The sequence below is a fragment of the Glycine soja genome, chromosome 11 (assembly GCF_004193775.1).
Source record: "Glycine soja cultivar W05 chromosome 11, ASM419377v2, whole genome shotgun sequence".
NCBI lineage: Eukaryota > Viridiplantae > Streptophyta > Magnoliopsida > Fabales > Fabaceae > Glycine > Glycine soja.
The window spans coordinates 52,730,159-52,860,681 of record NC_041012.1 but is presented as its reverse complement, the minus strand read 5'-3'; the positions used below and the strand labels follow the sequence as shown (position 1 = coordinate 52,860,681).

The 130,523-nt window shown below is 31.4% G+C and overlaps 16 protein-coding genes, 2 long non-coding RNA genes and 2 pseudogenes across 24 annotated transcripts; 11 read left to right on the top strand and 9 right to left on the bottom strand.

Annotated features, from left to right (window-relative positions):
• The first annotated feature begins 7,325 nt into the window (after window positions 1-7,325).
• LOC114374851 (SNF1-related protein kinase regulatory subunit gamma-like PV42a) lies at window positions 7,326-8,997 on the top strand. The gene is made up of 3 exons (XM_028332558.1): window positions 7,326-7,860; window positions 8,066-8,435; window positions 8,519-8,997. Exons 1-3 carry the CDS (start codon window positions 7,328-7,330, stop codon window positions 8,867-8,869), a joined length of 1,254 nt encoding a protein of 417 aa, XP_028188359.1. The 5' UTR covers window positions 7,326-7,327; the 3' UTR covers window positions 8,870-8,997.
• Window positions 8,998-17,975: 8,978 nt separating this feature from the next.
• On the top strand, window positions 17,976-19,221 carry LOC114373530 (protein LURP-one-related 5-like). The gene is made up of 2 exons (XM_028331011.1): window positions 17,976-18,419; window positions 18,491-19,221. Exons 1-2 carry the CDS (start codon window positions 18,171-18,173, stop codon window positions 18,899-18,901), a joined length of 660 nt encoding a protein of 219 aa, XP_028186812.1. The 5' UTR covers window positions 17,976-18,170; the 3' UTR covers window positions 18,902-19,221.
• Window positions 19,222-21,915: 2,694 nt separating this feature from the next.
• Window positions 21,916-23,512, bottom strand: LOC114373870 (annotated as a pseudogene).
• Window positions 23,513-24,928: 1,416 nt separating this feature from the next.
• Window positions 24,929-31,365, bottom strand: LOC114376253 (methyl-CpG-binding domain-containing protein 10-like). The gene is made up of 2 exons (XM_028334276.1): window positions 31,150-31,365; window positions 24,929-26,002 (listed from the first exon to the last, which is right to left on the bottom strand). The coding sequence occupies exons 1-2, from the start codon at window positions 31,231-31,233 to the stop codon at window positions 25,256-25,258; spliced, it is 831 nt and encodes a 276-aa protein (XP_028190077.1). The 5' UTR covers window positions 31,234-31,365; the 3' UTR covers window positions 24,929-25,255.
• A 5,915-nt stretch (window positions 31,366-37,280) lies between these two features.
• On the top strand, window positions 37,281-40,322 carry LOC114373486 (G-type lectin S-receptor-like serine/threonine-protein kinase SD2-5). 2 transcript variants are annotated; one of them, XM_028330952.1, is made up of 2 exons: window positions 37,281-37,417; window positions 37,723-40,322. In XM_028330952.1, exon 2 carries the CDS (start codon window positions 37,928-37,930, stop codon window positions 40,148-40,150), a length of 2,223 nt encoding a protein of 740 aa, XP_028186753.1. In that variant the 5' UTR covers window positions 37,281-37,417; window positions 37,723-37,927; the 3' UTR covers window positions 40,151-40,322. The 2 variants fall into 2 exon arrangements, with proteins under 2 accessions (XP_028186753.1, XP_028186752.1); XM_028330951.1 differs by having other exon boundaries at window positions 37,699-40,322.
• Window positions 40,323-42,195: 1,873 nt separating this feature from the next.
• LOC114374727 lies at window positions 42,196-44,431 on the bottom strand. Its single transcript, XM_028332398.1, has 3 exons — window positions 43,518-44,431; window positions 43,072-43,244; window positions 42,196-42,637 (listed from the first exon to the last, which is right to left on the bottom strand). The coding sequence occupies exons 1-3, from the start codon at window positions 43,947-43,949 to the stop codon at window positions 42,469-42,471; spliced, it is 774 nt and encodes a 257-aa protein (XP_028188199.1). The 5' UTR covers window positions 43,950-44,431; the 3' UTR covers window positions 42,196-42,468.
• Window positions 44,432-50,425: 5,994 nt separating this feature from the next.
• On the bottom strand, window positions 50,426-53,647 carry LOC114377490. Of its 3 annotated transcripts, none has more exons than XM_028336021.1 (6): window positions 53,514-53,647; window positions 53,325-53,353; window positions 52,360-52,607; window positions 51,496-51,586; window positions 50,820-50,886; window positions 50,426-50,746 (listed from the first exon to the last, which is right to left on the bottom strand). In XM_028336021.1, exons 1-6 carry the CDS (start codon window positions 53,601-53,603, stop codon window positions 50,693-50,695), a joined length of 579 nt encoding a protein of 192 aa, XP_028191822.1. In that variant the 5' UTR covers window positions 53,604-53,647; the 3' UTR covers window positions 50,426-50,692. The 3 variants fall into 3 exon arrangements, with proteins under 3 accessions (XP_028191822.1, XP_028191824.1, XP_028191823.1); XM_028336023.1 differs by having other exon boundaries at window positions 52,360-52,612; window positions 53,514-53,646; XM_028336022.1 differs by having other exon boundaries at window positions 52,360-52,560; window positions 53,514-53,584.
• A 161-nt stretch (window positions 53,648-53,808) lies between these two features.
• LOC114377491 lies at window positions 53,809-58,155 on the top strand (annotated as a pseudogene).
• A 2,300-nt stretch (window positions 58,156-60,455) lies between these two features.
• Window positions 60,456-61,524, bottom strand: LOC114375369. The gene is made up of 2 exons (XM_028333144.1): window positions 61,232-61,524; window positions 60,456-60,898 (listed from the first exon to the last, which is right to left on the bottom strand). Exons 1-2 carry the CDS (start codon window positions 61,380-61,382, stop codon window positions 60,711-60,713), a joined length of 339 nt encoding a protein of 112 aa, XP_028188945.1. The 5' UTR covers window positions 61,383-61,524; the 3' UTR covers window positions 60,456-60,710.
• Window positions 61,525-65,692: 4,168 nt separating this feature from the next.
• Window positions 65,693-70,659, bottom strand: LOC114376762 (phospholipase D alpha 1-like). Of its 2 annotated transcripts, XM_028335023.1 has the most exons (4): window positions 70,485-70,659; window positions 70,315-70,407; window positions 66,627-68,526; window positions 65,693-66,384 (listed from the first exon to the last, which is right to left on the bottom strand). In XM_028335023.1, exons 2-4 carry the CDS (start codon window positions 70,402-70,404, stop codon window positions 65,951-65,953), a joined length of 2,424 nt encoding a protein of 807 aa, XP_028190824.1. In that variant the 5' UTR covers window positions 70,405-70,407; window positions 70,485-70,659; the 3' UTR covers window positions 65,693-65,950. The 2 variants fall into 2 exon arrangements, with proteins under 2 accessions (XP_028190824.1, XP_028190825.1); XM_028335024.1 differs by having other exon boundaries at window positions 70,315-70,540.
• Window positions 70,660-79,458: 8,799 nt separating this feature from the next.
• Window positions 79,459-81,241, top strand: LOC114375321. Its single transcript, XR_003658749.1, has 3 exons — window positions 79,459-79,549; window positions 79,751-79,879; window positions 80,951-81,241. It is a non-coding gene; the product is annotated as an uncharacterized LOC114375321 (long non-coding RNA).
• A 2,006-nt stretch (window positions 81,242-83,247) lies between these two features.
• LOC114375320 lies at window positions 83,248-84,282 on the top strand. Its single transcript, XR_003658748.1, has 2 exons — window positions 83,248-83,487; window positions 83,560-84,282. It is a non-coding gene; the product is annotated as an uncharacterized LOC114375320 (long non-coding RNA).
• Window positions 84,283-86,436: 2,154 nt separating this feature from the next.
• LOC114373570 (probable polygalacturonase At3g15720) lies at window positions 86,437-90,263 on the top strand. Of its 3 annotated transcripts, XM_028331056.1 has the most exons (11): window positions 86,437-86,505; window positions 86,661-86,783; window positions 86,949-87,086; window positions 87,313-87,483; window positions 87,622-87,645; window positions 88,343-88,439; window positions 88,518-88,550; window positions 88,709-88,790; window positions 89,337-89,445; window positions 89,547-89,663; window positions 89,798-90,263. In XM_028331056.1, exons 1-11 carry the CDS (start codon window positions 86,470-86,472, stop codon window positions 90,026-90,028), a joined length of 1,161 nt encoding a protein of 386 aa, XP_028186857.1. In that variant the 5' UTR covers window positions 86,437-86,469; the 3' UTR covers window positions 90,029-90,263. The 3 variants fall into 3 exon arrangements, with proteins under 3 accessions (XP_028186857.1, XP_028186858.1, XP_028186856.1); XM_028331057.1 differs by lacking the exon at window positions 88,518-88,550; XM_028331055.1 differs by having other exon boundaries at window positions 88,343-88,550.
• A 215-nt stretch (window positions 90,264-90,478) lies between these two features.
• LOC114373572 (RHOMBOID-like protein 1) lies at window positions 90,479-91,852 on the top strand. The gene is made up of 3 exons (XM_028331060.1): window positions 90,479-90,936; window positions 91,013-91,221; window positions 91,326-91,852. The coding sequence occupies exons 1-3, from the start codon at window positions 90,781-90,783 to the stop codon at window positions 91,468-91,470; spliced, it is 510 nt and encodes a 169-aa protein (XP_028186861.1). The 5' UTR covers window positions 90,479-90,780; the 3' UTR covers window positions 91,471-91,852.
• A 785-nt stretch (window positions 91,853-92,637) lies between these two features.
• Window positions 92,638-93,930, bottom strand: LOC114373571 (DCC family protein At1g52590, chloroplastic-like). The gene is made up of 5 exons (XM_028331059.1): window positions 93,678-93,930; window positions 93,545-93,602; window positions 93,308-93,415; window positions 93,113-93,205; window positions 92,638-93,013 (listed from the first exon to the last, which is right to left on the bottom strand). The coding sequence occupies exons 1-5, from the start codon at window positions 93,853-93,855 to the stop codon at window positions 92,932-92,934; spliced, it is 519 nt and encodes a 172-aa protein (XP_028186860.1). The 5' UTR covers window positions 93,856-93,930; the 3' UTR covers window positions 92,638-92,931.
• A 7,421-nt stretch (window positions 93,931-101,351) lies between these two features.
• On the top strand, window positions 101,352-104,619 carry LOC114374487 (pentatricopeptide repeat-containing protein At1g52620-like). Its single transcript, XM_028332132.1, has one exon. The coding sequence runs from the start codon at window positions 101,468-101,470 to the stop codon at window positions 103,943-103,945; it is 2,478 nt and encodes an 825-aa protein (XP_028187933.1). The 5' UTR covers window positions 101,352-101,467; the 3' UTR covers window positions 103,946-104,619.
• A 6,363-nt stretch (window positions 104,620-110,982) lies between these two features.
• On the top strand, window positions 110,983-112,510 carry LOC114375443 (nodulin-44). Its single transcript, XM_028333222.1, has 2 exons — window positions 110,983-111,784; window positions 112,278-112,510. The coding sequence occupies exons 1-2, from the start codon at window positions 110,998-111,000 to the stop codon at window positions 112,292-112,294; spliced, it is 804 nt and encodes a 267-aa protein (XP_028189023.1). The 5' UTR covers window positions 110,983-110,997; the 3' UTR covers window positions 112,295-112,510.
• Window positions 112,511-113,939: 1,429 nt separating this feature from the next.
• LOC114373416 (nodulin-23-like) lies at window positions 113,940-114,927 on the top strand (the record flags this gene model as incomplete). The annotated part of the gene is made up of 3 exons (XM_028330878.1): window positions 113,940-114,083; window positions 114,132-114,435; window positions 114,567-114,927. Coding segments are annotated over 3 exons (510 nt in total), but the record flags the coding sequence as incomplete, so codon positions are not given.
• Window positions 114,928-117,002: 2,075 nt separating this feature from the next.
• Window positions 117,003-119,495, bottom strand: LOC114374205 (uncharacterized protein At2g34160-like). Its single transcript, XM_028331819.1, has 5 exons — window positions 119,341-119,495; window positions 119,215-119,263; window positions 117,839-117,901; window positions 117,639-117,703; window positions 117,003-117,372 (listed from the first exon to the last, which is right to left on the bottom strand). The coding sequence occupies exons 1-5, from the start codon at window positions 119,461-119,463 to the stop codon at window positions 117,271-117,273; spliced, it is 402 nt and encodes a 133-aa protein (XP_028187620.1). The 5' UTR covers window positions 119,464-119,495; the 3' UTR covers window positions 117,003-117,270.
• A 10,033-nt stretch (window positions 119,496-129,528) lies between these two features.
• Window positions 129,529-130,151, bottom strand: LOC114374876 (MAPK kinase substrate protein At1g80180-like). Its single transcript, XM_028332592.1, has one exon. The coding sequence runs from the start codon at window positions 130,049-130,051 to the stop codon at window positions 129,704-129,706; it is 348 nt and encodes a 115-aa protein (XP_028188393.1). The 5' UTR covers window positions 130,052-130,151; the 3' UTR covers window positions 129,529-129,703.
• Between the last annotated feature and the right edge of the window lie 372 nt (window positions 130,152-130,523).

Genomic DNA, 130,523 nt, shown 5'->3' with positions numbered 1-130,523 from the left:
ATCTTCCTAACATTCCAACTGCAAAAGCAATGTCAGGCCTTGTGCATACTTGAGCATACATGAGGCTTCCAACAACTGAAGCATAAGGAATGTTTTTCATTTGTTCCCTCTCAAAGTCATTCTTTGGACATTGGTTCAAATTAAACCTATCACCCTTCACAATGGGAGCAACACTTGGTGAACAATCTTTCATCCGAAATCTCTCTAGAATTTTGTTAATATAGGTTTCCTGTGATAGACCCAAAATACCTCGAGATCTATCTCTATGAATCTTAATGCCGATGACATAAGATGCATCACCCATATCCTTCATGTCAAAATTCTTAGAGAGAAATTGTTTCACCTCATGTAGCAAACCCCGATCATTGGCTGCAAGTAAAATATCATCTACATATAAAACAAGAAAGCATATTTTACTCCCACTAACCTTGTGGTATATGCATTGATCCATGGGGTTTTCATCAAAACCAAATGAAGAAATTATCCCATGAAACTTAAGGTACCACTGACGGGAAGCTTGTTTTAAACCATATATAGATTTATTAAGCTTGCAAACCAAATGCTCACCACTATTAGAGGAGAAACCTTCAGGTTGTTTCATATAAACCTCCTCCTCTAAATCACCATTAAGAAAAGCTGTTTTCACATCCATTTGTTGCAATTCAAGGTCAAAATGAGCAACTAATGCCAATATTATACGAAGTGAATCTTTCTTAGATACTGGAGAAAAAGTCTCTTTGTAATCTATTCCTTCCTTTTGAGTAAATCCCTTAGCAACAAGTCTTGCCTTGTATCTCTCAATGTTGCCTAATGAATCCTTTTTGGTCTTAAAGACCCATTTACATCCAATGGCCTTCGCCCCATTAGGCAACTCTACAAGGTTCCAAACTTTGTTACTCTGCATGGAACTCATCTCATCCTTCATGGCATCATACCATAAATTTGACTCTTTACAACTCATGGCTTGATCAAAAGTTTCAGGATCATTTTCAGCTCCAATATTATAGTCAGATTCTTGCAAATATACAATATAATCACTAGGAATAGCTGATTTTCTTACTCTAGTAGACCTCCTTAATGTTGCATCAACATTTTCTTGGGGATCATGTTGTTCAACTGGTTGTTCATCATTTTCATGAATTTGATGATCAACTTGATCTACTGGATTATCAACAACAGTTTGTGGAATGCCAATCATGTGTTGTTCATCATCCCTTTGAACTTGAGGGGTATGAATTACAACCAATCTTTCATTTGACGTGGAAGGTTGAGATTCTATATAATCAATTTCAGAACCTAAGTCCCTCAATTGATCACTCCCACTGATCAAATCATTTTCAATAAATTTGGCATTTCTTGATTCCACAATCCTAGTAATATGATGTGGACAATAAAACCTATAACCTTTAGACCTTTCGGTATATCCAATGAAATACCCACTAATGGTCCTCGGGTCAAGTTTCTTCTCTTGTGGGTTATATATTCTCACCTCAGACGGACAACCCCAAACGCGCATATGTTTCAAACTCGGTTTCCAACCTTTAAATAACTCAAAAGGTGTCTTTGGGACAGCCTTGGTTGGAACACGATTTAATATATACGCTGCCGTCTTTAGTGCTTCAGCCCACAAGGATTTAGGAAGATTGGAGTTGCTAAGCATACTCCGCACCATGTCCAATAATGTTCGGTTCCTTCTTTCTGCCACACCATTCTGATTCGGAGAACCAGGCATAGTGTATTGGGCAACAATCCCATGTTCTTGAAGGAACTTTGCAAAGGGACCAGCTGCTTGTCCATTCTCAGTATACCTGCCATAGTATTCTCCACCTCTATCTGATCTCACTATTTTTATTTGCTTGCCACATTGGTTCTCAACTTCAGCCTTAAAGACTTTGAAGGCATCCTTCGTATTTGTTATGAAGCAAATAAACATTCATATATCGTGAATAATCATCTATAAAGGTGATAAAATATTTCTGACCATGTGCATCCATATCTGGACAACAAATATCAGTATGAATTATTTCTAATATGCTTGAACTCCTATTAGCACCTTTCTTAGACATGTTGGTCTGCTTACCCTTAATGCAGTCCATACAAGTCTTAAAGTCAGCAAAATCTAGAGTATTGAGTACCCCATCTTTCACTAACCTTTTAATCCTCTCAATGGAGATATGTCCTAATCTCCGGTGCCATAACATAGAGGAATTCTCATTAATATTACACCTTTTAATACCAGTTTGAACATGCATAGAACTATAAGTGGCATTATTTTGTAAACCAAGAAGATAAAGACCATCAGACAATATACCATTCCCAACACATTCAGAATTATAAAATAACTCAAATGATGTGTCTTTGAAATTAAAGGAATATCCAAACGGTACAAGCCTTGAAATAGAAATCAAGTTTCGGGAAAAACTTGGTACATAAAAAGTCCTTTCTAATTTTAAAATAAAGCCACTACTTAAAGTCAAAATGCAAGTTCCAATGGCCTCCACATGTGAGCCTAGCTTATTGCCTGATAAAATGCTTTGCTCACTTCCCACTGGTTTCCTTAGGTTTTGCATACCCTGTAAAGAATTTGCAATATGAATAGTAGATCCAGAATCAATCCACCAGGTGTTAATATTAACACTAACCATATTAGATTCATAACATACTAATGAGATTGATTTACCTTTCTTCTCAAGCCATTTCTGGAATCCGGGGCAATTCTTTTTCATGTGTCCCTTCTTCTTGCAAAAGAAACACTTTGCCACCTTCTTAATATCAGCTTGAGGTGGTATTTTACCATTCCCCTTCTGATAAGCTTGAGACTTAATTGCTTTGTTCTTCCCATAAGCAGTAGTCAGTAGTGCACTCTCACCCATCTCCATTACAAGCCTTTCTTCTTCCTGAACACACATGGTCATTAATTCATTGATAGACCATTTATCTTTATGTGTGTTGTAGGAAATCTTAAATGGCCCATATTCATGCGGAAGGGTGTTCAAAATGAAATGCACTAGGAAGGACTCAGACATATCAACCTCTAGTTTCTTAAGTTGAGCTGAAATATCTCGCATTTTCATGATGTACTCACGCACACCTTTCACACTGGTGAGCCGAAGAGAAGAAAACTTCATGATCAAGGTGCTTGCTAAAGTCTTATCTGAAGTGATGAACTGGTCATCAATGGCCTTAAGCAAGTCTCGGACCTTTTCATGCTGGTCAACAGAACCACGTATCCCAGCCGAGATTTTAGTCTTAATGAACATCACGCTGAGCCGGTTGGATCGTTCCCACCGCTCATATAGCGCAACGTCAGCTGGGCTACTTTCATTTGTGATTGCAGGTGGTTCGTCTTTCCTTATAGCATAATCTATGTCCATCCACCCCAATTGTAAAAGAATTCTCTCCTTCCATATCTTATAATTATCTCCTTTGAGTTCGGGAACATCACATTGAATATCAGAAAAATTAATAGTTTGAGAAGCTGCAAAATTCAAAGGCTTATGTCAAAATTTGAGGCATACTAATCTTAATTGTATCTTTTACCAATGTAAACATACCATAAAATTGAATCTTGTGACATAAAAATTGCCTGTGGGCTAAATTTTTAATTCAATAAGAAACAATTAAACCTTATGATAGAATAATCAAATTATTTGCTTAATATTCATGCTTTACGGGTACAATATGAAAATAATTTAATTTCTATCGTAAATTTTTACTTTATGATAAAATCGACAAATTATACATACATCATGATGCCTGTGGGTAAATCATGAAAAATAATACGTCATTTTATCCCAATTAATTATACAGATATAATAAAAATTCTTGTGAGATAAAATTCATTATATAAGTATAATTAATTACAATATTATGTCTAATTCCTTATATGATCTTTAACCAACTTAATATATAATTTTAATCAAATATAGATGCTGTGGCTAATCCATAATTAATCAAAATCATAAAGATCACTTAGACATAAAAATTTATTATATGAGAATAAATAGTATTTTGCATTTCAAAATCAAGATACAATATAATTATGAATAAGATTCTCATATAATTTTATAATTGAAATATAATATTATGCATTTGATTTCATATATATATGCATAGAATAAAATGTTCTAGAATATATTCATGCATAAATTAAATCAAAATTCAAAAAACTGTAAAGCACAATGTGTATATAACGTATTAAAAACAACAACATATCAAAAAAGCCTTACTGGTTTAGTGGTCTGCACATACATTAGTGTTCTCGGAGTCAAGGGTTCGACACCCAGCTAGCACAAAACGTAGGATTTTTTTTTTTTTTTTTTTTAAACACTGTTCATCATCTTCAACCTTTAGCGGGTCAAACCCGACCCATACGCAGACCCGTTCGTTTTTCATTCATTCGGACACCATTTTTCACGATTCAAAAGCCAAAATTAAGGAAATCAAACGAAATACATATTTCTAATTTTATTTTTTAAGAAACAAGGCCCTTCATACCATAAACAAAATCAAATCGGAAAATACCGAAAAACGAAAATGGACAAGGCAGAGGCAATTCTTGCTCTGATACCAAATGTTAGAACAAATCTCTTTTAACCTGTGATATTACAAACTACAAAAAAACACAGGTTATTAATAAAATGCGGAAATTATAGATCAAAACATACCTCCAGCCATTGCTATGAAGAGTTTCTTGTTTTGGTTCTTCCAAGCTCTCTCTCTTCCACTCTCTAGATGGTGTATAAGACTGAATTCGAAGGGATGAGCTCAGGGACCAAATTCATGTGCTTATATAGGCATTCTACCATCAAGAATGCATTTATCAGCCATTACCACTCATTATTGGCTGTTACAATTCTTTATTGGCCATTATCATCCATTAACAACCATTCAAAAATGGCTTTCAAAACTGATGAGCGTTACAAAATTTCAAAAATGTTATGACCATGAATTATTACATTTTTTAGATTAATAAGTGATAATTACAAAATTTAAGTTAATTTGATAGTTAATTTTGGCTAAGAATTATTATAATTTTTTTTATTTTACTGTTGTTTTTAATGAAATAAAAAAAATAATATCTTTGTAGTTTTGATTAGCAGCAATTAAAAGAAGAAGATTTAAAGTGTTTTGGAAGAGAGAATTGATTTAAAAATTGAAAGAAAAAGCCTCAAAGAAAAATTAGAAGAATTGAAAAGTCCGCTTAACGTACAAGACAGACCCAGCGCACAAAACACACTTAGCGCGAAAAAGACCCACGAAGAAGCTCAAAGGCGCGCTTAGCACGAAAAGCCGATGGTAAGCACGAGGTCCCATGAAAATTAAGTTACCCTAGGCCTATAAAAAGATTAGGAAGCAGAAGAAAAAGACACAACCCACACACTGGGTCTATCCCTTAGGGGAAACTCTCTCTCTCTCTAGCTATTCCCCCTCTTTCTTGTTAAACTCTTGTAATGTAATTCTTTCCTATTATCTATTTAATGCAATTCTGTTTCTATTATTATTCTTTATGTTTTTCTGTAATTATGTTCTGATTACTCATATAATGTTTAGATGATAATGCATTAAAAAATGATTATTTTCTAAAAAACTGGGGAAGAGTATCTTAATAAATTCATTACTAGAAATAGATTGACATTTATTTTGCCCAAGAATTTTTGTATTTCTTAACTTAATGTGATTTGTTATTTTGTCTCTACAAAGAAAGAAATTTGGGGAAAAAGAATAAATAAACTAGGCCCTTAATATGGAAAACCAAATATAGGGTAGTAAAGTAGATGTGTAAATGTGGGTGGAAACATAAATTTCATAAAATAAAAAAAATTAATTACATTATATTATAAGTAGTTTTGGTATGTTAGGCCCCAACATCATTGCATTCTGGTTCTATCTTTTCACATTTAAATCGTTGTTTACTTTTCCTGTTATCTTTTTCTTTATCTTATTCTAAATTTCACATTTATAATTTATTGTCTCTGTCTTCTTTTCCTTCTTTTCATTGCTTAATAATTGAGTTTACATCACTTAAGCACAACCAAAGTTCTTGTAGATTCAGACACTTGGACTTCCATTTTAATCTTTACTACTTATGATAAAATTGGTACACTTGACAATATGTTAACAATAAGATTTTTAATATTTAAAAACAACAAAAAAAGTTTTTAATAACCACCGACTACGTGGATAAATCAATACATATAGAATTGTTTCAATGTAATTAGTGATATTAATTACAAGTTTAGGATATATATAAATAATTGTGTTAAATTCATAAAGAAAGAGTTTTAATATTTATAATAATCTTACTTACTTGATTTAATATGATTATTTCATGTTAAAAATACTATTGATCTTTTTCTAAAAAATGTTTTTAACGCACCATTCTTAAATATAATCGCAATAACGAGGTCAACAACAATAGCAATAGGTCAGTAAAAAAAAATAAGCAATGGGAGCTGTAAAAACAACAATATACACGTTCTTATAGGGCAAACGTGCCGCACTGCTCTAATTAAGACATTTTTTCTACATCAATTTAGTACATATTTTTTCTTACATTTTGCTTGATTAGAAGGAACACAAAGACAGACCGAAGGGGTGGAATATGTGTTTTTTCCCCTTCAATTTATTTTCCAAAAAGAAAACAATGTAGAATAGCACAATATAAAAAATAATGTATAAATAAAGTTATTGTAAATCATATGATCAAATGCAAAAGTTTAATTTCTCATTTCTTCTCTTCTTTTCTGAGATTAAGTTTGAACTTCCTTCACTAGGCCAATGCCCCACCATATAAGAAAAACCTGATCGTTTTGGACTCTTCCTGTTTGAAAGATAAAAATGCTCATAATTATTATTATTATCATCATTATGTACATTTGTAGAATGATAAAAAAAAATAGACTATAAAGGGAAGCTAATTTAGTAAAGCAGCCTGTATATGAATACGTCATTAAGTATTATAAAACTAATATTTTTTTATTATAAAACTAATATCAAAATCTGGTGCTTATATATAATCGCTAGCGTTTAATGAATAAAGAAAGAAATTATACTTTATACCGACGCAAAAATATTGTGGTGCACTGAAAAGTATATGGTACGTAAGTATAAAAAAACACAATACAAAAATTCGATAATAAAGGTGTCGGCATAACATGGGCCTTAATTTGATGAGTCATGTAATATACAATCACAGATGGCAAGAGCAGAACATGCATGCACAGGATTGCATATCTCACAAGACTACACGTATAATCATTCATCAAAAGAGAAAGAATTAATTAGAGTAACAAACATTGATATATATATGATATATCCTATCTTTATGCTCGCTCTACCTTTTCCCATCAGTACCCATTTTTGTACTAAGAAGCATTTGTTACATTTATGTAACCAAAGGAAAATCAAAAGTATGCAGGAGGTGAAGCTCGGTGGCGAAATCAACATGCAACGCAGCGAAAGCATGCGACTAAAGGAGAAGAAGGTGAAGGATTTGATGGTTGACAAGAAGAGGCTAGTGGAGGTGCCGTACATGGCGTCCCTGGCCCACACAATGACTACACTGGTGGCGAACAAGGTTGTGGCGGTGCCGGTGGCTGCGCCGCCGGGGCAATGGATCGGAGCCGGAGGGTCCATGATCGTTGAGTCTGATAAGCAAACCGGAACCGTACGGAAGCACTACATAGGGATGGTGACTATGCTTGACATTGTGGTCCACATTGCTGGTGATAACCACTTGAGTGGTGACGATGATGATATCACCAAAGACCTTGATCAAAGGATGTCTGGCCCTGTCTCCTCCATCATTGGCCACTCCTTTGAAGGCCTTAGCTTGTGGACTCTCAATCCTAATACCAGGTTATATATATATAGTGTTTTGTCTTTTATATTACTTTTCATTGAGAGATTCAAACATGGGAATTTTATTGGTATGTGTGAAAATACCAGGGATTCTTTACATGACACAAATAAAAAAAAAGAAACCCATTTATTCTTGTAATTGCATTTGATGATTAGTAGTGAAGAGTTTGGTTGTTTTAGTTATTGTTGTATCATGTGTTAGCCTGTTGGATTGTATGGAAGTGTTGAGCAAAGGGGTGCATCGTGCTATGGTACCGGTTGATGGGCAGGCAGAGAACGTGGCTGCAGCTGGGGTGGAACTTGTAGAGTCAGCTTGGAGCTACCAAATGCTGACTCAGATGGATGTGCTTAGGTTCTTGCATGATCGTGCTGGTGAAGGTGATGGTGAACTGCAGAGCATTCTGTCACGTTCTGTTCAAGATTTGTTGGCTGTCACTGAACAGATTTATGCCATCACTGACCGCACAAAACTCGTGGATGCCATTAAGTGCTTAAAGGCTGCTATGTTAAATGCTGTTCCTATTGTTAGAGCCTCTGATGTTGATCAAGATGATCACAAGCAGCACATAAATGCAAGTCTAGCTCATTAATTCTCGATCCCTTAATTGTTATTCCTTCCTAATTTTGGTGTCACATACGTACGTACGTTTTGCAGGGCAGATGCAGGAAGCTTATCGGTACATTTTCTTCAACTGATTTGAGGGGATGCCACATAGCCACGCTGAAATCATGGTTGGGAATAAGTGCACTAGCATTCACTGAAGATGTTGCATCGAGTCCTTTGTACACAGAATCAGAATCGGACACCCAGATTAATAGAAGGGAGCTTGTGACTTGCTTTGCCGAATCACCCTTGTCTGAGGTTATTGAAAAGGCAGTGACTAGGCATGTTCATCGAGTTTGGATGGTGGATCATCAGGGTTTGCTCGTTGGGGTTGTTTCACTTACAGATGTAATTAGAGTTATAAGACATTCTCTGCTATCATCTGATTCAGATGATCTGTAACAAACTCATCAGTTGGAGCCTTGCTCAATCTGAGCATTTTCGAAAATTAGTAAAATAGCTCTGTTGCTACATGTATGGTGTGATCCTAAATTCTAATGAACATCTTTCGATACTAATACACAGTATTCTAGTACAGTGTTACTCCTTAGACTCAGAATCGAGGTCAGTTGCACGTTCCATGTTTCAAAGGTAACGCATCTTGTTAATGAAACATTTGAGAAAATTACTGGATGCATAATAATGGAAATGTTACATATGAAAAGTGTTTGACTCAACTAGGATATGCTTTACTTAAGTGATACTAAATTTGATTGGAGTTGAGCCATTTATGGATCAGGCACAGTCTCGTGCAAAATGAAGGTCAGAAGGTGGTTCATACCTTTTCCACCAAGTCATGTGCAAGCTGTGATGATATTATTCAGATGAGAAATCGAATTTCATTGAGATTAAACTATGACATAGTATTATTGAGATGAGGAATTGGATCTCGAATTAGGATGCAGAAAGGGAGAATGCTCATGCAAAAATCATAGGGGAGAAAAAGTCTTCTCAGTTAATTTCCTCGATAAATAAATAATTCTGACTGTGATCCTCGGCTGGTAAAAGGGAATAAAATTTTACAATTAAGAATTTCATTTTGTAAAACTCTCTTTTGTGGAGAAATTTTCTTACACAGGATTATGAGTGAAGATGAAACTTCATATAGGGTATAAGAATGGGAAAATTGAGTAGTAATATATAAATGAAAAGGACTCGCGAATTTAATGTCTTAAAATGTGGTATAGAGTTTATTAATCTCTCATTTTAATGGATCCACATTAAAAGCAGCCATGCTACATGTATGACATTTTGGGAAATAGTTTATATGCATATATATGTATGACATTTTGTGTGAGGAGAAGACTTTGAAGTGAATGGGAAAAGAGATGTAATTCAAAGGGATGTTGGAAAGGAAAGAAAGGAAATATATAAATTTTAACATTAATTTATAGTTATATTGATAATATAAAACTATTTCTTTATGAAGTAAAATGCGATTGCCAAAATTAGTAAGTGCATGGATCCCCTGCTGCCGTAAGTTTTATATCTAATAATAAGGACCTGCGAATATAAAATTACTATTTTCTAATTAATTACAAAAGCTTTTATGGTTGCTGCAGCTGCAGAGAACCCAAGTATTCTTAGGAGATTTTTTTATTAAGATTAATTATTATTATTTATTTATATTCTTTATAATATTAATGATAGATAGTAAAAATAACGTAAATGAATTAATGGTAATAAGATGAGTTCTATAAAAATGTTATTTTATTTATTTGTTTGTTATTTTTTTGTCTGATAAAAATATTTAGGACAAAGTTATTAATTATGAGGTAGAGAGAGAATTTTTTTTAATGTTAAAGTATAATTTTTTTAGTATATTATATTCTTAATTTTATCTTGGAAAATGAGAGTATTATATTATTTTTTGAGATTCAATGTACACTTCTTTTTTTTTATATAAAATTAAGAAAACAATATTTATTTTATTTAAGTATAAAAATATAAGTTAGACCACTTTGCATTGTATTTAACAATATCATCAGTATGTGTGGTCCTAAATGATAGTAATTAAAATAATACCATAACCTATAATTTTGTGCATGATTCCCCCGCTTGTGAAGTGGCTGCCACATTTGCTGTTTCATGCTCTGGAGAACAAGGTTTCCCGTTCATAAGTTGCGCAAAGAGACAAAATTCCAATCCTATCATCTTCCAACGCGTGCCAACCTTGGCAAAAGTTTTCAATACACCACCTGCCACTAACTTGTTTGGTAGCAGTAGCCACCATCACCTTATAACCTATCCTCTGTGTCCAGACCCAGACTTCAAGCCAACCACCCGTCCAAGAGTTTTTATTCAGTTAGGTGCGTGAAGTTTTTATCTTTCAATCAAAGATAATTTTTCACACAAAATAAACCAAACAAACGTGTGAATATAACAAAATCAAAATCTTATACCAATGAATGAATCTTATATCTTTATGGGTTCGTGAAGCTTTGGTTAAGATGAAAAAATAATGTTAACAAATAATATTTAAATTTTGTCCATTATTGTCATCTTCTCATTTTTTTCCCTCTAAAACAAAAGGAGTGAAAAAAAAAAAATAGAATAAAGCGAGCGAAAGAAGAGATAGGAGAAGCAAGAGTGTGAAGTTGGCAGCTAATAGCCTACTACTACATATTAGTTTATACATTGTAGGTATACTATATACAACTGTAGTATAAATTTTATAAATTGGTAGTTTTTTCTTCTTACTGAAAATGAATTAATTTGTATTTTAATTGAGCTTTTCATTACAAATATACATACAAAATTATTAAAATTAAATATATTTTTATCATTAAAATCTGAAGTTAAATACTAACAATACACTTTCTAACACATAATTAGTTAAAGTTTCTTTAAAATTAATCACAAACTAATATTTAACCAACTTTTACTTACGATTTTGAAATTTTCAACAAATTTTAATCACCATGAAATGCTTCATCCCATCTCAAATATAAGTTGAAAAAACTAATTTTCATTGATTAAAAATATTAGTAATTAATTTTATTCATTTTATGCATAAAAATAAAAAAGAAATAGTATTAAGAATTTAGAATATTAACTAAGATAAATCTCTTGGTAAGAAAAAGTTAGCGGGTAATGAGAGTTGTCGGGTGGAAGGGAGAGGAATTGCATGTTAGTCCATTAAAAGAGCACCGCAGCTGGTGGCATGATACCCCAGATTCACCTCGATTACTCCCACTATACTGCATGCCTCCTTAGTCACCACAGGCGACACCTATATACTACTAGTAGTAAACTTTTTACTACTTTCAAGCAGTGCCTGTAGGCATTAAATATTTATTACTTTCCATATTTTTTATATGATTTAATTGAGCTAATTTATCAAAATTAAAGAAATAAGTTAATTTAGTTAATTATTTATCATTTGTTAAATTAAGACCTAATCTTCAAGGATTTTTTTAAGAAAAAAAAATATATTTTTAGTACTTGTTTTTTCGCTTAAATTTAGTTTTGATCTCTAGTATCTTTACATTGATAAATTTAGTCCTCTGACATTAGAAAATATATAAATTTAATCCATCTTTAAGTTGAAACTTTTAACATTTATGTTCGATAATATAATTGATTGTTTGATAAATAATTTTTTTTTAGTAATTTTAAAAGATATTACTTAAAGTGTCGTTTTTTAAAATGTTAATTTTTAATTTTTTTATTTTTATTCTCAATATATTTAATAGCTTCAATATATTTATTCATTTTTCTATTTCTTTTAAATAAATAATAATTTTATTATTTTTTTTATTATGCAACACTTTTCAGTTATTTTAATAATTAATTTTATCAAATATTTATATTTTAATAAGTTAATTTTTCAATTTTTAACTACCAATTATTTTTTAACTAATTTTATCAAATATAACCTTATTGATAATATTTTGACCGTCCAAAGTTGAAACGGGATTAAATTCACATATTTTCTAAAGTGAGAGGACTTGATTCATTATTTTAATTAAAATTACAATAACTAAAATCAAATTTGATTGAAAATACAGGGGAACAAAATGCATTTTTTTTTATAAAAAGGATTAATTAATGATGAAGGAGACATCCTGGATTAATTCTTATGAAAAGAATTGGAAAAATAAATAAATTTCTAACATGATTTTAATTTTTAAGTATTTTTATTTATTTTTAATATCTTAACCAACATTCTAATCATAACTACTCCTACTAATTAAAAAAAAGTTTAGTTATATATTTTTATTTTATTTTTGAATTTCTTAATGATTATTTCTGAAAAGTAAGTTATAATAAATTTCTGTTGTACGTGAGGAAGCCCGTTAATCCTCGTGGAATGCTTTAAATAGGAGTATTAACATTCCCGTGACAGCAATAGAAGGTGCAGGAACACATAACCCGAAAGAAAGAAACTAGTAGGGTGTGTGTGCGTCAATATAATTAAGTCTCCATTGTTCCCTCTTGTAATTTTCTTGGCATAGTTAATTAGTAGTACTGATTACCCTTTAATTTGATTAATAGAATGCTGAAATCAACTGAATTAATAGATATATTATATTATAAATAAATAGTATCGTTATATATAATAGATACAAAATATATTATGTTATAAACAAATAGTATCGATATATATAATAGACACAAAAATTATATAATAAACTTTTTAATATATAAAATATTTTTTAAATTTGTTTAAAATTTAGTAATTTTTTACTTTACAATGTAAAATCAACTATTAAAATTTAGTTTTTTTTTTAAAAAAAACAATACCCATTAAATCTAATAATCAACTACTAATAATATAAACTACAGTTGAAATATACCTAAAATTCTAAAATATATATTATTTGAAAATAAAGTAATACATTTTTATAGAAATATACTTAATTTAGTATCAACTTTTAATTACTAATTTTTTTAAAAGAATTTACAAAATTTCTGGAATCCCACAAAAGTAGGGTCTTAACGACCCAGTTAATATATTATCGTGATAGTAAATTTTTTAAAAAATTATTTTTTTAGAATTTTTTTTGTTCATTTAATTTATTTACAAAATTTGATAATTAAACAAATTTGATATTTAATTGAATGATATATTTAGATGTTTATTATAATGATTAAAAATTAAATAAATATGATATTTAATTGAATGATGTATTTAGATGTTTTTTATAGCAATTGATAATTAAATAAATTTGATATTTTTTATATATGTAAATGCTTATTAAACCTATGATTTTTATTTATAATTTATATATATAAACAAATTAATTATTAGATAAAAGATAATCATCATAAAATTTATTATGTAAATTTACATGTACATTAAATATAAATTAGAAATTTTAGTGTTATATACAACGATACTATTTATTTATAACATAATGTGTCTATTAGTTTAGTTAATTTGAGTGTTCTATTAATAATGTGGAAAAAACACAAATTTGATTCCCGCTTCGACAATCCGTGAAAAAAAAAAATACGGATGGTTTTGTATGAGTTTAGATCTTGAGTTAAAACTATATTGCTGGTATCCCAATAAAAAAAATACTAGGTGCCTCAATAAAAATACTGCGTGTCCTTGTAAATTTCTTACCTTTTTTTGTCCTAACCAGACTTTCCCCAACTGACCCAATCACAAGGAGAAACCAACTTTTTTGCTTAATGATAGTCCAAATAGGCAAATTCTAAATACTATTAGTACCTTTCAATGTGGCAAATCTTGGTCCACTAATCTAAATATAGTTAACGTTAGACAACGGGAAAAAGTTAAATAACAAACGCTTTTATACGTGTTTGCTGTACCAAAAAATAAAATAAAAAATAATACGTGTTTAAATAAAGATAACTTTTGAAAAGCTTGATTAGTTTACCACTGCTTTTGTTCAGATGTGATTATTGCTTGATTTGAATAGTATGAGTCGAATGAGCAAAGTTATATTCGTTTATCATGCTAAATAAATTAGTATGAATCGTATCCAAGCAAATTTTTAGCCGAAATATATTCCACCAACAATAGTATAGCTGAAATAAAAAAATACACATTTAAATAAGTTGAAGAGTATTACTGTACTGATAAAAAAAAAACGAAAACAAAGAATATATGCGTAAAAATTGATTGAGATTAAACCAAATTGAAAGTCGTGACGTAAAGATAGAGTTTATGCAACTAAAATTGATTGAGATTTACAAATTGAAAGTTGTCAAGTCAAGCGAAGGGCCCACGAGCACGATACTAAAAACAGGTTACTAACTTTTGAAACAAAATCGTTTCTTGAGATTGGATCAGACGATTAGTGATTAAACTAATATCCAAACACACCAACCAGCAACTTCGGCGGCATAAGTAGGAGTGATTGTGTTTCTTTAACAAGTATGAAGGGTTGATTTTTGATAAATCGAAAAATTAGTGGTGTTAACAATATTAGTACGAATTGGTTGATTAGCATCACTATTCTGATTGTTCTTATCGAATCCATTTAGATCGAGCTATAGATTTGATCATTGTTAGACTTATGAAAAATACGTGTGGGGTGGCTTTTAGTTTTAGCAAATTGGGACGGTGACTCCACCACCAGCATACATGTAGAAATGTAGTGGGTTTTGACTTTGAGGAAATTTAATGATACCCGTCGCTTACGTACACACTGTGCGGAATTCCATCATAGTTTCTACTTTCTATAGCTAGCATTTGAAGTTTTGGGTTGGATCTGACGATGAACCTAGCCTTATTCTTGCGTGGTAGGGACTTGGAAAAGCCTGGCATGCCAATCACCTTGTTCCCCCTCCCACTCCATGCATCAATAGTCCCTCTACATTCTTGTATAACTACAGATTATATATGATTGGAAAATTATCCTCCTTCCATTCCAAAATATAAATCGTTTTAGAAAAAAAAAGTTATAAAATATAAGTCATTTTATAAAATTAATATTACATTAAATATTCTTTTTTAAAATTATCCTCAATAAATATTTCATACATTAATACATTAGTCTTTTTAAAATTTGTGATTTTTTCCCTAAATCATTAGTATTTACTTATGCATTTATATCATTGATTAATTTTATAAATCACTTGTTTTTCCACAAGTAACACATGATACAATGGAGTTAAGTGAAGTGGAAACATTTTACTCAATGAAATTTGTATAAGAATTTGTTATTATTAATGAGAATTTTGTGCAATGAGAATAAATAAGTATAAGTACTATTTAATTAAAGATAAAAAGGTATATTAAAAAAATCACTGATATTTTTTTATGAAATTTAATAAAATAATTTTTTTTTCTTAATACATGTGTAACAATTTTAAACGAGTTATATTTTGGAATGGAAGAAGTATATCACATGTATACACACCGTATTTTTAGCTTGAAAAATAAGAGAAGATAGCATATGGCACAAGGGAGAGATATATGATGAATGGAAATGGGAAGAAAAAAAGGTGAGAAATGTGGTGTATTATAGAAGTACTTGGTTTAAAAAATGAAAAAAAGAAAGAAAGAAAGACATAAATAAAAAAGAATAAAAAATAGATTAGCAATCAATTATTTTGAGTGTTTCTTAATAGCTTCTAAAAAATCTGTAATCATGATTGATTTTTTTTAAAATAAAGAGTAATTTTTATAATTTTAATAAAATAAAAATTATATATATTCACTTTTAATAAAATCTCTAAACAATTAAATTACTTTTTTATGTGCTTATAGAATTATTTTCAAAAAATAATTAAATAACGGCACCTAAAATTACTTTTATTAGCGTGAAGCATTTGTTCATTTGGCAGTGAACTATCACAAAAGTAAAAAAGAAAAATGAAAGTAATGGATCCGACGAACCGACATAGTATAAAAAGCTAGAAAAATACTCGATCCAAATTTTAACTTGGTAAAAGAAAGGCAAAACTATACCAAGATGGTCACCTATTTTTTTTGGTGATCCAATAGTGCCTAGTCTTTACAAGCTTAATGTGGATGTCAGTTAATAGTTATCTTCCTGATAACAAGTGTATTTGCGTATTGCAGTGTTTGGTTTGTTAGCTTCTCCGTGCATGATGGTTGTGGTGATTCTTTGTTGGTGGAATTTATGCCCATTAATTTACCATGACCTTCAAACTCTTTGGAACAAAGTTACAGAAGCATCTGCTGTGTGAAATGGACCATTTGCATTTGTAGAGTTGCTCTTGTCAGGATTGGTTCCAATGAATAAAGGAAGAGAAAAATATGATATATTTTTAGAGAATTAAAATTTATTTAAATTAAATGTTTTTGTATTCTAATTCTAAAGTTAGCGCATTGAAGTGAAAATTAGACTCAAGAATACGGTAGCCATATAGTTGCTTTTTGCTTTTGTCTTCTTTGTCAAAAGAAAAGTATGTAGTAGACAAATTTTTTGCTCGGATTGGGCAAACAAACAAGTAAAGACGACCAACAAGTAGCACCGACTAAGGCCAAGCGAATCAAGTCAATCAACGCGGCTACACTGGCAAAGGAAAACAAACTGATTCATATTACGATTCAAAAGACAACCAAAACTCAGAACGAAAAAAAGACAACCAAGACATTTGTGTTTCCAAACATTATGTTTAGGTGTTGTATAATGCACAGAAAAATATTCGTATGATAAAAGAACATACCTAAGAATAGTATTTATAAATTTTTTTTCTAAATATTTATTGTGATAACTCATAATAAAAATCTAGGTCACATAGGTTGTAAAAATAATTTTTTAATTAAGCATACTAAAATTACTTAAAATTATATGTAAATTTTATCAAAATATATATAATACATAAAGACAAAATATATTTTGTATTGAAAATATAAAATAATTTTATATTATTTTCTAACAGTGAACCGTTGTGTATAGTAAGTTTTTTCTTGTAATAGTTGCATTAAAAATTATACCAATAATTATTTTTAATTATTTGAAAGTGTAAAATATTTTACTATATAACCATTAAACTCTATAGAGAAAATAGGTTATGTATTATCTAGTAATACATTACTAGTAGTTCATTAATTTTGATGATAATTATTTTAAAATTTATAATAATAATAATTTTTAATTGATTGAATTATAATTTTTAAAACTTGTATACACAAATATTAACAATATTCTTTATTTATAGAAATAAAATTAAAAGTAAGAAAATCTATCATAATTCAACCAATTAAGTTAGAATTCATAAGTATAAAAACATTAGGTGATACTTAATTTGATTATTTATTTTTTAAAATAGTTTTTATTTTTAAATTTTCAAGATTTAAAAAACATACATCAATATCAATAAGAAAATATCTTAAGATGTTATTGCATTTTTACTTCTTAGAAAAAAGACTAAAAAGATTGATATTTTGTTTTTAGTTTTGAGTCTATTTTTAAATTTTTTTAAGAACTTTAAACAAACCTTATTTTTACTCTTACTTTTTATTTTCTTTAAAAATAAAAATAAAAAACACTCAATCCAAACGTCAAGTGAGTGTCACCTTCCCCTAAAATAGTGTAACAAAAGAAAAAGAGTTTAAATGTGAAAGTTTAGCCAAAAAAAAAAAAAAAGGTCCTGTGGATATCATCTTTGTAGATATTTTTTCTCCCCACGTTTGCGATAGAGATAACCCACCCATGCATGCTTCCATTTCCATGTACCCCACATTATGAATTATTAATTAATTGGTGCCATAAATTGCATATCGTGGATGCAAGAATAATACGAAACCCACATCATGAGCACACTTTGTATGGCGGAAAATATGAAGGAGGTGGAAGTTGAAGATGGATATGTCTTGAAAGAAGAGATCCATCTCACGGTGCTAAAAACCTCTCTGTTCTTCGCGGGCGATGGCTTCAGCGTCTACGATTGCAAAGGTCAACTCGTGTTCAGAGTTGACTCTTATGGACCCGACACTCGCGACATAGACGAACTCGTTCTCATGGATCCTAACGGACGTTGCCTCCTCACCGTTCGTCGAAAGGTACGAAATCTATTCTCTAATTTCTCTGCTTTGATTTTATACATCATAATTTTGATTGATATGCGAAGCAGCGGCCGAGTTTGCATCAACGGTGGGAAGGTTTCAAAGGGGAGAGAATGGACGGTGATAAACCCATCTTCAGCGTGAGGAGAGCGTCGATCATAGGACGGTCGCGTGCGAGTTTGACGGTGGAGATGTACGATAACCCCGGTGAGGAGTACCAGATCGAGGGGTGCTTCTCGCAGCGTTGCTGCACGGTTTTCAATGTGACGAAGGAGTCGGTGGCTGAGATTAGTCGTAAAGTGGACCCCACCACCAGCGTCGTGCTTGGGAAGGAGGTGTTCTCCCTTTGTGTTAAGCCTGGTTTTGATGCGGCTTTTGCCATGGGATTTGTGCTCGTCCTCGATCAGATCAGCGGTGAGGATTACGTTGATAATATTGCGACCACGGAGCCTACGGTGCACCCCGCTACAGAAGATTAAAAGGGAATAGAGTGCATTTTCATCACACACTGGCATGAATGTAGTTTACAAATCTTTGGGGTTTGGGTTGTCCCTCATCAAGGGAACCTCTGCCCCTTCTTTTCTGGCTCATGCTCATGCCCTTTGAAAGAATCAACTTTTCAATTCCCAATGCGACTGTGCCTCTGTCTTCATTAACTTGTGATGTTTTGATATGGCATGATATGATCACAATTTATATTTTCAACTCTTTATAAACTTCCTAGTTTTATAATTACTGTATTTAGATACTATTTTCATATCTTTTGTTTTTTATCATATCAACCACCTTCTTATTTATACTTTCTTTTTAGTATCTCTATTCAGTGGCTTTGTTTGATCTAAATTGTCCCTCATATGGGAAATGCAACCAGATTTTACTTCACTTGGTTAACTTTACTAGTTATTTTCAAAATCAAAATTAGTATAATTAGCTGTAATATGTGCAAAAACAAAGAAAATTAATGTTTTTTTGACATATAGTAATAAATTAAACCACCTTTCCTTACTCTCTTTTCTCTCCAAATTGAACGGATTCCTCGTGTGTGTATATATATATAATATTATTCAACCAATAAAAGGGACAATAATATGAGAATTTTTTACATGTTAGAATATCTTTTGACCGTATCCGTATGAGCTGAACTGCGAAGGAATCCCATAATTTGCAAATCTTCATTATTAATTAGAAACATGGAATCCCTCTGGAATTCTGCTATATATTATTGATGGTTTAATTATCACAATCGTTTATCATTTATTTATATATATAACAGCCGTGTACAAGATTCCTTTTGGCAAGCATTAATTACAAACCATGGGTGTAGTGACGGAGCTTGAACGAAAAAATGTTTTGAAAAAAATACTCATACATTTTCTATTTTATAATTTCATCTTAATTTTTAGCTTTTTTTTTCACTTTTTTAAAAAAATCTCAAAATAACTTATCATGCAATAATTTTCTACTAAGTTGCTTGATCATCATACTAAAATTAGATAAAAATTATATTTAAAAAAATATTACATGCGAGAAGCTAAGAATCAAGAAGAAGAAAAAGAAAAAGAAAATCATCAATTTCATATCTAAAGTATTAATCTCTTCCCTAAATAATCCCTAATGTAAATCCTTAAGTATTAAAAATCATACTAAATAATCTTTAAGTATTAAAAAATTCTTCATTATAATTTATAAATGATAATAAAATATATTGACATAAGAACTAAATTGATAAATCTCCATCATCATTCACTATATGACTCATTAAATTTTTATTTTTTCACTCATAAAATATCTCTTTCACTAAATATATCTATACTTATATAGTATATATGCACACACAATATATATATATATATATATATATATATATATATATATATATATATATATATTTCAAAAAGGTTTTAAAATGATCACACATACAATACTTCAATACTTCCATGATGATTCATATAAGTCTTTTTAAGGGTATATTTGGGAGTTTTGAAAGAAAAAAGAGGGAAGGATATTTTTTAATTTCTAAGAGAGCTATGTAATGTTTATAAAGATAAATATAAGATTAAAAAGTTAAGCATCTATTAACTTACCATTTTATTTTAAATAAAAACTCAAATTAAAAATGTCTATCAAAATCTATCCTCTGTCCTTTCTCTCTAAAACTAAACTCCTAAACACATTCATACAAAGTCACCAGTAAAATTATTTTTTTAATTATCAAAGAGTACTCAAGTTAATTTATATTTTCTAAAGAAGAAAATGATTAGTGAAATTTTGTTTAAAGTTAAATATGTTTTATTTAATAAAATGAACTTATATTAAATCGTGAAGAAGAATAGAATCAATACAAGTAAGTCTAAAATTAAAAGCGTGTTAACAAACAAAAGATCTATATTCAATGCGTGAACAACTTGATTAGCTTGTCTACTTACAAACTGTATACAACCGTTTTGAAAGAAAATAATCTTGCAACAGAATCCTTTAAATATGACCAACTTTACTAATCTGAAACCTCCTTCTCCTTGCATTGATACTATCAGCAGCCATTATCTTGCAATCTATCTTAAATATGATTCTATTAATATGCAGTTGCGATGTCCAGATGGATTGAAGTGCTACATATGGCCTATAGTTAAATATGTTTTTAATCCTTTTAAATATAGAAACGTTCACTCTTGGGATTTCAAAATAAAATTGTCCCATTTTAGTACCTTAGCTATGAAAATATATCAAGTGTAATTCTTGATTTTCATTAAAAAAAAATTCTCCTTTCAAGCTCTCATTTTTTAAAATAAGGGACTACACACAACATATTTTCATAAATACGAGAGACCAAAATGATTTTTTTTATTGGTGAATAGAAACCAATATGAAATGGTACTGAACAATTTATCTTCTTGATTTTACGGTCTGGTCTTATTTATGCAAATTGCAAAGTATGCATGCTTGAAGCTTACAACGAGGAGATCATTCCTATTACAGCCTATTTATCTTCTCTACCTCTCTTGTATTTGATGTATTGATGTTCACATTCAAAGTTGATTTTTTTTTAAGAAACAATTCAAAGTTGATAAAACATATCATTCATCTCATTTCTTTTACATTCAATATGAACACATTTCTTTCTGCTTCTTTCTTTTCTTGTTATCACGTCAACCATGACAGTTTCTTACTTTTGCGCTCTCTTTTTTTTTTTTTTATCTCTCTTCTCTACCCCATTTCACACCCATTTTAATGTTTATGAAAATATCATTTTGTGCTAGGAACTTTAATATTTTTTTAATTGTATTCATTACACAATTAAGTATATCAGTTTTAAACAGTGAATAAGTTTTAGACTCTAGGCTTCATATATGACAACATACAAATCTTTGGTAGAACCGTAGAAGCGATGTTGCTCTGGTTTTTCATATATTCCCTTGCTGCATAAAGCATGCTTAACACTGATAAAACGTTGAAAAATAGCAGGTCAACGACAATAGACAATATGAATTAGATCCCTTAATAAAGAATAGAAAGTTAATCAGATATACATTGAGATGTCACATCTTCGTTATGGAAATTCCACAACTTTAAAGTACAGAAAACTGTTACAGAATCCAAAGAATCACTGAATTCAGATGTACCTTAATCTTAAAATCAATTACAATGCTATAAAAAGAAAAGCAGCAAAACTCGTAAAAGCCATCATGGACGAGGATCCAATACCCTGCAAGACATATTTGTTAGAAACTTGGAACTGGAGGAACAGAAATTGATATGATATGCATGTCATTATACATAAATACTTCTTGACTATCTGTACGTTAGAAAAGCTAAACCATAATTGAAGTTTCATGATGTTAAATTATTGAAACAGCAAGATCGTGTGCAATAGTTTTAGCACAAAGTTCCTAGAAATTAGAAACATTAATTAATAGTGAAAGTAGAGGAGGTATCCATAGTCGATACCTTGAAGGAAAGGAAAGATGAAGTTGATGAAGAAGGTACAAGTCCAGTGAAGCCAATATCATATGCAATGCTTCCATCAGCCTTAAACAATCCAAAGTTTCTCTCGGACGTTGGGCCAGGCTTCAAATTCTCATTAAACAAGGCAAAGACATACCTTCACCACTTTTTTTGGCCTATAAGGGGTCCCTTTCTTCTTTAGTAAACGCTTGCGTAAATTACCATTATAAGTCCTTGCATTTTTTATTGTTGCTCCAGCTTCATTACCATCCCCATGAGAAGCCCAACCAGTCTCAGAAACAATAACATCCATCTTGTCAAACCCAACCTGCTCCAAGGCAGCATAAGCTGCATCAACCTGAGCCTCAAACATGTTACTATAATGCAGCTTAGTCTTCGCATCATAAATACCAGGATTTTTTAGGAAGAGGGCATAGTTAAGGTCAATATGTTGTGGATCATTCTTATAGGCAAGGAAAGGATATGCATTAATGAAAAAAGGAGTGCCAATTTGTGAGAAGAATTGTAAGAGAGGCTTCATATATGGAAGGACATCTTCCTTAAAAAGTGCATGAGTATGGAAGAAAGGAATTAGCAAAGACAGCCTCAGAATGTGGACTTGACACCTGAACATCTTTTGCTAGATCAAGCTTACTAAGGGCATTGTAAACATTCTTTGCTGCAGGGAGCAAAACTTGCCAGAGTTCCATATCCGTGCCTCCCAAGATTTCATTTCCCAACGCAATTCCGCGAATTTTGGTACCTGGAAGAAATTGCTGAACGTTTTCTTTAACCCAACTCATGGCTTTATCCTCCCCCACACTCATGTCCTTGAGAAATTCATTGCCAAGACCAACCACAATTTCAATGCCAGACCCTTTGAAGGCACGGAGGAGTTTATGACCAGCATCATATATCCTAATGTTCTTAATTTTTGCTGCTTTGAGTAAGGTAACCACGCTTTCTTGGGGAGGTAAGTTGTCAGCTATCCTGCCATATTTTACTCCATATGTTCCTGTAAATGCTTTATCCCCTAAAACTGCATCACATGCATCAGAATGTTCAAGTTTGTTTATAAATAATTCCATGTCACACAATGGTCTAAGCAAAAAGTAGTGTACAATATCTAATTCTAAATTCTATACATGCATCTCTCTAAATAGTAGTATTATAGAACGTGGAAGGAAGTCCTTCATTTCAAAATAGAATATGCGATTAAAAATGTTCTTAACAAGAGTAGTGCATACCATGAGAAAATAATGGAGAGAATAGCAGAAGCCAAAGAAAAAAGGAAGATAACATCACGTTTAGTCTAAGCATATTAAGAATGGAAGAGCATTCCAATTGTAGAATAAAATGAGGGTGCTTGGCTGTATTATGTAACTCAATGACGGTAACGTCTTTAGCAAAAAATGATAAGCAATCCTGAGGATGATGCAATATTTTTCCTCCATAAACTCTAGATTCTTAGTCTTTAACATAAGATGATTAGAAGAGGTTGTTTTCAGGGGATAGTATAGATTCTTCCTTTCCTCACCCTTTAACTCCTCCTTTAAGTATACCTTTTCCACTTTCCACTCTTGTTTACTTCTACTTGCTTTCTCTCTCAATACACAAACATAATATGCATGCAACGAGTCTCTAATACCTCGAGTGAGAGCAATTGAATGCACATGCTACCTTGTTTTTGGGTTCGAAATTCTGAACCTAATGCTGGTGGTACTACCTTTTCATTATAATAGAAATATGTAAAGTTGATAATAAATTATAAAATTTTAAATAATTAAATTACAAAAATCAATACAATAAAATAAATTGTACGTATAAAACTCCATTCTATTTATATTAAAAAAAATCTCAACAATAGTCTATGCTTGTCATCATGCCATGTATTGCAAAAACTTCTGAAATAAGCACTGCACTGCAATAATGATTAAGTGGAGACAAATGATGCAGTTCATAATAATGTCATTAGAGTTGACAACGCATAATGATGTTTGGGAAAAATTATGCTACAACCTACGTGTTCGTTATATGAAAATATTTAAAATAGACAATAAATTATAATTTTGTTATACTATTAAATTAAAAAAAAATACACGTGTAAAGCCCCGCGTTCATATTTATTGGAAAGATATTTTAACAAGCCTCTCATGTAAAAAAAAAATCTCAACAAACCCCCTGTCATTTATTTCTAAAAATTTCGAGATAAATACTAGGTAGAAGAGTGAAGACAAATGAAATAGTTCATAATAACAGCATTAATGGAGTTGATGATGCTTCACAAAAAAAAAAATGGAGTTGACAATGCATAATTATATTATGGAAAAAATTATGCTACAACGCTTCTTCTACAAGCTCTAAATAATGTCAGAAATCCAAAGCTGATCAAGTAAAGTACATGCGGCGACATTAATGACTGAATACTGATGAAATACATGAAATCTAATGAAACGAAATCTTTAGATATGAAGCCTTTGCCGTAACTAGGAAAGGAAAGGAAGTGATAAATTGCAGCTTCAATCATGCATTTACCACTCACTTTCGGTAACATAAAAAGAGCATTCTTAAATCCGGGGAATGTGAAATTTAAATGACTAGAAAACACAAATGTGTCACAGAAGTCTACAATCTACATAGCTGCACTACATAAAATCAGATGTCCTAATCTAAACTAAAATAAGAAGAGTCATTTAATTTCCTAATCCTAGGTAGCAAGTAAAACCAAATCTTTAGATAAAATACGAGACTACAGTCATCCATAAGGCCACAAAATAACTAAAATAGCATCACAAAAGTCATGGGGCAACAGTACAGTACATTTCTACAGCTTACACAACAGTATGACAAATGTTGAAGTGTTTCACTGTGCACAGCTCCAAATAACCCCATTACATTTCTGCAGCAGCATTAGGATTCTCTTTCTCGACTCCCCCATTAGCATCTAGAATCACAGTATCTGTTTTCTCCTCATTCTCTTCTTTTTCTAATTCAGTAGTCAGTAGGGGCCCTTGGGATTTTTCAGTGTCCGCCGCTTCTTCGGCAACTTTCTCTGCTGGTTCAATTTCAAGCTTTTGTGCTTCTTCACCTTCAGGCTTTTCAGTAATCACATTTTCCCCTTTCACATGACTATTCTTAATTTCCGCTGAATCATTTTCTAATTTATTGTTAGTATCATTCAGATCAGTTTCTTCCATATCTACGTCTGACTTCTTGGCTTTTTCATCAATTTGTTCAGTTTTATCTCCATTCTCAAGTTGCTTTCCTCCAGAATCATTGTTTCCTTCATTATCCTCCTCCTCCTCTGCAGCCTTGGGATCTTCAGTTTCAGACTTTGCCTTGCCTTCCTCTGAAGCAGATTCAGTTTCTTTGTTATCCTTCTTTGATCCTGATGATTTCCGAGCACGTTTCTTTGGAGTATCACTATCTGCTGGTGGAGTTGACTTGACCTTCTCACTGATCCTTGCTGATCGCCTGGGGGTCTCACCAGTTCCCCAGTCAAACTCTGAAATGACAGGATTGCCAGGATGTGCCTTTAGGTACTGCTCCAATTGTTTTTTGGTATTGATCTCCTCCCCAGTTGGAGCAATGAATACAATCTCACTTTTTCTTGGTGTTCCCACTTTCTTAGGGAAGAACTGCAGCATTGAACTAAAATTGCATTATACAACAGTTTCTATACAGCATACAAACAAACTAATGATATCATGATGAGATAACAGGAGATAACAAAATCTATGTGAAATGATGTGCAATTATTATATTATCCCGTATTATTAACCTGTGATCATGTAAATCAAGTTATTTTTAGTCTAGACGTAATCTTATGAGTTTTATTTGAAGAATCAATTTATATAGCTCAATCTTAGGAGATTTTGCTGTAACTCTCTTGTATGTATTTATGTCTTAACAAAGCATGAAAGACAGAACATAATTATTCTGTCATATAATCCTTTATGGTATCAGAGCCAACATGTTCTATTTGAAATTTGGTGACAATGAGTCATCATGAAGAGGAGGCTCCAAAGAATGCGTCTCATACACAAGAAGAACATAAGATGATGAAGAAGACTTCATCACCAAATGAATTGAATTTCAACGACAACTCGAGAACTGGACGAGGAAAAGGAGGAACAATACGTACAAATACTGTGTATGGTGGTGAAACAAGTGCAGACACCAGGATCTCAAAAGAGACCGTTCAAGTTTGACTGGACTTATTACAGAGCAGTGACAAACACTGGTAGAATTACTAAATGCTCAGAAAACAAACTCTAATGACAAGATGAAAGGTGAACATGATACCAATACATGGATAATTGACACATGGACTTCCAACCATATGACTGGAAATCTGAATCATATGCATGAACTACGAGATATTTAAAGATGTCCAATTGGACTTCCTAATGGACAACATACAGCAGCGATTAAAGAAGGAAGCGTGGTGCTAGACAGAGGCTTAAAACTTACAAATGTTCTCTATGTGCCTAAATTAAATTGTAATTTGATATCTGTTTCATAGATGATGGATGAATTGAAATATGTTGTTCAATTCACTGATAAGTTATGTGTTGTGTAAGACCATATTTCAAGGACGCTAATTGGAACAGGTGAACGGAGGGGATGAGCTCTATTTTCTTAGAGGGGTTCAAAATGTGAGAGCCTACAAAACTGATGGTTTGCATTCCATAGACTTGTGGCACAAACAGTTGGGATATCCTTCCTTGAAAATCACCTAGTTGATTCCTGAGATTAGAAAACACAAATATAACAATGTAGTGAATAACACATGTGAAGTCTGTTTTAGAGCCAAACAGACTAGAAAGAAGTTTCCTTTGAGTGAACATGAAGTCAGTAGTGCATTTGAATCAGTTCATTGTGATTTATGGGGACCATATAAAACTCCTTCTACTTGTGGTGCTTTTTATTTCCTGACAATAGTTGATGATTATTCACGTGTTGTATGGGTATACATATTAGTTGATAAACGAAAAGTATCGACAATACTTGACAATTTTTTTGCTCTGCTTGAGAGGCAGTTTCATAAACAAGTCAAAATATTTAGAAGTGATAATGCGACAAAATTCACAAGCATGAAAAGATATTTTCTTGATCATGGAATAATTTTTCAGATATCTTACACCGGAACACCCCAACAAAATGGGAGAGTGGAACGAAAACATAGACATATTTTGAATGTGGCTCGAGCACTGCGATTTCAAGTTAATCTTCTTATTAAGTTTTAGGGGTAATGTATTTTAACTGCAGCATATTTGATCAACCTGCATATGAATATTTGAGAATATTTGATTCCTCATGTTACGTCCATAGTCAAAAAAGGAATGGTGATAAATTTGCAAGTAGGAGTAAGAAGTGTGTGTTTATTGGCTACCCATATGACAAGAAAGGGTGGAAGCTGTTTAACTTAGAAACAAAAGAGATTTTTGTCTCTCGAGATGTTGAATTCGTTGAGACCAAGTATCCTTTTTCTATTGATGTTACTACCAAAGAAGATGGTTCTCCTAAAAATTGGAGCTATAAAAAAATTGTTGGTGATGTGACTGATGGTGTAGAAAAAACAAATCACATAGGAGGTACGGAAGAAAGTGGTAATATGACAATAAATGATAGAGAGGGTGAGCCAAATACGAGGTTCGATGAACAAGGTGTTACTCTAAAAAATATGGACACACAAGATACAGTGCTTCCATCTATATCACCAACCGAGCCATTATTGGGTAAAAGACATAGAACCAAACAACTTTCTACTCGATTGCAAGATTATGCGACAAATACCACCAAAAGATTGGGCCCATCCAACTGTTCACCCTCTCCAAAGACAGACTTAGGTGCACCCTATCCCATAACTGATTATGTGAATTATGATCATTTTTCTCTTGCACATCGTGCTTTTCTTGCATCCATTTCACAGGAAAAGAAACCTGCCACTTATACTGGCGCGGTGAAAGACAATGGTCGGTGGAGAGATGCAATGAAAAGTGAGATACATACCCTTGAGACCAATGGAACTTGGACAGTCACACAATTGCTTCCAGGAAAGAAAGCACTTGGCTGCAAGTGGGTGTACAAAATAAAGCATAAAGATGATGGAAGTGTAGAATAGTTTAAAGCACAGTTAGTAATTATTGGCAATCATCAAAAGGAGGGAATCAATTACACAAAGACTTTTGCACTCGTTGTAAAAATGGTAACGATCCGCACAGTGTTAGTTGTAGCAGTCACACGAACTTGGAAATTACATCAGATGGATGTGCACAATGCATTTTTACACGGGGACCTTGAAGAGGTTGTGTACATGAAGTCGCCTCCGGGCTTTCTTCCTCAACAATATGACATGGTGTGTAAACTCAATAAGTCCTTATATGGACTCAAACAGACGCTTCGTTGTTGGTTTGCCAAGTTATCCGTTGCACTAAAACACTATAGATTTCGGTAATCTCTGTCAGATTATTCTCTTTTCGTCTTGCAAAGACCGGGGATACATATTGTAGTGTTAGTGTATGTTGATGACCTAATCATTTCGGGAGATAATCATGAAGTCATCACTAAATTTAAAGTCTATTTACACAATTGCTTTCACACGAAAGACTTGGGGATCCTCAAATATTTCTTGGGTGTTGAAGTGACGTGATCTTTCGTGGATATCTTTCTTTGTCAACGCAAATATGCTTTGGACATTATAGTCGAAACTGAACTTCTGGGAGCTAAGCCATCAAATGTGCCAATTGAACAGAATCATCATCTGGCACTTGCAGTAGACTTGCCTTTTCCTCATCTTAATCAGTATAGGCAGTTAGTAGGTCGTCTCATTTACCTCTGATTTACCAGACCAGAGCTTTTATACTGTGTGCATGTTCTGTCTCAATTTATGCAGGCATCTAAAGAAGACTATTGGGAGGCTGCTCTCCGTGTTGTTCGATATCTGAAAGGGAATCTAGGACATGGTGTTTTGTTGCGTAAGGATTGTGACCTGCAACTATCTTATTGGATTGAATGTCCTTTAACTTGTAGGTCCTTTACCGGATGGTTTGTTCTACTTGGATCTTTTCTAATTACATGGAAAACTAAAAACAACAAACAGTATCTCGCTCATCTGCTGAAGTTAAGTATCGATCCATGACAACTGTAACAGGAGAATTGAAATGGTTAAAAGATCTTCTCCATAGTCTTGGTATCTCTCATTCTTAGCCTATGTGACTTTTGTGACAATCAAGCAGTGCTTTACATTGTCAACAACCCGGTTTTTCATAAGCACACCAAGCACATCGAAGTGGATTGCCACTTCATTCGCGACGCGACGGGTATCTCACTGACAATATTATGCTTATGTTCCTACACATGCACAATTAACCGATATTTTTACTAAGGCTCTTGGTCCCACTCAGTTCACCTCTCTGTTGTGCAAGTTGGAGATATGTCATTTACATGCTCCAACTTGAGGGGGGATAATGATATCATGATGAGATAACAGGAAATAACAAAATCTGTCTGGAATTATGTGCAATTATTATATTATCCCGTATTACTATGATCATGTAAATCAATTTGTTTTTAGTCTAGACGAAATCTTAGGAGTTTTATTTGGAGAATCAATCTGTATAGCTCAATCTTAAGAGTTTTTGCTGTAACTCTCTTGTATATATTTATGTCTTAGCAAAGCATGAAAGACGGAACAAAATTATTTTGTCATATTATCGTTTATAAACCCAGTAAAAGTTTGTCAATTACATCCACACAGCTTAACAATTTGAAAATAGTCTTGCCACCACTTGTTGATTTTGAAAACTTAAACATGTTTCTAAAACTCACAATGAAAATAATCTCCTTCCAACCCTTTTCAAAAGGAACGAATGCAATAGAGAGAGACAAGTGGAAATGTGCGCACATACATGTAGTAACATTACAATGTGGATGATACACATACAAAGAAAAAGAGAGCGAGAAAATGCAGACTACATAATCCTTGTATAATAGTGAATAGATAATATAACAAAACCAGAAGGACCAGATCTTCAATAAATCACTAAGAACCAGTTCAAAGTGCTAAAGTCTGAAAGAGAGCAGCAATTAACATTCCTAGTGAAAAATATAGAAAAGTATCACATTGATCATTTTATCCTGAGTTAAAGATGTTTGGCAAGACAAATTATTCCATGCCACTCCACTTGCTCATATCTATGCCTAATGCTAGATTACAAATTAGAAGAATATGAAAAGCACAAAAATTCACAGCATTGTTTCCATAGTATCCTAATCCTAATCCTATTCTATTTAAAAAATACCGTTGGGAAAAAAATTCAAAATGAAAATAAAAAATACAGATATTCCTAACTTGACAGAATTTAGCCTAAGATATATTGTTAAACCAAAGTCGTAACATCTGTAAAAGTTGGATAAAACATATAAAAATCTCCAGAATAAAACATATAGTTGAAAAGAAATTTGTATGAATTTTGTTTGTTTTTCAGGAAGAATAAAAGTGCAAGTCCAAGTTCTCCCACTTACTAGCATTAAGGTGCAAATCTAAAGGAGATGGTTAACTCAGAGGAGAGGAGATTACAGAGATAAATAAATAGAAGAGATCCAAAGAGGAGCAGGCTAAATAAATAAAGCCCCTAAGCTCACCAACTAAATACATTAAAGAGAAAGAGAGTGTAGAACTAAATAGTAGTACCAGTACGAGAATTGAAAGTGCAGCAAGCAACAAACAAATTAACAATAAATATTAAATACAGAACAGGAAGAAAGAAAGAGAGGAGACCAGTTTATTCCAACCGGAAGGAGCCGGAAGTTCGACCGACAAAACCTCCTCGTTTTGCTGCTGCTGCTCCTCCGCATTCTCCATTTCTTTCTCTGTTCACTTTTCAGTTTGAGGAGTTGAATTTCAGTTTGGGATGAGAAGAGAAAAGAAAAAGAAAAATAAGATAAGATAAACGGTCAATCTTTCTCTCTCTTCTCATCAATGTGATAAACTCACCCGGCATCGTCACAGCAATCTCCTCACGCCATTTGAAATTGAAATCCAAACCCACGTGGTTATTTTTATTTGTCCGTTACCGTTAACGACACCGTCACACATAAAACAAAACAAAAATACACGACTTTTCCTTTTTAAAAAATCTTCATTCACCAAACGGTGCGCTTCATCGTCCCATGCCATTTAACTAACAATATGTAACAAATAATAAGTGATGGAGCGGTGGGACACCTGTTGGCGGAGAGTGAGGAGTCAAAGTTAGCTGATAACGTTCGTTTCTTCGGTTTAACTGGATTTAAATTTCGGTTTCGGTTCCGAACTTCGAACCAAACCATCACTATCTCCATGACTCACCCACCCGTTGCCTATCACTTTTTCAATTCCAATGCAAATGTTATTGCTAACTAACGCTACTTAATTTATTCTTATTTTTAATTTCATAAATATATACACTTGTTTAGGGACGTCGTAATAATTACTCAGAGCAAATTTGTCATCTCATCCACAACTTACATTCTCTTGTACATAGGACAAATACGGTACACTTAGTATATTTTCATAATTTCTTTTTTTTAAATTTTTCATCTAATAAAATAAAATACTCATTATTAATAACAAAAATATCTACTTCTTTATAATTTTATTTCTATTTATGAAATTTATTTAAATTTAAAAATGCTTAATTGATTAGGAATTTTATAACCAAAGATTATGATTGTGGATGCTATGTTATTTTCTATACCAAGAAATTGCTTCCAACACTCTTCTTAACTTAGCATTTAGAACTTGGAATATTTAGTTTTCATCATGATTTTGTGTATGAGAATATAATATAGTTTTATTTATCTTTATGCAGTGATTTCTCTCTACATGGATAAAAAACATGTGGTTAGGATTGGTGATTGCCTTAGAATCAAATTAGGTTTATTGATTGAATCCCTATAATCTGGTATCAGAACCTCCCATACTTGATTGATGTATGATTTTGAAATTATTTATTCAAGCTGTTGGATATACATATATATACATGCTTGTTTTTATTTTTAGAGGCTGATGCAATAAATTAAAATAACAATCATAGGCTTCTAAATTTGAAATAAATAAGTAAAGTTAAAATAATTTATTTTAGAAATATTTTATTTTTGGATTTGGTGCATCAATGTTCAAAATTTGGCTACAGTATATATCATTTGTTTAGCATTTAAATGAGCTAATTGAATCAACATATTACCAAAGTGACCTCTCTTACCTAGATTGTTCATAACAAATGTTAACCGTGTGGTGTGATTATTATTTATATGAATGGTAATTGGCTCAAAGTTACCATTGAACTAATTTACACACCTCTTATTAACATTACACCAACAAGATATTAATGGTGCACTAGATATCTTGAGATGAGATATACCATTGTTTAAATACATTGATGATTATTATGTAAGCTTATTGTATTATTTAAGTGTATGATAAAATTTCCAAACCGTGATACTCATAACATCTATAATTTTGGCATTTCTCCCAATTTCATCTCTAATTTTCAAATTTAAAATCTTTGTTCTTAAATCTAATTTAATATAGTTTGATTGAACGAAGATATTTGGAGTGAGAGTTCTTTTGCCGCCATGTGAGAGTGCTGGTATTTGAACTTGAAAAATTATAAAAAGAAGATATGAAAAAACATGAATCATAATTATCAGTATTTTACTGAAGAAATGTTAGTGTAGTCCACCACAAAATCAGGGTTGAAAAGGATATTCACAGAACCAGCGATGCTTGAAGTCATTGCAATCACACTATGTTCATTAGAGTAGAGGAATTTATTAGACATTTCCTATTCCTTACGGGGATTCAATAGTCATTTCACAATTTTTAATACAAGGATATATTAGTCTTTTTCTATTAATGAAATTATATTTAATTAAAAAATTATGTTACTGTAGCTTTTTTTTTAGTGATTCATGGGTGAACCATTTGACTGCAATGCCCATGGTAGAAGCCCCCATCAAAACAACTGGTCAGTTAACGTATAATGGTAAAAACACAAAATTAACGACACGTTTTAAACAAACCCATGTGTTAGGTGCAAGTAGAAACAATTCAAATCCTCTAAATCTGAGATCTTAAATTCTTTGATTTGAATTCGAAATCCATGTATATTTATTTTAAAGGAAAACAGAATTTTTTTTCCACCATAATCTTAACGTGGAATTTAATGAATGCAATTCAATTGATAAAATGTGTTGAATTTATAGGATAGGACTTAAGTTCAATCCTCACAAATACACTCTTGAAAAAGACAAGAAGATTTAAGTATGATTAAGTAATCGTGGAGGATTAATTCCAAGGTCAGTCCAAAAGATTATCAAAATATCTTGGGATGTTAGGAAAGTCATGTTATGATGGTTTTAAATGAAAAAAATGATATTGATGTGGAGTATAACTTAGTTTATTAGTGACTAATCTTTCTTAGAAAATCTAATAAGTTATGTTTTTGTTTTCATTCATAAAACTTAAATGTGAGATCTTATTTAAGAGAATCAAATATGATATTTCTCAAACTAAACTAATGAATTGTTGATAAAATAAAATTTTATTTATTATTAATATAATGGAATCAACTTTGTGAAAAAAATATATAAAAGAAACTAGATATCCTACCAACAGTAACATATTTGGACAATTACTATTAGAAGAATATATGTTTTAATATTTAATTATATCTTAGATCTTCCACTTATCAAATAAGAGAATATTGTGAGAAAAAATAAGATTTTTTTTTTAAATTAGATAATACATATTATACAGAATTTTCATCATATTAACGATTGTATAGTTATGTAAGGTGTTGAATAGTTATGTTGATTTATTTTATTATTTTGCTTTAGATAATAAGGTTAAATTCTTAGGAAGTCTAAATATGCATGTTTTATTTCTTAACATTATTTTGTCATCAATGAAGCATTAGAAACAATGTGCTATAGTTACAGATTACTGCACTAAAAAATCACTAGGATTACTTGCAGCAACGATTAGAAGGATGTCAAAGTCATAAATTTAGGTTTAGTTGTGACGTGACAATCATTTTTATTTTAGGAAAGTGATATGACAATCACTACTTACATGTAGGAGGGCAAAATTTTCCATACTCCTAGCTAGGTAAAATGAAAAATAAAGTAGATTTAATGAGTTTTTTCTTTTCTTTTCATAGCTTTCATAGCATGAGTTCAGAATTTTGCTTTTTCTTCACCTTCATTTATCAAATGTTTTTATATGAAGTAACGTTTTGACCATGAAGGCCACATCTTGTGATTTATTTTGGCTTTTGTTCTTAATAATATAGTAGTACTATTCTCTTTGGCTGTTGCGAAGAAAAGATAGGGTGAATATTGTGAACTTATACCTGAGATATAAATATAGGAAATTTATTTAAATAAAAAGTAATTTTAATCGAACTTTTTAATACATGAATCTGCTACATGAACTAATATTAGTATAAGAAAATAGTTTAAAAATAATTTCCTATATTTTAATATATATGTGATATTATTACTATTCTCACCAGTTATACCATCCCTGAAGCAAACTTCCCCAGATTACTAATTTTGACTTTGATTGCCTTTTGGAACCTATTCACATTCATCGATCCTGATCTTCACGGTGCTTTTACATATATTTTATATCTATTCATGAACTACACGCCGTGGCATTCATTATATTGGACACAACGACATCCAAACAGAGGATCAATTTTTCTTCAACAAAAAGCCATGATTTAAAAGAAGGAATATATCCCCTGTCATAGATAAGGAAGCCAATTATACTCAACTATAATCTTAAGTCCAAATATGCTATTGTTTGTATTTAGTCCATTATTTAATCTTCAGTTATACTCGTACATGGTGAAAACAAAAAATTGCTTACCTCATTAATTCTTGAATTCATTTTTTTGCAACAAAAAATAAAAATCGCTTAATTCATTTTCAGATCCTTCTCTTTTGTCGTATGAAACTTCCAGTTTCCACACTCCCAAAAGTAAAACAACTAGGGGTTAGATTTTATCCCATCACTAAAATACAAAAAGGGTAAAGAAACTAGTAGGATTGGGTGAGTCTTTTCTGTCACAAAACTAACAGGCTTCAAGTGTCATTATATAACTTTAGTAGGTTGTGACTTTTTATCAGTATTGACCTCATAATTTGAATGTCAATCTTTCTCCTACATAACTTTAGACTTTTCAAAGAAAAAAACTTAAGGATCTGTTTGTTTATTTTCTACTTCTGTGGGTTTCATTAAGTTAGAATCATATGATTAAAAAGAACTGTTGTCTTTTATTAGTTTTATTACGTAAAAAGTTTTTTTAAAATGGTTGTCTTTCAAAGAAAAGGTTGGAATAACAGTATTATAAAATTTCTTGTTTTAAGTTTAAAGAATCAAAGATTGTGTAATGGAATCAAAGATGGCTATACTAAGAAAACAAGGTTTCAAGAGTCTTCCTTCAAAGCTAAATACTTTTCCAATGAAAGATTCTTGGATTCGTAGGTTGGCCACAACATAGCATTTGGACATTATTCCTGGTATTACTAAGAGAAGGCTATAGATGGGAAATTGGAGATGACACAAAGGTGGCATGATGGTGGTAGTAATGTATAAGAGTTTGCAAATTGCAACCCACCCTTACCTAGTCTACTTGACATGGGAGTGGCATGAACTGATGTTAATAGAAGAATTGATGCAATCTCAATATGTTGCAGCTATTTTGAGAGTGCCACGTCCACGTTGAAATCGATGAAGGAGAATAAACTAATATGGTTCAACAACAAGCAGGGTGTATACACAGTAAAATCTTCCTTCTTGCAACTTAGAGGAGGTTCATGTTGCAGGGAACTGGAAAAGGCTATGAAATTTGCATGTTCTCCCAAAGGTAAAATCCTTCTCGTGGAGTAATTCGTAACATGATTATTTGATTATGTAATGTAATGTAATTAATTACAGAGTAATTGTAAATGTTCCTGAAATTTCCTTTTAATAATTAAATGCATCATCTCTCTCATGTTGATGCGTGAGAGTACATAATGAAATAGAAATAACAGAGTGGTGTAATAAATATGGTTCGGTCGAAACAAATGAGGCAGGTGGCTAGCCGGGTACAATGCCAACTCATTCTGAAAGGTTGGACTCAGAAAAGTTAAATTTATAAATTATTTTCTGGTTGAGGGCCTCCTTTTATGGAAAATTCAATTTGTTACCACCAAAAGCTGGAGCACGACATGCTTGCTAGTTCTGTAGCCCCGTTTATTCAAACAATCATCATTCATCATTCATCACTTCCTAGCTCCTATTTCAAATGTTGAAGGGAATTTGGCAGATTTCCCATTCTTCAACTAAATTCTGCAAAATCTCTTGTATGATGTTGGAATGACCATTTCCTTTTCAATTATTGTTCTTCAACATGCTTCCAGGGATTTTGAATCCCAAACTGCATAACGACTACTCCCATAAATAAAAAAGAAAAGAGGAAAAAATTACCTAAGTGTAGCCTTCTCATAAATCATAATTGTTCATTGGACTTTTTAAACTTGTCTTTAAAAATTACCCCCAACCAAATATTGAACGCTTTATTTTATGAAATTGGACCAGTACTAAAAAAGGAAATAAAGTAAATACTATTTATAATACATTTGAAAATTTTATGAATTGATTTTCATTGCGTGACGGTGTCAATTTTACAATTAGAGGTTATAAGGCAATGCAAAAGATATTAGTCAACGGGTCAAAATGGACGACATGTACAACAAAAAAAAGAGAAGTCAAAATGGACAATAACCTAAAAAACAGGCAAGTTTAGGACCATAATGCAACTAAGCAACAACATCGTCCCTACCATTTATTAGACGTATAGTGAAAATTAGCTAATCGTATTTCAACCATATCTTGCCATGGAGAAAATGCAGAGAAACTCATTTGGACTCATCACAATTCCCTCTAATACTCCTCTTACTTCTTCTACATTCTAACATGCCTACATCGTGTCTGCTACTGAATGGAAACTAAGGTGTGTCATACTATTACCCGCTATTTCTCATTGTGCACTTCCTTTTATGTTTTGTAACATAACATGCTTTCCTGTATCAAGAACCATATTTTTCCTTGAAACTCTCCCTCTATTTACGGTACTTTCACACTCACGTTGTCGTTTACTTTTGTTTCACTGAAGGAAACAATTCCATTTTCTTTGTCTTCTAGATTAAGCTGTCTAGCAAACTGTAGTAATAATAGTTAACCAAATTAGTATTTATTTTATCAGATCTTTCATGATTCATTGTTTTGATGCAGTTGTGAAATCATGGGCATATTCAGATGTGGGACCTTGTTTTTCCATGTGCTCCTTTTGTTTAGAACCTGTCTGGCCAAAGATCAACATGTTAGTCAGATATATCCTGGCTTCAGTGCATCTCAGCCAGATTGGAGCGACCATAATGGTTTTTTCTTGCTATCCAACAGCTCAGCTTTCGCTTTTGGATTCTTCACTACTCTTGATGTTTCATCGTTTGTTTTAGTTGTCATGCACTTAAGCAGCTACAAAGTGGTTTGGACTGCCAACAGAGGCTTACTCGTTGGGACTTCTGATAAATTTGTGCTTGACCATGATGGGAATGCATATTTGGAAGGTGGGAATGGTGTAGTTTGGGCAACAAATACAAGAGGACAAAAAATAAGATCCATGGAATTGCTTAACTCAGGGAATTTGGTGTTGCTTGGGGAAAATGGGACAACTATTTGGCAAAGTTTTAGCCATCCCACTGATACTCTTTTGCCCGGACAAGACTTTGTGGAAGGAATGACACTCAAAAGCTTCCACAACAGCTTGAACATGTGTCATTTTCTTAGTTACAAGGCAGGTGATTTAGTTCTCTATGCAGGATTTGAAACTCCACAAGTGTACTGGTCCCTATCAGGAGAACAAGCTCAGGGAAGCTCAAAAAATAACACTGGTAAGGTTCACTCAGCGTCTTTGGTGTCCAATTCATTGAGTTTTTATGACATAAGTAGAGCTTTGCTATGGAAAGTTGTCTTCTCTGAGGACTCAGATCCCAAGTCATTGTGGGCTGCTACCTTGGATCCAACTGGTGCAATCACTTTTTATGATCTCAACAAAGGGAGGGCTCCTAACCCTGAGGCAGTTAAGGTACCACAAGACCCTTGTGGCATTCCTCAGCCTTGTGATCCTTATTATGTTTGCTTCTTTGAAAACTGGTGCATCTGCCCGAAACTTCTCAGGACTCGCTATAATTGCAAACCTCCCAACATCTCCACCTGTTCTAGGAGTTCAACGGAACTTTTATATGTTGGTGAAGAGCTTGATTATTTTGCTCTCAAGTACACTGCTCCGGTTTCCAAATCAAACCTGAATGCTTGCAAAGAGACTTGTTTAGGAAACTGTTCATGCCTTGTGCTTTTCTTTGAAAACAGTACCGGAAGATGCTTTCATTTTGATCAGACTGGGAGTTTCCAACGCTATAAGAGGGGTGCAGGTGCTGGTGGTTATGTTTCGTTCATGAAGGTCTCCATTAGTAGTGCTAGTGATGATGGACATGGCAACAAAAATGGAAGGAATGACATGGTGCTAGTTGTTGTCATAGTTCTCACAGTTCTGGTTATAGTTGGTCTTATAACAGGATTCTGGTACTTATTCAAGAGGAAGAAGAATGTTGCTAAGTATCCTCAAGATGACTTGGATGAAGATGATGATTTCTTGGACAGTCTCTCTGGAATGCCTGCACGTTTTACTTTTGCTGCTCTTTGTAGAGCAACTAAGGACTTTTCTTCAAAAATTGGGGAAGGAGGGTTTGGCTCAGTGTATCTAGGTGTGCTTGAAGATGGCACTCAGTTGGCTGTGAAAAAATTGGAAGGTGTTGGACAAGGTGCAAAAGAGTTTAAAGCAGAAGTGTCCATAATTGGAAGTATTCATCATGTTCATCTTGTCAAGCTCAAAGGGTTTTGTGCCGAGGGTCCTCATCGCCTTCTTGTCTATGAATACATGGCAAGGGGTTCTTTGGACAAATGGATCTTCAAGAACAGTGAGAACACCTTCTTGTTGAACTGGGACACAAGGTACAACATTGCAATAGGCACGGCTAAGGGATTGGCCTATCTCCATGAGGAGTGTGATGTGAGGATTATCCACTGTGATATTAAGCCGCAAAATGTTCTTCTTGACGATAATTTCACTGCTAAGGTTTCAGATTTTGGATTGGCCAAGCTAATGAGCCGTGAGCAAAGCCATGTGTTCACAACTCTAAGGGGTACAAGAGGGTATCTAGCACCAGAATGGATAACTAACTACGCAATTTCGGAGAAGAGTGATGTGTTCAGCTATGGCATGCTCTTGCTCGAGATAATTGGAGGGAGGAAGAACTATGATCAATGGGAAGGGGCAGAGAAAGCACATTTTCCTTCTTATGTGTTCAGAATGATGGATGAAGGGAAACTGAAAGAGGTTCTTGATCCAAAGATAGATATTGATGAGAAGGATGAAAGGGTTGAGTCTGCTCTTAAAATTGCTCTTTGGTGCATACAAGATGACGTGAGTTTGAGGCCTTCCATGACTAAGGTGGCTCAGATGCTTGATGGTTTGTGCCCTGTACCTGATCCCCCCTCATTATCTCAATCTGGTACTTATTCAGCTTTCATGAAATTGAGTAGTGGAGAAGCTACTTCATCGGGACAGGCTAGTTTTTTTAGTAATGTACCCATGTCATGTGTTCAATTATCAGGACCAAGATGAGATCAAGTACAAGTAGCTAGATGAATCATGCATACGTACTTTTTTATCTTTAATTCCAATTATATGAACGTTTCCAATTTGTTTGGCAGTTTTGGTCTTGTCATTGTGATTAGATTTAGAAATCCTTTGGAATTTTGAACTTATGAAGGCAGAGTGGAACTTTTCTTTGTTTTGTCTGGTGAGTGGCGATCTTCTCGTGATTTTCCCTTTGTTTCTGGGCATCGGACCTAAATATTCACGGACGAGGGATAACCAAAAAAGAGAGCAACATTTTCAATTGACAATACCATTTACTTATTTTAATTGTAATCATATATGCCAAATTGATCTCAAAGATAAGTTCTTCCAAAAACAAAATCGAGTATCCAAACACTAGAAGTCAAAATGATGTGAATTAAGTATGATGAATCTTTAATAACGAGAACGAAAAAAAAAATCTTGATTTATCTCCAATACTTGAAGCTCTATTTGCGGTACCCAATCTCATCATTGTCTTAGATTCTTAGCTGAATTCTTATTCGACTAGAAGATGAGTGGCGGAGAGGCTATTTCTTATCATGTGTGTAGAATTTAGACTTCATTCACACTTCAGACTAACTAATCATTCATACAGATAAGAAAGACAATTCAATAGGTAACTCTAACCTTTATTGATAAGTCATTTGATCACCAAGGCTTGTAGCGTATTCTAGGGGCGTAAAAAACAAAAGGTTATGATTGAATCGGATTATAACCCAAGTTAAATTAAATTAGTTTTTTTTTCTTGAATTAGTTCAAGACAAAATGAATGTATTATTTTATAAAATCTATTTGGTTAATCGGATTATTTTTACAAAATTGATTTTCATTTAAATATTTTTTTATTTGAAAAAAATAGTTCAAAAACTAGTTTGAAAATGATTCGATTCTTAGAACAAGTTGAAAACTGGTTAAAAATTAGTTCAGTTTAGAACCAACTTTTTAAAATCAATTTTATTTTGAATCAGTTTTTAAATTAATTTGATTATTTTAATATAAAATCGAACCGGTTAAAAAAATTCAAAACCAATTCGATTCAATTATTTTTTCTAGTTTTTGGACACCCCTTTAGGCAAGTCTAATGCTACATGGCTTCATGTCTAAATGCACTCATCGCTAACACATTACTCATGACTAATGCAAGAAACATATTTCTTGTTGTTTTTTTTATCAGCGAAAAAGAGAGTATATATATATATATATGATAAAATGTAGATATGTACTTCCAAATTGCGTTTCCTTTTCTTACTGTTTCATCAGTTAAAATGTTAAGAAGGGCAAAGCCGCAAAGGTATAAGGTATTCTATAATTGTGATGGTTCGTAGATAATATATTAAAAAATATGGCCAAATAACAATGATATTATTATTTCTTGTCGAGTCCGTACAAAATGTTGAGAAGAGACAAGTTGAATAAGGTGAAATCTCAAACATGATATCACCTTATCAATGAGTCTGTCTGTCAGATGAAAAACAAAGAAAGTGAAGACAAGAGACCCATACAAGTAATTGGTTGAACAGTAGAAAATCTTGCAGCCGCCAGCCGACAAAGAAAAACAGTGTAATAAGAGTGAAACAATGCCACATGTTTCAAGTCCCGTCTATATTTGGAGCCATTGGTTTATGTTATTTAAACCTAACCCACCAGTTGGTGCTACATATCAATATTCTAAGGTTTTCCATAGTTGTTTTCCTTTGGTGCCATGGAATTGGATCAACTACTTGCCAAAAAAAATTAATACATGACTTACAACTATGTTGTAAATGTAATATAGTAGGCTCATATACTACACCATAGTTGTAGCTGTCTCTCTAATCGACCTTTAAGCCAAAGATTTCATGGTAAGTTATTATACATTTTGACAAAGGGAGAAGGAGAAAGGAATTGCACAAATTTCAATGTATGTGGTTAACTATGAATCAACCAATGTCCATATGAATGAGTAATAACATCATTTGGGTGATTACTCTTTATAATAATTCTAGTTCAGGATAAAGAGTTAAACTGTTAAGAACATGATAAAACCATAGAAGATTAAAAGGGCTGTTGTCTATTCCTTATAATTTCTACCAAAATTTCATGTTCTCATACAGCATTCGAAGCCCCACTGGTATACAACAAACATAATACATACAGGTTTCTCTTATTTATGGCATAAGCTATTTACAGCTAGATAGTCATCTCTACTTTACTCAACCCTATATAGTAGCCACTTCCAAGAGGTGAAAAACTGGCAAGCATTATTGTTTGAGAATTGAGACTATTATGGTTCATTTGTCTTGTAAGATATATATCCAAGTTCACTCAGATACGTAGGATTGAAAGGCTGCAGTAACATGAGGGCTGCCTTTGGTTTCTTGAAAAAGATCAGGTGGATATGCATGGCCGTGATCAGTCTTATGTTGACAGTCCTTATCTTCATCTTCTTCAACATCCCAGAGGAATCTTGCATAAGAAGCCATCACATAGCTGACAAGTGACAACAATTGAGGTTTATACATTAGTTTTACGAACAAACAAAAAAATTCAGGACTACAACTAAGTTTAATTTTGGAATGAAAGGCAACCAATAAAGCAAAATGTCTAAACAATTATCATGGATTACGGATCATTGAATTATAACATACTTTAGCTACTCTATCAACAGGTCCTGAGTTTCAAATTTAACAAATCATTGAATGTGTCTATATTTGGAAATAGGGACAAAAACCAACTTCATGTGACATCCATCTAGACCTAAGTCATGTAACACTTTTTTTATGCAACAAGGTCATCTAACACTACGACGAAAGAAACAACTTCCAATTATTTTTTTTTTTAAAAAAGAATGTATCTGATACTACAAAAAAATTAGGAGAATGATGCAAACAAGAAAAAACATGATCCATGTAGATTTATGTTACCAATCATCCGGGGCACTTTTAATAGCTTGATCAAAATAGCCCTCAGCTCGATCAGCATTCTTCTCTGTTTGCCATATTAAATCCGCGTAGAGGGACAAAACATTAGCATCGCCAGGATCAGCCAAAATAGCTCTTTCAAGATACTGCTCTGCTTTAGGATAATCTCCACGAACCTATTTGCAAATTGAATGTCAGAAAAAACATTAATTAGTAATTAATAGGAAAAAAAAACAAGAAGTTTTATGAGACAAGGATATATTTTAATAACGATTATTCTAACTAGCTTGGCTTCTTTTTCATTTTTTCTTCTTTCCTCTCTTTTTTGGTTATTGAATAATCTTACTGATTAGACTTTTTGTTTTTCTTTTCATTTTCAGCATTTCTTCATCTTTTTTAAGACAAAGATCACGATCAAGTTCAAGCTTAAGCACGAACCAAAAAATTACCTCCTTCAAAAACTTAGCATAATTTCCAAGCAAAAGAGCATTATTGGGGTTTGCTTGAATCATGTTCTGGTAATAAGCATCTGTCCCATCCCTACCATGTGAGCCTCTTCCACCACAAACCCTGACACCACCACTCCCCATCCCACCACCCATCACTAAAGTCTGCAACCTGCTGCTACCTTCAAGCTTATTATCTAAACCAGAACTTGAAAACAGTTCATCATCACTTTCTTTCATCTTGATGCTCCGATGGTTCTCAAGGACTTTAATTGGTGACATGCAAGGTTTCTTCGGAGGCTTTGATGGGGTATGATTATGAGGGTCTGTGTGAAGCAAGTTTTTTAGAGGAGTTGAAAGTGTTCTAGGAAGGGATTCTTTGGAATGGGGAAGCCATGAGCTTGGAATTGGTACGGTGGAAGTTCTTAGTAACATGTTGTTTGAGTTGAGAGAGACAAAAGGAATGAAAAGAAGCAAGGGGTTGAAGTTGAAGGGAATGAAAAGTGCAAAACTAAGAAGGAAAAGACTGGAAGACAGAAAGAGAGTCCTGAATTGCGACACGGACACAGCACACAGCACAAAAATCAAACAAGGGGTCACTCATTTTTATACACTAAGCAGAGTAGCAACATTTTTTGCATTAGAAAAAAATACAAGTTGGAGATTAGGACCCATGTCGCACTTGCTGAGTTATTGTAATTGAACGGCCACGAATTGGTTCTACATACGACAGAAATGGCATCATCTATATATCTATCCCCCAATTCAGCTTAAACATGCGTCAACACTTGTTTGGCTCCCTCAACCTTGCCCATGCTTTGTTGCTACAGGGCCTTTGCTATTGCTCATAATTTAATTCATCAGACTCATTACCGACCAGATGGGATATTTTCAAGCTACTATTTCTTTTTTATTCAGCTTCAACTCACTTCACTAGTGCCGATTTAATTAACGTTGATAATTTCAGTTAAGATATGCATAAATCTTATCCACATCTTGTCACTAATCAGTTCAAACACTCAAATCATATAGTAAATCATGTTACGTGAACAAATTTTGCTTCTGGACTTCTATTTTTACAGATACAATATTTTCTTTCTTAAATTATAAAAAAAAAATACATTCTCTAATTTTCTTTTCCGAAACAAGAAAAATATGGAAATAGTTTAATTTTTATTATTCCTATATTTAGATGGAAGAAGAAATAAAATACAAATCATGATGTATTTTCTTTTAATTATCAAAAGAAAGAGTAAAAGGAAAACAGAAAAAGTTGACTTGTAAGTTAAACAAATAATTAGACACAGTATAGTATAGTATAGTATAGTATAGCACAATTTTCATTGCCAGAGTGAAATAAGTGTAGTAAGTGGAAACCGACAAGATGGGATATTTACATGCTATTATTTCTGTTTTACTAAGCTTCAACTGACTTTCCTAGTGCGATGTGAACGTTGATAATTTGAGTAAACTTAAATGATCTTATCGACATCTTATCCCTAATCAGTTCAAACACTCTAATCATATAGCAAATAATTTCTTTGTTAAATTATAAAATAAATAATACTCTGATTTTCTTTTCCCAAACAAGTAAAATATAGAAATAATTTATTTTATATATATATACATAGATAGATAGATATAGATAGATAGATTAGATGAAAGAAAAGAATACAAAGATGAATAAAATGCAAATAATGATGTATTTTCTTTTATTTACCTGAAGAAAAAGTAAAAGGAAAATAGAAAAGTTAACATCTAACCTATGTACTAGAAATAAAAATTATTTGTTCCTTCCATTTTTTTTTCTTTAATTTACCACAGCTTTAACAAATTGAAGTAAAGGAACAACCGAACAACCTTTGTTGTTTAAAAGTATGTGCAGAAATTGAGTTCTACGGGAATGGGAGTGAAGAGTAAAAGTTTTATTTTTAATAATTATTCTATAATTTAAGAATTTTAAAATATAAATAAAATAATAATTATAGTTTATTTAAATATAATTTATTAAGAATATTATATAATTCTTTTAATTTAAAAATAAAAAATTATTCCCCGATTCGTTTCCCTCTAACGTCAAGCTCCCTCTTGATTAAGCTATTTTTAAAGGGGCAAAAGAAGAAGAAAAGAAAAAAAAAATCAAAGCAAATGAGGGATTTTGATTTGGTTTATGCAAAAGATATGTTTGGAATTGTATTGGGAGGGACCACTGTTGTTGATCCAAATGGGTCCTTTTTGGGCTGTGCAAACTCCATACTTATGAAGGCAATTGTTATAGAAATATACCTCCTTTTATATTTATTTTTCTAAAATTACCTTCTTTCAGAAATTGCCGCACCCCATGTGAAACCACACCTCGATGACAACATCTCACTCAATGTTTTCCTAAAATTTAACAGAGATTCATCCTATTCCTAGCAAATGAAGAATCTTATGAACATATATCCAGAATTGAATATTCTCCGCAGTGAAATCATGTCCTCTGTTGAATATACTTAACCAACTGCTGCCTACTTTGCCATCCTATTTCTTGAATAGTAATTTTAAGCCAGGCAAAGTATATCATAAATATTTAAATTATTATTTAGCATATACAAAATTACGGGAATATACGTTTAATATAATTATTTAAGTGTTTAAAAAATTGAATGATAAACCGTACTTAATTAATTAATTACTGCTATTTCTTGCCTCGAATGATGCATTATCATCTCCACCACGCATGGTGTTCACAATACTCCGTGATCAAATTAGAAAAGGATACACAAGAAAGCTATCGCATAAAAAAAGTTAACTCATTAACTATCACATTAATGTAATTACGTGGCCATCGATATAAGAAATTAAGAGTGAGGCATATATAATAAGGTCCCAAGGCTAAGAACATGTACAATATGATAGATTAATGGATAAAGATGAAGCTCCAACCGAAGTAGGGTTCTGCTTTTCCTAGCTAGCTTGTATATTATAGATATACATATATAGTGTTAGAACTTAATTGTAGCTAGGGTACGTAGTTATGGTTGAAACAACTTATCCCCACTCCTGCATTTCCATGAAAGGAGGTAATAGCTATCATCGTCTCCATTGAAGTTGAAACACTTCCTTTTGTGATTAGGAACGACCACAGTAGCAATGCAAGGCCTGCAGTTCATGCACTTACGAAAAAACTTATCCCCACACTTGCATCTTCATGCTCAACACACACACACACATCCGAATCATCAAGGGCTAGCTGCTTATGAATTTCTAACTTCAATAGTAATATTCCTCAATATAGAAACATATGATCAACTAACACACGACTTAAATAGGTTAAGGGGGCACTTTTTTACCTGATTTGTGAAGTAGAACAATGAGGGAAAAAAAAAAAAAGAAAGCTACAGTAATAGAAACTTTGGATTCCATGTAGTGGGTAGATTCTGCCTTGTGGAGCCATCAGTGACGAGTAGTCTAGAATCTAGATCTATGAAGAAGCTTGATATGTTGATGTGAAGAAAGTTGAGAGCACAATAGCTAGGCACTAGGCAGGGTGTGTGGGAAAGGATTGGAATAAGACAATTGAATTGAATGCGTTAGATAAATTAAAGTTGAGGGATGTTTTCTGTTGGAGACACAATGCACTGGTTTAATGGTTTGTTCACCAATGAAAATATAGTCCACAGAGTGAAAATGTGTTGTTCGGTCCTTCTGGGAAATTGGAGACCTGACTTTGGACTGTTAGTGAATACTGATTGAGTGACATGAGATCCCTTATCCCCAGAGAAGATCACTTTGTCCTTTCTGCTGCCATCAAATTACCTTCCTGCTCTTCATTAATTTACTAATTGCTTCCAAACTCGATTATTTTGAGTTGATTAATGAAGATAACACCAAGGTTATGACTTGTGACTTTTCTCATACCCTTATTCACAATTGCCATCGTTTTTAAAATTGAATTGATGATGAATTAGTGAAGTCACTTGTCTAAGGTTTGATAGTTCAATCATAAAATTACATGTTAATTTAATTACAGATGAACTAAATAATTTGTAGCTGATAAAATTTTCCAAAATAAATTAAAGAAACTTTCACAATTTAATTTTCTGACACTTCTAATAAGATTAGATGAAAAAATGAAACAACCATGATTTTTAGTGTCTTTTAAGTGTATTTAAAAAGATAAAATTATATTAAGAAATCATCTAACAAAATTACCACTAAAAATCAACAAAAATATATTTTTTTTATAAAAAAAATTAATCATTTTAAAATTTTACATAAACCTCAAACATATTTTACCCTTATTTTAGTCTTTCAACATTTTTTGAGCGATTACAAAAATCCGATAACTTCAAATAAAAATTAAAACAGAACAAGTAAAAAATGTAATGTATGTGCGGTTAGATTTTTATTTTTGTACTGTAGGTTAATATTTTATAGAAAACTGCTAGTGTCAATCAAAACATTACTACAACTTAATAGCATGTAATTGCAAGTGGTATTCTAATCGAATAATCCTTCTAGACCAAACAGGTTGTCAAGGTTCACTGTTGATCTGGCACAGCAGGAAGCTTTACAGGTATCTTATATCTTAAATAAAATAGGAGACGAATCAATGAAGGACGTTAGGAGGGTAATAAATAAATGACAATCCATGCATTTTCTGTTTTTAACTTTTTACCCCATCTTAAAAAGCTACCTTTTTCCAGCGGCCTTCTTGAATCTTGAAGTCGAACTTCCTGTCCCTGAACAAACCGAAGAAAAATCAACAACTTTTTGGAAACAACAACCTCTTTTTCCCATCAAAGTAGATTTCTAGATTTTCTTTCTACTTAAAAACAGAGGAAATAAAAAAGAAACTGATCTAAACTAATTTAATGCATTTTTGGATTATCTGTACAAGTTTTACAAATATATGTTCAAAATAATATATATATATATATATATATATATATATATATATATATATATATATATATATATATATTAAACCCAATTCATTCATTACTAGTTTTGGTTCGGATTGGATCAACATGTTATCATTTACATTTGATATTTTTTTATTCTCAAAATTATTATTTTATACTACGATTTATCCAAATATCCAATATAATTAACACAATATTATCAAAGTTAAATAATAGAATTGATTCATTTAATATCATTAATATAATATTCTAAAATAGACTAATACAATTTAAAATAAATTATTTTTCAACGAGATTTATTATAATAGTCTGAATTACAATTATTTCTTACAAACTAATTTCTTATAATAAGTTTTGCTGCAACAAAATTTGCTACAATCAAATTTGTTATAATCAGATTTGCTGAAACAAATGAAGAAAATATAATTCATTAATATTATAAATATGACAAAAAAAAATGAAACAAATAATAATGTACATAGAAGTAATACTTTAATAAGCTCCACCACTTACCATTTCAATAATTGAAGTCTCAACATTAACAACATTTAAAGTTAAACCAACATAACTCTAAAAAATTTGATCGGTTCAAATCAATTTTTGATCAAATATATAAATATAAACTCATGACCTAATATGTACACGAACGATTTTGATCGATTTCGATTCGATTTTGATCCAAATACATAAATAACCCAATTCAAACTGTTCAGATTGATCTGGGTTAATTCAAATTCCAAATTTACTCATACCCATCAAACACATAATCGATAACTTTAAAAAGTTTTTAAAAAAGTCCCTAGGAGTAGGATGGACCTTGTTAAAAAAATAAAAAAAAAAGAAGCAGGATGGACCTATACGAAACTAAAAAAATTATGTGAACGATAAAACTACGAGTGTTGCTAGGTGCACCCAGCATTTAATTAAAATACCAAAACTACCCCTGCACTTTTTTCGTATTTGTGATGGGTGTGTGTGAGGGTGATCCGTAAATTGTACAAATCAAGTTGATCCAAAAGATTGGTACGGATCAACTTGATCTGTAAAAAGCTTACGGATCATGTTGATCTGTATTGTTCCGTAAAAGGCTTATGGATCAAGTTGATCCGTAAGACTTTTACGGATCAACTTAAATGGTTTACGGATCAAAGATATTTTCGTCATTTTATCTTAAGTGCTGGGTGGACCAGCAATAATGCTGGGTGCACCTAGCAACACCCTAAAACTACTTTTACTGACTCTTTTTCTTTTAATTTATTTGAATTCATGGCTTAACTTAAAACCGTCATACATTTTAATGGATCAAATTCGCCATTAAAAGTTAGTTCAATTTTTCTTCTTTACAAAACATATATACGATTTATTTGAATATTAAAAAAATGTTTTTTTATTTTATTAATAATTTTCTTCACAGTCTCCGAAAGAAGAGGAACAGAGATAGCAACTGCAAGCACGTGAGGCGCCGAAAGGTCCAGGACCAGATCCGGGCCACGCGGATATATGCAAATGCATCCAAAGGCTGTTGTTAAAATCCGAACTCTGATCGGACGGTAACAATGATAGTTATTCTTTCTTTTCTTTCTATGATGATGACCTGATGGGAAGAATCAGGTGTAGTGTAGTGTAGTGTAGGGTTAAACTCAACAGTCACACACGTACGTAATGTAACGTAACTGTTCAGATCATTACGGTAACGTCATTCCCGTACGTTTTTCGCGTCCTGTCTGTCTTTGTCCCTTTCAGAATTCCCAAACGCAAAACCAATTCCTCCCTTTTCATTTTCACAGTTTCTATTGTTGAAAATAGTGATCCAGATGGAAATGCAGTTGGCAATAAATCTAACTTCATGCGTCTGCCTCCCCTTAATATCATCCTAGCATTAGCTTTTTGCATTCTTATTGCATCACTTTTAAATCATAAAAAAAAAATCCACCAAAAAGAAAATCATAAAAAATCAGGTATATTAAGCCAATTAAGACAGAATCATTCTTATTAACATGATTCAAATAAAATTCAACCCAAGAGACGGGAATATTTCCAGGTTTCAATATTAATATGCAAAGGAGAATAATAATACAACTATGTCCAGGCCTGTGGAGAAATCATAATAAAAATTCCTCGTCATTCTCAACTGAAAGATAACGTTACAACAGATATACAAAGTTACAAACTGCAGTATGCCCAATTTTCCTCTACCTTCAGAAGAAAGAACTATAATTATCCTGTTGATCAAACCAATTGACACTCCTTCAGTCTTCTATAGGTTGGTTAGTCATACAGACCCTCTTGTTCCCAGATGTCCACAAGAAACTCTACCATTTCCTAACAATATTTACATAAACAAGCAATATCAGATACCCTTCATTGTTACTTAAGCTTAGAAGTAGACACTTACCGCAAGTGAAATGTGCTGAGGGAATGGCTTGTTGCTCCCTAGTAAACTTTCATATGTTGCATTCCAACTGCAGAGCCATATATGTTTTCATCAAGCCACAGATAGAATTGGTATTTTGACCAATTTGTCAACTTGTATAAGGTCTTATTTAGGAGAAAATATTAAAGTAAAATCAATTAAACTTCTCCCATAAGTTAAAATTATGCATCTCAACTATGGAGAAGTTAGATGAGAGTTTCTACTAAGTTGATTTGAGAAACTCAATTCATTTAATCTTCTTGTTTTCTTTTCTACAAGTGGCAATGAAAAAGCTAATTTAAATAGGACCTAAACACAGTACACAAATCAGCAGCAGAAGAAAGTAGTACTAAAATAAAATAGCTTGCATCTTTGCAATAATCCTAACACACATGCTGCACATGGATTCTCAAAAAGGTACTAACTAACAAAGGTATTAACGAATTAACAAATGTTATGAAAAATACTGTAAACATCTGCTTAGACTTGTGCATTCTCAAAATTATAAAGCATGATGGATTAAAGCAGGACTAAAAGCAAATGGGTGCTATAGGTATCATTACCCCTCCTCTCCAAAAAAACCCAACAAATAATAAAAATAATTAAAAATTAATCAAGAAAAAACTGCTAGTAAAACCAATCAAACAATGCAGTTTACCTCAATTTGGGTTCTCGCAACTGTTCAGTTTGGTTCTTAGACCTTTTATTTCCTATCCAAGCTTGCCGTGTCTGATTCCAAAGAATAAGACCTGCCAAATAAAATATCATGTTAACAATTTAATCACAGCTCATGTAATTTTCTTTTTGGTCATGTGACTTTGCCAATTTTGATAAGTAGACTTTCAATTTTCAAGTAAAATAAGAAATGATTGCACCATCATCACCTCTTCCAAAATCTCACATACTACACTTTAATATAGGTAGAGATAGACAGTCAACAACATATAAATGGGGAGACAATGAAAAAATGACTAAAAATATCCACAAAGCTTATTCAGTGATAAAACAATAGATATCCTATCCATGTTAGATCAGAAAGATTGGAGAAAAGCATATATTACTATATCAGTGGCAAACAAATAAAGAGGTGACCACCTACAAAGTTAAAAACATATGAACGTCACATGACCAAAAAGAAAATTACATGAACTGTGATCTTCAATCCTAGAAAAAGATTTTTTTGAAAATCAAATATAACAATGTGTCATGTAGGAATCAAATCTCTCAAAAAGGTAGCAAGTAGCAACCAAGTCACCTCAATAAAGTGAGACAGTAGGTGAAAGTTGGATTGAATCACAACTACACTCAAACCACATTTCATATATTATATTAACATGCATCAGGTACATTTTGCCAGACACAGAATGGTTCGCCCAATAATGAGCCCATGGGTTAACTAATTTTGTCTTAAACAAATTCAACCAATAGGTGATTTGCAAAGCTGTATAATTTATTTTTTCTTTAAATTTTTTCATATGTTAATGTAATGAAATACCAGAAAAATAAAAGCAATGTAGTATACCATGATTCACAAACTCAGTGGGGTTGCATGAACCTCCATGAGGATCTGCAGCTTGGTTTGTTATACTGGCTGATGAGATGCTTCCCTGTGACTGAACAGCACTGTTGTCCATATCATGCGTGCTGGTGATCCAGAAATCCTCTGATGTGCTAGGTTTCTTTGCTGCCTTACCTTGTTTCCTCAGTCCTTTTGGCGGAACATCTGCAGTAGCAATTAGTGGGGGCTTTTTAAAGGGTCCAAGACAACCACTGCTCTGTTACAATCACGTTAAATTCTGTTATGCATGGTGATATAATCATATCCACATGATTGTCTAAATCATGCTCCACAACTTGGTTAGCTCACACTAAAATTATTCTTTTATCTATTTAAATGGTTAGTGCAGAATTTTCCTCACAATGGAGAAAAAAAAATAGCAAATCACAAGTATATCCAATAAAAAAAATAAAAAATCAAAAGATTGGATTTTGTATCAGTATGATCATATTCCTACGTAGCACGAGTAAACAAACTGCATAAGGGCAATCTGCCTCAGTCCCATATTAAAGTTCTCACTTGTGTGTATCCATAGCTAGCAAAAAGTATTTTCAATGTGATACAATAACAGTGTTTTCACTGTCTATCTACATTGAGACCAAATGAAAGAATAGCAATCACGAACATCCTAATACGATATTTTGCTAAAATGAAGCTAATCGGCATCAGATCTTTAGCTACACATCTAAGAATTATAAACTAAATAGGGATGCTGTTTTAAAAAATGTTGAGGTTAAGAAGTTATGAATTTTGGACAAGTATCGAAACACTGTAATCTCTCAACAGAGAAATATCTAGCTCCTCCACTTACCATGAGCTTTCAAACGCATAGCAATACTACATGATCATTATTCACTCAAGGTTTAAGAAGAGAAAAATTATGGATAGCCATAAAGGGGAAAAGGAAAGAACGGATGCAGAAAACATACCCCATATGCATGCAGTGTAGTGAGATATGCTGCAATGAAGAAGACAGAACCCGATTACAGGGAGTAAAGAATAAAAAACAAAAGGATGAAAAGGTGAATTGGAAATTCTTTATTATTTATGGAAAAGGTGAAGAAAATAGAGTTAATATAAAGGGAAAAAGAAAGAATGAATGAATGAGGAAAAGAGACCTGGCTGTGTTCGTCTCCCTTCCGATGAGGGAGTGCCGTTTTCGACTCTCTCTCTCTCTCTCTTCTTTTCCACCCAAACAAAACAACCATTATTTCCCGATAATGTACCGCTTTTTAATTGGACAAAACAAAAACATTCTTTCTTTTTCTTTTTCTTTCTTTCTATTTTATATTTAGACTTTATTATAATACAATACTAACTATTTAAAAATAAAGATGAAAAGATTAAGGATCCCTTCCTTTGAGTTAATTAAACATACGAAAAAATAGAGGATTAAAATTATTATTAATAGTAATAAAAGACGAGAAATTCAGAAGCTGAGTGTACCGAAAAACCCTACAGATTCAGAGACCCCGAGTGATGGATTTTGAATCAAATTATGATATTGCTGCCTCTGCCAACTTCATTCACACACACAACTTCACCAGAGTTGCTTTGCAAGTAAACTAACATAACACCCTCTCTCTCTCTCTCTTTCTCTACTTTTACAAGCATTTGGAACACAAGTACTTGTCTTTATTGCAATCATATTCTTCTCTGAATTTCAGTTTCCTGATAATCTCCTAAAACATTCAACTAGAGTGATCACTGCTCTGCGCGACACACTTGAATCATTGAAACAAATTGATGCCACAGAATCACATGTACTATGGCAGTTGCTGTATTGATGAAGTTGGAGCATCGCACATTAACGCTGATTTTGTCATACATTATGGGCATACATGTTTTAGTCCGTCAGTACTTCTAAAACATTTGGTTGCTTAGTTTAATTCTTTACCTTAATTAAGTGTTTAGATTCCATTTCATTACTTCATATGCTTCTATTGAATCTTCTTTTCTATGTGCAGGACAACAACTCTACCAGTCTTTTGTGTTTTTGGGAAGGCTTCCATTTGCGTAGCTGATTGTGTTGAAAGTATGTCAAAATATGCACTGAGAAATAGTAAGCCTATCATGGTATAACTACTTTTTTAATCGTTTCTGGATTTATATTTATATAAATTAACTGAATTTTGTAATGTATGTCGAATAATGTTGCCGCAATTGTCCTCTAGTGATAATTGTTCGGTCTATAAACTGGACTTTCACATCTTTATGAAGTTTTTGGGGACAATTTACATTACCTTGCTCGAATTGCTGATTTTTTCAGCTTTTTTGCAAGCATAGATAAGAGAAGTTTTTAGGTATTTTTCTACCGTAACATTTCTAGCATTTGCGTGCTTCATGGACCATCTGCTTCCATTCCAATTGTAGGTCCTTTTTGGGCTGGAGTATGCACATTCAATGCGACAGATTAAAGAAGCACTGCTAGAATCATCAATGTCATGCAGATATGACCCTATGCCAGAAGTTCACTTTGCTGATGTTCCATCTTCAGTTATGTTTCCATCAAAAGATGTTAAAAAGGTAAATGGGCTCCAAGAACCCGTCAGTGATTGCAATGGAGCAAGTGGGACTGTATATAGCATTGGAGGATTGGCGTGGAAATTACCTGAGGGACAAAGCATGGACGACTACTTGCTCTTTTGGATTGGACATGATGATTCAGCTTTTGCTAATGTTGTGCTCACATTCAATGCCTGTGAAATAGGTTGATAGTTTCCCGTCCTTTATTAAATAGGTTTTTTGGTGAATCATGATTTTAATTATTATCATTCTCTTGGTTTTAGTCAGATATGATGCAAATGAAAATCGAATGGTGACAGACTTGTTTCAACAAAAGAGGATTCTTAAACGTAGGTATGTAAACCTAATATAAACACACTACTCTGTTGTGTAAGCCATCTTATGTCTTCATAATTTACTAAGCTAGGGTGATGACTTTGCAGATATTACCTGGTGTTGGGATTTTAGTTGGAACTCTTGGTGTTGGTATGTTTTACTGTCAATATTTTGTTTTTTCATGCATGTTTATTATTAAAGTAACATGATCATACAGAGAATTATATCGTCACATTCCTTATGAAGTGTTATAATATCACACATTTCCTAAAAACATTTGATTTGAATGTTGTTGCTTAGTGAGGAAAGATCTCAAGAGTGAATCCTTGTTGTTAGTAACCTTGAACGAATTGAGAAGAATGCTTGCCTGACTTGTGGAACATTATGCCATGAGATAAGGCATTATTTGATTATTGCCTATGATCACAGAATATTCAGTTATATGTGGACTGTTCATAAGTCTTAATCATGGTTTAGGTAGCTAACGGGAATGAATAAAAAATGCGAAAACTATCTCATACAGCTTTAAATTTTTTATTTTCTTTTTATTTACAAGGGAAATGGGATTTAATTAAACATATTGCATACTTATGATGCAGCTGGTTATCTTCACATAATCAATCAGATGATGGAGCTCATTACTGGGGCAGGCAAGAAGGCATATACTTTGGTTATGGGAAGACCGAACCCAGCTAAACTTGCTAACTTTCCTGAGGTGAAGTTTATTACATTCTTAGTAAATACTTTAGTCTGCTTTACGTCTGAAAACTTTCTAACAGTTTGATTTTTATCAGTGCGATGTTTTTCTATACGTTTCTTGTGCCCAAACTGCTCTGTTGGATAGCAAAGAGTATCTAGCTCCAGTTATTACTCCCTTCGAAGCAATGATAGCTTTCAATAGGTACACTATTGTTGTTTACATAATTTTATGTCAAAAATTGTCTCGTTGCTAGTGTTCTTACTTATAGATTGCTAATAGGTTTATGTAGCCTCTATTTTTAATTTATTGAAAATCTGGTTATAGTCAATGGATAATAAGTAATAATCTCTACCCTTAGAAAAGGAAATAGCCAAATGGTCATCTACCACTAGATAACTTCCAGGTTAGCTTAAACTTTTTTAACTTCCAGAAATAAAAGACTCATTTGCTTTCCTTTGCATGAACTGTGAATTTATATTTTCTTTTCTTATTAAGTTTCATACAACTATATCTGTTTTCTAGAAACCTTTGATCTGGTCACTTTATTTGTTCTCAACTATGATGATTCAGAATATGTAAGCTGTAACTTCCCAAATAAACACACCTATTTATCAAGTCGTTTGTATCCTGTCTAGTGCTTTGTCTTTGGTATTCCTGGATGTTGGTAGAATATCAATTGTTTTATTCTTCATCATTTTGTTTTATTGAACAGTCAATGTTGTGTCTTGTACATGCTTTTTTTCAATGAATATATATAGGATTTGTAAATTTCATGACACCAATATTTCCCTGAATAAAATATTTTGATTTATATATATATATATATATATATATATATATAGAGAGAGAGAGAGAGAGAGAGAGAGAGAGAGAGAGAGAATATGAGAATATGAGAATATGCAGCTTAATTTCTCTCCAATCTTTACAATTATAGATTTATGATTTACTTTATTTCTGATGTGACTGTATTAATCTGTTTCCAGAGGAAGCCAATGGACAGGAGCCTATGTCATGGAATTTCGAGATCTAATTAATTTGCCTCAAATGGAAGTTGGAAACCAGGAAGAAGAAGCACGGTTTTCATTCTTGAAGGGTGGATATGTTGATGACTTTGAAAATCAAGGTAGTTTCTACTTTCTATTCCTTGCTTCTATGCTTGCAATTAAATGATTAGTTTAATTAGGGATTTTTTTATAAAAAAATCCATCTTCTTAATTCTGAGACAATTGGAAAATTAGTGAAGATATGCTATTGTTAATGACATTGGATAATCTGCTTAAAAGGAAAGTTCCCTTGAAGAGATTCAGTTCAATTGTAATTCCACCATATTAGAACATCTAAACAGGCATGAGATTGTAGCTCTTTAATGGAATAAAAAAATTCGGCTGCCATAACCCATAAATTGTCACACGAGTTACTGCTGCGTGATTGTACAAACCCATTTTACCGAACTTTTTTTTTAGATTTTAAAACTTAAACTGGTAAAAGTGGTTGATGTTTTCCCCCAGAAGAGAAGGGCGAAAAGTTGTTTACAGGTTTTGTTGGTGGTTTTTCAAGTACATATAATAATGCTGGTAGTAATATGGTTGTTTATTCTGTGTTACCAAATAAGATCATATATAAATTAGTTAGGGAAACTCTCACTCTAGTAAATGCAACAGAAAAGGCACTGCAGTTGCAGAATAACTCGAATGCTCTAATGAAAGGGAATGCAAGATCAGGAGTGGAATTTTTGGCAAATCGATCTTATCAGGGTCTGAATATGTCTAGTGAGAACGCCTCCCCAGAACCATAACTCATTGGACGGAGAGGAAGGGCATCTGGGTACGAGGATGAGAAGAAAAAACAATGAATTTTTCTTACAACAGGCATAAATGTGGTTTTTGCTTTAGATTGTAGTAAGAAGGTCAGAGATTGACAAGGGAAAGAAGAGTAATAGTCCTTGGTTGTTATCTGAGCCTACTAGTGAGTGTAGCTGCTCGTTCATTTTGGCTGGTGAGTTTGGTCAGGTACGAGTAAGAAACCACAGTTGTACAAAAGGATTTCGAATGCTTTTGGCAAGCAAGCTTGCTCCATGGCATGATGGAACTTGCAGTTATCCTTTCACCTTTGTTATTCAAGCAAATGTATATCTTCCTAGGTTTGTCTAACTGTTCAGGAACCATATACAAATACCATTATTAATAACATTAATCATATATTATCTTTCGTTATTTTTCTATTTTATAGTACTTCACATAATGCTAGGCGGAGGAGAGCAAGGACTTGAATTATAATTAAAATTTTGTCACTCATTAAACTTTCATAATATTATCTTCCATTGTTATCTTCAACGCATTTTTTTGAATTTTGTGGTGGAACTTGAGTAAGTTGAGGAGTTTGACGAAATCAAAGTCTATATAAGCAAGCGTTAAATTCATGGATAGAAATCTAAATTAGCATCCTCTAATCGAAGGCTCAAGGTCAAATCAGTTTCATACCTTATAGTTTTTCTTACAGTACCTTTTAGTTTTAAATTCATATACTAACTATTTAAAATTATGAACAACTATTAAGTGTAACTAAGCTTCAATCGAGGAGGAGTTGACTCAGAATTGAAATTTATGAAAATAGTTTGAGGTTCCGGTCGAAAGTAAAATGTTCTAATTACAATGGTTTCTAAAAAATTACGAGTACTATTAAATTGTGATGATAAGTGAAACTTTTATTAATCCCTTGTCTTGTAAATCTGTTCAGTGACAGTAATATTGGTTACTAGATTATCGTTGGACAAAGCTTAATATAGAAGTCAATAGTCGAACACTTTGATTTTTTCACTTGTCTGACTATGAGCATGATCTCTATATTCTCCCAAAAGCCAAATGTAAAACGCCAATTAAAACTTGTACTAATATTCAATTGTAGGTCCTAAAAGGTGGCCAAAATATTAATTCGTTGCATCACGCCCGCACATGTATGATGTTTGTAAAAGGGTAAGCTGTATTTTGAATTTTGAATCCAATAAGGCGCAACTTTACGTATATGACTGATTCCTCTTTTCCATATTACTATTGTTCCTGTATAGATTCTTTTTATTTGATTGTTTGTCTTTTTTTATAATACTTTCTTTAAATTGTTTGGTATATTGATTTTTTTTCTATAATTCTCTTAATTAATTAAATAAGAAACGATTAAATAGAGAAATAAAAAATGATTTTAGAAGAGCAATATATATTATTCACAAATTTAATGTGATTAACTGAATTAATCAATTTTTTAAAGAATGTAAATTAATTAAAATAAAATTAAATTATAATTTTTGTCCTCCTATTTTTTTAAATTCTTGATTTTTAATTGGTCCTCTTAGTTTTATAAATTGATAATTTTGATCCCATGATAGATTATTAACTGATATGGTGTTGTTGTTAATGGAGTCGCATGCGACAAGTAAGGTGAAAGAGGTGTTTGCATAGAAGAGGAGGAACACAATGTTGTGGAGAATTATGATTATTTTTTTAATAATTAATGGTTTTAATTAATTTATAATTAATTATAAATATTAATTTATAATTAATGCCACGAGAGGAGGAACACAATTTTATGGAGAATTATGATTATTTTTTATTATTTTTTTAATAATTAATGGTTTTAATTAATTTATAATTAATTTAATAATTCAATTAATCAAAATTGTTTGTTAATAATCTATCAAAAGGACTAAAATTACCTATTTATAAAACTAGAAGGATGAAATGTTATAATTAAAATCCAGAAGAATACAATTTTGCCTTAAAATAATTTTATATATAATAACAAGGATAATAGCATTTACAATGTAGCGGCTGATTAGTCGGAGATGGATAATGTCTTACACTCCTGCTAAATAATATGATTTGTATAGTCTATTTAATGTGAATTAGAGGTGAAATAAGTTAAATTAGACTAAATTTTAGGTTAAATTAATTTTTGTTCTCTAATTTATTATTTAATTCAATTTAATACTTTAATTTTTAATAAGAGTTTAATTTAGTTCTTCTCCTCCATTTTTGTTTAAATTTGTGTTCATGTATCTACTTAAGAAAAGTACACATCATCTTCCACATGAACTCCATCGAATGTATAATAAGGACAAAATGAAATCTTTATTAAAAATTAAATGATCAAATTGAATAAAAAAAATTAGAGAATTAAATTGAATCAAAATAATTAATTAGACAAAAAACTAATTTAATCTAAATTTTATCTTAAATAGGTATAAACTAACTCTCAAATATAACATTTAAATCTGATTTTTATGACCAAAAAATATAAATCTGAAGTTAATTAATTATTATTTTTTATAGAGTGTATTTTATTGTTGTTGTTTGCCCGTGGTGTGATAAAAAAAAACAGATATCTAATTTCGTTGTCATGGTAGCTAACTAATTAATCCATATGTCTCGAGCAAAATTTATCAATCCGCAATACATATGTAAAAGAGAGAAAGAAAAGGTAGAAATAGAAGTAAAAATGTTTTCATTGAAGTGGATTGTTTAGGAAGAAAACAAAACTTTGGCCAATATTTCATATTAAGGAGTTGGAAAAAATCCAGTACGTATCTACAACCACAAGAATACCCCAGATATCATTTTTTTTATTTTTTATTTTTTGCATTGTATTAACAGCCTCCTCACCACAAAATTATATTTGAAAATTCAGAGAGAGAGAGAGAGAGAACTTGATCAGCTCAGTCCTAACACAAATGTACACTAGACCACGTACGGAACAGAACAGGATTCTATGATTCTATCCTTAATTAGTGAGAGCACTCAATTCTATGCACTCGGTTCCTCAAAATCCCGTAATACAAAGCCATTCTGTTTGCTGGCATTGGCATTCCACCACTTTGTCTGCTGTTGCTTCTTTGCTCATTCCTTTCTCTTCCCTCCTTCACACTATCTGCAAATTTCACTTTCTTCTTCTTTCTCTCCCTTTTCTTTTCCTCTGTATGTAAGTAAACCATACCACCCCACAGTCAGAAATTTAAGGTGTGTTTTAAAAAACTGCTGTTTTTAGTTTTCAATATGCAACTAAATAAGATTGTTTAAACAGTTGATGAAAACTGGTACTATATAACGCATAGAACGTAATGTAAAATTGAGAGAAATGTTGAATAACTTGATTTTTTTTAAAAGGAAGAGAAAGCATTTGAAATAGTTATTTTGAAAACAATTATCAGAATTTAATGAATTTTGGGTAAGAAATTAATTGTTGGATGGTGTAGAATTAATTGTTTTAGCAAACAGTTTCTAGGAAAAAAAATTGAAATGAATTTACCTGAATACAGGCAAGATCGCAAGGTGGGTTTGTTAGAGTGATGAATTTGAAATGATGGGGTGGTTTTTTGCCTGGAGAAAGCAACATAAAGCAGAGTTGTTGAGAGAAGCATGGCACTGGTGAGAGCAAGGCCCTGTGAGATAGAAGCCATCTTCTTGTGCTGTGAGAATTGAGAAAGAAAGAAAGGAAAAAAGAGAGGAGTTATAGTACGTTGACTGACCCGAATGAATGAATGAACTTGACCGAGAAAATAAATAAAGAGGAAGGCTCACGGGTAGATGATGAGAAAGAAAGAAATATAAAAAGATCGAAAATTAGGAGTTAGGAAATTGTGGTAAGGATAGAATAGAAGAAAAAGAATGGCAGTAGTTAATTGGTGGTTGGTGATGGGATTTCCCTTTGTCTTTGTTTTGTTGCGTGGAGAGGTGTTAATTTGTGTTTGTGTTCGGTTTGGACTTTGCTTTTTCCCTTATGGTTATAGGAAGAAGTTAACCAAACCATTAATGCGGTTGCGCTTTGTATTCACCTTCCCTGCCTTGTCTTCTCCTGTCAGGTGGGATCAACCACACCCCCCCCACCCAGGTTCATTTGTCTCAAAAAATCTTTACAAACACTCTAGTCTCTAGGTATAAATATTTTTAGTTTCTAATTACACACACACTGATGATATGTTTATGTATTTGTTTCGAAAGATTTTTCATTGAGTTAGATATGTTATATATATTTAACCAGTATCTTTAAAGTACTAATTTTACAGTTATCTTCATTTTAAAATAATAAGTAATGAAGTGATCATTGTATAGCATCAACTCAAGGAGTTTGATCTTTGAGTAATTTTGTGCAGTTGTTGAGTATATTTCTTATAATGTCTTGAGTTTTAGGTAAGGGTGTGACTGCCTACTAGATTTATAATGTTGAAGTCAGTATGAGAGGCAGGGGATGAAAGTAGAGAATGAAAAATGTACCTTAGGATGTTGCGCCTTGTCCTTTTTAAGTTGATCGTTCTAACTTAATAGTGGTATTATTCTCATGTGTGCATGTATGATATGTTCATGTTTTCATCTGGAGTTTCCTAATCCCACTTCAAACGCAAACCACCCTCAATATCCTTGTGTTTTTGTCTTTAACTAGGAATGGTAAAATTTATAACTAGGAAAGGTGAGTTGAGACCATCCTAATCCTCCCCACGTAATCTGCAGCCAACTCATCCTATCTTGAGTCAACTAGTGTAAACTAGTGTAAACTATTTCACATTTATTCGTGGGTCAACTCATCCTATCTTGTTTAAACTAGTTAAAAGCAAGTTGGTGTGGTTTGGCGAGGGTTAGTCTATTTAATCATTTTTATCTTCTACACAAAATTTTGAGAATGAAATAAGTATTTGAGAACTCATAAAAAAGTATATGAGAACAAAAATTTGAGTAAAGTGAAAGTACATAAAATTTGAGAAATAAGTTTTAATTTGAAATTAAAAATGTGAAATAGTTTACAGGATTCATTTCATAAAATTTAAAATTTTATTATTTAAAAGTTGTTTAAATTGTATGAAATAAAAAAAACATACACGGATAGTATAAATCATCTAATCTAATCATAATTAATTAATTAATTATATATGATAAATTTATTCATTTTTAAGACAATTATTTTAAAAATCATATAAATAATTGTTTGTAATTGAATTATAATATAAAAATATTTTAAACTATGATTACATAAAATTAAATTCTAAAAAAATATTATAAAAAGTAACTTTAACAAATTATGACTTATCTTTAATAAAGATTAGTTTCCGAAATAATTTATTCAATAAGGTATTATTTATTAAACTTTTGATTTTTTTAAAAGAAAAGAATGTACATAGTGCCTGAAGGCAGAAACTATAAACTCTTGCACACAAAATCGAATTTCCGGTCTAAATATAAGAATAAAAAATTAGGAAGTTTCTGATATGATAAATAAGTTTTCTATTATTAATATAATAAGTTTTCTAAACAATTTTATTTTTATTTTTCCAATTTGACTGCCAAAAAAAAATTGAGTTCTTGCGCGTGTGTGACTAACTCTATCGTAGGACTATGATGGGAGCATTGAATTAAGTGAATAATCAATAATCATTGTTTGACGCGTGCTATGCGAGTAAGGACAACACAACACATTATCCATTTTAACTGTGCAATGTGCAACCGAATGTCACGCGTGTACGGACCAAGATTCTCTATGGTTCTGAAAATATTGCTTCCGTTATTCACCTGATGTATTTTGTTAAGTTTTTTTTCTTTATAATTTCGATTTTAATACAAAATACTATAACATATTTTGTCCTCTGATACATTTTCACACAAAAAATATTTTGTTGTTGAGATTTTGTGCAGTTTGTACGTGGACTCTGAGCAGACTCATTGTAGTATCGTAGTATATCCAATAATGCTTAATTAATTCAATTAATTGTTTATTTAAATAACAAAGAATTATCTATCTCCTTTTGTTTCGTACTCGTCTTCTACATTTTTACATTTCTTCTAAAAATATTATTTCTATAATTTTTTTTAATAATAAATAAAGACTAAATAATCAAATTGGTCCGTAAATTTTCCGTTCACTATCATTTTAGTCCCTACAATAAACAAAATTAAAATGTTTCTAAAATTATAATTTAATTCATTATACACCCAATTTATTTACGATTTGTTTGGATTCAAAAAATATAAGAAAATAAAGAACATTTCAAAACTTAAGAATTTTAAGAACTACATGGGATGAATAAATAAGTTAAATTTAAGAACTACGTAAGAATGTTGAAAAATAAATAATTTAATTATTCAAAATATCAATACTGAAAGGTCATACAATCAATTTATTTAATTTTTAGCTTAAAAGTAATTTTTAAAACTAAAAATATTATAAAATTATTCTTATTATTTTTCCTTTCCCTGGCTTTCTCTTCTTTCATTATACACCTTAATTGAAGGCTGTGAAAAAAATAATTTTTCCAAGATTAAAATAAGGAAAGTTCGAAATTCGGTCAAACACGGTGCTAATTACAAAATTAGGCATCAGCCAATGAGTCCACGTATATAGAAATTCCACTAAACAGGCATCGTCAAGTTCCAGTATCTAGAATTCTAGATATTACACACTAATAAATTTAAAAATCTACCTTACTCAAATTGTTATTTTTTTGTTACGGTTTGGGACACTGGTACCATAGCAGCACGTGGAGTAAGTATATCCAACAGAACAGAACAATGTTGAGTATGAAATGGAATATATACGAGACCCATTAAAACGACTAAACAATGACAACGTTGTTGTGTCAGCTCAACATACAGAATTCAGAACATTGTTAAGAAACAAACAGCTAAATATATCTGGAAGGCCATCTTCAGAAAAATTAAACATCTTCACTAGACCATTAATTGCCATTGTTAATTGCTCCTTGTAACACACCAAGTACACAAAGAAGGTCATGCAGTGACTCACACTCACTAACTAGAATGCATGGAGACATTACATTATTCACTTTTACCACAAATATATGCTTGCGGAAAGCCATGGATCTGATCCCTTGCAGGCTTAGCCAAATGATATGGTTGATTAGCACTCATAGCAATCTCTGTCTCTACTCTCTAGCACCACTTCTATCATCAAAGGATATTTTCTATGGTGACACACTAAAATGGATATTTTATATCGCAACTAAATGAAAATGTTCAAGGTAAGTGTAACATGAAGCAACGATTAAAAGTTAGGAAAAATTAATTTTGGATTTTATTTGATTATATAGAAGTATCATTTTTTTTTTTACCTGTAATTTGATCCAAATACTTCAACTTGGAGCTACTGGTCTTGACACAGTATCGACTATCGACTTGGTTTCTAGCTAAATATATAAGGCTGAGCTAAATATTGAGCTTACGTGATACCTCATCTAGCTTAGAAATGAAATTTTCCTTTTCTAACCACGGCAACAAAAAAATTCCCCAATTGTAAGGAAGACAGGAGTAGGTTTTAGTTTTTAACAGGCATCTTAGTTATAGAACACATGGATTTCCTTCACTTAACAGAGTTAGATTGAAGAATTAAATTTTGGGTATTTAAAAAGTGTAAGAACGGAGAGTGAGGGTTTTAGAAGACAGATATAAAAACAAAAATTGACAATTTTTTGGGAAGAAAAACACCGTTAACCCTATGGTGTACCTGAACTTGACTATGCTAGTAAATCTACAAATCTAAAGGCAAGAGACTAGCAGCAGTAAAGCATAATAGTTGATTATCATACAGAGGAGGGTAATCTCTTGTCTAGCCTAGAAAATATGAAAAAGGAAAGCTTCGGTTGATGCCATTTTCTTCAAGAAATCAGAGGGAAGCATTACTTCATATCCTATCCTGAAGAAATCCATGAGACCCAAACTACAACCAGAAAATGACCGACAATAAAAGGCCAAAAACACCAGCTCCTGGAGAGAAAAGAACAATAATTTTCCACAGAAAAACTCACAATATATAGCTACAATGTTTAAACGTAGTTAAGAAACCCGATAAACATGTATCATAATGCAGATAGAGTCATACAAGCTGATTGCCTTCTCATCATCAGATTGTTAAAATCTGGAAGGCAATCTTCAGAATGAAACCATCTCTACAGAACCATTACAATTGTTGCTCACTCTAACAACATAAGTACTATATTTTATTAACAAGCTTATAAAATGAAACTTAAGTAGTAAGGATCGGTGGAAGGTAATCAACTTTGTCGCCAAGAACACGAGCCTTGGTGTCAGGGAAGAATTCAAATCCTGGAAGCTCAGTGACAACTCCTTCGTTGGAAACCCCAATAGGATATCGGAGCAGGTGACCAGGAAGGTCATGCTCAAGTGACTCACTTGAATAGATATCCCAATACTTGTCAGCAATTTGGTTCACCTTCTTAATACATTCTTCATTTTCAGGGTGGAGGAAAGAGTCATGAAGCAAGCCAAGGTGCTCATACCACAACGACATGCGGAAACCATGGATCTGTCCCCTGGCAGGCTGCCTGGCAGCCAAATGAAATGGTTGATAAGCACCCATGGCAATCTCAGAATCTCTGGCACCATCCATTGATCTCTGGTTTATGTTGGCAGATCCAACGATTATGTATTCATCATCAACTGCCAAAGAAAGAAAAAAGTTTCATTAATTTATGAACTTCTATATATAATCAAGCTTCTTTTTAAGCACCTCGAGAAAGACATTTGAGTTTTTCTCAATGCTTTATCTTCACAATTAAGGCAATGTTTTTGAGTTTTTCTCAGTGGTCAGGTCACCTTGATGATTATATGGTTTCAAAATCTAGAATATGAGCGAGTAAGAATGCTTTTACAAAAGTTGCCAGCTTAATTTACTGAATTACCTATCATCATCTTGGCATGAACATAAATCATGAAGCGCCGGGCCTCCTGAGCTCTGATATAATCTGTATCAGGATCTGGTCTTTCTGGAGGCTCGTACTCTCCTTGTTTCTTCACCTCCCTATTACCAAGGCAGAAGAATGTCAAATAGTTACGAGGATTTTCCACTATTCCCTTGGCCCGGAGCGCCTGAACAACATCCTTGTACATCATATCCATTGTTCTCCTCTGCCAATCCAATATTGCCTGAACTGATGCACTTTCTGGGACACCCTCTGGCCACATTGGAACCACAACATACACACTGAACCTTTCCCCAGCTTCAATCTTACTAACAATCTTAAGTGAAAGCTCCTTCGGGATAATATGCAAAGCATCGATGGCTTCAGGCTTAATGCCATCAGCACTCCAATCATAACTGCTTCCAAGGAAATACTGATTCTCAATATAGATGAAATTTTTCGCACGTCGAATGGCATTAACATAAGCATCTTGAATACTACGATCTATTATATTATCCTTCCCACTGACAAGCCCCACTCTGGCAGCATCTTCAGGAGTCTCTGGGAACCCAAAAGCAGCTCCACCATCAATGGATCTAAATAATTGAACATTCCATGTCTCATGATCATCAATGTAAGTTACCGGGGATGGGGGAATAATGACATCTTCAAGGTCTCTCAGTGGAACAAGTAAGTCCTTTCCTCCCTGCTTCCTCCATCTCTGCTCAAAGTTGAACAAAACATCCCAAGCAATAGGGCCTTCAAGTCGAGAATGGATGTCGTGCCAAGGTTCCCTTGGACCACCTTTTTTTATTGAAGAACCACCAAAGTTAGGCTGATGAAAGTCATCATGATGTGCTGTGTCCAGGGTTCTGAAAAGTGAATGGAATTGAGTGTCATATCTTCCATCACAGAGATCAATACCCCCCACAAAACTCACAATTCTTCTCTTATTAGAATCTCCACTCGGCAATTCACCATCCACGACTACAATTTTCTGGTGATGAGTAAACATGGTGGAAATTTCTAAATCCTGAACAAAGCTTCCACCATCATCAGGATTGCGAGGGCATAAAACACAATGCACTTCAGTGCCCCGGAAATACTCCTCTGTTTCTTGATCATGAGTGGCCATTAACCCATCTTTTTTTAACAAAGGAACCGAAGTTCTATCATCCCAAACAAGCATTAAAACCCTTACACCTTCTCTTGCTTTTTTCTTGAGAAGCTCACCAAGTGTTTCATCTCCTCCAGGCTTTGGCCTCCTAGAATCCCTTACCAAACTAATCTCAGTATAGACAGACCAACCAGTAATGTATATTAAGTGTTGTGCTTTAGTGATTGCATCAAAAACATCCTCCCAACATCTATGAGCTTGGTAAGTCTGGCCCCCACTAAGTTGTATTTTAGGGACAAAATTGTCAGGTACATGAGCATCTTGGTAGAGAGAAACCTTACATCCTCTTCTTTGTGAAAAGAAAGTATAAGGAACTCCAGGAAATTTTGGACTTCTAATGCCTAGAGCCCAGTTGCGGTCTTTTGAAACATCAAAATATTGCAACTTCACATGGATCTTGGAATGTCCATGTATTGGATTTTTATGCTCATCCAATATTTCAACCCATCTATCTATTTCTTCACCATGCAAGATCTCCTGAACAGGCACATATGCTCTTCCAATTAAGGTTGCCCCAATAGGATTATCATCTTTCACTGTAAATATGATGTTTGATGCCATATGGGCACAATAAATATGAAAGGACTCGTACCATCTTGGATTTTTAATCTCTTTTTCAATAATTCTGGTCCTCCCCACTCGTGCCTTCTCTAGATCAATGGTTGCATATAGTTTAGTGACACCTTTTCCAATACCAACAGTCTCCTCGATGTTTTGTACGATCTAAATCAGAATAATATACATGGAATTAGAAATGCAAAAGTCGAGAATAATATACATGGGAAATAAAGGTGCAAAGTAAAACAGTTGAGTATTATCATTTCATCACGCGTGTGTATGCGTAATGGATAATCTAAAGTTGCAATATGTCTACATGGATCGGTAAAATGAATATGGGCATATGGCTTGTCAAAAGAATAAACTGAGAAGGCAAAAAAATTCAGTCTACTTTTAGAAAGATTCCATTCCACCAGTGGCTTTGATAAGGTTGCCAGGCTCCTGAATGCTTAACATATAGTTTGTGGGGGGGGGGGGGGGGGGGGGGTGAAGATATAACATATGCATAATAAAGAATAAATATATTAAAATTAAAAGTTATTGAGGTAAAACACAAGTTGAATGAATAATAAGTTATTTTAATTGAAGACCGACACGCTAATAAATTGATTCATGTTATTAAAGAGCCAGTTAACTACAATTTGTAGTCAAGTGTGCTTCGAGAAGACTTCACGATATAATAAGTTATTAACTGAAATTCAAACACAATAAAGTAATTAATTACAAATCATAAATATTAAATATATGTCATGTGCTTATAACAAATAAAATAATTCAACTAAACTCATATAAGAATGAAGAAAACAATTTTGAATTAGACTGGTAGAATGTAGTAGGCATATGATAAAAGTAATTAGCTAGCAAATGACAGAGTTAAAAATATATATTTACTGAAGTGTCCTCAATGACAACGTCTCAATAGTTTCGCTCCTGCTTCATAGCTGGAGAGCATCTTACTCACAAGTCTTATAATTTTAAAGGTATTTATAATTTATTTTAAATTTATGATATTATACTTTAATATATAAATAAATAATAGTGCGGACGGGGAGTCAGGGATGGGTAAACTTTGTGAGAGGGGAATTTCGTAGCAGTTTCTTAATTCAGAAGAGTGCATCTATGGATCAGATCCATGGGGACGTACTCAAGACGAATACTACATATGGGTTCAGTTTATTCGTATTCTAGTTTCTTTTTCTCTTTTCTTTTTTTGTCTTTTTTCCTTATGTAACACAAAAAGGGAATGAGTAGTATATTGCTCGGGACATTCAGATCCACACTAGATGAATCTCTTGGCCATTATTGACAATTTTTACGAGTAAGTTACTATTCAATCTAGATGCAATTCTCATCTCTAGTCCAAAGTGCACTATTAGTGAATAGAGCATCTAGTGAATAGTCCAAACAAAAAAATAGTAGTAAATTATCTATCCAACCTCTTATCCTTCCAAGTTCCAACTAACTCGGCAATTACCACCATTCAAAAAATTCGAAAACACTTGCAAAGTTAAAAAGCTAGAAGTGAGAGATCACAGCACAGCTGAAAAGCCGATGTTCTTGTTTGAAAGAATGAAACAGAACAGAGACTCAGAGGATCTCCTAGCAAAATTCAGGGCCGGATTTTTCTCCAGAAAAAGGGTAGAGGGATGAGGGATCCATTGGTAAGTTAATTCACCATTGATGAAATTAACGTGTGAAGGTTAGTTAGGTTTATTCTCTGTCTGGTTCCGAAAAGAAAGTGAAGGAGAAGGCAGTGACAGAGGCAGCGCTGATACCATAGCAAAATTCGGGAATCTACGGAATATTTTCGATTCTGAATTACAAGATTACGCTATCAATGAACTAATCTGCTAAATTAATTAAGAGTTAATTTAACTAACTACAAAAGAGAATCTAACCGTGTACAAGCAACCAAATAAAAATAAAAATAGCGAGAAGTTTAAGAAAGCTTACCTTGGTTAAAAAGTTGCCTCCACCAATTTTGAGCTTATCGACTTCATAGATAGTGGCATGAAGAGTCCCATGGAGCAGAATTTGCGCCATCAGCTGCAAGCAGAATTCACATACAGAGTTGTAATTAAATTAGATGGCATCAAAATACGAAGTCTGAGTCTCAGAAATACCAAAAAGGGGTGTTGACGAAGGAAGGACTAGCTAGGAAGAAGACAAAGAAATAGGTGAATGAAAGCAATCGCTAAACAGTATATATAATTAATGTATGCATTGTGGTTGATCATGTCAATGCTAATCGCCAATGGCCCAATTGCCAAATGGAATCATATTGTATTGTATCCTTCTCTCCCTTCAACAAAGGTGTGCAAATGATTACTCCCCATGTTGAATCTTTTCTTCATTTGTATTATAGAATATAAAGTCTTTATTATATTAGCATATAAATATATGAATACTTTTTTTTTACTATATATATTCTTTTTATTATTTCTCTTACTTTTTTCATAGTTTATATTAAAATTTTCTAAAAATATAAAAAAAATTAGATGCATTAATTTCATTTCATATTTTTTTATAAAAAACTTTTCCTGGCTTATTTTGTTTCAAGGTTTTGACAATGAATTAAAAATATATATTTAATATTTTAAATCTCATAATCTTTTTATCTATTTTTCTAATATATCTCTGGTTTTTCATTTATACTTCTGTTTTTTTTAGTCCGCAATAAATTATCAAAGATATAATATAAAAAATTAAAGCTTTAATTTATTACTATTGTAAAATGACAATTAAAATGAAGAAAAAAAATTCTGTTAAAAATGTCGAGCAAAACGAGACAGACAGATCAATAGAAATACTTTTCGAAATACTTCAAACCAATCTTAATTTTTTTTTAAATTTAAATAAGTTGAATATATCAATTATGAAAATTATTCATTTTTAAAGATTTTGTAAAAATATTTTTTCGAGTCAAAATATCTTGATAATTTTTTAATATTATATAAATCACATCATGATATTAAAATATATCTCATTTATATTGATATAAAAGAAGTATACTAAACTAGTTGTTTCTATTAATTTTTAGATGTGACGAATTCAAATTCAAAGCTTCTAGAATGTTTAATGATGAAAAGTTTAAAAATAAATAGAATACTAATATCCTTTCTCGTTGTTGATTTTTATTGGTTTATTTTTATGTTTTTCCGAACGGAAATCTACATTACTCTTCCCGGAAGAAGAAAAAAGAACAAAATAAAAGCAAAAGTTAGTATAAGATTAACTTGGTGATTATATTAAAAAAAAAAACTTGACGATTGAATAGAGAATGAAAACAAACAAATCCTGAATTTAAATCTTTTTTCCTAATAAAAATTAATAATTAATAATTGTTAATAAAAAAAATAAACTTTTTCCATAATTTTAGAAGTAACATTTGTCCTATTCTTTTAATTGTCGGCACGTCTGGTCAGAATAGGACAAAGAGAAAAACAGTCGCTTAAACACAATACCATGTCATATGTCTGATAACTTCTTTTCCACAGTCGCAAAATCACGTGTCGATCAGGTATTCATTTTCATCAGCCAATGGAAAGAAACCAGATAGAGTTGCTACAATATAAATATAATAGCCAATGAATCATACATACCGATTATTACTTGGTGGAATCTCCTATTGATCATCGTGCCATCTTTTAGCAGTATTGCAAATGTCCAACACAATCAATCTCAATCAGTATGAAAATTTGCTTGTCGGTACGTCACATATTATAATAAATATGATACAATTATCTTCAAAAAAAATTATATAATTAATTAAAGGTTTAAATATTTTTTTATAATTTAGTATTTGTTTTTCATTTTCATGTATTTTATTTTTTTAATTCTTATAAAATGTGTTTATTTTTATTTTTTATCCTTAAATAACTTTAAATGTATAACGATTTTCAATAGTAAAAAATATTTTGAATTATAAATTTTTTTATTTAAAACGCTTTAAGGATAAAAAATAAATATTTTAGAAGGATTAAAATAAAAATGTAAGAATAATAATAAAAATACTAAATTACAAGAATAAAATGTATTTGAGTCTTAATTAAATTTCGTGTTACGCACGTTTTGGAATATAGAATATATATAAAAATACCTATCATATTAATTTTCTTAGTCATTTTAAATTTATAAATAAATATTAATTTATTTTTGGATTAATAATATAATTTATTTCTTGCTCCTTTCTCAAGAATGTAAACACACTTATCGAATTTTGTTAAATTTTATGTTTTGTGAATTTATTTCGATCTTTTTTAATTGTAGTTATTATTGCTAACAAATATAAATGAAAATTCAAAGTTCTAAAAATAATTAAAACACTTTTTTTAACCGAATTAAAACAAATTAATAATAAGGTTTCAAGTTATATATATATATATATATATATCAAATTTTTTTAAAAAATTAAAAAATTTAATTCTCATGTACTAACAGTATTTTCTACTTTAACTAATTAGTATTTTAACTTATACATTGCACACCTTATAAAAAAAACCTGTATATTACACATGATGAATATTTATTTTTATAAAATTAAAATTTATAATAAATAAATGGTATTAAATACATAAATTATATTATAATTTTTTTATTGATTAAATTATATTATAATTAAAATTCATAATAAATAATTTAAATTAAAACCTTCTTTTAATTTAATTATCTATTTAATACTCTTCGTATTTATTTATTTATTATTTCATAAAAGAAACAAAACTTTTCTAGTTCATATACTCTCTGTTTTAACCCTATCATACAATAAGTTTAAACTTTGTAGGTTTAATATTGTGAAGTGGGAAATTAAGAATTAATTATGGCGTGGCAGAGGAATATAATATAAAACTGCTGTCATTTACTGCTACTTGGGTCTCCATTGTTTATAACTGCTGTTTTTCCTCAAACATTTCCAGGTTGTATATAAGTTATCATGAATAATTTCGAAAATTTTATCACACAAGAAGGCCTCTCAACAATGACATCGTATTAAGTAGTAAGGACAGGTGGTGTTAGCAACCAGGTTCACGAAGAAGAAGATAACACTCATGAAGATGCTTCTGTTGTGCCCACGAGACCCGCACGTGCTATAACTAAGCCTAGATACTTACAGGATTATGTTAGTTAGCTACTCATGCATTCACGAGTTAACTCACACATACACTCCCGAGTCAACTCACACATTCACGAGTTACACATGCATGCATGCATGCTTCTTACCCATTAAAGCACGTGCTGATAAAGCTGTTAGGAGTTTGTTAGATCTTTGCATTCCGTTACACGCTTGTATCTCAGCAATATATAGGTGCTGAATATTCCATAATAATGATAAGAACAAGCTTCCAAAATTTAGTTCCAGGAGGACCCTACCTCGAATAAGGGAACCCTATCTCTCTCCTCACTTCTCTTCCCTCCCTCTAACTCCGCCGTGAACGTAACAGGTGGCATGTAGCCAGATTTGGCCCCAAGAACAGGAGCTTTGGTGTAAGGGAAGAATTGAAATCCTTGCAGTTGTGTCACATTTCCTTCGGAAATCGCAATAGGATTCAGGAAGGTCTTGCATTGAGGAAGGAGTCATGAAGCAATCCAAGATGCTCATACCATAATGACATGCTTGGTAGCCAAATGATAGGGTTGATAACCACCCATCGCTACCTCATAGTCTCTTGCACCGTCCACTGATCTTTCGTGTTAATGCATTGATAAAGTAATAAAGTTAAAATGAAAGTTAGAGTAACGTATTCATAAATAGTATTTATATCTAAGTAGATGAATATTTAATAAGAAATTTAAAATAGAAAATAAAGAAAGATAAAAGATAAGATAAATATTTAAATTAAAAGATAATAAAAAAAGATAAAAGAGAAGATAAAAATTTAAATTAAAAGATGAGAAAAAAGTAGAAGATAAAATAGATAAGAAATTTTAATGTAAAAGATAAGAAAAATAAAAGATAAAGATAATATTAAAAAGATGAACTCAGGAGATGAAAATGTTGGCAACTTAGTCTACCAAAGTTATCTTGTGATGTAATGTTAATAATTTTTTTCTATTTACAATCATTTCAATTTACACTTGCATCTATTGGTGTACTCTAACTTTGATCTCTTGCACGAAATAACTTAGTTTATCTATTTTGTCTCTCAAATCCCTTTGCAAGAGCTAAAAGCTAAAATATTAAATTGCATTAAGGATGTATAACAAGCTAAACAAATATCAACCTATCCCTAGTAAGAACTTTATTTAGATATTCTTTTCCAGTTATATTAGAAAATAACATTTTCCAAATTACCCTTAAAACTTAGCATGCAAATAGGTGATCAAAGCCACAAGTAATAATATTAAACACAAGAAAAGATAATGCAAATGTAATATTATAAATAGATAAGAAGAGAAATTATATCAAGAGTAATTGACTATCAAGTTTCCTACAAAGGAGGTTTAGCCTCTCAAGAAGACTTTACACTTACAAGAAGAGAATATTTAGTAAAGAAAGAAAAGATAAGAAAGGGAATGGAGAGAAGAAATGATTCTCATATTGAGGGAGGCAACATCTGCCTTATATTTGGACAGAAACCTCATGATTTCACATGAATTTTTTTAACGGATATAGATGGAACATGTATGGAAGGATATAAACCAAAAATAAGTAAATATGCATGAACTAAATACAAAAAAAAATTATAAGGAATAAAATAAAAAAATGTAAAAAGTCTAATATATATTTCATTTAGATTGTCTAAAATAATTGATTTTTATATTGAAAAAGTTATAACAATTTTATCACATATATAATTACCTATGATTAGAAGACACTTAAAAAGAAAAACAAGCCAAATTAAGTCAGATTAGACTTTAATAGGTCTAAACATAATCTTTAGTATGACCTATTTATAAATAAGTTGATATGTTTATCGACTTGAATAGATCTATTAATAATTATATATACCAAAATACAAACAACTCAAATGGCCTATCATAGAACTTTTTTCATGACCTAATTAAGTTTGATTTTTTTAATAAATAAGACATATTAGACCTCATTTTATATATTTAAGTCCGATCTCATTCACATTTATATTTCTATCTAATTTTATTGAGTTTGAATAAACTCATATGAAACTTGTCTCATTTTTTAAATTTTAATTTATTTATACTTTTAAAATATTAATCATATTTATGATTTAATTTATTTTCTATATTTAGTCACACAAAGAAAAATCTCTAGTTCTTTATCATTATCATTGACAAAATATCATGAGCAAATTACACTTATCCCTTCCATTTAACGCTCATTACACAAGGATCTCCTACTTAAAATTACATTTATTTTGCCTTCCCTAACTTTGAACCGTTAGTGACAACGTTAGTTTTTTCTTAAATACCAAAATAACCCTTACTAATTTAGCCGCATAGACTCAGTAATTTGAAATCCCCAAATCCTTTCTACTAGGGTTTGCAAAAACCAAAACCATTAGTGAGGTTGGAGTACACCATTTTGATATGTGAAGGAAGATCAAAAAGAGACGTCCTCCAAAAGTGGGTTGTGCACGCAGTGGTCATCGATGTCAATGGTGATTGTCTTCGTTCAAAAGTCTCCTCGTGGTCATCAGTGTGGGTGATGGTTGTCATCTAGAAGTGGGTTGCGTGTGATCTACAATGGTCGTTGGTATTTGTTGTAGGGATCATTCTGTAGTGTTGATACCACTATTTGTTTTAAGATCACTACATGTGTGAGAATGATTTTGACTTTTAAGAGATGATGTGAATAAGAAAAGGATAAAACTATCCTTAAATTACATTAAAGCAGCATTTGTAGAGCACATAACGAATTTTTGTTTACAAAAATCAAACTGTGATTGAGAAAGTGGTGTCATTGTAGCAAAGTTGCAAAACTTATAGGATTTCAGAGGTAATTTATAGAAGGGGTCACATGTAATAAGTGTTAAATGAAAGAAGGATAAATATAATTTGCACAAATATCATTTTATATTAAAACTTACATATATTTTATTATTTATTAATATACCAATTTTAATTTTATTTTCTCTATAATTTTAATTTTTGTTTGTGTTTCTTCAATATATTGATATATTAGAGAATTGAAAATTCATTCAATATGAATTTATGATTATAACACATTAAGAAAACTAATTAAAAGAGTAATATTTTTTAATTTTATGTCACATTTTAATTTGAATAAAAAAGAGACAAAATAAAATAACAACTTTAATTTATTTATAAAATAATATAGAATAATTTAGAAAAAAATTACTACAAAACAATAAAAAAAATTAAGATTTTGGACTCTTTTAATCGTGAGTCCATTAAAAATATTCAATAAGTATATAAAATGTTCCTTTACCATATTTGCGGCAACTCAAAGTGGTGTTGTTTGAAAGAATGAATTTCCTCCAGCAGCTAGGTAAAAGATTCTGAAGAGATCTCCATGTAATTTAAGAATCAGTGCTAGATTTTCTCTGGGATGTTTTAGAGAAAGGGTTGTAGATTATCAGGGATTGAATTTTCCGTTGATATGAAAGGTTTGAATTTCGAAGGTTAGATCGACGCTGCAAGAGACAGCTACCGTAACAAATTTGAGAATCTAGAAGAAATTAAGAATAAAACTCCTTTCTCTAACAAAAGACATAGCACTATTAACGGAAAACAGAAAAAGAACCCATTCGAAACATACACAATGTATGTTTTAAATTCAATGTACCAAAATGAGATTACATTAAGTCTTTATGAAAAGTATATAAAGTATTTAAAAATTAAGTAAAAAAAATACATGAGTAAAAATATAATAATTATTGTCTTAAATCTATAAGGAAATGTATTATTATTTTCAAAAGTTCACTGATAAAAAAACTAGAATTTTTTTTCTTATTCAACTAATTCATGTATGTGGTTTGGAGTGGAAAGATGTCCATTTCTCCTTAAATAAAATCTTTTTAAGTTATAGCTTTTGAATTAAAAAGGGAAATCTTTATTAAAAGAGAAAATGTTTAAACTTATTAAGGGATAAGGTGAAAGTTATATCCGGATCACTTATGGTGGAATGAAAAGTTGCACTTAATTATTATGTTGGTGGTAGTGGTTGGGCCGTCCATGCCATTGAGCAGCTTTCTTCGACCATAATTGCTTTTCAAAAAACAAAACACTCTTAATTAACAAACTGTTTCGAATGAAAGGTATTAATTTTCCTTATAAGATTGAGATTGCGCCTTTAAAATTAAAAAAAAAATGTCTTTTAAGATAAGGAGAAACTAAAAAGAATGCACAATTTATTTAAAAAAATAATAAATTAAGTAGTGATGACTAGTTTAATATATATTAAGAAGTATCTCATTATGAGATTTTTAAGAAAAACTTGGAAATTATATATATATATAAAAAAAATTATAAGAACTATATATGTATAATTAATTTTAACATATAAATAAATAATATTAGTTTAAATTACGGAAAAGAGACATTTTAAGACACAATTAAATAGTCATGAATTTTTTAATACGCCATATTAAAAGGTATCTCATGCACCATACGAGTTTCTTAAGAAAAATTTGAAAATATATAAAATTATTAGAGCTATATATGTATAATTAGTTTTAATAGATAAATAAATAACATACACACAAGATAAATTAAGAATATAAGTAATTGAGATTTCAGATGAAAAAATTAACATAACAATTTAAAGCAATTAAAGATAAGATTTGCAGAAAAAGTAAATTTAGTGTAAAATGAAAAATTGAAAATAATTAATAATTTAAAAAATTATAATAAAAAAGCAATAAATAATGGTGAGGTCACATATTATAAAGAAAAGGAGAATATATAATGCAAAATGTCCTAATATATCCTATAATCAAGATTAAATAGTTCATATTAATTTATTGGTTTAAATGTTTTTTGTCTTTCAAATTTACCAAAGAAGTTTATTTTAATCCTTCGACTAATTGATGTAATTTGATAAAATAAAAATAAAAAGTGGGAGGAGATACATGTTGGAATCACACACAGAAATTTAGACAAAACAAAGTGTTAGGAAGAGATGGTCCAACCAAGCCAATGACCCTAAGTGTAGCCACTACATCACTGAGTCAATAAAAAATGAAGAACTCCTAGTTGCTTGCCACAAATACTCATACTGTTCTGTTCTGCCATGTATGTATACCTTACCCAAGAGCATTCTGTGAATATTTGATTCTGAACTAGTGAGGGAAGATTGAACTTTGGTTTCTAGGAATGTAGCAGACAAGGAAATGGGGCAGTCGAACCTGTTTACCTGAATCATTATCATTTATCAGTAAAAACTATGATAGGCTTTGCATAATTCAACTTTTGTATTTTTTCAGTCCAAAAAATGAGAACAAATTGGATAACATTAGTTACTAGGATATTTTAGATAGTATCACCATTAATGAAAAAATTGGAAATGAAATGTAGAAGTGGAAGCTAACCACTGACATGCAAACTTGTTACACGAATTTTAGCAGTTTGGATTACTAGTGCCATCAAAATTAGAAGTTTTAGTTGATAAAAGTTTCTCTAAATTTTCTGTTTTGCTTCACCACCAACTATTGTTCATTCATATTCCTTTGTTTTAGAAAATTGTCTGTCTCATCTGTATGAGATGATGCAGTTTTTTTTTGGGTACATGCTGATATAATGTTTCAGCTGTACATTTTTATTTCTATCAGATCAGTTTACATTGTATACACAGTACTTGGAGATGTCAGCATATATGTTGTGGGGAAGGAAGAGTATGATGAACTTGCTTGTACGTATTCATCAAAGTATCGAACTAATATTCTATATTTGATGATGATAAAATAAATGTTAAGAAATGAGTCATTTCAGTTGTTGATGTTTAATATGGAATTGCACCAATATTTTATATTTGCTGCACAATAATATAGAAATGAGCTATCTTTGTTGTTGATGCTTGAAAGTGACTATGCTCACTTGTTTTGACTTTTGAGGTAGTAGTGACTATGCTCATTTGTTTTTACATAAGAAATAAAAGATTATGTCTGAGAAAAAAAGGAGTATAAAAAGTGAGATAATAGGGGGGTTTCAGAAGGAATAATGGGCTGTTGAAGGATAGTGGTGTGGTTTCAGAAGTATGACATTACATTTTAGAGAATGAAGTATTAAGAAAAACTATCAATCAAGTGAACTGGTAAGGGAGGATTTTGGAATTCAAGTTTTGTCTGACTTACCATGAAAAAGAAAAAGAAAAATATAAATATTAATGAAAAAAGTCATTTTGTTCATAGTAAAATCATCTTTTTTAACAATGTCAAACATATTGGTATTCACCCAGAGCTGTTAAGTGTTTTACATCAACAGTACTATTTACTAATATTTTGTTTTTCTCCAGTGTCAGAGGTGATCTTTGTGAAAACCTCAGCTGTGAAGGATGTATGTCGGAAGCCCCCAAGTGAACGCTTTTTCCTGGATAGATATGGAAGAATTTGTTTGTGGTTGCTTGGATGAAATTGTATGGAAGGTAAGGATACAAGCTCTGGATAATGTCTATTAAAAAAAAGAGATAAGTTTTTGAAATTTTTCTTAGTTTACTCATTCTACTTGATTCTGAGACACATTGATTGATGATATTCATGTGGTATATCTGAAATAAAATACGAGAATGTAGAGAGAGAGAGATTCAAAAGCAGAAAGAAAGGTAAAAATGCTTCTGCTATTGAATTTTGAATCACAACAAAGAAAATGAGAGAATCCTTCTTCATGGGTGTCCCCTCTCTAAAACAGAGCAAATGTTAGAGTTCCCAAATGCTAACAAATCTGAATTCTTTTCCCATCCTATCCTTCCTACTATAACGACCTAAACTTCATAACTTCTTGAATCCTATCAGTGTATGCCATCCTACGTTTTTTTTTATTCCAAAACTATTGATGTCTTACAAATTTCAAGGATTATTGATTATCTTTTTCCATATGGGTCTGTTTAAAATAACTAGATCTGATCTTTATGAGAAATACTAGACTTACAACCTATATAAATTTTAAAAGCACTTCAACAAACAAAATCCGCATCCACATCTTATATTAAATAATGTTATGTTAGACTGAATATTTTAATATTTTACACTTATTAAATGTTTCTTAACCTGTGTGTACTAACATTAAACATCAATAGTTTTGGAATGGAGGAATATTTTTTTTTTAAAAGAGAGGAATGGAGAAATATTTAGTCAGTATTGATATTGTTGTTTATTGTCATTCATTTTGGATGAGACTCTCATCTCACCAGATCAGGCATTATATTCTGCAAGCACCTGAAATAGTGCTCTAATAAATATATAAGAATATATGTGAACTGGTTAACTGAAGCAAGAAAAAACTTCTCAATAGATTTGAAAAGTCACAGGTTTTCCCTATATTTTATAGGAAAAAAATTAAGTCTTTTTGTTCCCTGTAACTCTGTTCACTACCAACACCTCTGATCCAAACTTTATCTTTATACAACATCGGTACTTCTGCTGGTTGTGTTCCATAGTTGAATGGAGAACTTTTTTTTTTGATGATGTGCTTGACATTTTCCATGTGTCTTTTGAAGGGATATTTGGAAAATACAGAAAAAGATAGAATGAAAAGATTGGTCAGGTTAAAGCCTCCACTGAGTTCTAAATGAGAAGTTCAGTACCAGTCATTATACAGCCAGCAGTCTGTGTTATTTGTTCAGCATCCTGCAACTTGGAATGGCAAGGCATTGAAGTTTATTTCCAACAATTGTCGGTCAGGCAAACCTCTACATACGAGCTTTCTTCCTTAGTTTAGGCAAGGATTTTACTCGGCCAATATTTGTATTCCCCTTAACTTTTAACATTTTTTTAAAAATTTTCTACCATCTATGCTTTTTAGTTTATTCTACCGTGTGCATTGTGCTTTTATTGGATTTGAATGCTCTAACCAATTGAGTTAATGAATCAATTATATTATAAAATGAATAATATTGTTATACATAATACTAAAATTTCTAATGCATATTTAATGCGCATGTAAATTTAAATAATAAATTTTGTGACAATTAATTTTGATATAACTCATACGAATTATTTAATCCATAAAAAATATTTATTATTAAAAAAATTTATATATTAAATTTTTTAATGGTAAATATTTTTTATTTATAAAAAAATATACGGATTAAATAATTCGTATGAGTTATATCAAAATTAATTGTCATAAAATTTATTATTTAAATTTGCATGTGTATTAAATATATATTAGAAATTTAGTGTTATGTATAACAATATTATTTATTTTATAATGCAATTGACTCATTAGCTTAGAATGTTGTGCTAATAATCTGAAAGTCACAGGTTTGATTCTTTCTTGGACCATTAATTTTTAATTAATTCATCACAAATATTTTTAAAAAAAAATTATAAAAAAAACTTTAGAATTGGGCTTATACGGATCAACTCATACGAAAGGGAAGGACAAAATTGAAAAAATGCAAAATTGCTAGGTATACCAATAGTTTCGCTGGGTGCGCATAGCAGTGCCCATAATGTGCGCTTTATGCAAATAAATTTTTTTCTGAAACTTTTTTTTGGACCAAAGTCACATTGGGCCTTGACTAATTTAAATCAGATGAACTCATTTGAGGAGACAAAGCTTATTTTCTTGTATGCTAAGACTTAAAGCCAAATTTATAAAGAAATATAATATTACAATTTATTAATTAAATATTAATTAGGTTCTTGAAATTGATATCATTAGTCAACTTAATTTTCAATATTACAAAAAGGTACATTTAGAGTCCTAAACTTTGACAAATATTGGTCAATTTCGTCCTTATAATTGGTATTACTAGTTAATTTAATCTTGAATATTATATATATATATATATATATATATATATATATATATATATATATTCCTTAACTTCTAACAATTGCTACCCAATTCAAAGTTAGGAATTATAAATACTTTTCAAAAAGTTAAAGACTAAATTATTGATAGTGCTAATTAAATTGATATACTTCGCAATATAAAAGACCAAATTAACTGATGATATAGATTTTAAAGATTAAATTAATATTTTATTCTAAAATTTATTTATTTTAAACTCTTTTGTCAATTAGTATTTCTAAATCTGTCCTTGGATTACATTTCTTAGGGCTTCTGGTCTTGAAGGTGGATCGAGAATTATAAATATAGAGTGAGTGGTTGTGGTTCTAAATTGGATACGTCAAAAGGTTAAACTTTTTGGCATGACTGCAGAAATGTGGATTGCGAGGAATGCTTGGCCTTGTAAATTAGTATAACTGCATATGACACGCACGCGTTTGGCGAGGCGAAATAAAATAGTAGTAAATAATTCGCTTTCTAAATTGGATTCGCTTTCTCAATGGTTCTTTTTAGAAATAAGATATCCTCACTGGCGGAAATCATGAGATTAATTCTTAAAGAATAAAGATCATCGAAATAGATTTTATCTCTTTCAACAAAGTATTCTCCATATACATAATTAGATAATTAAATCATGAGACTAACCATTGAGACATAGAGATCATTAAAATAAGTTTTGTCTCTTCCATCAGAACTTTTTTCATATGCCTCATGGGATAGACCTTCAAAGTGGAGAGATTAGGGTGGGTTTTATCTCTCTTAATAATTTTTTTTTCATACATATAATTAAAGAATCCAATTTTTATCAACATGCTTAAAAATTGAATCATCTATGAATTGTGTTGTTGTTAGTTTCACACAAAAGTACTTCTGTCACTAAAAAAAATTATAGACACATACAGTTAATGACTTAATGTAGCTATAATTGTTATTACAATAGGAAAAAAAAACTGCTAAACATAAATATTAAATAGTGTACTAATAGAATTAATTAGAAAAGTTAAAAGCATGACTGCTGCGACCTAGCCTTTGTTGGGGTGTTCTGTCAAAGTCCAAGACGGAGGTGGTCCTCCTTCTCTTCCCTCAAACACAGACACAGACACAAGAACAAGTTTGCAAGTCATGAAAGCTCTAATTTTAATCCTCACGCTATGCAGCTTCTCACAAGCAGCAACCTCCATAGTCAGTCAACCCCAACCCAAAGAGTCTTTCAAGCTCAACCAAACCAAGCCACAGGTAACACACAATTTATTCAGATCTTCTTATTGAATATTGCTTATATATGAAATTAAAGAATGCGTTTTACAGAATGATGAGGCTAGTAGTTCCTGTAGTTACACGGTGAGCATAAAAACAAGCTGCAGTTCTCCCCCCTACACCAGAGATTACATCAGTCTTGCATTTGGTGATGCTTATGGCTACCAGGTTCAGTTCCTACCTACGGATACATTTGAAAAAAAATGAATGAATCCACTGCAGGTTTATGTTCCAAGACTGGACGGTCCTCGTTCAGGAACATTCGAGCGGTGCTCTACGGATACATTTGAGATATACGGTCCATGTACGTACCAAACATGTTATCTGTATCTATACAGGACAGGATACGATGGTTGGATGCCGGAGAAAGTGACCGTGTACAGCTATTACTACCAGCCTGTTACATTTTACTACAACACTTACATACCTAATGCTATTTGGTATGGCTTTGACTATTGTAACGGTTATTTACCCTCCACCTCAACTACTACTGCGCCGCAGTAGACACCCTTTTTATCACTAAATACTATAATCAAATAAGTACAGGTCCACATGTGAACCCTCATATGCTATATAGTGGACCATCTATTCAGTATTCAAGTTTTTTTTTTTTTGGTCATGAACTTTAGTCGTTACCATGTGATCTGTAATTCGACGTTAGTACGTTACCATGTGGTGAGAGACTTTTTTTTTTATTTTTTATTTATATCATGGCGTGTTTCTTTTATTTGGAATCAACTCCTCTTTGTATGCATCGAGGATGATTAAAAGTTGGAACCTGAACTCCTTCAATGAGTAGTTTTATTTGCTTGTCAAAAACAAGAAAATGCCTATCTCAAAAAGTTGGTTTGCATCATTGGTTCTTGGTTGGAAACTTGATTTCAATTTAGGTGAAACCAAACTCCTTCATTTCTTCTTTCAATTGGTGGATTCTTGATGAGAAACTTCTTGATTGGGGTCGGCTCCCATTCATTTCCCATATGGTGAAAGTGTATTCGTTTCACATGCTGGCACTGGGACCTGTCCACTTTATGTATGACATAATGCCTCAATATGCAAAATATCGTCGAATTCTTAACTGCATATGATCCTACTGAAATGAAGTGGTGACAAGTTCCAAGTTCCAAGTTCCAAGTTCCATGTGTGTCCACCATGCATCCTCCAAGGGGTCATGCATGATTATGAGTCAGGTAAGAAAATGAGCATCGCATTCTCTTAAGCTCAGTTCAATTGACACATTGTTTCAGCTATGTATACTGAGACTTTACTTATCATATCTTTGCTAACTTTAGCTTGTGTATAGCTACCGAAGGGGAGAGAGATACTTACATAACTCGAGAAAACTCAATTAAAAAAAATTATTAGAAGCATGCGACCTCTACTCAACCACCAAAGGTAGTTAATCATGGAATAATCATTACTTGATTGGAATCGCAGGTTCTCGCCTTCAATATGGGATTTTCCTGTTTTCCCTATCTATTGAAGGCTATGGAATGATCTTTGTCGCAGCCTGTGTGGAATCTTGGAACTTGCAGCCTTGTAGGAAGCATAAATCAAGAAACAAATCATAGTTTTGGCTATGGGCATTGAGTTAAGCCTTGATAACAACTATACTTAAAGCAAAAATATAACGTAGAAAGGATGCAATAGTTTTTGTAACTTGTTGACACTAAAGCGCTTGTCAGACACCAAAAAGCTATACTACTGGAATACTAAAATCAAATGAGTTTTATGGTTATTTACAATCATCCGGTCATAAATTACTTATGAAAGTTACAAATTTGTCATATATAATAATTTTTTTATTCGATGACAGTCAATATATAACGTATTTTCTCTACTAAAATTACCGTTAAAGAGGTACAAAGAAGATAAATATCATAATTAATTTTATTAAGATCAACTTATATCATAATTAATTTAATTCAAATTAAAAAGGTAATTTGCATCATAATTGTTGTTCACCATAGTTCTATCTGATTGGAACATGATTATCTCAAGTAAAAGATACATGTGGCTTGAACCAAAATAATTAATTTGATCAGCATCAAAAAGTAAACTTATTTTTAAAAAAAATATTTGTATATAAAATGACTATACAACAGAAATACGAAACATAAACATATTTTCTTTTGTATTTTCATTATGGATTTTGTCGAGATATACTGTACTTTTTTTGTTAAAAATAATTGGAAAAGCTGAGGATGAACGTAAAAAAAATGGAGGTGAGAATAGAAAGCCCAAGCTAGTTTGAGCCGAAAGGCTTCTGACCAAATCAATTTGTTAAGTAGGAAGAGCCAAGAAAGAAAAAAAAAACTAATCTTATTTTAGAAGAAAGCAAAGGACAATCAATTAATACGCACAACGTAGCTTGGAAATATTGTACAAGCAAAAATATTTTCTTCCGCTAAATAATTTTTTATTCCAGTGATGTAGTTTTCTATCTTTGGTTGAATAGCCGACCAAATTTATATTCTTTCCTATGGAAAGAAAAGAGAACGTGGTTTGAAATCAAAGTAGAAGTTTTTTTTCAACCAAAGTTAGAAATCTTCTCTGATCTATTTACTGAAGTTTACTATTGAGTATTGAGTGTAAATGAAGAAGCATGGTGTACGTTCAGAAGAAGGCGTATGCATATACATTTGCTTCATGTGCTTACCGCGAAAAGAAGGTCTTAGTCTACATAAGCCATGTGTTTTCCAATTAGATTGTGTGCAGTATAATTTTCCGCAACCCCATTATATGTCTCAGTTGATGCACTGAACCAATATTAGCAAACCAAACTACTATATTTATCAACAATTTTAAACTTGAAAGTAAGTTGTTTTATTTTATTAATAAAGAGAGCCAATAATTTAACGTCTAATAAAAGCTGCTTCCAAATAAAGAGTAGGTAGCCCTTATATATAGAAGAAGAAATTGGGGGTACATACCATAAACGTTGAGGGTGTGAATCTTTTGATGCTGCTCAAGAGCACTGCAAAGTTTGATATAATGGTCAGAATCTGACAGTGTCCCATTTTATCATATTGCCAGTATTATGTGTTATAGTAACTTCTCTGATCATGTGTGATTCGTTTATGTAAAGTTCGCACTATTTTTCCCTATTAACTAATTAAGATTTAATATCAAGTAATGTTAATTTCGTGCAGGAGTTTTTCTTCACCGTGTTAATTATTCTGAGTGTGATTACACCCGGATTGAGCAGCACAACAACTAGTTTCAATGTGTTGCAGTATGGAGCAGTTGGAAATGGACAAACCAATGATTCCCCAGTAAATTATAATCATTACCTCTCACACCATTTTAGTTTCCACAAATTATTGTGTTTCATAGAAACCATAACATTAATTTGAATAATTTCTTCCATTTTGCTCGTTTCCATGCCACAATTATGTCTTACACACAATCTTAAACTTTTGTAAATGTACATTCAACAGGCCTTTCTAAAGGCGTGGAAAGCCGCATGTCAGAGCAACTCACATATATCTCGCCTCATCATACCAGCAAAACGGACATTCTTGCTGAAGCCTACTACCTTCAGTGGTCCATGCAAGTCTAATTATACCTACATTCAGGTACTTATTTTTAGTAACTTGTAATACTCCCATCATCAACCTTAATTTATCTAAAGTTTAAAATCAATCATAGTAAATAAACATTAACTTGACTGTTTCTAACTTCCATGCAAACTGATATACGTCCATTGACAGTATCAGTATGTATAGTTTAAGACAAAGGGCCTAATATTGATATCTCCTAGGAATTGATCAAATTAAGATATTCTGTATATTTGTTCCTCAGCTTTCAGGGAACATTATTGCACCTAAAACAAAATCGGAATATTCTGGATTCCACACGAACACATGGCTTGGCTTCTCATTCGTCAATGGTTTAGCTATCAGTGGAAAAGGGACCATTGATGGTCGAGGCTCTGCCTGGTGGCAACAGCCTTGCGTAGGAAATCCACTACCCGTAAGTAAATATGTTCTAGTTTTTTTTTTTTTTTTCTCTCTCTATTGTTTTGACTAGTTCATTTAATTAATTCATTGTTCTACATTATTTTACAATTAACATAGGCCAAATTTTTATGATCCTTTTTTGCTTTTTCAGGGAGCAACGTGCCGTCCACCAACAGTTAAGTAACAGCGCATTGATCCATGCACTAGTCGACTGTATTGTTGACAATTTGTTACCAAATTAAATTTCACTTGTCATGATTTCTTAATGCATATATATACACATTACTTAATTGATTTTTCAAGAATAAAAAATGCAACGAGACCCATGAACGAATCAAAACTCAAAAGACACGTGTTTCAATTCATCTTGTCAGACAGAACTGATCATTATTGTTGAAGCATATACTTATAACTTAATTAGTAAATTAAGTTTTGGACATTGTTCTTTTCACCCTTTTCTAGCAGCAACTCCATCGCCGGTTTTTCTGCATGAAGATTGATTGATTATTATACACATAAAAAAGTGTGCGCAACTTTCGTTTACTTAAGTTAGAATCACTTTATACTTGAAGTTAGAACCCCCAAGAATTTTATCTTCAAAAAGGTGCATTTGAGATAACTAAATCTTAATCTAACAGCGTACATATTCCTTTAAACACCTTATCAATGGATTGTATTCTCTCAATGCTGATTATATATGAACAAGTTTAGATAATATAATTAACCCAAACATATGCAAAATCAACATCTCAAATATTTTCATCATATAGATTTGATAAGCATAAACTATAAATATATATATACAACAGCACCATATATATCTAGGAAATAATTGAATTATATTTATATCTTATTTTGTTATGGATGTTTAGGCAGTAACATTCAATAGATGCAATCGTCTTCAACTTAAAGGATATACAAGTATTAATCCCGCAAGAAGCCACATGACTCTAACAAGCTGCAAGAAAGGCATAATCTCTAACATCCGTCTAATTGCTCCTGGAACAAGCCCTAATACCGATGGCATTGATATTTCTGGCTCAACAGACATTCAAGTACTTAATTCTTTCATTGCAACAGGTAATTAACTTAATACTACCTCTGGTCCTGTTTATAAGAAACAAGTTGTAGTGTAAAATATAGGACCAGAGGTAGTATCTGCATGTCAGAACGTCACATTCCATTACAACTTGTTTTTGTGAAAACTTTCAACTTCTCTTAACATGGTTTAACTGCAGGTGACGATTGCATTGCTATTAGTGCTGGATCCTCCAAGATCAAAATAACTGGTATAACATGTGGTCCAGGCCATGGTATCAGGTTAGTTAGTTAGTGCTTCGGTAATATTATCCATTTGCTCTGGCTTTGCTTCAACAAACCATAGACTTTGTTCACTATTTCCTTCCTAATTAATGAAAATGAGTTTAGATTTCTAAAATGCTCTGCTTTACGTACATTAATAGGAGGAAGAAAATAAGTGCCGTAAAACATTCTCTTGCATATTTTTACCAACATTAATAGAAAGGAGTGTGTTGGTAGTATTTCTTAAAACTTTATGTTTTGTTGATTGGATTCCAACTTTCCTTAGGGACAGTCAGGTATCACCCCATTATTTTTTTTTTTTTTATCTATATGCAAACTTCTGTTTTTTTTTTATATAAAAAAAATGTAATTTTGTAACCTACAAATCCAATTATCAATTATGCATGTTAAAATTTATTTATTTATTCACTTGTAAATTGTAATCGCCTTACATGTATCCAAGACATGAATAGGGACATATGTGTGATTAGCCAGTTCGTATCATGTTCCTTTTCTACTTTCGGGATACAGTTTTCACTGATGAAGGAAATTACGTTTTTGTAGCATTGGATCATTGGGAACACGTGGAGAGACCGACATTGTAGAGGACGTGCATGTGGAGAATTGTACTTTGACCGAAACATTAACTGGAGTAAGAATCAAGACATGGCAGGTAATTGAGCAAATAGAACAACGTTACCTACCAATTTGGGTTACATGAGTTATGTAAAATATTATGTTATATGTATTCGTTCTATTCTATTTTGGCATTAGGGTGGAGCTGGATATGCTAGGAGGATCACGTTTGAAAAGATTAGATTTGTTCGAGCCAATAACCCCATTATCATTGACCAGTTTTATTGCCCTCATAGATCGGACTGCCAAAACCAGGTACAACAAGAACATTACCTACCAATTTGACCATTTTTCATAATAAATTTAATATGTTACTCCCAAAACATTACATTTATACAACTTTGGCTAACAACGTTTGTATGTTATTTTTCTTCTATTATTATGACTAGACTCGAGCAATCAAGATAAGTGATGTAACATACAAAGGAATTGTTGGAACATCATTGACGGACAAGGCAATCAATTTGAGCTGTGACCAAAATGTAGGCTGCTCCAACATTGTGCTTGATCATGTTTACATAACACCTTCAGTTCCAGGGCAGAAGGTTTTTTCCTATTGCCATAATGCACACGGAATAGCCACACACACCAAACCATCCGTAAAGTGCTTGCTGAAGTAGCTCTTCCACAAATATTTTTTTTGGATTATGGACTAAATAATTAATATTGGAAGAAACAGAGTTGTATTTGATGTAATTTTATATGATGTACTTTAGATGGTTGATGCAATTTTCTTATTTGTATTAGTCATGTATAATATTGTTTAACCCCAATTTTTATTTGGATAAGTTAGACAATTCTGTATTATTGCAAGTAAAATTATGAAAATATAAATATGTCAATTGATTCATATCATTGGTTATTGTCTTCTCCTAACTTATATGATTTTTAACTTTTTTTATTTCTACTCAAAAAACTTTTAACGTTTATCATTATCATTATGGATGAACATTGAAGAATCCGCATGAAACAATATTTTTCTCATTAAAGATGCAATAACCTAATTGATTATTATTTGTCCTCTCTCCCTTATTAACTAACTAACTAGCTGGTTTGAAAGGGAAATAAATGCCTACAATTCATTCATCTTTTTGGGGCTATTGTAGGCTGCGGCCATTAGGAGCCCTTGAAAAGAACCTAGTGGAGGACCAAAATGAAGGATGACGCTTTTTTTCCTGCATGTTTCTTCACGCTGGAGTCGTGCATTTACTAGCCAATATGTTCGGTCTTCTGTTTATAGGCATTCGGCTTGAGAAGGAATTCGGATTTCGTAAGGCATACTACTGGATTTGTGCGCATTGAACCTCTGCATGATCTTCTTTAGTTAAATTATAATCTCTTGAATTTGGCAGTGAAAATTGGATTCTTATGTATGCTTTCTGATTTTGGCGGAAGTTTGTTGTCTTTTTTGCATTTGCAAGAATCTGGAGTTAGTACCGTATCAGTTGATGCATCCAGTGCACTATTTGGTCTTCTGGGAGCCATGCTATCTGAACTTCTGACTAACTGGAGTATCTATGCAAATAAGGTACTTCATATAATCTGTCAGTATTCGAAAAGTGTTTGTTTGTGAAACGACAAATTTTAACCCATGCTTACTTCAGTGTGCTGCTCTTATTGATCATTGTTGGCCTAAATTTGGCTGTTGGATTTCTACCTCGAGTGGACAATTCAGCTCACATAGGAGGGTTGTTGGCAGGATATTTCCTCGGTTTCATTCTTTTAATGCGCCCTCAATATTGATACGTAAATCCAAGTACAAATGGTATCAATATTTCTTCCTGATCATGTCAGTGATCATCTTACTGCTCGGGTAAGTAGTTACAATTTTCTTGCTTGTCAGTTGTCACAAATCACTATATTGTCTGTCATGCCTTACCCAACATCCCGAACCTGATGCAATAACTAATTTGACAGATATGCGTGTGGCCTAGCTAAGCTGTACATAGAAAAGTCACCGGAGAATTTTCCCTTACCTAGAGAGTTATCCACGATGAAGGGTTCTAATTCCACAGCCAGTTCTTCAAGCTTACAAGTACAAACCAAAAATCTTCCCTTTTAGAAGCGTATAATGCAGTAGATATGTCATACAGAATCAGATAAATAAAGTTTCGCTTCAATTTATTTTGAGACATCTTCATGATTACAATTGCTTCTCAGAATTCTGGCTTCAACTTCCTTTTCAGAATTCTGGTTTCAAATTCCTTCTTCATTCCAGGTACATGATTAATTTGTGCTCTATCCAGCAGAAGAAAAGGCCAAAGTCCAGTACATGAGATCATATGTCATACTATACATGTATCTTTTTGTTTTGGCTTCTTATATCAATGTAAGACATTCTTGAATACTGACCTCCTAATTTATCAGACCACGTAAAATAGTGCTAAAGTGTATTACTCATCATTTATTCAAAACTGTTCTACTTTCTACTTCTAGAATCAGCTGTATATAGATCTCACCACAACTAGATGTCAAGATTCATCAACAATGAATAGTTCTTCATTTTTTTTGTGGTGGAACACTGGAACTAATAGTTCATCCAGTAGAAAGGAAAAAAAGCTGGGGCTTTGATTTGATTTATTTCTTTGTTAAAGCAGAAATTTACTGGCGTACTTTTCTCGTACTTACATAGCCAACAAATTTACTGCAGGTTTTACACTTCTTTTTTTTTTAAGGTCCAGTCCATTGCTCCCCCCCCCCCCCCAAGTGCAGTCATTACTATTAAATCAACTCTAATGAATTTTGCGCTTAACCTACTGTTAAATAATCAATCTCAAGAGGAAAATGTAGCTAGTATCTTGACAAGAAAGATGACAGAATTCCAACAGAAGTATGTCATCATGATGTAACAATCCACATTTTACATGCTTTTACATAAAGAACGTATTTGTGAAGATTTGAGGATCTCATTACAACTAGATCCATCACCAATGACTAGTTCTGCTTCTACTAGGAAGGAGAGCTGAGGCTTTGGTTTAATTTATTTCTTTGTTGAAGCAGAAAAACTAAAACTTGTCAAACAAAGATACAATTTTTACCAAACAAAGACCCACCAGGATTGGTTGTAGGATTGACTAATTAAAATTCATAAAAATTGTGTCCTTCTCTCTCCAACATGACCATATTCTATTGCTCGACAATAGGAAATGATCCAAATCCAAAAAATATCTGAGTCAAGGTTAACAGAATTCAGTTTACAGAGAAACTGTTAAACCAGAACAGTTAAAAGTTAAATACAGATAAACAACTTATTTAATAATTCCCTGATGAAGTTAAGAAATTAGGAGTGTTTACTGAAAGAAATGAAATTGCAAAATCATTTGGGACAGAAAATATTATTACGAATTGATGATGTCCTCTGCTTCTATGAGCTTATCAAATAAAACGACAAGTAAAGCTTCTATACAGTAGTACACAGAATCTTCAAAATATTTGAGAACAGGATATGACTTGGACTATAAAGAAGCCCAGTTTTTGAACTTAGCACATTACTGTTACCTCCAGTACTCATGCCAGGATGATGCTATATTTCACATGATTCCGAACGACCAAAAATCAGGTAACGATTGTTTGCAACATTGTCATAAACAAAATCTCTGATAAACCTGCAGTCATCCATAACATATATCATCAACTCTGTTCCCCTTAAGCAATTAATAGAACATGATAAAGCCGGCAAAGCAAGTGGATAAAATAATACTTACAGAGGCACAAATTGAAGAAGAATTGCTAGCTGTGGAAAGGGTAAGTCTATATATTCCATTATCTTCAGCACGGCTTCTGACTTAATATAGGATCTAGAATCAACCAGGAAGTCATATGTTTCACTGCTAATTCTTCTCTCTTAAAATTTGTAATCATAAATTTATTCTTTCTTCACAAATAATTAATATACGCACCTTTCCTTTTCAACAAGTACAACACTTGAGATATCATCAGGAGCTCTTCCTGATCTCCTGAGTAAGATTTTACCCGTTTCACTCTGAAGAGGTTCATATCTAATTGTCCTATCAACAAAGCAGTAAAACAAACGAAATAACTGACCAAAGAAAAGATTTCATTATCTTTCTATCAGGGCTGCAACAAAAAACTTAGAGGAGACAATTTTCAAAAGGAGGATAGATCATATCATTTACTTATTTCGATCGTTATCACGAACGAACTTCACACCCCCGTTGCACAAGTTGCATACTCCTGTGTCACAAGCAAGAATTTTCAACCAACAGTAGCATTTGTACGAAGAAAAAAGGATGAGTGAGGGCTAATTACCGTCAAATAACATGATGGGTCGTTTGTCTTGGTCGAAGAAACTGTTAGTGGCTTCAACCCAGTCGCTTCGGGGTTGTGACAGAGTGGCAAAGGTGCTAGATTTTCGTGCAGGAAGGGAGCACACGCTTGAGTTGAAGCGCATGGCACGGCCAGGAAGTGGTGGAAGCTGAAGAGCCATTCAATTGAAGCAACTCGGAGAAACACCGCAACCCAACAAAAACAAAATTAGATAATTGAGTTTTAAGAAAGTACTAGTTAAAAGATTTTGGAAAATGAATAACTCGTTTTAAAAGATTTTTCTTTTCCAAGCTTGTTCTTTGCACGATAATATTTTTTTTTCAAGTGAATATGTACTACTTAAAATACTAATGCAACTTAGAGTAGGAAGAAAAAATGTTTTTGAGTTCAAGAAAATTTTCAAAAGTAGAATTCTTTTTTTAAAAAATATTGAGACATGTTGTAAATTCCACTAAGCCTTTTTTTATGCCATTAAATCATTTGATAGAAACTCAATAATATAACATTCGTTGTGATTTTTTCTCCAAATAACTCTAAAAACTACAATCTTTTTAAGGAGATAACATATTCTTCTTCCTACAATAAAAAATATAAATAAATCTAAAAACTCCAATTGAGAGAAATCTAAAACTACAATCTTTTTAAGGAGATAACATATTCTTCTTCCTACAATAAAAAATATAAATAAATCTAAAAACTCCAATTGAGAGAAATGTTATTTATCCAATTGTGTGTCATAAATTTGGCAGGAGGACTCATCTAACATTCTAACCTTCTTTATATACGGTAGGAAAAAAAATATAAAAATAGATTATCACTAGTTTGCGATTTAAAATGAAAGAAGATTCTACTTTGTAGTTTTGGTATTTTCACCACTTTGTACAGGTAACATTACTAGTTTCTGTTTCGTATGGCAATTCTTTGTTTATAGTAGGTGACACGGCAACGTACTTTTGGATCTACGTGGTGAGTGAAATACCACCAAAAGAGCTAGCTAGAGTGCTCGAGAGAACAAAAACAAAAATCCGAGCAAACTTAGACACATCATGACAACCTGCAGCCACATATTATCTGCAGCCTATATCATGTCATTTTTAACTCGTTGATCAAGGTTATCTGCTTAATTGAATAAAAAAATTTGAAATTCTGATTGGAGTTAATTATTAAATAAATTGGTCGATTTCAACTTTTGTAAATTTTACAATAACAGTTCTTGAGTAGGCTAACTCATTCGTATATATTTGTGTGATTAAAAAAAATTGAACTCCAAATACCACACGTTAAGCACATATATCTGTTTGTTGATTAGTTTCATATTAAAATGTTTATTACATATTAAATTGATAAAGTTAAAAAATAATTTAAGAGATAGTTTATAAAACCCAAAATAATTAAGTTGTAAATAAGCTAAACTAATCAAGCTTGGGCATCTTCTACTGGTACAGTGTCTCGTAATATGTCAAATATATACAAGATTTTCACATGGACATCTCAATGGAAAAGATAGAGGCATGTTAAATATTCAATACAATCAAGAGACATCATCATAAACGAAATATAAAAATATTATAAATTTATTTAAGTGATTTGAGTTTTTATTTTTATATCCACAATCTCAACCTCAATTTTTTTAACATAATTCAGATTTAATCTCTACATTCATAATCTTCTTCTAACAAATTTTTAGACAAATTAAATAAATTTGTAAATATTCCCTCAACATGATTAGGCTCGATAATTCTTATCATTTTAAGAACCTATATAGACCTAACATCATAATCTTAATATATCTTTAATTATAAATAACATCCTAAAAATAAGACAATGTCATTTTTTAAAAATCTAAACAATATTCTAGAGATTTAAAATTACAAATTTTAAGTTATTTCCTAGTTATCTATCTTAGTCCTAAACCATATCCACAATCTTACCTTTATCAAGTCCAAAACATTATTAAAGTTAAAAAAAAAAAGGAACACTCCAAAACACAACTTTTGTTATGCATAATCCAAGCAAACCACAAAATGGTGTGCCCAAAAAGATGATTAACATAATGCTTGTTTTCCTTCTGAAAAGATAACTAAATTGGATATAACAATCAAAGTTATATATGCAAGACTTCAAAATATCCAAGCAAACCACTCAACGGACTATGGAGTATTAGTCGCAAGACCTCGAGGTATCCAAGTTATGCATGAATACTATGATTTATCATTGAGCAAAATAGGAATAAAAGATAAATATCTTCCTCAAAGGAAAGCACAACGCACCAGATACCTTACGCTTGAAGCAATGCTCCTCTCTTACATTATTTACTCAAGTTGGGAACATATCCAAAAAGTTCCACCAAGATAACACAAGCACTTTAAGAGGAGCAAAGGTATTCCAAAAGTTTTTAAATGTAACAATAATCAAAAGAATATATGAACTTCTTCACATCAAATGTGCTTGAGGAAACATGTAATCTAATTTAATTAAAAGAAGGAAAGAAAAGTCATAAGGATCTCCTTTCTAAATGTATTGATCTAACGAACCTTTACAAATATAGACGAAACTCAAAGTATTAACTATATCTATCAACAACTCTTTTTCTAACACAAAAATATCATTTCTCCCCTTGAAACCCAACACCAATTATTATCTTATCCTATTTCAATTACATAGTCATCCTTGTTAAAAAAAACTTGTATGGGTTAGGAAAAGACTATTTCAAGCTAGATTTCTCAATCCAATTCAACATTTGTAGTCGATTATGTAAATTACACATTTATTCACTTATGTAACTTCCAATGAGGCCACCCAAAAGCAAAAAGTCTAAATGGTGATCATATAATAGATTACAATAGAAGCATAATTGAATATATCAAGGAATAAGAGGGTTAAAATGATGTAGAGAGGATCAATTTTGGCAAGTGACAAAGTATTATACTATGTTTCCTCATCATTTGTGACTTTCATTATATTTCAACTCTTTTTTGAGGTGAAAGTTAAAAGTCATGGTCCTACATTTTAAAAAAAAATCTTTTATCTAATCTTTCACCTCAATCAAACATCTCACACACCACTTTCACCTCATTTCAGTTGCATTCATCCCTTTAAACCAAACACTACATAAACATCATGCTAGAATCTTACTTGTTTTCAATTCCAAATCTAAACTTCCATTATCAATAAGCATATAAATTAATGGGTATAAAATTGTTTCAATTTAGTTAATTGTTTTAAACTTGAGTTTTAGATTTGATGATGATGATTTTATAAAGAATTTTTTATTTTTTTTACTTAAAGTTATGTTTGAAAAGATATTTTAATAAGTTTTTAAATTTTTACTAGCTATATAAAAAACTCATTTAGCTATTAAGTAGACATGTTTTTTTTTAGTAATTTCTCAATAGTTTCTAACGTTTTTTAAAATTCTACTTAAAATAATATTTTTTAAAATGCTAACTTTTAACTTTTAATTTTTTATACTTTTTTCTTTTTATCATTAATATATATCATAAATTTTTTTATTTATTTTTAAATAAATCATGATTTTATTATTTTTTAATTATTTTATAGTGTTGAGTTATTTTAACCATTAATTTCAAATATCTATTTTCAATTTTTCAAGCACCAATTAACTTTTCTGGTTTTTCAGTGAGTTCTACTAAACATAGTAGATGCTTAATGAGATAAGTTTCTAGCTGTTCTTGTGCCCCGGAAATTTCTGGAAGTACTATGATATGGGTTTTACACAGCAGATGCTTCTGTGTACAACAAGCATCCCTGTTCAGATTCTATCTGGATGGCTTCTGTCCCCACACTGCATAACGGATGCACTGGGCTTAATGAGATAAGTTTCTGCTCTAGAACATGGATCCTATCCGCCGTATGCTTAACTGCTTTGGATTGATGCTGAACAATAGTAGAATGTTCTCATTATTCCCATATATAGAAAAGTTGTTTAAGAGAATAACACTGTCTTTATCTGGACAGCTAAGTTTGGTTGAATGTATTGGAAAAGTTGCATGGATCTTTTGCTGTAAAAGGGTGTAGGAGGTGCAAACAAACAAGGGGGAGAGCATTATTGCATTGAAAGGAACAAAATCAAGTGTCTATTTTGTGATTGTCCATAGACATGAGACATTCAGTATATATGTATATGATCATGGTTAACAATCAATAGGAATAGTAATCAGGATGGAGAATTAAGTGCAAGTTTCGCATGGATATGATGTGCTGACATTTGGTATTGGTTTTTTGCACAGCCCTCAGGTATGTTCCTGATCATTTAAATTGATTTTTTTAATGCTATTTCGAGTCCTTTTCGTTTTCGTGAAGTCTTCTAAGATTCCAATTCTAATCAATTTTATCAGTGAGTCGATTTTGTTTTGATGTAATTTATTCCTTCGGTTAGTTAAACAAATCCTTGATACGTTTCCTTGCTGCCACTATGGTCTATGGGTGAGTATTGTAACATTAGGATTAAATATAATGCCGATAAAAAAAAAGGATTAAATAGAACAAATGACAGTTGAAAAACGAAAGGATAAAAATTAACTATCGTATTTTTTTTGGTGATGAAATTAACTATTTATTTTAAATATCTGTTGGGTTACTCTTTAATTAAAAGTTTGAAATTAAAATTTTATCTTAGTACTTCAATTAACATTAACATTCAAAATTAATCTATATCAAATCGACTAACAGCATAAGATTTTAAAATTATTTAGAGAATAACAATAGAATAAACAATGCGAACACTAACGATGTAAACGTATTTTATAGTTTTATTTATTTACAAATTATATTTAATAAATTTATTAATTTTATAATAATTATCTTAAAATCACATTAAAAAGAATGATTTTTGACTGGTTGATTGGTAGAAAGTGGCCATGCATGCTTATTAAATTTATAATAATAATAATTGTTCATAAACGATAACAAGATAATTATATGTAAAAGTGTAACATTTTTTTAATAAGGATTAACCATTTAATAATGTATTTTTTTCTATTAGGGAAACTTTAAAGATAACATATTTTACTTTGGCAGGTTAATATTTAATAATATAAATAGAATATTTTTTCTGAAAAATTTAATTTATACAAAATTATTTAATTAGAAATATCTATTTTTTAAGTAAGACCAACAAGCTCACACAAGCAGTCAAGCTCAAGCAGTGAGCAAGTTGGAGAGATAAAAGGCATTAAGAACATAGGTTGAGTTAATTTTATTTTTTTTACCTAATATATGTGTTTTTTAAGGTTGCATGTACCTGACCCAAAGTTTACCACCATGTTTAAATTTTCGTTTGCTCGTGTTGAAGGCAGCATGTACATGCCACGGAAAGCGAGATTAACAATCTCTATTTTATGGACTAATACATTAAGTTGTCTCTAAAATTACAAGTATTGATCAATTTAGTCTTTCAATGTTATAAATAAAAAAAATATTAATTTTTAAAATTATCAATCAATTTAAATAAAAATAAAATAAAATATTAAAAATTATTAAGACAAATGATTCGACATTTTAATCTCTTAAATGAGATCTGAATTTACTTGACATGAAGTGATACCTGAAGGTACCACCTTACTAAAAAAACAACTAATCCAATGGAAATGAAATTAAACCTTCTAATTATACCAAATTTTTTTAATAAAATGAAAATACATGGCCACTTTTGTTGGTCACTTGGTCTCTAATAAATATTATTAATTTAATATTTAAAGTTGACAATTATCAATCAATTTAGTCCTCAATATACATATAAAAAGTTCTTATACATGATCACTTATGAATCAGCTTTTATGATGGCCCTTTGGGTCCATAGGTCCGTATCTTTTTTAAGGTATGATTATTCTTAGGTGACGATATTTATAAAGATACTTTAAAATTTAAATTAAAAAATAAATATTATAAGTGAAAAATAAAAATGTAATTAGGATAAATTCACCTTCTCTGTATATTTTTATTCATGATATTTATTGTCATTTATGGTGGATTCAATTACCTATTTATAAGTAAATTTTTCTTTCATAATTTTAGGAAATGAAATGGCTAATGATTACAAAATATCGGTGACTAATTTGATGATATTATACTTTGTAGTAATATTATTAAATAAAAATACATTCAAGTTAGTTAATAGGTCTACATATATATAAGATAACAAAATTAAATTGTTGTATAAATTAATAAGTATATGATCTCAAAATATTATAATAAAATTTTAGTATAATAACTACAGCATCTTCAGTAATAATATTTTATATTATTTAAATACGCTTACCTATTACTAAATATTAAAAAAATAAACTAAACTCATTTTTTAACTAAATAAACTAAAAAACGTTATACTAAATCTTAGAGTTATTTAATAAATAAATCTCATTCAGTTTGAATTAGGAATTCCCAACAGTATTATATTAGGATTTTAAAAAATTATCTTAGTGTAAAAAAATAGATACTTATTATCATTTCTACAATAATGATTTCATCAAACAAAAAATATCCAACAATTGTTTCAAACCCTATTTATATATTTATTCACTTATACATTAATCAACTAATTAAGTTTATTAAAATTATATAGGCTTAAAATATGTTGAAGGTCTATGATAAATAGGATTTTGTTTTAGGTCCCTACTAATTTTTTCTTTGTTTTCAATACCTGATATATTAAAACTTTTTTTTAAGTCTCATTCGTTAGTTAAGTGATGACGTAACACTATCATAATCTTTAATAATATTGAAAAAATCATTTTGTAAGGTAACATGTCATCAATTGACTGATGACAAAAATTCAAAACAAAAAAATTTAATATATAAAAGACTCAAAACAATAAGATTTTGTTTTAGGTCCCTACTAATTTTTTCTTTGTTTTCAATACCTAATATATTAAAACTTTTAAGTCTCATTCATTAGTTAAGTAATTACGTAACACTATCATAATCTTTAATAATATTGAAAAGATTATTTTGTAAGATAATATGTCATCGATTGACTGATGACAAAAATTTAAAACAAAAAAATTTAATATATAAAAGACTCAAAACAATAAGATTTTGTTTTAGGTCCCTTCTAATTTTTTCTTTGTTTTCAATACCTAATATATTAAAACTTTTATTTTAAATCTCATTTATTAGTTAAGTGATGATGTAACACTATCATAATCTTTAATAATATTGAAAAGATCATTTTGTAAGGTAACATGTTATCAATTGGCTGATGACAAAAATTCAAAACAAAAAAAATTAATATATAAAAGACTCAAAACAATAATTTATCAATACCTTAAACATACTTTAGTCAATTATATATTTTTTGTCTTCATGTTTATGCACGTTCATTTATATGAATAAACGTGTAATCAAGATATCACAATTACAAATTTAAAAATAAAATCTCATAAATTTCAAGAATTTGAATTAAATTATTTAATACGTATTTTCATGAAATTTATTGAAATCCATACTAAAAAAAATCATTAAATTTATATATAGTTCTTAAAATTATAAAAAATGTTGATTGAATATCAAATTTTATTGAATTCCTTTAAAAACCTTAATAATCTCGACTGATTTATCGTAATTGAATACTCAGATCTTTTTCTAAATTATTTAAAATTAAAATTGAACACACCACTGAGTTGAGAGTCTAAGACAGTAAAAGTGGAGGAGGAGGCTAAGACCCTGGCTACTGGCACTTGTTGTTTCTTGGACTCACATCATATGATATGTTAGTAGCAAATTCATGATTGAAATGTTCAACTTGATTTCAAATGTCCAAGGCCATTCTTTCTCGAATCAAACCTCGTCACCGCCCCAAAGGTTCCTCCTCCTCTTTGCCTCCCCGCATCAACCACCTCGTTTCCGACGTCATCCAAATCCTTAGAACTAGTAAAACCCACCAATGGCAGGATCCCCTCGAATCTCGCTTCGCAGAATCCAAGGTTGTCGTTTCCGACGTTGCCCATTTCGTCATCGACCGAGTCCATGACGCAGAACTCGGTTTGAAGTTTTTCGATTGGGCTTCGACCCGACCCTTCTCTTGTTCTCTCGACGGGGTTGCCCATTCTTCTCTTCTCAAGCTCTTGGCCAGCTACAGGGTGTTCCCTGAGATCGAGTTGGTGCTGGAGAACATGAAAGCTCAACACTTGAAACCTACCCGTGAAGCATTCAGCGCTTTGATTCTTGCATATGCTGAATCTGGGTCTCTTGATAGGGCCCTCCAGTTATTCCATACTGTTCGTGAAATGCATAATTGTTTTCCCACTTTTGTCGCTAGCAATTTGTTGCTGAATGGTTTAGTCAAAAGCGGGAAAGTTGATGTTGCGCTTCAGCTGTATGATAAAATGCTTCAAACAGATGATGGCACTGGTGCTGTTGTGGATAACTACACCACCTCCATAATGGTGAAGGGATTATGCAACTTGGGGAAGATTGAGGAAGGTAGGAGGTTGATTAAGCATAGATGGGGGAAGGGTTGTGTGCCACATGTGGTGTTTTATAATATGATTATTGATGGGTATTGCAAGAAGGGTGATCTCCAATGTGCAACTAGAGCTCTCAAGGAATTGAAAATGAAGGGGGTTTTGCCAACCGTAGAAACTTACGGGGCTTTAATTAATGGATTTTGCAAGGCAGGGGAGTTCGAAGCAGTTGATCAACTTCTGACAGAAATGGCTGCACGGGGATTGAATATGAATGTGAAAGTGTTTAATAATGTTATTGATGCTGAGTACAAGTATGGTTTGGTAACTGAAGCGGCTGAGATGTTGAGAAGGATGGCTGAGATGGGTTGTGGGCCAGATATTACAACTTACAATATTATGATTAACTTTTCGTGTAAGGGTGGAAGGATTGAGGAAGCTGATGAACTCCTAGAGAAGGCAAAAGAAAGGGGATTGCTGCCTAATAAGTTTAGTTATACCCCCCTCATGCATGCTTATTGCAAAAAAGGGGATTATGTTAAGGCATCAGGTATGCTTTTTAGGATTGCTGAAATAGGAGAAAAATCGGACTTGGTTTCTTATGGAGCTTTTATCCATGGAGTTGTTGTTGCTGGGGAAATTGATGTTGCACTGATGGTCAGAGAGAAAATGATGGAGAAGGGCGTTTTTCCTGATGCTCAAATTTACAATGTTTTGATGAGTGGTCTCTGTAAGAAAGGAAGGATTCCTGCCATGAAACTACTACTTTCAGAAATGCTTGATCGAAATGTTCAACCTGATGTGTATGTTTTTGCCACATTGATAGATGGTTTTATTAGAAATGGTGAACTTGATGAGGCAATTAAGATTTTTAAAGTTATAATTCGGAAGGGTGTGGACCCTGGCATTGTGGGGTATAATGCCATGATCAAAGGTTTCTGTAAATTCGGAAAGATGACAGATGCTCTGTCTTGCTTAAATGAGATGAATAGTGTGCATCATGCTCCAGATGAATACACATATTCCACAGTTATAGATGGATATGTAAAACAGCATGACATGAGTAGTGCACTTAAGATGTTTGGACAAATGATGAAACATAAATTCAAGCCAAATGTGATCACCTACACCTCTTTGATCAATGGATTCTGCAAGAAAGCAGATATGATCAGAGCTGAAAAAGTTTTCAGCGGGATGAAATCTTTCGATTTGGTGCCTAATGTTGTCACATACACTACACTAGTTGGGGGTTTCTTTAAGGCTGGTAAACCTGAGAGAGCAACATCCATTTTTGAGCTAATGCTGATGAACGGTTGTCTTCCAAATGATGCTACATTCCATTACCTGATAAATGGTTTAACAAATACTGCAACTAGTCCAGTTCTTATTGAGGAAAAGGATTCTAAGGAAAACGAGAGGTCCTTGATTTTGGATTTCTTCACAATGATGCTTTTGGATGGATGGGATCAAGTGATCGCTGCTTATAATTCTGTTATTGTTTGTCTTTGTAAGCATGGAACGGTTGACACTGCTCAATTATTGCTAACTAAGATGCTCACTAAAGGGTTTCTTATAGATTCTGTATGTTTCACCGCTCTGCTACATGGCTTATGCCATAAAGGCAAATCAAAAGAATGGAGAAATATTATATCCTGTGATCTAAATAAGATTGAACTTCAAACTGCTGTTAAATATTCCCTGACATTAGACAAATACCTATATCAGGGAAGACTCTCAGAGGCTTCGGTTATTTTACAGACCTTGGTTGAAGACTCCAAGTTTTCGGATCAAGTAGAGAAAGATCTAAAGGTTATAGCAAGACAGTGAGGAAATTCCCATGCATCAGGAAATTCTACAGACTTAAGAAGTCGAACAACTTTTCACTCTTAAAGAAGACGTTGATATTTTTTCTGAATTCTATTGATAGGCAGAGGACTACAAGGCCCAATAGGAAGCATTTGGAGGATTATGTCTGAAGGAATTCTGTTATAGGATCTGTTATGCTGGCACTAGAATCTGTTAGAATAATTCTGTTAGTGCTTATTGTTATTTGGCCTTTGCTTTTGTCCTTTAGCAATTGCAAAAGCTATGTATATGGCCTGTAATGAAGAAATGAAATAAGAACATATTAGCCTTCTCTTGCCTTGCTTATTGTGGAGGTGGCTTAGTCCTCGAACTCTAAGGACAGTTACCTCCTCCCTAATAATTTTGGTGCTTTCATTGAACATATGGCTGAAACCACGCGTTCCAAGTCCAATATGGACCACTCACCTCTACACAGTTTCATCTCACAGCTACCTACAACTCCATGGCCTCCAAGCTAATTATACTTGATGACAATACACAACAAAGAGACAACGCAAGTTATCTTCAGACAAGCATTTTATGAAGAGGTTATCAATGAATCATTATTTGTTCCAACATTTTGTAGTGTTACTGGCATGCTTTGAATAACTATGTATTATTTGCAATCAAGAGTTTATATTTTGTTTAGGATTGAAGAGTTTGTCTATTGATGTTTTTTCCCTTTTAAGGCTTAAATATATTTGTTGTTCTTATAATTTAACATTTTTTTAAAATTTTTGTTCTTATGATTTTTTCTTGTTTTAATCCTTATAAAATGTGTTTTTTTTTTCTTAAAACGTTTCATATAGTACTAAATGTTATATAAAACGTTGTAAGCACAAAAAATAAAACTAATACATTTTGCAAGGATTAAAACAAAAAAATTGAAGGGACAAAAATTAAAAACAGATTAAATTACATAGACAAAAAAATGTTTAAGCCTTCTTTTAATTACCTTTTGTAAGGGGTATATGTTTAATATACCTTATAGATATATGTTTAGTATTTTTTTAAGATAAAAGTTTATTTTTTGGCTAAGGATGAGAGTCTAATTAAGGTCCACAACTAACTAAATACTTGAATAGAAATGTTAGGTCATATTTTCTTACACACTCTTTTGAATGCATCCTCTTTCATTGTTTGAAATTTACATCCTCTGTTTGAAATTTATTGAAAATCATAAAATTTAATGGATTTTATATTTATTTAATGGCTTACTCTTGATCTTAATTTTATAGTTTTCAATACATATTTTAACCAATAGAAAATAGTATATTTAAAAGAGGCTATTGTTAATATTTCTTATATTTAAATTAACAAGACGAGGGATAGCCAACCCCATGCATGCAACCACGTAAATGAAGAACTAAAACCAAGGGAACGTGTAAACACCCGGTGGGTGAGACAATGCAATATAATTATCTTCAGACAAATGAAGTGGCTATAAATGAATAATTATTATTTTTTACTGCATCAACGAATAATTAGTCTCATCCTTTTTCAATATTACTGGTATGCATTAAAGATGTTTAAAGATGTTAAATATTAATTATCCTGTGCAAAATTTTATTTGATCAAAACTATTACATATTATAAGTGAGATTTATTTTTAGTTAAATATATTTTTGATTCCTGATAAATATATATTTTTTACGTTTGGTCTCTAATAAATTTTTCTTTCAGATCGGATCCTTAATATTTAAAAAAATTTGTCTGAGTCCTCTGTCACTAAATCCGTTAACTGCTTGTGACTGTTAATCGGTCACGCAGACATGTCACGTGTGATTTTTGTCTGATTGAGATCACATATAGGATTTTTCAAAAAAAAATTAAAAAGAAAAAATGATGACGTTTGAGTATTTTTTTTTTCACCTTCACCACCATGACCTTGAACTGGTCCTCCTAATGGTCATGGTTGCTACCAACATCCTCTCCCTCTACCATCCTCTAATCCCCAAACCACAATGTCTTCACATTTTGTCTCAAAGTTCTTTCCTCCTGCAACCTCGACCTCTCTCTCCAACAACTTGAGGTTATAAAATTGCTCTGTCGCCATTGGCCAGCCCAAAATCGACACCCCTTGACTTAGTGATTCTAGCATCGAGTTTCACCTACAGTGACTCAGAAACACATACACAACAAAATGAGATAGAATCACCACCTAAGGAACCCAATCGTGAACAACCAAGCCCTATTATCACCTGGCACGAAGCCACTTGAACGCATCCCCAACCAACCCCATCGCATTCCCATGGATGCAATTGAATGCTCTCTTAGCAAAACCAAAAGTATCTTCCCTCATTCACTCTATTATAAAGCATCAAAATCCAAGGCAAAAAGGGAAAACTAGAATCCCCCAAAATATATTGAGGAATTAAACCCCGAATCAATTGGCGAGGGAGGGGGAGAGGAGGTGGAGGAGATGGGAGAAGGAGGGTTCGGACGTGCAGATGGCGTGGAGCCGTAGGGAATCAGAGACGGAGCGAAAGCGGTGGAACTAGGAGTTTCTGTGCGGTGGAGAGAGAGGCGGGGAGGGAGAGTGAGAGATAATGGATGAGATTAGTAGGGGTGAGTGAATAGGCCCAGGTCCATGGACTGGCCCACGATCCGCACGAGTTACGAACTAATTTTTTTAAACGGTCCATGGTTATGTCATATTTTTGGCCCCGCCCTGCTTAACCCGCGGACTATGCGGGTTTGACCCGCGGGGTCCGCGAGTTGCTCACAGCCCGCATTAGGTTTGTTTTGTGTGACCCTGATCCAATTATATTAGGTTTGATTTTCTCTTTTTCACTTCAAACTTTTCCTTTAAGATAACAGATAAAGAAATATATTAGATAAGATAAAGATTTAAAGATAAGAATCAAATATTTAAATTAAAAGATGATAAAGATAAAAAAGGATAAGAGAAGAAAAATAAAAGATAATAGAAATAAAAGATTAAGATAAAAAAATATAAGTGATAACATGCTAAAAATCTTCCTTTTTGATATTTTCTCAATTTTTTTTTTTAATCTATCATTTTCATATCTGCAAGTCATAAATAATAAAAATATCAATTCTTATCATTTAAGCCAAAAATAATTATTAAATAAATATTTTTAAAGATATTTCAATATATTTTTATTATAAAAATAGCTCACATCATATTTAACAGTTATCATTGTAGCAGACTAAGAACATTTTTTTCTCCGCAGCCACACGTGTGCGCAAGTCATACGACTCTTTTCCTTACAAGGAAAACAAAACGCGACTCACACACGTGACACACCACAGCGGCACAGCCTCGGTCCACCACCGCACAACCACACAAAGTATATCTCTTCTCTCTCTAGACTAGAATTTGTTTTTATCCTATCTTTCTTGGGGCTGATTCATTATTGTTGTGCTCTTAAATGTGGAGATGAAGAAGGCTCAAGCTACTTTAAATATGTAATCATTTGTTGTTGGAGATGTTTAAATTTCATAATTTAGATTTATTACTTGGATTTTCTTTTGTTAAGACATTATTTATTTTATTGATGTAATTGACTAATTATTGAGATTTTATTTACATTTGTATTGAACTTAATTTGATTATATTGTATTTTTATTAAAATTGAAATTCTTTTAAAACTAGGCCCACGGACAGGCCTGTTTGACCCGCGGAGTCCGCGGGGCAGGGACGGACCAATTTATTTGGTCAATGTAAGAAGCGGGGCAGATTGGCCCGGTCCGCTGCCAATGCGAACTTATACGGGTGGACCGACTCGCTTACCCACCCCTAGAGATTAGGGATTTGGGACAAAGGGATTAGGAAGGGAGGACTATACTACATAGGAACGAGGTTGTTTTCACTAATTAGGAACGAGATCATTTTGGGAGAGGAAGGACTATATTGTATGTTTAATTGTGAAATCAAATCATATTATGCAAATGGTGTCCTTTTTTATTTTTTACAAATTAAAAAAAAAATCTATGTATAATCCCACTCAGACAAACTTTATTAATAGTCACATAATAAGTAGATAATGATTTTAGGCAACGATCTAAGACCAAAAAAATATATATATTAGGGACTTGATCAGTGTTGAGTCTTTGGCAAGTGCACCAAATCGTTACAAGTAGTAAACCTCGGAAGTCCGAGTATCGTGTCCACAGGGATTTTATTGCACTTATTAAATACTTCTCAGTTTGTAAGTGGGAGTAAAATAGTAAAAACAGGAATAAAAGTAGGAATAGAATGTTATCACTAAAACAAATAAGTAAAGAGGAAAAAACAATTGATAAAGATGCCAAGACCAGACAAACCCAATTGCCCTACGATGCATGTAAATATGATGTTCATTATCAATGAAATGGTATTAGTTCTACCCACATCTGTTAATTACTTGCCCCTGATGCCTCACGTTGGCAAGCCTATTTTAACCACCTATCTCCCAAATGCCTTTGCGAAGATTCAATAATTAAAATGCATTAAGATTAAGTGCTAGATGTTGCTTAAATGCATGGGCAGTGGGTTATCATTCTATGCCTAGCAATGGTAACCCAAGGATTCTTTTCCTAAGATGTTCTATTAGGTGTTACCCTTTCCCAAGCGTATAATCCCTAAGATGCATGCATTGAATCTTAAATATTTATTGGGGATTACCCTCTCCCGAGCGAATAAAACCCAAAAAGAGATTTAAGAATGAATGCAAGAATACAAGAAAAGAATTAGAACAGAAAAACCTGGAATAAATTCCTTTGCATTGATAACTCTTGAAGCTCATCGTACATCGTTGGCTGGCCATTGAGGGCTTACAACTGGGGATGAAAGGAAGAATGGGGCTAATAAAACAAAGAATATAGAGAGAGGAGAGAAAGCTCAGGCTTGAAGTACTGAGAGTAGTGCTCTGAGACGAGGTGAAGTTTCCTTAGGACTGCCTCTCTATTTATAGTTGCTGAAGTGGACTTATGGGCCTTCGTAATCGCGCTCAGCGCCACACCACGCGCTTAGATCGCGCGCTGGGCTCACCATGCACGCTGGGCCTGTGCTTCTGTTGGATCGCACGCTGGACGCCTAGCTGGACTTAGCGCGCGTAACGGTTTCTGCTCCTTCGTGCTTAATGTCACGCTTAGCGCCTGCAGTTAGTTGCTCGCTTAGAGCCTGATGCCCGCTTAGCATCCCTGTTGGGCTGAGCCTGCTTCAGAATTCCTTCTTTTTCTTCCTTTCTGTTGCCACTTCTGCTTAATGTACCCTCATTTTTTGTATCTGCAACCAGAAATTCAATTTAATTAATTTTCTCAACTTTTTATTGCAAATAACTGCTAAATAATTAATTTTAAGCCAAAATTTGACTATTTGACTCCTATAAATTCACAATTATTTAGCAGTTATCAATCAGAAGGAAAAATTTATTAGAAATCAAACGTAAAATATGAGTAATTATCAAGGACTAAAAATATATTTAAATCATTTATTTTTTATCGAATAGGTTGAAAAATAAAAAATATTAACACGTTCTTTGACTCGGGAAAAAAATCTATAACGGTGACATATAATAATTGCACTTTAAAACTTTATATATATATATATATATATATATATATATATATATATATATATATATATATATATATATATATATATATATATATCAGGCATTTATCTATCACAAGCTTCTTTTTTGGGTTTGTCATGACCGCTTTGAGAGCCTAATTTGAACAAATACTCTATTTAAAAGTTTATTTTAGATTAAAGTTTTGATATAAACTTGACATAACTCTAAAATAGGGTAATCACCGAATAAGTCGATGAGAAAAACTTTATGTAAAATAAATTATAAACTATAAAATTTGTAATCACTACTACTCAAGAGTCAAGACATGAGGTAGAGGTGGAAATAAGCACACTGAGTTTTATTAGAATTAAATTAAATGTGTTTATATAATCTAAGCCCATTTTTAGGTCTAATAAGACTCATTTCTTTTATAGGACTAATATGACTATCATGATTATTTATTTAAAAGTCTATTTTACAATAAAGATTTTAATTAAGACAAAATTATTTTTCAATGGCTCAACTTTATATGTAGGTTAACATATTTAATATTTTTTATATAAAATACGTAGTTTTTTTAAATAAAAATAAATATGTAATTTTATGGTATTATAAAAAAATAAAATTTAATATAATAATAACAACAAAAAATATTAAATATATTTACTTAAATAGGTTGAGCTATTAGGTATAAAAGATTTTTCAAATGTCCTAAAGCTTGACATGCATTTTTAATCAAATTGATTTTTATAAAAACTTTCACCTAATTTATTTATAAAAAAAAAAAAAAACATCTGGCTTGACCTGTGCTCAGTTAGGCTAGGTCGTAAGTCCTCTCTCGAGCGTCTGATGTATTCTTACCTTATTTGTGAAGAACATAATAAAACTTAATTTTTCAAAACGAAAGGAATAACAATGCTATATATATAATTTACTATTAAATAAAATTTTAAATAATTATCATCCTAATGATGAAACTATTTTTAGGCCAACCATGAATGAGATTAATCTCTGATTCAACGGGTTAAGAAATAATAGTGGTCTTTAATCAGAAAAAAATAACATTTTAAAGGTAACATATAATTGTACTTTTTAATGAATTAAAACTTCAGACATTTTTAAATAATATAATAAAACAACTCTTAATTTTAATGAAGCATCCCTTTGTTAAACCAAATCTTCCATAATGTGAACATTAATGCTTGATGGAAGTTTTTGTTCTATCCAATACACAATGAGTTGTAAATATTTTTTTAATAACATTTATGGGTTGTAAATATGAATGCAGTAGTAATTAGTTTAATGATAAAATATATTCTACTGTATTATTTTCTGTAACTATATTCCATTTTAATGTTTGAAAGACAGATATATTTCCATATATATCTCTTGGCAACTCCTCAGAATATATTATAAAGATGAAAGGTCGTTATAATTTTTTTTAGAATAAATATTTATATACAGTTTCCTAGATTTCGTTATAAAATTCACATATTGAATGAGTATAAATACATGAGCACCCACCAAATTAGTCTCAAATTAAGTAAGAAAATGGAGGAGAAAATATTAATGAGAGTGATAGTAATTACCGTATTCCTATTTATAGGTGCAGCAACTGCAGAAGATGCAGCAGCTGAGGCGTATGAGTCTCCTAAATTAAAAAAGTTGATAACAGATTGCACTGGGCATGTTGGTGAAACATGCAGTACTACTACTAGTAGTAGTGGAAGTGAAGCATTAATGCAGAAGCAGGATGGGTTGGCTCTTTGCCTTTTGGATTCTATGGAGAGATGCTTGCTAGACCATCAAACAAATGTTGGAACTCTTGGAGACCTAATTATACTTCCACCCTTTCCACCAAGACCTCCAGTAGATCCTAACATAATTCCATTTCCAAGACCTCCAAACATAGTTCCATTTATAAAACGTCGTCGCTCCAAATTAGATAACCATCAAACAGATGCTGGAACTCTTGGAAGAGTAATTCCACTTCCACCGATTCGACCAGGACCGCCATTAAAAATAATTCCATTTCCAGGAACTAACATAGTTCCATTTCCAAAACCTTACATTCCTCATTCATACAATACAATTACGAACCTTCTTGGCGCACGACGTGATCAAGTTCAAGATTTGCCACTCCTCATTCAGACTACACAATTACGAACCGTCTTGGGAATCTGTAGTCATGTCACTGCACGAACTTGTCTCACTGCTCCAAATGTTGCTACATCAGATTTAGAGGCTTGTCTCACTCCTTCCATGAATCAATGCGTCTATCCTCCTGGAGCTGAATCTGGTACGTCTTCTTTTCCCTTTTTCTTTTTAAATCATTTATAAATTAATACACTTTTTTTCATTTTACTAACAAACTCACTTCATATATAAGCCTTGTAAAAACTAAATTCTATCTTGACTTCTCACTACTTTTTTATATACTTCTCATTGTTTTAATTTATACAAATGTCCTTCATGTCAATAACATTTTTTTCATACAAATACAGGAATAATTAACGCATTCTTTCATGTGGAATTTTCGAGTAACAAAATCATGAAAAATATTTATTTTTTCTCCATTGATATTGAATAACTGGGGTTTTATCGATCAAATTTTATAATGTCCATATTTTAAAAGAGAGATAAATTCATTTTACACAAATACATATACTTAAGTGCATTTAAATTAATGTGTAATCCCGTGTATAATATTATGTTTTAGTAGTATAATAATGTGTCTTTTATCAGTTGTTTAGATTTTAATGATGGTTTAAAAATTATCTTTGTTGATGCAGGTAGCCCGCCAATATAATTAGGGCATACAGGAAAATATGTTGGAAGAATAAATGGACATGTCAACTAGATTTAAGCAAGCTAGCTTGTTTTATGATGAAGGATTTTGTATCCCTTCAAAATTCCAATAGCTGCATCACTGGCATGCATAAATAAATAGCTGAATGTTACGAACGATATGGTGTTCCTACTAAATAAATAGTCATAAAAAAGGCTTATTTCTATTTTTCTTGGATTTCTATTTGCACGCACGCATATTCAATTTAGGATCGAAACCTAAAGTTGCGTTCTGCTGCGTTTGTTACCCAACATGTTTAAACTTCTTAAATATTATTAGTTTTTTAAAACAAAATTGAGTATAGCTAGCTTTTAACAATATAGTTTTTTAACATCATATTATTGTTCTACGCTGCCTATTATTGGGAATCCAATTCCGTGTTGAACCCCCCCAATCTTAACTACAGAGTTCTTTATATTAATATTTTGTATCATTGGGTAAATTTAGATGTAGGTCAGCTATTCATCCCAGAATTTACGCCGAAATAAACAACCCCAATCTTAACTACAGAATTAATTTTTTTTAAGTGGTAAAAATCTTAATTGAATATCAATTATCAACTGAAATTATTCTCATATCTAATTAAGATTATTATGATTTTTTATAATTAAATACAAGAAGACTTATTTATTATTTAAAAAAATTAGTTGAATAACTTAAAACTTTAGTCTTTTAAAATCCTAATTGAATATATCCTGCTTAATTTGAATGAAGAATCTTTTGTTAAACCGAATTTCTCTCAAATTAATGCTTGATGCAAGTTTTTGTTCTATCCAATAAACGAAGGGCCGTAAAATATTTTTTAATTGTATACTAATTTTATGACAAATACTTGATAATTTATTGAATATAATTAAAAATAATAATTACATATATAGCTATATTTTTCTTACAGGTATTTTTTGTAAGAAATAATCTTACCCAAGGCCGCATGTATATAGTCACGCATCAAATGTATTGCCTCTTTAAAATAAATAGTTACAATTAATTAAAAAGATTATTACAGTTGAATTTTTCATAAATATATGATAATCATTAATTTTTTTAAACAACAATCATAATTAACTATGTATTCTCTTATTTTAACGGAGTTAAATTCTTAAATATTGTAATTAAACATCTCTTCAAATGGAAATTTAAAGTTCAAACCATAATTCATCACTTTAAACAACTATTTGACTATATATATATATATATATATATATATATATATATAACACTCTTTAACTGAAGAAAAAGGAAATAAATAAATATGAATGCAATAGTAATTAGTGTAATGATAAAATAAATTTAGTATTTTATGTAACTATATTCCTTTTTAATGTTAGAAAGGCAGATATTCTTCTAGCTCTTGGAAAGCAAACGAGTCATAATATATAATAAGATGAAAGGTCGATATAATGTTTTTTATAATAAACATTTTTTTACATTTCCTAGATTCTGTTATATTCATATTGCAAAATTCACGTATTGTGTAAGTAAAAATACATGAGCACCAACCAAAATGTACTAAAATTAAGGTGAAAAGTAGCTAGTTCAATTCACGGGTAGGTATAATGGAGAAAATGAGAGTGGTACTAATTACTGTATTCCTATTTATAGGTGAACAGTTGCAGGTGTTGGAATTGATGATAAATCCATTAATCCTGCAGAAGACGTTGATATTGGTCTCTTTAGCGAAGCTGAGGCTTATGAGAACCCTAAATTCCAAAGGTTTGTGACACGTTGCACTTGGCATGTTGCTGAAACATGAAGTAGTGGAAGTGAGGCATTTTGGATTCTATCGAGAAATGCTTAGTACGTAGAGCATGAACATGAAGCAGTTGAATCCAAAACACCCCAAGTGTTTCAGCCATCCGTAAATGGTTTTCCAATAAACTTACCACCACCCATAAAGCCACCAAACATAGGTGCTACTTCTCAAGTATCCCCACCCGAATCTCCTAACCCTTTCCTCATTCACATTATCAAATTCCTAACTGTCTTGAGAACCTGCGCTCATGTCACTGCACATACTTGTTTGACTGCTCCTAATCTTGCTGCATCACTTTTAGCAGCTTGTCTCATTCCATCTCTTAATCAATGCGTAAATCCCACTGCAGGTATATATATATATATATATATATATATATATATATATATATATATATATAGTTTTGCCAATTACTTCTCCATTTCTTTATTCTATATTTTATAAAAACAAATCATCATATTCATTTTGTTCATGATGCAGGTACCCCACCTATTATTGGCCCATCTATTGTGCCATTAAATGATCTCAGACATAAAGGGTAAAGTATCTTGGAGTTAGGTACTTGCCATATTAGTATATTACTAGTACAAGAATACCCGGTTTGATCAGCCTATAATCCTTTTTCTAGCATAGAAATTTAACTCTTTATCTCCCTTGAAACATCCCTCCCTACTGATAATGCCAACAATATAGATTGACTTGCAAGCTTGTTTTATGATAAAGCAGAGTCTGTTATGCCTTCAATATTCCAATTAGCTAGTATGTATAATAAATCATAATAAATGTCATGATCGATCATCTGGTGTTCCTACTAAATAGTAGTAAAACATGCTTTATTTCTTATTTTCGTTGGATTCCACTGGCACGCATAATTAATTTAGGTTCAAAATGCATTATGCCGTGTTTGTTGAACATCCAATATTAAAAAGAGTAGGAATGGTAAAATGTACTCGAATCTTAAGGATATCTTCAAAAGCATTTGGAAGCAGAGATGATAATTATTTATTTATTGGAAGTGGGAATGGAGATTGGTATTTATCGGCAAATTTTATGGGAATAAATGCATTAGAGGTAATAAAGTATCCACCTCGCACATATATATCATATATGTTAAATATTAATGTAATTAAAATGTTACTTAAGTAAATAACTTATATTATATATATTTTATAAAACATATTTTCTTAATTTTATGACTAATAAAATAATTTAACATAAATAAAGAATTCTAATTCAACATATCTTATATTAAATTTATTTAATATTCTTTTTAAGAATATTAAACTATTCTTTTATTTTTATGTTTAAATTTATGAATTTATAAATAAATTCTTTTAAAATTGACTTCAAATTGTGAACCGTTGGTATATGTTATTTGGTGTTTCAATTAGTAATATAGATTTATATCTATTTAATGACTTAATTTTATAATGTTGGATGATTTTATTTGTAATGTTTATTTATGATTTAAGTTTGAGTTTAAACGAATCAATATTATATTTGCTTATTTTTAATATAAGATTCGGTCTTATATATAAGAAATAAAATATAATATTTTATTGGTCCTAATTATAAGAAACTATTAATTTTTTTATCCCTAATTAATTATGAGTTTTTATTGATGATATGCACTCATTTCTCCATTAAAATGAGTATATTTATTGAGCTATCAATAAAATAAATTTTTTCATACTCATTAGTTAAAAAAATGGATTTGTCTAATTGACCCCAAATAAAAAAGATTAAGCAATCATCTTAAATAACCAATAGAATTTAGATAATTATCTTTTTCTAAAATTTTATCATGTTATAACTACTACATTTAATGCATCATTTTTAATTTCTCTCTCATATCATTTATGTGGAAAATTAAAATTTTATAATTATTAATTAAAAGTTTTTTTTATAAAGTTAATAATTAAAATTATACTAAAACACATAAATATATATGCAATAAAATTATAAAATCTTATTAATTATTTTTAATCATTATAACCTCTGTTCACCTTAGAAAAAATATATATGGCTGTAATTCTAATTTTTATAATTTTTATCTATAACTTTTAATTAAAAGTCATACTATTTATCTATAATTATTAATTAAAAATTATAATGAAAATGCTGGAAAAATATTTAAGGTATTATATTTAGAAGTTGTACAATAAATGAAAATTATTTTTCTAAAATTTTGTTCTTTTTATAATAACTATTTACCTAAAGTGAATTAAAAATAATAATTATTAACATTTTAATATTTTATAATTTTAACTGTTACCTTTTAATTAAAAATATAAATTTTTAATTTTATATATAAATGATATGAAAGAAAAATAAAAATATCTATTAAATTTGATAGTTGCAGTAATGATAAAAATTTAAAATAAGACAATTATCTAAATTTTATTGATTATTTAAGACAGTTATTTATTTTCATTTTTGTTTGAGGTCAATTAAATAAATAATTGGTTCTTAAATTATTTAATATCATGAGTAATCTTAAAATAAAATTAAAATTTATGAAAAATTAATTAATCAAACCAGGCGGAAATGAACCACCAACTAGTACTAATGTTTCGACCAATCCTTTGCAACTTTACGCAAAGATCCTTAGACCCGATACATTTCTGCTTCCATCTAGATATTTGTTAGATGTCTATTTTATAAATTTATTCGTACATATTTTTTTTGGTACATGTCTATTTTATAAATTTAATACAACTTATTTTTCTTATTTATTATAATTAAAAAATGCAATTTTTCCCTTTTATAAAATAAATAAACAAGAGGGGAGTAAATATGCTGTGAGAAATAGAGGTTATGAGCCTCACCATTAAAAAGGTCATTGTTGTTCAAATATGTCGATGAAAAAGGATAGGATAGGAAATGAAAGGTTATCCTTCATGATTCAGATGGATCAATAAGGCAATTGAAACAAAGATATATAAATTTTCAGAAGATTAGACGTTTCATGACCCTCTACCTCTCCGAAAAAATAAGGCATAAACCCAGCAAGAATGAAAATAAGAAAAGCCTATTTTCTAGAGAAAAGAAACGAAGGAATTTTTGTTGTTCAATATTGCTGGTCAGTCTATAATGACATGTCCTCTACCTCGCGACAACAAAAATGCAAATCACTAAACGGTACATATCTTCAACAGATTCGGGAGTAAATTTTTGAAGAACTTCATGCACTCTGCTCTTCAACATCTCTATTTTCACCATCTTCAGCAGCCGCAGCAGCCATCAACTCATCGAAGTTTTCTGTCTTCCCGAGTACTATTTCAATCTGAACATGATTTATCAAAAGCATAACTCAGACAAATCATAAAGCAGAATGCAAAACCATGGGTAGGAAAAAAGGAGATTGTTAGGCTATAGCATAAAATCAACAGAAGCTGCTGATTATTTATTTATCTATTTTAAACGAGCTTCTTTTAAGTTTCAAGAGTCAAGTATGTGCACAAACACGTGCAGGTGCTCAAACACATCAAGGACAAATAGGCTCCAAGCAAACATTCTAGAGTAAGCAAAAAAACTTGTTTCCTGCCTTACCTTGGCCTTTTGAACAGGTCGACCTCTAGAGTCATCCTTTATGTCAACAGTTGATGTCGTGATTTCTGCATGAAGATTCCATCATTAATTAAATTAGATTATTCAACAATTGAAGAATAAGATTGCGTGAACAAGGGAGAGGGGCCCTTTCTCAGGAGAGAGAGAAAGAGAGAAACGAAGAAAAAAAAATAGAATCTCACTCTTTTCAACAGCAAGTCCGTTGTTTTTCAAAATTTCAGCAACAGTTACTACTGTGGCAATAGCTGTGACAATGCAAAAGGGGGTGAAAATTCAGAAATCACATTAAAATTGGAACCAGTGAAAGAGAAAAGAAAAACGAGAATTAGAAAGTCACATAAATAATAAATCATGAAATAAATTGCATTGTAATAAAGTTCTACTCTTTTCAGGAGACAATATGACAGTCACATATCATCAATGAGTTATTGCCCTCTAATTTATAAAATTAAAAAATGTTCCTCTAATCTACATTTCATCAATGCAAATATACTTCGCAGACTGTTCTTGCAACAGTTTTCTCCCAGCATTTTTATCTTCTATCAAATTGAATAACAGATCATAGCCGTCAATAGCACACTATAGCGGACTGGTTTTCAATTCATTGCAGGCATGCTATATACTATATAGCAGTGTGTTACCAGGATATAGGATTCAAAAAGCCATTTTTACCACTGAAACATTGTTTAGGTTTTTTTGGGTAAAATTGTGATTGCTGATTTTCTCCCCAAATTTCTAATGCATTTTTTTGCTTTAACAACAATGGGATTTGAAATCCCCTTGAAAATTCAACAAAAAGTTAACTCTTTTTTGACCTATGTTTCTTCACACTCTGTTTTCCTGTGTTCTATTCTTTCTTCTTCCTCTAGACTTTCCAATTCATATTTAGCTAATTCTTATCTAATTTGTTATGCTTTTTTATTGCATCATCATCTTTCATTTTTTGACTTCATTACTATGTTCTTATTGCTCCTAAATTGATGTTGATTGCATGTGTAAACTCTGAGTTATTATTAATCATGAATTTCTTTAATTTTGTTATAATATTATTTATCTTCAAGGTAGCCACCAGTCAAAGGAAAAACTCTAATTACATGACATCCAAAAATACAGCTATATTAAAAAATAGTTATTCCAATTTATCGTAGTCAGATTTTTCAAACTTAAATTGTTACACGCCTAGGCCCTAGCTAAAGGATAGCATGGGTCAGCACAGCAAACAAACCTATGCTACGTACCAAGCTACGTAAGGGATTGGAGAAGGGGAGGCCAAACGTTAAAACTGAGCATAAGCACATAGTGATGGTTGCCAGTATCAGTATAGAAAGTTTAGTCAGAAGAACAGAGTAACATCTTTAGTCCAACGAATGTTGGATACTTGGATCATTCTGCGAGTTTTTCAAAATTCTCAATCACACGGATTTATATTTAGCAAGCCTATAACTAGAATAATACCTGAATGAACGAAAAGAACGAGTCCGCATTACTGATCAATAGAACCAACACAAGCGAAATTCAAGGAATAAAAGAGGAAAAAAGACGAGAGGGATTTCAATACCCATTCCTAGAGCTGAGAGCTCGACCTCATCATGCTGTTGCATATATCTCTGCAGAATCAACAAAATTAAACATGAAAAGAAAAGACTCTCGCGAGCTTCAGAATCGGAACATGAAGTGGTGTTACCTTGGCGAGATTAACGTAGAAGAAGAGGGGCTTCTTGGTGTTAGAGACCTGAATGCGATTCTTCTTATACGAATCGGAGATGTTAATGTTGATGTTGTTCACACCCTCTGTTATGCCTTCCATTGTTCTCTTTCACTCTCACAACCAAAAACCCTAACGATTTGTTTATTGAATCAAATGTGTTAAGGAAAAGCAAAGCGGAACCCCGAAACAGAATGCAATCCTCACTCCCAAGCCTCGCTCGGGCCCAACATTTTATTCACTCTTTGAAATCTTATTGGGCCACGCCCCTTCACCAATACAACAGCAGTGCCATACAAATTGCTGCTACACCCACCATAACATTACATTCAAAATTTTAATTTTATTCTTTTATAAAACTGATACGGACATTACATTCAATTTCAATATTATTTTATAAAACATTCTTTTTTAGATTTTTTTTTAATTTATTTTAAAAATATTTTTTATGAATTAATTTAAAATCAATGACACGAGTAGTATTTATTATTCAATCTTATCAAAATTTTATGGATTAGAATTGTGTAAATTTTATCTAATCAAATTTAATCCGATCATAAATGAATTAAGTTGAATTGAATTAATTGGGTCTGAATATTTTTTTAAAAATTATAAAAATTAAAAATTTTAAGAATAATAATTTAGTTATGTATAAAGTTTTATAAGTATATAATGATTAAATACATCCAAAATAGATAAAATTATAATAATATTTGACTAATAAAATTAATGATTTTAATACTGATATAATATTTTTATTTTAAATAAAAATAAAATATTATGTTAATATGAGAAAACATAAACAACTTAAATAAAAACACAAATAATTTAATTTAATAAATTATGTGAGCTAAAAAGTTATGTATTTATATATGATAATTAATTTAATTGTGTTGGATCAAGTTCTAAAAAATAAAACTTATTACCTAATTGATATATGATCAAATTTTAATTAGATTGAGTTAAATCCATAACAAATTCAATTGAATTAGATGACAAGTTAATCCGGATCCAAATAACACCCATAACCAATATATCTACATACAATCATCATCTACCTGTATCCATTCTTTATTAAATTATCTTTGAGATCCTCAGTCCCTCGCCAACAATCAAGGATGAAGCATCCGTCAGTCCACGTAGGAAACTACACATCCATCCTTCGCAGTTCGTACAAAACAGATACTACTTGTTAAAAAATCATTCAGACTTTTGGAAGATAAATATTAGATAATGAGACACAACAATTTATGATTTTATAAAAGCAAGCTTAGTGTGTTCGTGATCTTGAAAAGCGTTATTTTTTTTTTTCTTACACGATATTTCCTTAATTTATTTCGTTGTGAGGTTCAACTTTACTTAAAAAATGAAAAACAGTTACTATATATAGAATTGCTTTCTTGCAAGTTGCAAACTCAAACCATTATCAACTATTTTGTTTACACTTGCACACTATTTAAGTCAATTGTATGTTTTGATAATTAATTAAGTTTAGATACTCTTTATGTAAAACGTCACATATTATACTGACTCGTTTTTCTCTTTAGCAAAGCAAGTGCTATTTTTATTATTATATTATTGTCGTGTTACTGTACAAAACCCCGTTGTATGCCTGCGGAAATTTTCTCTTCGATACTTCATTACCGTTATGGAGACCTGGTTTAACAAAACAGGAGTGTTATATGATACGAAAGAGTAGAGTACGAATCACACGAAAAGATTATATGTAAATATTTTAAAAATATTAAGTTAAAATTTTAACTGACAATAAGATACTGAAAATTGTCTTTCATGAGCAAACAAACAGAAAAGCTGACTCGGAATGCCAATTTTGTCTGCAATTATTTATTTCCAAAATTATAAAAGCTCCTATATAATTTATTGGACCCATGATGAATTTAATGCGGCCAGCTCACATGGTCCAGATCACAAAAAACTTATCATTACACTACTTGAATGTGCTTAATTGGTTAACCACAGCATCGTTATCAAGAGAGACAACGGGTTGCAAATAGAATTTACCGTGACTGAATGTTGTCGCAAATCTGAGCCCAAATGACCGTTTTCTTTGAGGTTCCGTTTTACGTGGGCTTAAGCCCAAAATATCTATATAGGCATTTTACCACTTTTTTATTTATCGACCAAGAGTGTTGCTTCCTGTACCTCCATTACATTCCAGAATGTAATATGGTGACTAAAGCAAAACTAAGAGGTGCGGGAAGTTTCACTCATCTACCAAAACCCCTTATTTATTTTTCTAAATTTCATTGTATGTTCCGTTCCAAAAGTTAACATGCAAATTTGTGTTTAAATGAATATATTTTATATTTAAAACAGTTTCAAAGTTCAAATAAAACCTTTTTCAGAATTTAACAAGTAGTATACCCAGAAATTGTTTGGCATCTATTAAAAAATGGCAGCAAAAATTTGTAGGTAAAATTTGTATTTTAAAAAATCCAAGTTAAATTTTAAGGAATACCAAATTAAAAAAAAACATAACATTTAAATTATAACATCAACACTGTATTAAATATTAAGATTTATTTCGCCACAGAAGTTGCTATTAAAACATGTGAGCCTGACCAATAATTTTCCTTTGTGTCGGCCCACTAAAGAGTAACATACTTGTTGTTATTAAATATTGTAACTCGAGGGTCAATCTCGCAAGATCCTGGTTAAAGGATGAGTGTTGAATCACTCACACCAAATAACATTCCAATGCTTTAAAAGTGAAAACCATGTCGAATCCTAACAGAAACTCATCATATATAAAAGAAGCTAAACATCATTTCATATGACTAACAGAGTTCACCATTCATCAATCATGGACCCTACCTGATTTTGTTAGAGGAATCCTTATTTCAAAGACAAGACGAGATGCCATTAATTTTAAGGCCACAATAGAAAACCGCATACAAATGGCAAGGAAAAAAGCAAAGTACGTATAAAAACAGTATATATATTTTCCAGTGTACGAAGATGTTACACCATAAGCCAAATGAAGAATACAAATTCGTGCACAATTCGTACGTCATATGTGTACTATTCTGCCCTGATCCTTATTTCTCTGTAAACCATGCTTCTTCTACAATATAGATTAACGGAATAAAGAAACAACAAATATTAATCAAGATATAGAAATGACCAATATTTATTTATATATATATATATGAAATTAAGGATATATATTAGGTAGGTAGGTAGCTAGTGGCCCCTTGCAAGCATTTGCTCGTAATTCTCTATGGATTGGAGCCTTTGAATGAGAAGTTGCTGCCTGAAGTTCTTGATGAAGGCATCAGCACTAGCATTGATGTCTTCATTATTAATATTAATAGCCTTCTTTGTCTGACTCTGATCAGTGACCTTGGCCTCTGTCTTCTTCTTCGCCCCATCTGAACTTGGGTTTCCCTCTCTTTGCTCTTCTGATGAAGGTTGTTGAAAGTGACTCTTTCTCATTCTTTCTTCTCTAATTGAATTGAATGTCAAAGAAAGAAAAGCCAAGGCTTGTATTGTATTGTATTTGTATTTGGCTTACAATTAATGGAATGGTGCTTCATGGCTCATATACAGATAGATAGTTTAATTAAAAAATATACAGCAAGGAAATGGAATATGCTCTTTCCACTTTCTAATTTATACCTTTTTAATTTCGATCTCCTTAATCTTCGTGATAAGTTTTCACCTTCAAACCAAAGTTAATAGACGGTCACAAGGTGCAGAGGGAGAATATCTAGCTGCTCCTCCGCGTAATAATTAAACACATGCCACAAGAATAATTATAATATTGAAATTGATTCAAGAAATAATATTTAAAAAACAGATTATCGGAGCCAAAAGCGGATGTAGAATGTGCAACACACCATTCAATTTCATCTTGCGGCTTAAGACATGGTTATATGTCGATTAGTGCCTGCCAAGAAGAAAGATGCTATAGACCTAGACGCCATGTTTGGCGAGTCAAGTAACAACTAAAAACATTATTGCCACTTAAGATCAATGATGGGGAACATTCGGGGTATAGAAACCATAAATACTAGATTACATTGGTGCATTGTATATATGCAAAAGGGTTCTTCTTCAAGATGCTGCTATCCCACCACGTAGGGTTCTTAGTTATATATTTCTGGATCTCCTCACTATTTATCGTACGTACACGTGCTTATATAAAAGCATCTTTACGAAAAGTCTAACGAGACTCTTCATCCTTCATTGCCACTCATTTGGACGTTAGCACGTATTATTAATAATAGATTTAAATATTTTTTTATTTGAGATATATTCATTTTTCAGATTTTTACTCATTCAAAAAGTATATATATTTTATTATTTGACGTTTTTAGTATTTTGGCTTTAATAACTTAAGTGTGTATCCCTTAAACGATGATTGACGAATAGTCATATCATTGTCATCTCAATTAATGATAAAATTTTCTTTTTTTATTGTTATTAGCATCGGTTTAACTGACATTAACTTCAAATCTGAGATGTTAATTTAAGTAATTGAGGTAATAGAATAGTTGACGGCTTGATGCTAAATTTAAATATAAGATTATTGTCCAAGGTAACATTTTTTTCTTATGTTTGATAACACCACATAGTACTCATATTAGACTTGGAAGCACCCGAATCCATTTTTTTTAATCATGAATGCGATGCACTTGAAGACATGTTGAGATTTTAATTTTCATCTTTCTAAATTTAAAGTTTGTGTTGGCTAATCAATCGGAAGTTAACATCAGTTAAGTCGATATTGACAATAACAATAAAAATAAGAAAAATGTATTATTGATTGACATGATAATTATGTACCAATGAGTGATGATATAATACTTTATAAAACACTAATAATAGAAAATTGAAACCTTATATAAAAAAATTATTATTTTTGGATAAATAAAAATCTAAAAAATAAATATATTTCAACTAGAAAAAACATATTTAAATCTTAATAACATTATTAATTTGACTTATAAGAGGAGTTTAGAAAAGGAAATTCTGAGGTGACACAAAGGGAAATTTTATAGACATAAGCATGAGATGAATGTGAAGCACAACAAAAATGCCGAACTATGTGCTTAAGAATTTACAATCATCTATATATTATTTATTGTTTTATCTGACGAATATTTGAGCATTTTTTTTGGATGGGATTGGCAGCTTTGAATTATGGGACAGCCTCAGTAATTAAAAAGAGGGAGAGATCAGAGAGTGTGTTTTTAAATTAAAAAAATCATAAAATTACCCTTCTTTTTAATTTAAAAGAAATAAGTGAAATTTTAGTTCATAATAAAAAGTGTTAATTGTTAACTTATTCCTTCATAAAAACTAATCGGAGTAAATTTATTTTAGCCTTTAAATTCATAAAAAAAGTAATTTATTTTTAGTCATTTTCTTTGATAAATGATATTTTTCATAACTGTAATATACTCTTTTTTTTCAGTTTACAACCTAAAAAATATGATTATAGTGGTGCATTGTCTGCAAAAGGTTCTACACAGCTAATACAATTTAAATATCAAGATATGCATACCGTGCCTTTGATTTTATTTTTTTTCAGCACCGTGCCTTTGATTTAGAGGCACGGGGAGCTGCTACCACACCACGTAGGGGTTTTAGAGTAAGTTTGGTTGTGTAGAATGATAAGGAATGAAAGAAAATTGAAAAAAAAAAAAAGAATTAAAATAGTGTGATATGAACATGTGAAACTCACACTATATTAGGTTAAAAGTGTTAAATTCTATGTTTATTATTATTTCTTCCATTTTATTATTGTGGTGTAAGAAAAAATTATTTCAAAATAATTGTCATTTTAATTTTTTTAATATAACATTAATTATATTTTTTTTACTTATTTATAACATTAATTTTTCAAAATTATTTCACTTACTCTTTTCTTGTCTGTGTAAAATAAAACTAATATTTTGGGACCAAGGGAATATGAATATTTTAAAAGTCATTTACAGACATCTATAATATTTTTGGGAATAATTTTTTAATTAAGTTTCTTACTAAAAGAATTTAATGACAAATGTTTTAATAATTATATGTTAGGTAGCAGAAACCATATTATTCGACTCTGGAGAAAAAACACCATTAAAAATTATGGAGAAAACAATAACGAAGATAAAAGAAAAATAATATAAATTTTATATTCATTTTTTTTCTAAAAGAGTCTTAAATATATTGTACCAAACAATTAATAACCATGGTCAAGTAATTGCTGCCTAACAAAACTTGCATATGTAATTTAATTCAAATGAATTAAATAATTTGTGACCATTAAAGATTTCATCATTTTTTTATAGGAGTTTATGGGAACAAATTTCTAGCAGCTAAATATTCTAAAATTTGTAAATTTTTATTGTGAATGATTTTCTCAAATTTTTTGATAAAATTATGAGAAAGATGATGGTAAAAAGAGAAAATAAGGTTCTAAACATATTTTCTTTTTTAGATTAAAAGGAAAATGGTGTAGAAAGAAATAGAAATAAGAATTAGTAAAAGTAAATTGTGAGTGAAAGCAGAAGGCAAGGGAATGGGAGTGGTGCAGCGGGTGGCGTTGCGGCAGGTGGTGGTTCCGATGGTCTTAAGAAACGGTGTCGTAATGAGTAGCAGCAGTAGCAACAGTGAGAGTCGGAGGGAGGCTGAGAGCATTGATATGAAGTCAGAGAAAGTGCAGAAAATCATCGTTTTGCTTATCTTCCACCCTTTATCCAGATTCTGTACTGCATGTGACTGTGACACTTGAATCTGAAAGCAAGTCACAAGGAAACCAGGAATTCATTGGCTGTGGATATAGCTTGTTTAATTAATTGCAGCTTGAATTAATATATTCTTCAACAATGAGTCCCTAATGTCAACAAAAGTCAATTTAATCAGCAGATAACATGGTATGGAAAGCTCCATACACATAATATTCTTCGTTTTCATCAGTTCATTAGATCTTTTTAGTCATTGAAAATTTGTATGTACAAGAGTTGGCAGATTCAACTTCCCAGTGCGTGTGCAATCAACATTGATCTTGGTCCTCATGGTAATAGAAACGCGGTATTGACATAAACTATGATAATGTGATTTATATCCTAAACCATTGACTTCTTGTTGTCACATCTTTTATCTTCCTATCTGCTTGCCCAAACTGCTTTGGCCATGAAAACCTATATTTAATAGGTAATTAAATTAGTCTCGTGTTCACATATATTAAATTTTAAAAGAAATGCCTGTGATGAAATTGAACTAATTAATTTAATGTCGAATAGAATTGTTTCTCAAGGAGAAAATCCGTGATGAGAAACAAAAAAAATAATTAATATTTCAATATATTTATAATTTATTGTATATATCAACAACAAAAGTATTATTATCACATTAGTTGATATCAACCCTTATTTTAATTATTAATTAATAATTTTTTTATTAACTTGCTCATTAACATAAGTTACTCACCTTAGATAAGTCAAAACCACATTTTCAAAGGTGAGGTTTGAGAAAATTTTGTAATCAAGCATCACCCACTCTACACGGGGCTAGAAGCCTAGGAGTACGAGTGATTGCTCACCATAAAATTTGGGCTTTATATCCTGCGTTGTGTTTTCTTTCCCAAGAGACACCAAAGAGTAATAAATGAGTGTCAAGGAGTTATACATTCGAGTTTTATTGCACAGCTGTTCGCGCCTAATACGCCAGAATTATTTAAAAAATGATAAAATTACGTATTTTAATTGATAAAAAATTAAAAAGTATAATAATAATGATTACTTTATTTTTTATAATGATTAAATAAAATTTAAAAATTAAAGTCAAAATAATTTATTTGAATCAAATATATCAGCTTTTTATCTATTATTTTGATGTGGGGGTATTGATATTCAAAATTTATATTGGAATTATAATTGATTAATTTTTTTTAATAAAATAATTAAATTCAATAATTTATAATTGTATTTGAAAGGAAAAAAATACTTAATGTAGAAAAATAGAAAAATAGGATGACTAAAAGAGTCCATGCATGTTTGATGGTAAAACTCATTTCAATAATATCTGTATTTCGAAGGTTAAGTCATAGTTTTTCACTATGAAAATATCTTATTTTTATAATAAAAAAATGACTAAGAGAGTTAATACATATTTGATCCCAATTAATTTTGGGAGAAAAATTATTTTATTAAAATATCTAAAAAATTAAAAATAAGAAATTATTTTAAAAAATAGTTAAATCAAAATTACATATGATATAAAAAATCTTCTCATTCTAAAATGACTTTGGTTTTTATAATTTACAGAAAAGTTCTATTATTAAAAACTCATTTCCTTGTATTTATAATATAAGGATAAGGATAGATTTGATTTGCAGAAAACTTAGGGTGATTGGTTTGACTATTTTTTATTTTTATTTTTATTGAAAATAGAAAATAATAATCAAAATATATTTAGTTGAATTTTTGAAAATACTTTCAAGTAAAAATATTGTCTCAAACGAACTAAAAACTGAAAATAATAAAATTTCGTTTTTAGTTGAAACCACGAACCTCATTTTGGATCAAATGAAAACGCGGTGACAAGAAATGTAATTTTAAATAAATTTAAAAATACATTTTCTAAAGTAGAAAACAAAAAGTCAAACCAAATATGTTTTCAAAATTCTAAAAACAATTTTCAAAAAATGAAAATGCAAACCAAACGCACCCTTAGTTTTTCAGAACTCAATTCCAATATTTGAAATTCTTAGAGAGTTTTTATGCCTATTGCTAAATACAAAAATTGATTTTAGATTAATATCAACAAAAATTCTTTGTACGATCACTCAATTACATATCATTACTTCACTTTAAAAAAATAGACTACGATACCATTTGATTAAAAGTTAAAGTATTGTAATGATTTGTCAGTTTATGATTAACAAAAGTTTATATATCAAATCTACAAATTTCTCTTTTATGTTCTCCCCTTTTCCCTTTTTTTCGTAATTGTGGAAATTAAGAATAATTGCAAAAAATGTGGTATCTAAATAATATTATAATCACAATAATGACTAAATGACATTATACATCAAAATTATATTGATATAAAAAAAAATATTGTTTTTCATAAGCTCCCTCAAAATGAAAATAAAGATAATCCCAATCGTGCCCAACCAGGACGAAACTTTATCCCGTATTTTGCAATTTGCTCTCATCTCAAGCTTGCATAATCTACTTAAAAAAGAAAAAGAAAAAAAAGAAGAAGAAGAAGAAGCTAGCATAATCATATAAAATATCCCATTTTTGAGATTTGCTCTTAATAAAGATCAACTTATACTCAATACCCCTTTCCCACAAACATCATTTATGTCTACTAAACCCAACCAGAAGAAAACATCTTTACCGGCTAATTAATTGATCTAGAATGTGTTTGAATAGAGAAATTTAAAATTTTAAGAATTTCAAATACTTCAATTGAAATTCTTTTATTTTCAAATTTTTGTGTTTAGATAAAAAAAGTTAAAATTATGAGGGTAAAAAAAAATGAATAAAAAGATATGATTGAAGTGCTAGTTATACGTTTTTCTCTACGTTCTCCAGCCCCATCAATGTTTCATAGTCTGAGACCGTGTTTCTTGAAGAAAACGGTAAAAAGAGAATTTCAATTTGTTACCTTTTTAGAAGAAAATTGAAATTCCAGATTTTTAGTTGTTTAAAATTATGTTTTAAAATTCTAAAATTTTAAATTCTTAAAAAAAACATCCAAACAATAAATTTTAGATTACAAAAATTCAAATTCTTTGATAAATTATTTTCCTAAGTTAAAATCTTGTATCCAAACATACTCTAAGACAATTTAAACACCAAAAAGAAAAAACAAAAAAACTTAATTATAGTTTTTCCCTGAAAAATTTCGTAATCTCACAAATTTTGCTTTCATTAACTTTACCCCTAGCTAATTTACAAAAAGTCACAATTTGTCTTAAATTGTGTCAATTTTTTTTTGTACATAGCAACATACATTAGAAGTTTAGAGAAAAAATGTCTTAATTGTAGCAGTTTAGAGAAAAAATTGTCATGATTGAGAAGATTTTTCTGTGTTGAGATAAATTTTACAATATATTATAATTTAGGAGGTAAGATTCGTAATTTAGAAAATATTTGGAAAAATTTTTTGATCGGGAAAATTTGGAAGAAAAAAATACAATTAAAGGAAGAAAGAAGGGTGGTAGATAGAAAGAAAACTTGCAGAGAGAAATAGAGAGGTGGTCATGATTATGTTCGTAACAATTCAACTCATCCGGGCCTACCTACAAACCTAGAAGTAAACATTACATAGAAACCTGGCCGGAATATTCTGTCTCCGTCACCTGAACCACCGTCTACCTTGGTCGATGTTTGGCGGGTGTAGTCCGTTGGGGCTTGTTGTCCCCTGCTTTCCCAAAGGCGGCGCAGAAGCCGCATGCAGAGAGCCTGGGAGACGGTGGCTCAATTGCCGGCGAAACTTTTCCGGTGCGGTAACCCCGTGCTCCGCCGTTGGAGCGGGTTCTCTCCGGTGGCGGCGTTGTTTGAACTTGATGAAGCTCTTTAATCTCGGGGCCGCCATCGTTGTTGTTGTTCTGATCTTCTTTGACTTTGTTCAATTCCTCTGATAAGAACCTATCGTCCCAAACGAAGCCTGATGAACCCTGCCTCCTGAAGGACACTGCAGATCTTTGAAGACCAGCCATAGCCTCTTTCTATCTACTTCAAGTTGAAGTTGAAAGCAATACGCACATGAATTTCTTTTTAAGTATTAATTGTTGTGTTGCGTGAGTCAGACCTTTTCTCAATGCGCATAATAAATAAAAAAGAGACAGGACAGTTGATGAAAATATTGGTTACAAGTGCTATTAAGTTTCACACTATATTAATTGGTAGTACTATATACTATTATCTAGATAAATTCTTCAATACCAATTAGTTATAGAAAGAATCCATACACTATCTTCAATGAATAATATAAATTTAGTGTTTTTATCAAAATATTTAAAATATAAGTGATGATATTATTAAATGTAAGACCTATATTTATATATGTATTATTTTAGTATGAAGCCATACGTTTGTTTTACATGACACCCAATTCTATATGAATAATTTTATCGGTAAATAATACGTTTATCGTTGAAAATAATATATTGGCTTTTTTTAAGATTATAC

What these genes read in the sequence shown, in the direction of transcription:
- LOC114374851 (XM_028332558.1), top strand. Translation starts at nt 7,328, where the DNA reads ATGCTCGCTCTACCTTTTCCCATCAGTACCCATTTTTGTACTAAGAAG. An exon ending in ACTCTCAATCCTAATACCAG is followed by an intron (nt 7,861 to 8,065) that starts GTTATATATATA and finishes ATCATGTGTTAG; the next exon opens with CCTGTTGGATTGTATGGAAG. An exon ending in ATCACAAGCAGCACATAAAT is followed by an intron (nt 8,436 to 8,518) that starts GCAAGTCTAGCT and finishes TACGTTTTGCAG; the next exon opens with GGCAGATGCAGGAAGCTTAT.
- LOC114373530 (XM_028331011.1), top strand. Translation starts at nt 18,171, where the DNA reads ATGAGCACACTTTGTATGGCGGAAAATATGAAGGAGGTGGAAGTTGAA. An exon ending in TCCTCACCGTTCGTCGAAAG is followed by an intron (nt 18,420 to 18,490) that starts GTACGAAATCTA and finishes TATGCGAAGCAG; the next exon opens with CGGCCGAGTTTGCATCAACG.
- LOC114376253 (XM_028334276.1), bottom strand. Translation starts at nt 31,233, where the DNA reads ATGGAGAATGCGGAGGAGCAGCAGCAGCAAAACGAGGAGGTTTTGTCG. An exon ending in CTTCCGGTTGGAATAAACTG is followed by an intron (nt 26,003 to 31,149) that starts GTCTCCTCTCTT and finishes TCAATGCTGCAG; the next exon opens with TTCTTCCCTAAGAAAGTGGG.
- LOC114373486 (XM_028330951.1), top strand. Translation starts at nt 37,709, where the DNA reads ATGGGCATATTCAGATGTGGGACCTTGTTTTTCCATGTGCTCCTTTTG.
- LOC114374727 (XM_028332398.1), bottom strand. Translation starts at nt 43,949, where the DNA reads ATGTTACTAAGAACTTCCACCGTACCAATTCCAAGCTCATGGCTTCCC. An exon ending in ATGCTAAGTTTTTGAAGGAG is followed by an intron (nt 43,245 to 43,517) that starts GTAATTTTTTGG and finishes ATTTGCAAATAG; the next exon opens with GTTCGTGGAGATTATCCTAA. An exon ending in AAAAGTGCCCCGGATGATTG is followed by an intron (nt 42,638 to 43,071) that starts GTAACATAAATC and finishes GTCACTTGTCAG; the next exon opens with CTATGTGATGGCTTCTTATG.
- LOC114377490 (XM_028336021.1), bottom strand. Translation starts at nt 53,603, where the DNA reads ATGGTTGTTTTGTTTGGGTGGAAAAGAAGAGAGAGAGAGAGAGAGTCG. An exon ending in AGGGAGACGAACACAGCCAG is followed by an intron (nt 53,354 to 53,513) that starts GTCTCTTTTCCT and finishes TCTTCATTGCAG; the next exon opens with CATATCTCACTACACTGCAT. An exon ending in CACTGAGTTTGTGAATCATG is followed by an intron (nt 51,587 to 52,359) that starts GTATACTACATT and finishes TTTATTTGGCAG; the next exon opens with GTCTTATTCTTTGGAATCAG.
- LOC114375369 (XM_028333144.1), bottom strand. Translation starts at nt 61,382, where the DNA reads ATGGCTTCTATCTCACAGGGCCTTGCTCTCACCAGTGCCATGCTTCTC. An exon ending in GCGATCTTGCCTGTATTCAG is followed by an intron (nt 60,899 to 61,231) that starts GTAAATTCATTT and finishes ACTTACATACAG; the next exon opens with AGGAAAAGAAAAGGGAGAGA.
- LOC114376762 (XM_028335023.1), bottom strand. Translation starts at nt 70,404, where the DNA reads ATGGCGCAAATTCTGCTCCATGGGACTCTTCATGCCACTATCTATGAA. An exon ending in GAGGCAACTTTTTAACCAAG is followed by an intron (nt 68,527 to 70,314) that starts GTAAGCTTTCTT and finishes ATTCTGATTTAG; the next exon opens with ATCGTACAAAACATCGAGGA. An exon ending in TCATGCCAAGATGATGATAG is followed by an intron (nt 66,385 to 66,626) that starts GTAATTCAGTAA and finishes TTTCTTTGGCAG; the next exon opens with TTGATGATGAATACATAATC.
- LOC114373570 (XM_028331055.1), top strand. Translation starts at nt 86,470, where the DNA reads ATGCTGCTCAAGAGCACTGCAAAGTTTGATATAATG. An exon ending in CTGCAAAGTTTGATATAATG is followed by an intron (nt 86,506 to 86,660) that starts GTCAGAATCTGA and finishes AATTTCGTGCAG; the next exon opens with GAGTTTTTCTTCACCGTGTT. An exon ending in TAAGAATCAAGACATGGCAG is followed by an intron (nt 89,446 to 89,546) that starts GTAATTGAGCAA and finishes TTTTGGCATTAG; the next exon opens with GGTGGAGCTGGATATGCTAG.
- LOC114373572 (XM_028331060.1), top strand. Translation starts at nt 90,781, where the DNA reads ATGCTTTCTGATTTTGGCGGAAGTTTGTTGTCTTTTTTGCATTTGCAA. An exon ending in GGAGTATCTATGCAAATAAG is followed by an intron (nt 90,937 to 91,012) that starts GTACTTCATATA and finishes TGCTTACTTCAG; the next exon opens with TGTGCTGCTCTTATTGATCA. An exon ending in GTGATCATCTTACTGCTCGG is followed by an intron (nt 91,222 to 91,325) that starts GTAAGTAGTTAC and finishes CTAATTTGACAG; the next exon opens with ATATGCGTGTGGCCTAGCTA.
- LOC114373571 (XM_028331059.1), bottom strand. Translation starts at nt 93,855, where the DNA reads ATGGCTCTTCAGCTTCCACCACTTCCTGGCCGTGCCATGCGCTTCAAC. An exon ending in ACCCATCATGTTATTTGACG is followed by an intron (nt 93,603 to 93,677) that starts GTAATTAGCCCT and finishes CTTGTGACACAG; the next exon opens with GAGTATGCAACTTGTGCAAC. An exon ending in GTACTTGTTGAAAAGGAAAG is followed by an intron (nt 93,206 to 93,307) that starts GTGCGTATATTA and finishes GGTTGATTCTAG; the next exon opens with ATCCTATATTAAGTCAGAAG.
- LOC114374487 (XM_028332132.1), top strand. Translation starts at nt 101,468, where the DNA reads ATGTCCAAGGCCATTCTTTCTCGAATCAAACCTCGTCACCGCCCCAAA.
- LOC114375443 (XM_028333222.1), top strand. Translation starts at nt 110,998, where the DNA reads ATGAGCACCCACCAAATTAGTCTCAAATTAAGTAAGAAAATGGAGGAG.
- LOC114374205 (XM_028331819.1), bottom strand. Translation starts at nt 119,463, where the DNA reads ATGGAAGGCATAACAGAGGGTGTGAACAACATCAACATTAACATCTCC. An exon ending in TCTACGTTAATCTCGCCAAG is followed by an intron (nt 119,264 to 119,340) that starts GTAACACCACTT and finishes TTGATTCTGCAG; the next exon opens with AGATATATGCAACAGCATGA. An exon ending in GCTCTCAGCTCTAGGAATGG is followed by an intron (nt 117,902 to 119,214) that starts GTATTGAAATCC and finishes GCATTGTCACAG; the next exon opens with CTATTGCCACAGTAGTAACT.
- LOC114374876 (XM_028332592.1), bottom strand. Translation starts at nt 130,051, where the DNA reads ATGGCTGGTCTTCAAAGATCTGCAGTGTCCTTCAGGAGGCAGGGTTCA.